This window comes from Platalea leucorodia (assembly GCF_965183815.1).
Source record: "Platalea leucorodia genome assembly, chromosome: 6".
In the NCBI taxonomy this organism is placed as follows: Eukaryota; Metazoa; Chordata; class Aves; order Pelecaniformes; family Threskiornithidae; genus Platalea; species Platalea leucorodia.
This window is the reverse complement of record NC_138828.1, coordinates 58,288,901-58,409,774: the sequence shown is the minus strand read 5'-3', so window position 1 is coordinate 58,409,774 and position 120,874 is coordinate 58,288,901. Positions and strand designations below refer to the sequence as shown.

Sequence of the window (120,874 nt, the reverse complement as noted above, 5' to 3'; positions counted from 1 at the left end):
AGGGTGGCATTTATTTGCTATTTTCTCCAAAGAGGGAAATAAAATAGATCTCATATATATATATATATAAATATACATAATATATAAAATGTTAAATATATATTTAAAGCTACATATATGTATTTAAATCTTTATTTTTAAAAGCTATTCTTGCAGTCTGAGAAGCAGCCCCTCGGCCCTGCCAAGCGGACCCCCGCAGCCGGGAGGAGAAGCGCTGGGGGATGTGCGCGAACACCCGCGGGGACTGCGCGGCCCCGCGTCCGGCACGGCCGCGGTTCTGGGGAGGGCGGCACCAGCCGCGGGGAAGGGGGTACCCTCCGGCCCCTCGTCCGTCCCCAGGAGAAGGGGGTCCCTAAAGCCGTGCCGGAGGCAGGCGGCATGCTCGGCGCGCAAGAGGAACCGCGGGAATTCCGCGTACCCAAGAAACGAGAGTCGCGCAAGCCCGGAGGCTGCAGGCGGCTCTGCGCGGCCGCGGAGCGCCCCCGGGGGGGAAGGGGGAGGAAAGCGGGCGATGCGCGGTGCTGCGCTATAAAATGCGCCGGGGCTTGCTATAACATGCAAAACGCTTCCCCCCCCGCTCCCCCGTCTCCCCCCCGTCTCCCCGCTGCTGTTCCTTCCTCCTGCCTCTCTCGGGAGACCTACGGGGGAAAGTAGCCAAAGCAAAACCAAACCAAAAACCCTAATATAACCCCCACCAAAACCAAACCCGAGGCAGGAAAAGCAACCGCGGCGGCGGAGGCGCCGGCGGTTCCGCGCTGGCAGCCCTCTCCGCCGGCGGTGGGGACAGGCGGGTACGTCCCGGCGGGACTAGCGCTTAAGTAAAGCGTGGTTCTTTGCACGGCTTCAGGGTCGGATGGCCCCGGAATCTCTCCCCAACCCAATTCCCTGGCCCCGGACCTGTCTCCGCTTGCAGCTCTCTATGGGGCACTCCTGCAATAACCTGCGCTGAGTGATTCTCCGCGTAAGGAGCAAACCGTTTTATAGTCATCATCATCCTTTGAGTTAAGATTTAACTGCACAGAAATGTAAATAATCCCCCATTCAGTGGTTATTCCGATGAAAGGCAGTGTTTTGTTTCGGCTTCTCCCACTTCTTTACACATCATCATCTGGTTATTATTTTATATATACAGCTTACAGCTGCTTTAATGGTTAAAGAAACTCACCATGCTTCAGAGAGCTGCAGTACATTAAGTGAAAATTCAACGACTTGAAAATTAATAGCCAGTCCTAGGGGTACTGGCAGAAGGTAAAGGCACATATTATTGTATGACCTGAGGTCTCTTTATTGGTGGATTAACACAGCAGGCAGCGTCCTAGCGTGATGGCAGAGGCACGAGCTCAGAGGAGAGAATATGCATTTGTTATAGAGTAAGTGCAGAAGCAGCTCCCCTGCTGCAGCTGGTGGCACTGGCTCCAAGGAGCAGCATTGCTGTCCCCCTCAGCAAGAAAATAAGCACAGCCTGTCTCCAAGTCCCTTTCTCTCTGGGAAGTCCTTTTGCCCTGAAAATAGCCGTGGTCCTTATGGACCTTAGGTTTATTATGGATTGATCTGTCAAATTGACTGCATTTTGCAAAATATGCAATGAACTCTTCTGATGCCTTTGCATTCTGATGTTTATGGAGCCATTAAAACTCTTTACTCGTCTATAAAATTTCATCCTGTCATTAAAATATATTATGTAATTCATGTGACTACTGAGAAAGTTTGATGTTAGAAGTTTAAGGGTACTTACAGGATTACAAGACATCTTTCTACATAAGCATTTTGGAGTATCTATTTAAAAACACTTAATTTCACCCCTGTGTAGGTCCAGCAGCTTGCTAGTACTGAAAGAGGTGGAGGATTACAGCTAAAATAACATGTAGCATTAATAGTGAGAAAATAAAATTTTTCATTTCATTTTTGGGTTTAGAATGCTAGGGCACATAAAAGGCACATAAAATAAAATCAGCTCCAATAAGATTTCTCAAATGACACAAGACTACGGAAGCTATCAGGACAAACTGGTTTCAGATAGTCCCAAATCTGAATTCTCCTTGTAGTTTAATGTAAACAATAGAAATCCATCCCTCTCAAAACTAGAGAAGAAATGATTCCATGAGTAAGTAAAATACCAGATGAAAAATAGGTATAAAAATTTTGAAAAGCAAACAGGAAACAAAAATAATAAAAACTCTTTAACTACCAGAAGAAAACTTGAGGGAAAAAGAAATCATCTCAGATTGTCTGTATTCCTAAGGAACAACAGAAGCAATAAACGAAAACTGCAAAACGGAAAAGGGGATATTGAAGAAAAGCTGGGGAAACTACCTAGATGAGTGTCAAAAGGAGATGCTGATACAGGATAAGAAACTAAAGGACAGTGAGTTACCAAGGCCACTTGGTACTGGAGCAGCTGACCTAACAACAATACTTAAATTCTTAGTTAAAATCATCTTCTCCTGCTGAGAGTAGGAGGGCTGTCTTTAAAAAAAAGCGTGGAGGTGAAGAAAGGGGTCAACAGAGGCATTTCAGACCTGCTAGGCATCACTTCAGAAACAACAAATTGAACAATGTTAACGTAAAATGTAGGATTCAAATCGCTATTATTATTAAAGATGCACAAACCAGAATGGCTTCTGCAAAGGAAAACCACTGTGTCTAACTGCTTCAGTCATATTTAATGAGTCTGTGAATAGAAGAACAGGGCTATGTAATTCACTGTCTTTCAAAACCTTTTTAAGTCTATCAGTTATTTGTTAAAGGAGCTGCATAGTTATGGGTTGAGTAGGACAGTAATGCCATCTTTCAGAAACTGCTTGAGACTACTGTCAGAGTGGTTAACTTTCCACGTTAAAAAAATGAATCATGAGTTCTTATAAATCTGCTCTTGAGATTATTTTATTTAGCTGATTCCTCCCTGAAGTAATGGTTTTAAAGACAAGAAATCGAAAAATTTACAGATGAAAGTTTCAGTTTGGTTAAATCTATAGAAAAAAAATAGAGAATACTGATTAATTCATCAGAGTATAGAAAATTAATTATAAAACGGGAAGTGATGGTATGTTGGCAAACAGAAACAGAAAAATAATTCAACGGTTGAATTTGGTAAAGATTTTAAGTACCTAAATGTAAAATTACATCTCAACTCTCAGCTCTGCTGCTACCTAATAGTGGAAGATCCAGAGAAAGCATTTATATTTAACTGTGAAATTTCTCCAGGACTGTAGAGCAGCACCCCTACAAACACCCGGAAGAGCACTGGTTTAAGCAGCTCAGCACCCAGATTCTGCCCAAGCTTATCTGAAGTCTTTGTCTACTCTCCAGGTTTGAGGAGTGCAAGAATAACCAGATAATCAAATGCAATGTAAAAGTCCTCTAAAACACAGCCAGGGTAGATCACCCCTTTCCTAAGTTCTTAAAAGTATAAGAATTGATTTCAATTCCATACAAATACACCTAACCCTCAAGCACTGTAAAAGGAGCAAAGACACTTAGCACAAGCTTGTTATTTCCAGTCTGGAAGCCACCTATTCAACTTCAAGGTACCTACAATATGTGAAGCATCTAAAAGGACATGAGAAATAATTTTCATGCTTAAAGATGAAGTCCAAATAGAAGGAGGAGGGAAAAAAAACCCCAAAACTAGTTAATACCACTATATTTTTCACCTGGGAGCCTTCATGCCTAGTATTGAAAAGACTCTTCAAAATTTAATTGTTCAAGACCACAGAGGAACCTAAAAACACTCATATGCAATTTTCCATAATTGACATCACACATCTGCTGTATTTCTCTTGGACATAGCTACTTTCCTGACAGGAACATGTGCAACTTGATGACAGGTTTGTGTGCCTGCATACCACTTTGAGTGCATAAAGAGCTTTGAAAATCTAGCCCTAGTGGGTGGCCCATCCTCGTTCACTGTGCTTGAGGGAAGTTGATGGCCCTCACTCATGTAGTTCTGTAAGGAGCACTTATCCTGCTGAGAGCAAAGTCACCCAGAGCACGGAGAGGGAAGAGAAAATTATTATGGTATGCTGTCGTCCACCAAAAGAAATGATACACAATAGCAAGAGCTCAAGGACCGTTTCAGCCATGTCATCAAAAGGGTAGATTCAAATTTACATAACACTTTTTTGGTGAAGTTACATCTGTAGACCTTAACTGTGGATGCACAAAGCAATTTCCCGCGTATACCTCGCCCCCTAGATTCATAGAATCATAGAATAGTTTGGGTTGGAAGGGACCTTTAAAGGTCATCTAGTCAACTCCCCTGCAATGAGCAGGGACATCTTCAAAAAGTATGCACATGTGATTTATGTGCTTGCGTTTGAGTAAGCACAGATGTAAGTGCAGAGTCACAGTATTTTAAACCTTCAGCCCAAATGAAAACAGTTCCATTCTTCTTAGGGCAATTCAGTAAAAGAGGTTTTAAATATGCATAACCATGCTTAATGCTACCTGAATGTTTATTCTTTAATAAAATTCAAGAAAGGTATCCTAAACAGCACAGTAGCCTACTGTTGCAACAGATGTAAAAAACATCCCAAGAACAAAGAAAATGAATGCAAACATTTTGGCACTGGCCTTTTAAAATGGGCCTTTAAATATGAAGATGGTGGATATCCATGGGAGGAGAACAGAAAGATGCAGAAACGGAACTTCAGTGCAGCTTTCATATTGTGATTCAAACCACAAAATAATTGCGTTCAGTGAAACAGTCAACATCTTAATAGAAAATAAATTATAAAACTCTCACTTCCCATAGCTAAATATCATTTTAATTAAGATTTCATCTCCGATACGTTGATTTAACTGCTCATTCACTTATGTTATTCATTAAAATGATTACTAACAGTACAACTTTAGTGGCACTTAAAAATTAAATGAGAGAAGTAATCTCAATAGAGAACGACGGATGTAGGAAAAGAGAAGACTGCACCCATCTTTGCATCCAAGGGAGAGCCGAAGGGTTAGAACACATAAGACGATATTCCTTTACATTTAGCATGTTACCCTTCTCCATTTAAACTACGATGAGATGAAAAACAAATTGAAGCATAGGCAGATCTATGGTAACTAGGCTGAAGTGCTTAGGTACAGAGAGATAACTTCAAAGCACAAGTATTCCCTTGGTCTATGCCTATTGTGATTATCTTTCACTACACCTCCAAGTATTTTCAACGTGAGTCAGAAAACAGCAAATAAATACATTTTGATCCTTCCTGTTTTACAGGGCATAAATCAACAATCCCTTCCTCTTCTTCTCCCTAAGAGCACAATTTTATCTTTGCCTCTCCCTCACCTTTCAGACAGTTTCCCAGAAAATGGAGGCCTGGACCCTGGATTTCTCAAGAGCCTGGATTTCCCAAGAGCCTGGATTTCCCATCTGCCAAGACACATCTTTGAAGACAGCAGATTTTGCTAGGGAATATGGTTACCAACAAGAAGAGGGATACTTGCAAGTGTGAGGCACGTGTATGCTGCAGGCAAGGCAAGGAGTCTTAGAGGGAACTGGGGCACCAAGATGCACTCTAGTTCATGTAGGAAGTTAAGTCCAGCTTGGACTACCTCAATGTCATGGGCAGGAGGTGAGCACTGGTTCAAACTCTTCTCCAGTCTATGCTCTGTTTTCCCTGGCAAGGAAGCAACATAGTTCAACCCAGTGAACCACAGTGGTGCAAATATAGATTATATACATTGGCACTTCAGTTCAAATGACGAGCACGCTTTCAAAGTGAGTGTATCAATCATCTCCACCTACTGAGCTTTAGCTGGCATAACAGAGGCCCTGGAGCACAGGAGGATGCTTGCAGCATCTTTTTGGAGGTGCTTTCCAGAAGTGCTGGAACCTACTCTGCTCCAGCACTAATGGGTCTTTAGTCTATGGGACTAGATTAGTTCTAGTCTAAAGTAAAACCTCCCCAAAACCTACTTAGTGTGGGTGTTGGGTTCTCAGCGCCAACTGATTCTCTCTGAAGACCTGCTTCTATTTCACCGCAGTATTTGCCAAGGTAGCCAAAGCCACAGTGAATAACTAAAGGACTAGGACCCTGGCATGAATCATGGCAAATCAGCCTGCCTCCTGTACTTTGAAATCATATAGCAAAGAATTCTTTTCTTTTTGCTGATTCCTCTTGTCTCCAGGTAGGATGGAAATTCCCTGCAAATGGTAAGAATAGGTATTGTTTCATGGCTTATAGGATGCTCTCAGGAGACTAATATTTGATTATCTGTCTGGTCTTATTTTGTTAGAGGCTAACAGGGCAGCTGTTCTGCCCGACTACTGCGAGCACTTACTGTTCCAGCCAGATCAGGAGGACAAAGACATGTGAAAATGAAAAATAATGGGGTAGGCAAAAGACTGTGGTCTGTACTTTTTCCAGTTTCAAAAAGATTCAGTTGATACTTGGCTCAGCCTTTGTTGAAAGTTGAAAGTGGCTTTTCAGTCTACCCTACCCTGACCAATCCTCCTTAGAGTATAAGAAGTTTTTTAATCTGCAAAGCAGGAGACATAAAAAGGTCTCTTCATAAGACTGGTCTGTCTGTTAGTTGAAAAACATTCTCTCCAGAATGCCGATTTAAACTCTTGGTAACAGAATCCCATAGCAAATCTAAATGAAGGGTAATATAATTGCTGTCCAGAACATTAACACTCTCTCTGCAATATATTATGTCATTTGCTGAACTTCTATAATTGTTATTAATTGACCTCTAGACCTCTCAATTGTAACAAAAGCCTGAGATATTTAGAGATTGCTTTTTGGTGTATTAGATTGTATTTTGCTGCCTTTTACGAAGGGTATACATTCTCTGAAGCTGCACTAATTTTCTCCTTTTCTTTTGCATCCCCATCTTTCTTCTTAAGGTCTTTTTCCATCTTCCCATTATTGTTCACTATAGGACACTTTGAAAAACAAATGTTTAATTTCCATTTTGAATACATCACAATCATCAGTATCTTCTGTGCTTACTAGGGAAATAAGCAGAGATCTGGCTGAACTTCAGATTATTTTAATTGCTATTGAGTATTCACTACATAATCAAACACAACTGTCCTACAATATAGCTTGGTGTAAACTCAGCTATCAGGTCAATAGGTTTATTTGCAGTGACAGGAATAGGTCAAAATACATGATGTAAAACTAGCATTGCTTCCAAGCTTAATTATTGAGAGAAAAAGAAAAAATGCCCAACCATCCTAAGTAGTGTGCCATAACAGGTCGTCACTAGATTGTGTAAAGAAAATGCTGTTAATTACCAATAATATTTTGCTGATGATATCAAACACGTCAACATTAGGCAGCATTGAGATAGCGTGGAGCTTAGAGAATAAATGCATATTCTACTGTGTCAAAATGCAGAAGTCTGCTAATCTTTTAAAGATGTATTTCATGGTATGTTTTCAAAACTAATTCATTGCATCATCAATATAAAGTGCTTTGATTTTGTTTTTTAACATGTCCCAGAGAAGAGTATTTTTGTCTCTCAAACAGTACCAGAAAGTAGGACTAGAAGACCCTTAGTCTTAGATCTTTTGCTCCTAGACAAACTCTTGCTTCTGCAGTTGTCTAATCACTGACTTGCATATTCTTGCATCTGCATACGATGAAAATTCATCATTCTAGCATGACAAAAAATTATTGCTGTGCAGAGATAATTCTAGTGAATGACATAGCAATCAACTATTTATAAAAGTGGAAGAATTATCTTATGGTTTATCATATTGTCCTGGTTTCAGTTGGGATAGAGTTAATTTTCTTCCTAGTAGCTGGTATAGTACTGTCTTTTGGATTTAGGATGACAATAACATTGATAACACACTGATGTTTTAGTTGTTGCTGAGCAGTGCTTACACTAGGCCAAGGACTTTTCAGCTTCTCATACTGCCCTGCCGGTGAGGAGGCTGAAGGTACACAAGAAACTGTGAGGGGACACAGCCTGGACAGCTGACCCAAACTGGCCAAAGGGTGATTCCATACCACGACACATATGCTCTCAGAAAGGTCATTATCAGTTATGATTATCAATACCAGTCCACCCTTTTGATTGGAAACTAATGGAACAGCTGCTTTAGTTTGTATCATTGATGACTCTATTATTCTTGAGTATGATCCTTCCCTGGGGTAATTCAACCATTCGCTTGAAAGTATCTCCTAAAATAATTCCACTGACAAGAGTGGTGATGCTCATATTACCTTCTGCTTCAGCTGTGTTGCAAATGATACTCTGGATGTTAAAGTCTTTGATTTCCCTAACAGCTGTTAAAAGCATTGCATGTTTTTGTGAAGCTTCACCTCAGTTACCATGCTGTATTAGACATGTAAAACAGATTCTTTATTTAGTCTGAAAAATATAATTTAATCTGATTTAATAAAATAAAATGTATTTTAAAATTAATTTTCTAATCTATTTTGTTTCATAGTTCCTTTACTTTAAAATATTTCTTCTAAGCTACTAATCCTTTTTCACCATTAAATACTCACTAGCTCCTGGCAAATTGTTGTCCACCCAGAGGCTAGCATTCCTCTTTATCATAGAATCATAGAATCGTCAAGGTTGGAAAAGACCCTTAAGATCATCAAGTCCAACCGTCAACCTGTCACTGCCAAGTCCATCTATACCATGTCTTCAAGCACCGTATCTATCCATTCTTTAAATACCTCCAGGGATGGAGACTCAACCATTTCCCTGGGCAGCCTGTTCCAATGCCTGACCACCCCCTCGGTGAAGAAGTTTTTCCTAATATCTAACCTAAACCTCCCCTGGCGCAGCTTGAGGCCGTTTCTTCTCGTTCTATCACTCGTTACTAGGGAGAAGAGACTGACCCCCACCTCACTACAACCTCCTTTCAGGTAGTTGTAGAGAGCAATAAGGTCTCCCCTCAGTCTCCTCTTCTCCAGACTAAACAACCCTAGTTCCCTCAGCCGCTCCTCCTAAGACTTGTTCTCTAGACCCTTCACCAACTTCGTTGCCCTCCTCTGGACACGCTCCAGCACCTCGACGTCCTTCTTGTAGTGAGGGGCCCAAAACTGAACACAGTACTCGAGGTGCGGCCTTACCAGTGCCGAGTACAGGGGCACTATCACCTCCCTGGTCCTGCTGGCCACACTGTTCTTGATACAGGCCAGGATGCCATTGGCCCTCTTGGCCACCTGGGCACACTGCTGGCTCATGTTCAGGCAGCTGTCAACCAACAGTTGACTTTACTTTAGGAAGTATTGCAAAGACTGCAGTATGTTAATAGCTGCCAGTCTCAGTGTGTCACAGGCTTATGACAGGTGTCGAGTAGAAGCTGCCATTCATGCAGAATTTGACAGTGTGTCCCATAGCTGAGGAATTTCCACCATCCATCTTCCACAGGTCTTTATCATAATCCCCACTTACTTCCAGATCAATGCCAGGACCTGGATGTCTATTTACAGGAGAGTTTGCAGCTCCTCCTGGATTACACTGTTTCTGCTAAGAACTGATTATTTTAAGAGGACCATACCCCCACTTCCATTTTTGCAACTTGCATCTTTCTCACCCCAGAATTTCTTCAAAGTATCTACTATAATATCAGTGACTTCATATAATCTCTTAAACTACCTCATTAAATTTCAGTGGTGGTTGCACACACTCCACTTAGTCAGTGTAGGCTTTGAATGGAAAATTTTATGGAAAGACAAAAAAAGACAGAAAGATATAAAGGCAGTCACTCTTTTCAGTGTTGTCTTTCTGCAAAGCCTTGTGCCCATCATGAACCTTGCTTGCCTTTGCTCATTCTACAAATTTCTCCCAGTAAATTGTTATGTCATCTTCTGATAAAGTCCTGCCAGCAGGTTTTGACATTTATAGCCTGGGTTGTGAGGATTACCTGAAGTCCAGCTGTGCTCTCTAGATGAATCATGGCAAGAATGGGTCTTGCTTTTAGCCTGTCCCAGATTTTGTTGTAGCTCCATAGACTGGGTTCATAACAGAATGAGATCTGCCCCTTGGAGTAAATGTAGCACAAATGAAAAAGACACATTCATGCCATCTCTTGGCCTTGAGTCACTGCCACATTATGCCAAGCAGTAGTCCCTGCGTAAGCCCCAGATAAAGTGAGTCATAGCTGCACAAATACCAGGGATTGCTGAAGCCTACTGCAATTGCAAAATACTTTTGAATAGCAGTGGTGTAGTCCCCTGCCAAATAGATATTGCAGAACATTTTTGTCATGGTGAGTAAACACTAAAAACTGTCTTTAAAAAGTAAAGCCACTTGCCTTCTTGGGATGATGGAGATTCTTGCTAGCAGCAAGTATTCTTGCTGGAGCCTTATGTGAATGTCCTAGCCAGGAGCACCCATTTCTTGTTTGGATTCAGAGAATGCTGCCTATTCACAAGCATATTATCTTGAAAACTTGTGACAACCTGGTGACCTTACACACTGCATCTGTTGAGGACAGATGAGTTCATTAATCCTATTCAAACCCTGGATGATTAAGAATGTATGGAAAATAAATCCATAAACTAAATTGCAGCATAGAGTTTTGATAATATAAAGTGGTGGGACGTCTTACTAGATGTACCTAATGTAATCTTACCTAATATATGTTGTTGTGATTGCCTTTTGTTCTTGTTTAGAGGCATTTCAAGATAGCAGGATAAGCTTTTATCTTGTGAGAATGCTCCCTGAAATATTGTCAAATTTTCCTTGGAGAAGTAATCTAGGTAAAAAAATTCACTAGACTGAAACAATCTCACTTCTTTTATCTATCTGTAGGAAAAAAATATGTAAAGTTTTTAAAAGTCATCTGTATGGTTTACTAGTATGTGTGTTTGGAAAGCAAGGTGATTAAGTCCAAGTTATAGCTTATCTTCAGGAAGGCACAACTTGACCTCATTAATATCAGTGTCTACAAATGGAAAGACTCTCCTGAGAATAGGCAAAATTATGTCAGTAACCAAGTGCTAAGCTAAAACTAAACTGATTTATCAGCCTAAACTATTTAAGCTACCACATTTCTTTATTAGCAGATATGCCTTAGGAGCACTGTATTGCAGGGGTCCTGTCCTCTCAGCCATTAAGTATGACATTATGACTGCAATTCTATAGTGCTTCTGGAATGAACAGGTCAGAAAAAGTAAAGTAACTATTATACACACAAGCACTGCTCTCACATTGTAAATTGTGATGGTGGCCTTTAATAGTAATTTTCCTATCAGAGTAAGAGAAAATCCTGCAGCTGAACCTCCTCCTATTTTATACCTGCTATTTTATACAGATTAACTAGTTAATCTAGTGGCTTTTTTTGTTTACCTTTGTAGAGGTTTTAAGAAAGAAAGAAAAGGCAAGAAACAATAAGTATGCTACTGTAGACATAGATCCAGTATGTTTGGTTTTGGTGCAGACATACAGATCATGGTAGCACCTGAATTGGCAGCCCTGTGGGCTTCTATTTACCTGCAAAATAGGTACAGCACATGTAATCTTATTGCACAGTATCTTCCTACCTATGGGATGTGAGAGAGTGAAATCCCAGCTCATTCTTTTAGAATTCTCATACATTTATGCTGTCTCTGAATCTGATAAATACATCAACTAATATTAGCTGTGAGAGTCATTCTTCATACTGAAGAACTACCATCTCACACCAGCAGAAATGACTTCTTGTTCCTCTTACTCTGCCAGCAACTGAGTAGGTGACCACTGTTAGAAAGCTTGGTGTTGTATAACTGTGTCAAGATCTGTGATTTGCAATTCTGCATTGGTCCACAATTATATTGTGGATATATATTTATTATTTATATATTTATATATTATATAAAAATATTTCAAAATTTTTTTGGACCAATATAATAACATTTCAAAATGTTTTTCTTTATTTGTGTCCATGAAAGCAGAGATATTTATAATGTTATAGTTATTTTAACAGTTAAACACTTAGGAAGTGAAAAACTAAGATGCCAGTTTAGCAAGTGACTAGATAAATGCGACATACAATTGACTTTTTATGTTATTCTGAAGTGCTTAGGTTAAGAGGTTTATTTCCCAGGATCCCTAGGTAGTCCATGGAGAGGGAGATAAATATCTTTAGAAGATTCAGCTTCTCTTTCTCTACTGCATAGAGAACATACAGTTTAGCTGTGTGAGTAGTCCTTCCCTCCCATTCCTTCAGATGTTGTTCACTGTAGATGGCACTACTGGTAATTACTGTTTCTGACAAATTAGTAGAGTGCACTCAATTTCTGGAAGCTCAATATGATCAGAGGCTCCCTTCTGCCTTGTGCCCCACCATACAGCCTCTTGCACTCTTTCCTCCACAGTGCAGCTATTCCAAGTTTTGAGGTGGGAAAAGCCAAGGAAAAAAAAAACATTGCTTATCAGGGTCTTGCAGATCTCATGCTGTTAATGCTACCTATAGTAATCATTGAGAGTTTTTCCAACTGGAAGTAACCAAAAGAAAGCCCACAGTTTTCTGATTCATTTCTCTAAAAATCTTTTAGTCGTATATGAATGTGCCCAACTAACTCTACCTATCAGAAGGTGGGTAGGCTTTTCCCGCTTTCATCATACACATGCCTGTGGCCTCTTTTCTTCTTCTTTGGAAGCAACATATAAAATCACCCTGCTAGCTACAAGAATAACCATAGTAACAGCTAGCATGGTACCTCTCAATGTTTATCATCATCTTAGATAGATAAAATAAACCCAAATATTGAACTAAGAAGCTTCTACCCTTTTGTGTGACATCCTTAGGTCTATGTGACTAGAAGATGTTTCCAGGCTGGGTCTGCAGAAGGCTTTCTGTCCTCATCGTGAAGTGCCTCTCTCGTTCTTTGCTTTCACTGGACTGAATGCTTCTTTACCCATTGCAGGATCCCTTTGCTCTTTCTTGTCAGAAACTGTCCATCTGCTCTCTCTAGATAGACAGTAGATCACAGCCTCTCTGTTTCCTGCAGCAGAGATAGGTATGCACAAGCTAAGTAATGTAGATATGTTTCCTTCTGCTGTTTCCAGTTTTAGTCCTTCATCCTTGGCTATAGAAGCATTTATAGCCCTCATCCCTCTAAATAATGGTGACTTTCCAATACCTTCTAGTCTTGTTTTAAATTTCAGATCTTTTTCCTGCTTTTGTGCAGGAGCCCAAACTATTGCTCAGGCTTGCAGGTCTGGAATCTTATGCTGCATGCAGATTGTCCAACCTTATCCCCATATTAATCTACCACCCAAGATACCAGAAACACATCTGTTGTGATGATTTTTAGCTTTTCTGAGGGAAACAAATGTAAGAACATGTATTAGAGCAACTGAAATAGCTGGAGAAAGCATACAAGCTTGCAAGTACACGATGTCTTCACCAAGTCTGAAAAAATTGTGAAAAATTCCAAGCAAAAGCAATTAAGTGCAGTTGCTTTGGATTTAACATAGTTGTATTTGTCAAACAGACAAGTTGAAAGCAAAGACCACTTAGCACCTGTTCAACAAAGAACTACAGGAGGTAGAAGACCAGGTAGATTTGTTTAATGATCCATTTGTAATGTGGTTCTGAACCAGAATTTTAGCTTTACCTAGTTGTCTGAATTTTTGGTTGCTGGACTAAGAGAACTGATGTTTGGTCCCTCAAGGTCTGAAGAAGATTTGACTTTTCTGAGCAGAATTCTCAAAAGACCAGGGGAGTGTTCTGCCACCAGGTCTTCAGACACTATTTTTCCATCAAATGCTGTAAGCTTTAGTACCTTTTAATGCCTTTAGCCTTTCACTAAATCCTCTTCAACTCCTTGCCAAACTTATTCAAATATTCTTTTAAAAAATCAGCTCAAATTCTTGTCCTCCGAAGAGCTTCCACTAACGCAGCTCTTAGGACTTTGCTTCCCAGTTTTCCTTCTTCTCTGCAACAAGTTTTCCTTCTTCCCAGAATTTTTCCTTGTAGCTGGGAGGTTTTATTTTTAGAGCTTTTTCTCCTAATGCAGCCAGACCACAGTTTTCGGTAAGGAATTCCAAATCATATTTGGAATATGTAACTGTCAAAATGTCTGGTCTTGGATGGCAGAGGACTTGGTAATAGGCATATCAGGCTGCCCTTGTTCTACATTACCGAACTGCTTAAGGTGGTGTTACTACCTGTGCAAAGCATAAATGGATTTTAAACCATTGTTAAGTTTGCGACCAGAATTAAATCATGTTTGTAATAACAATGAGCTGGAATCAATGAGTTAGGAATCGCATCCCAGTGCTACCTACCAATGAATTTTGCATATGCAGTGCACTCAAACAGAATTACTCCACCGCTAATCCTAGACAGCTTTTGACAATGTGCAAAGTACACTAAGGATTTGAGTTCAACTGTTCAAATCTGCTCTGAGCTCTAGAAGCCACTGACTTTCACTGACGAGTTATAAACATGCATTAGGATGGTCACCAAAAGTAACACACTATGAACTTTTTAAAATAGCTACTCTAATTCTAGTGAGTGAAATCCCTCCTGTTGTAAAGCAATTTTGATAACAGTGATACTGCCATGACTAATAGGTACTAATAAGAAGTAGTTGCCAAAACATATCGGTATACAAATAGATGTGCCTGTGGAGCATTCTTTTTGTGGAGTGAACTCTTGAATAACTCTTGAATGACGATGTATGCTTGACTAGGTTGTGCTAATATAACGTTAATTACATTATTGGGAAAGAACAGCTCCAAGGCTTTTGAAGAAAAACAAGGGCTTCCAAAAATTCAAGCACAAGAATGGGCCTTGAAAGAGCAAGAGCAGGATGACACCAGATGCCTTAGGGCTGCAGACCGGGGTAGCACTGGATTTAGGGATAACAAAGACAGCAAAAGACAAGTACCCAACACATGAAAAACACACTGTATATACTAAAACCCGATGATAACATGGAATTTGCAGACCATTGAAGAAAGAGCAAATAAGTTTGTCAGCCATCATATAAAAATAACCCCAAGTGAAACCAGAAATGAGGAGGAAGTCCTACTATAACCACCATGTTCCTGCCAGTGAAGCACCTGAGATGCTGGATCCTCGGTCTAACTCCGCTCCCTTATTATATTCTGCTTAAGAAACAGTAACACCATCAATCTACTGACCCAGAGTAAAAAAATGTGAGCATAAAAGAGACAAGGGTAGATACTAGGAAGTCTGTGTTCAGCAGTTGTATTATAAATGAGAAATAGCTGTAATTAGATAATTTTGACTGTATATGTTAGCGCCGTTGTAACTAGGTTAGTAATAAGTCTTTGATTAGATTTCTAACAATTTAATTGGACTAACAATAAATTCTTGATTTTGCATAAGCTGTGTTTCTTTAGCCCACATACACTGCATAAAGCATTTGGTCTGGTACCCCACCCTTGAGGCAAGATTATAATTTGGGTGCATTGCTCCTTAAAAATATGTAGCATATCTCAGGTATCTTTTATTCTTTTGCTTCTTAACACATACATCCAATGTAATCATAGACAGATTAACAGGATAGCTTTTCTTTTAATGAAGTGCTGTGTGCATACAAGGGCCTAGTGAGTAGGTGTGTTGCATCACCTCTTATGCTACGACAATCAAAATGAGAATAGTGGCAATTTGGTGAAAAGACTGTCATGGTTGCTCCCTAGCCCCTGATGCTCTGGAAACAACTGGGGATACCATGAGCTAAAAGCACAAGCCTTCATAGCATTAGCTAGCTGCAGTCACTGAGCAGCGCTTCCTAAATCACACCAATAAGAAGCTCCATGTCACACACAAACAAGTTAACTGTACCCTCAGTTCATCCATACAGACACCATTTGACCTCCTGGCCATCTCTGAAATGCGTGCATGCTCTTGTTGCTGCAATTGTGGATGGCCAGGTAATCCCATCTTGATGCAGGCTGGCTGGAGGGTTTGTTTGACTAAGTCTTGTCCAGACACAGTTCCTCTTCTGATGCTCCCCTAGAGCAGCTGAGGAGGTCAAACTCTTCCCTTTGCACAGAAAGCCCTACTTGCTCCTGATTGCAGAAGTCTTCTATCTAAAATTATAACGTTTCTAAGACATAAGTAAGAAAATCAGACAAAAAAGTTCCTTATGTCTTTGATATTTATTTGGGGATATTATAGTTTTCACTAGTAGATGCAGTTTGCGGAAAACTTTTATAAAACTGTGTTTATAAAATGGTGGTAAATACTTATGAAATAAGCTGCTGGAATCCTTGATAAAAATTACAGCCAGTCAGACCAAGACACAGTTACTGAAGAACAACAAATCACTTTGTATACCACAGCACATTTTTATAATGTATCTTTAAATATAGCAGCCCCCTAAATACATAACCACCCCAAAAGTTCTTTGCAGGGAATCGATGTCTTTTTACCTCCCTGATGTGTCTGATTCCTTCAGTGCACAGAAGTTCTTAAATAATCTGTCATCCTAACATAAGTCAATAATCTTTAAGGAGAATATCTTTGGGAAGTTTCCCTTTAAGGGAGTAATACAGTAGCTTGTGATTAAATATAGCAAATTATTAATGTGTTTGCTTGCTCCTTTCCCTATTCTGAATTGCCTAAGCTTTTTTTTTTTTTGCCCTGTATCTACTTTGTAGACATTTTTTCCACTTCAAAATAGCTGTATTAGTCATAAAGCATAAAAGAGCTATAAAAGCTGACTTTAAGTGGTGTCCTAAAATCCCCTCAGGACCATCCAGCATTCAGCAGATTAAAGTAGTAGTTCTTCAAGACTGAAATGACATCTAAGTGTGGAAACTCATTTTAGGAAAAAAAAAATAACTGTTGGATACTATAGTAGACAAACAAGTCTTTTAAAAGACAGCTCTTGCTGAGCACAGTCACTACCTGGGCATTAATATATGTCTCAAGCCATTTTTCTAATGCACTCTAAATAGAAGTGCCTGGGATAAGAAAAGTCTGCTTGTGCACCCTCATCATTTACACTACACAGCACTGAACTTGGCTGCTGCTTAGTCATCTCCCAACTGTACCTGTTGCTGTGTAAAGGCTGCTCTAATGGAAAACAAACCATTCCCACTTAAAATTCATTGCAAAGTTACGAGCTGAGCTTTAAACACAGCATCTTGAAGATGCCACGGTGACTGGATATTGTGTAGCAGCTCTAACATCCTAACAAAACTCTTCTGTTTGCAGACAATGAGTTATAAATGTTCTTTTGCCAATAAACATAAAATGCTTGTGCCAATGAAAACACAATTAAAATGCAAGCAAGTTGTGTAGGCAAATTTACTAGTAATAGAAATCCATAACAGAACCGAGGAATGACATTTTGTGACACATTGCCCCAACAACTACTTTTCCGTGGCAGACTCCTAGGAGCTTTATAGTGTTGGAGGGAAGAGCCTCATGGGGTAGCAAAAGCCTCATAAACCTCAGAATCAAACTTAAGAAGATATACCTGAGAGAATGAGATTTTGAAGATAACCTTTCTTGTTATTATTTCTAGAGAAGGAAATGATGGGACTGTTTCACTCTTCTTACTCAGGCAAAAGAAGAAAGTACAGATGGGTGCTTTGTGCATGTAAACTAAGTGAGAAGAATTCTTGTGAGGCAAGTTAAAGGACAAGAAAAATAAAATTATTTTTCATGCAATTCAGGCTAACTGAATTGGGAATGGAAATGCTGAAGGAAAGGAAATTGTAAAAGTCTGAGCTGTATTTTATCAAAAGCTACAATGTGATCTGCTTTAAAAGAACTCCCTGGAGATCAGTCCAAGGCATTCAAGTGCAAGAATTAATATACTGTCTCACTCTACATTGCAGAAATAATTTGAGACACCAGGCAAGTTGGAGGAGGTAGAAAATACCTTAAATAAACTTAAGTTAAATATCCCTTGTCAGAACATTGTGAGTTTTATGAGCCAAGAAGCTCCTTTAGGGCTATTTAATACTTGTTACAATTTCTAATTGTCTCCCACTTTATTCCAGTACTTAAACAATCCCAGTTGCTTCTAAATGGAAAAAATATAGCAAGGTACTTTGCCAAAATACATCAGGTAAAATGATTGCTAACATCTAATACACGTAGAGGGAATTTTATTCTCAAAGGCACCTACTATCTTGCTATCAGAACAAATATACTTGATCATTTTTATTATAGAGTACTAGCATGGGATTTGCTGGGAATTAATAAGGGTTTGAATCATCTCTAGGCCCTTTCTGGGCAAATTTTGGTTTATGTAGAAAAAAACATAATATGGATCCTCTAATTGACTTAAATGCATGTTCTCTTTTATGTCTTGGTAAGGTCTCCCGCTCTCTCCAGGAAACTCACTGTAATTCTCCACCACAGACTTTTGGAATAACTTTCATTACTACTGTTTCATCTTACTGAAGCTTTCTCTTCTGCTGCAAAAGGATGGGATACACTAACTTGCATCCTATCTTGCACTGTCTGAAGTCAGTTTACAAAAGAAAAAAAGGGGACAGCAAACAGCCTGGCTGCTCAGGCATAGCAGAAGCAGTGGCGGTCCCCCGCGCGCCCTTGTTGCCCTGCGGGAGCAGGGGGTTTGACATGTTTTTCACACCCACCTGCAGCTCCAAAACCCCCTGCTTTTTCCCCTCCCTGAACCAGTGGCTGAGACAGCGTAGGGGAACCAGGCAGAATTTCCCAGCTGATTCAGAAAAGCTAAGGAAAGGATTATGGCTTTACATACATTATAAATGCTTACGCCTTCATACCTTCAAACTAACTGCAAAGGATGTTATGTAGTTGAGGTTTGCCTGTTATTGACTTCTCTCTGATGCATGCAGAAGTTTCTGAAAGTAAAAGTGTTTCTTCCTCAGAGTTCTGTGCCTCAGAAGTAAGAGGTGCATTGAATCTAATCTTCCTTGGGTTTGGGGGGGGGGGGGGGGGGGGGGGGAATAGGGGACTCAGAAATGCTCTTGTAAGCTCTCACAGTTTTATAGAAAGAAATATGATGTTAAGTACTGAAGCCAAGGAAAAATTCATTTCACTAAGCTAAGAAGGAATTCACTAGAATGAAACATGTTAGGAAAACAACCAAAACCCAAACAAAAAAAAACCAAGTCCCAAACCCCCAAACAAATGGAATTTAAACAAACCAATTTTGGAAAAGCTTGAAGCTGTAAAAGATTGTAAAAGATCTGGAAAAGCCTGGCAGTTACGAAGAATTCTTTTCACTAAGCTAAGGAAAAATTCACTAGGATGAATGTGCTAGGAAAAAAAACAAAATTAAACAAAAAGCCCCTGACCAAATGGAATTTAAACAAACTGTTTTTGGAAAAAGCTATTCCCCCTCAATTGCTCAGCAAGTTTTCTTTGAGAAAGTGCAAGTTCAACAGTTTTCTGTTTGTCTGATGAAAAAAAAGCACAAAACTGAAATATTTTTCTTTTGATAAAACCCTCCTTGCCTTCCACATGCATTACAAAGAGCTGAAACACAATAACAACTGCCTTTATCCTGCACAAGTCACCTTGAGAGGTACAATCTAACCCTGAATTTATTTATGGTGACTATCAAGTATGACTATGAAAGGGATATATAGCACTGAAGAATGAATATGAAATACATTTTAGTTGAAGCAGTACATTATTACATAACCTCCCCGTTGTTATATAGCCTCTTGTAACCTGATAGAAGGCTGCAAGAACAAAAAGGGAGGCACTTTAAGTAGAGGAAGGTTTTTTACAAGTCAACTGCAACAAGAGCTCCCTGTTAAGTGTAAAGTCCAATTCAGTACAGCCCCCTCTTCCAAAAATCTCAGTGGCATGGCTTCTGAATAAAAAGCATATCTAAGTATTAATCTTTCAGCGAAGAAAAAGGTATAGAAGAAGAAAGAGCAACTCATAAAAAAAATAGATGTTTTTGCATGAATTTTAAAGAATCTGCATTTCTCTTTCCTCATGCGTGCCCGTATCAGAGGGAAACATGCCCAGGTGAGAGCTAAACCTCTGCATCGTCATCTGCCTGGGGCAAGAAACGAAATCAAGGGTCCATTTATTCAGAGATTTCAACAGGATGTGAGTTGCCATAGAAGCTAGCGATACATTTTCCTAAACACTTAAATACTTATTTTAAATTATTCACAAATAATACAGGTACTGATATTCATATTGTGCTGCATTGGGTGTGAGATAACTTTGAGTTACTCCCTAATTATCTAACTAATGACAATTCCCTAGACTGAGTTTCTGATTCACAATGAGGGAAATATACCATGAAATGAAAATATAATTCTCATCCCACATTAAATTTACTGAAATCCAGGTGCCTGTTAAATATTTTTATGCTTTAAAGAGTATTATACAGTTGCATGAGCAGGGAGGATGGAAAAGTTATACATTTTTTTTTTTATTTTTCTAAATACCAGTGATGATTACTTTAAAAATAATCCTTAAAGCATCAGTGATCTCTCTCATAGAAGACTTTTCTCATTTATTTTGGTTATAGGTGCTTCCTATGAATGAGAAACTTTGCTTTTATGCTTGTGTATGCGCTGTGGTTTGTGCAATCTCCATTTTTAACCCTAATTTAACACTTTACTGAAATGGTCATATTTCTGGCTTGGCAAGAAAAATGTCTGTTGTGCTTTTTATTAAATTACTTTTTAAAATAAATGTGTCAATAAATCTTGTTCCTTTAAGTAGTCAGATTTTCTGAAGTGCAAAAGAAAATGAAAAGCATCAATTCTTTAAAGGTAAGTCAGGCTGGGAGGCAGTCTGGATTAGAAATAAGAACATTTTCTAAGATTTTATCTTTAAAATCCATTCCAAATATTTAAACATATAAATAATAGACCAAATTTGTAAGCAATTTGTTTGTAACTTGCTATGAAAATAATGTGATTCATGTTCTGAAGTATTCTTCTTGGATGATTTCCCCCCTTCCAATTATTTCCCAATTAAAGTAATTCTTTTCTTAGCCGCTTTGCACTTTTTCCTTTTCTTTGATTCCCTGTGGTACCGTACCATACAACAAACGTGATTTCCAAAGCTTTTTGCTCTTTCATTTAAACCATTTTCTTTTTTTTTTCTAGGGAATTCACTGACATATTGCTTGAGTGGGATGCTAAACAGATATGCAGGTTATTTTACAGCCTCAACATTGCATTATATTTTAAAAGCTTTTATGCAAAATGGCAAAATATGAACAATAATGGTCCCTGAAGGCTAGATAATGCCTTCAGGCTTAACTGTTAGTGTCGTTCCTTGATTAGGTAGATTGAAGACAATCCTTGGTACAATTTCTGTGAAAAAAGTCATTATCTTTCCTGCAACAAGACTATGCTATGGACCACTGCAATGGGAGGACAGAACAATGGCCTCACCGTCACTGCATGCTGTCCTGCTTCCTTTGGGACTGCAATTAAGCTTACAAATGTGCAGGTTAGATAGCAGAGAGGCAACCGTGGACCTTCCCTTCCTGCTGTACACCTGCACCATGAGAGGGTGATCGGCAGGGCGCTTATCTTCCTCAGCCAGTTTTCAGTGGCTCACTTACTGTGTACTAGACCAAATAAACTGTCACAGATCACCAGGACCCCACAAGATGTAGGACAGAGAGCCATTAAGCTTTGCTGTCTTACAGTGGTCCCATGGGGCACCTATTGGTGTTGAAGGGAACCAGAGAACCTGAAGGGGAAAACCAAAGTCACATAGACCAGACCTGCCCTTGTGGCCCACCTGGGCAGGAAAGTGCTTTGTGAAGAGCTCCGTTAATTTAAATGGGATTACTTGAGGAAAGTAACCATCATATGAGCAAGTGAGCAAATCAGACCCGAAATGAATACCAAAGGGGTTTGCCTCAAGAGAATCCTGCTCTGCATTTGGGTCACTATGAGTTTCCCTTAAACGTAGGCCTACCTAGTGCCTTCCTCTGAAGAAAATTCTGGTTACTGTTGTCGGAGACTGAAATGACCCCATGACAGGGAGCCTTTGAAGTTCAGCAAGGTGGGAATGCAACCCACACCAGCCTTCTTCAGCTATGACCTAGGAGGGCTTGCTCTGCAATTCAAGCAGAAGTCTGAGCTGGTGAGGCACGAGATGAAGGATTGGTACTTAATCATGTTTGATTTTATCTTTTCCTTAAATGAAATTTAACAGGTAGACAATTACATATGAGAACATCACATAGATCATCAAGTCAAATGCTCACCAGGTCAAAAATGCCTACTTGCCTGTGCAACTCCAGCCTCCTTGGTTGTTTGCAGTGTAATGCTGTGCTTAATTCCAAAATCAAATGCTATGGTTTTCTTCAAGCAATAGATACAAAGCAGACTTTATTGTCTGAATGGGAATTTCTTCTAATACAGGTGTGTAATTCTGATATGCAGTGACCCATTACCCCACTGAAGAAATCTTTGGGTGGACTGAGCCTTTTGTTTCAGATTTTATATATGGTCTACATTCTAGAAATTGTAACCAATAAGTGAACTTGCAAATTAAACCATTAACCAATGTGAATAATATATGTATCATGTATTAATTAGAGATTCAAAACTTATAAGGTTCCTTCACAATTGATCAAAATAAATTCTGATGAAGGAGACTTACAAATGTTCTGAACAGCAGTATTCAATCTGTGATTGCATCACATACCACAATGAAAAAAAAAAAATTAATTGTTACTGGAAAATGTAATTGGATGCAAGGATATAATAGTCAATTGGTGCTTGAGCAGGTGTAAGGTATAATTACTACCATGAGAAATCAAATGCCAACATCCATAAAAAAATAAATGTTGGAATTAATTTTCATATGTGGATAGGGAATAGTTTACCCACCTTTATAAAAAAAAAATCCAGTTAATAAAAACAGGTAGAAACTCTGAACAGAAAAGATCAAGATCTGCAATGGGAGGTAGTGGGGGAAGTAGTAGCTGAGACATACTTCTTGTCATAACCCAACTACACCACTAAAATTAAGAAAATATCACTCATAGCAAATTCTCATTTAATTGTGATTATTCTTTTAGCATTGATGATTACTATTTCATCAACAGTGAAATAAGTAAAACAATAGTGATATGTGCATTATACTCACTGGCCTTGAAAGTGAATGTGTTGTCATTATTATAACTTGGCAACAAAGCAACTGCACTTCAGGCATAAATACTTAGGCTTCAGCAACAAGTGTAATGTGTGAGTACTGAGAAAGGCATAATTTCAAGTAGTCAGCTCTTTATGACATTTTGATAAGCTCAGAATAAATGGAAATCATCTGATTGTCATTAATGCTCTACAAGAGTGAAGTGACAATTTAGAATTTTTCGTTGTGAAAATGGAGAATGAATAGCAGGCAAAACATTGATTCAGTTGCAGGATCTTAGCATAAAAAGGATGATTTCATGCAGCTTTAGACTAATAAACATAAGATATCAAAGTGTAATAAGAGATCTAGTCATGCAATAAAGAAGAATCTGCTGACAACATGAAACACATGAAACACAAGCCTTCACACACACTGGCTTTTCTGTGGTGGACAAAAGAATTCTCCCCATGACCACTAAAATGAGGTGTAGCTGCAATTCTAGTCTGTGTCTCACCCTGGGAAATGGTCTTTATTAGAGGGCAAGTGTTTGTATTATTAGTAAGATCTATGGCTTTCTAATAACTTTTGTAGGTACTTTTGAATAAGTTCTTCCTTGCCTTACAACCTGCAATACTTAGATCTCTTTGATTCATAATAGTGTAGCACTGAATAAATCTCAGTTTGCTCTTCTTTTATGATTTTCTCTTTCCCATCTCCTAAGCACTATATACAGTTAAAAATATGTATTTGTAGCCTAGCAGAGGAAGCAAACCTCTTCCTTGCTCGAATGACTTAAATTATCTTAATTGGAGTACCAATTAAATGATTAACAGATTAGTCCACAACACACTAAAATGACACTTCTCAGAAGTGATCTATTGAGTCAGATTGCCTGCAGATTCAGGCAGTGCTGTAACTTTCGATGTTGAGCCTACAACTCGGAGGCTTTCTTTGCAACTGCAAGGAATAGAAGCTGTTGTTTTGAGGAAAAATGAGACATCAGCGTACAAGGTAAGAAACAGAGCAACAGTGATGGTTTGCCTACTGTGTTGACTGTTGTGCAAATGCAAGATGTCCAGCTAATTTTTCTTAAATTCCCTTAATGTAGGAAAAAATTATCTGCAGAATTAGCAAAAATCTTAGCACCACTAACAGTAATGTCCTACTACATGCAACTAAAGCTGGAAAAGATGCAGTCCTTGATGCCACACTTTGATGTGTAATGTCACAAGTAAAGTTATTCCTCTCTCTAGCAGGATATGGGCCATGGTGTTTAGACAGCCAAGTCTGCTTTTTCTGGCTAGTTAACCAAGCAGGCTGTAGGAGCATACCACTGAATATAAAGAGAACTCAGTTGATAAAGAAGCTGCTGATAGACGGGAAAGATGATGCCTCCTATGAAAAATATTGTACAAGTTTGACATTTACCTTCACAACTTGCAGGAATCAGGCCAGGATTTCACCCAAGGATTCAAGCCACAACAGAGCAGGCAAAGCTGAAAGATGTGGGTTCACAGCTATGCTAAGCCCTTCCTTCCCCTCTGGATGCTCATTCCCATTCCTTTCTTTTGGCTAGCACTTGCTCTCTGTTCTAGCTCAGCTGATCAAATTAAGAAGCTAATCTGGCCAAAAATAAATAAAGAAAGAAAAATCAGCATTTAGCATCAATATCAGTAGTAGTGTTTCAACATTTTGTAATATTGTATCTATCCAGATTAGAAAACTTCCTCATTGAGGTAACAGTTTGGTTCAAGAGGCATTAGCTGTTCTGCTCTAGGAGTTTTAAAAATGTGATCCAAGCAACAGTTGTTAGTCATTCACAAATTCTAGCACAAATATAATTGCCATAGAGCTGTGGCTTAGGCCCATAGCTTATGCAGAACACTTCTCTAATAATGTGTGGTTCATTATTATCAGGTATAACTCATATTCCCTGTTCAGTGTGCATCAGGTTTTTTGTTGGATATATCTTACCATGATATTATACTCATGACTTGCATAAAAGCACAAACTTGCATAACAAAATCCAGATTGTGTCATATTTATAAATTATGACTGTTGCTTCTAGTGAAATGCACATGGATCTGAACTGAATTACAACTGTAGCAGAGTATATTAAATTCTGTTTTCTGAGACAATTGACTTTGACTTTGCATATGCTTTGTTTGCTGTGTGATGTGTGATCAGAAAGCAAGTACTAACCGAAGGCTATAGAAGGCTAGCAATTTGGTCAGGTTTGGCAAAATAGCAAGGTGCATGTGTTAACTCAAGCTGTGCTGAATCCTTTGTCTTCAGTCACACTCAATGCTCCCCTCATAGCAGGCTCCTCATTTTCTAAAGGAGAAGGCAAATCACTGGCTGGACTATAATGGTCTGTGTTTGTTCCCATACAGAAATGGACTATATTACCTTTGTTGTGCACAACCATTTCTTTCAGTGTTTTAGAATTTTAAGACTGAAATATATGCATGCATACTTGCATTTATGTATACCCACATAAGCCTTCCAACCTTTGTTTTTTGTTTTTGTGTTTTTTTTTGTTTGAGGGTTTGTTTGTTTGTTTGTTTGTTTCTTAAAACAAGACTATTCTTTACTTACCATGTAATTCACCAAGAACTAAATTCTGAACTTCTCAGATTAGCTAGGTCACTTGGAGGGCAACAGAAAGCAAGATCAGTCATATACTGCCTCAGGCTCAATTGTAAGGCTAGGTATATCTCTGGGAGTTTGATAAATTAAGTTCTCAATATATCTATAGGCTTCTTTTTAAAAAGGCGGGTATTCATTTCTTTTTGTGATAGATTTATATTCAAGTCAATCTATTTCTAGAGTTAAAGGGCTATCATTGTGACTTCTAACTTACTCACACTTTCTTTATATAGCCTGTGTTGGTAGTGGGATCTGAAGAAAACCTGGCTGCTATTCTTACAGATTTGGGGTTTGAAAGTGAAGAGGGGAAGAGCACATTAATTTACAGCCATGCATTACAGGGAATGCCATTACTGGTATCAGGTTGCCCCACAGTCCACCCCAGCAAGGAGTCTTCGGTGGAGCTGCATGATCCAAGAGGACAAAATCATAGAATCATAGAATGCCTTCGGATGGAAGGGACCTTTATAGGTCATCTAGTCCAAGCCCCCTGCAATGGGCAGGGACATCTTCAACTAGAGCAGGTTGTGCAGAGCCCCATCTTAGCCTGTCCTTGAATATTTCAAGGATGGGGCATCCACCACCTCCCTGGGCAACCTGTTCCAGTGTTTCACCACCCTCAGTGTGAAAAATTTTTCCTTTGTGTTGAATCTAAATCTACCCTCCTTTAGTTTAAAACCATTACCCCTTGTCCTGTTGCAGCAGGCCTTGCTAAAAAGATTATCCCCATCTTTCTTGTGGGCCCTCTTTAAGTATTAAAAGGCTGCTATAAGGTCTCCCTGCAGCCTTCTCCAGGCTGAACAACCCCAATTCTTTCAGCCTTTCCTCATAGGAGAGGTGTTCCATCCCTCTAATCATTTTTGTGGCCCTCCTCTGGACCTGCTCCAACAGGTCCATGTTCTTCCTGTGCTGAGGATCCCAGAGCTGAATACAGTGCTCCAGGTGGGGTCTCACCAGAGCAGAGCAGAGGGGCAGAATCACCTCCCTCAACCTGCTGGCCACGCTTCTTTTGATGCAGCCCAGGATACAGTTGGCTTTTTGGTCTGCAAGAGCACATTGTTGGCTCATGTCCTGCTTTTCATCCACCAGTACGCCCAAGTCCTTCTCCTCAGGGCTGCTCTCAATCCCTTCATCCCCCAGCCTGTATTGATACCAGGGATTGCCCCGACCCAGGTGCAGAACCTTGCACTTGGCCTTGTTGAACCTCATGAGGTTCACGCAGGCCCACTTCTCCAGCCTGTCCAGGTCCCTCTGGATGGCATCCTTTCCCTCAGATGTGTCAACTGCACTGCTCAGCTTGGTGTCATCTTCAAACTTGCTGACGGTGTGCTCGATCTCGCTGTCTGTGTCATTGATGAAGATATTAAACAGTACTGGCCCCAGTATGGACCCCTGAGGGACACCACTTGTCACTGATCTCCATCTGGATATCGAGCCATTGACCCCTACCCTCTGGATGTGACCGTCCAGCCAGTTAGCTATCCACTGAACAGTCCGCCCATCAAATCCATATCCTTCCAATTTAGAGAGAAGGATATTGTGGGGGACCGTGTCAAAGGCCTTACGGAAGTCCAGATAGATGACATCTGTAGCTCTTCCCTCGTCCACTGATGTAGTCACTCCATCATAGAAGGCCACTTGGTTGGTCAGGGAGGACTTGCCCTTCGTGAAGGTGTGCTGGCTGTCTTGAATCACCTCCCTGTCCCCCATGTGCCTCAGCATAGCCTCTAGAAGGATCTGTTCCATGATCTTCCCAGGCACAGAGGTGAGGCTGACAGGTCGATAGTTCCCAGGGTCCTCCTTTTTACCCTTTTTAAAAATGATTTCCTCTGACCACAAGCAGAGATCTTCAGAGCTGGACCATCTTAGGGATCTGTCCAGTTCAGATTTAACCCAGAGCTTGGAGTTGATAAATTCCAAGGCAGAAAACCAAGAACACATTCTCAGAAGAGGAAATAAGATTGAACCTAGAGCTTGTTTCATTTTGTGTGATGAGAGACAGTGATTTGCTTGGATTCTGAGAAAGCAATTTAATGCCTCAAGTTCATTCTTCCTTCTAACACCAGCTTTGTCAGCTTTGCATAGAGTCACAGGATCATTGAGGTTAGGAAGAACCTCTGGAGATCATCTAGTCTAAACTCTCTACTCCAAGCAGGTCACCTACAGCAGGTTGCTCAGGATCATGTCCAGACGGGTTTTGAATATCTCCAAGGATGGAGACTCCACAACATCTCCAGGCAATGTGTCCAGTGCTCAGTCACTCTCACAGTAAGACAGATTTTTTTGTGTGTTTAAATGGAATATTCTGTATATCAATTTGTGCCCTTTGCCTCTTGTCCTTTCACTAGATATCACTGAGAAAAATCTGGTCTGGTCTTCTTTGTGCATCAATATCTGACAGAGTACAGATAAGATGCCCGCTGAGCTTTTCCAGGCTGAATAGTCCTACCTCTCTCAGCCTTTCCTCATATTTCAAAATCTCCAGGCCCTTAGTCATCTTTGTGGCACTTCACAGGACTTGCTCCAGTATGTTCATATCTCTCTTGTCCTACAGGGGAGACCAGCACTGAACACAGTGCTTCAAACATGGTCTCACGAATGCTGAGTAGCAGCTCGACCTGCTGGCAATGCTCTTCCTGTTGCAACCCAGGAGGCTGTTGGTCTTCTTTGCCACAACAGCACATTGCTGGCTCAGTTTCTAGTCTACCAAGACCCCAAGGTACTTCTCTGCAGAGCTGCTTTCCAGCCTGTACTGGTGCATAGACTTATTCTTCCTCTGATGCAGGAATTTGCATTTCCCTTTGTTGAACTTCATGAGGTTCCTCTCTACCCGTTTCTCCAACCTGTCAAGATTCTTTTGAATGGCAACACAACCCTGTGGAGTATCAGCCACTCCTCCCAGTTTTATATTGTCTGTGATCTTGCTGAGGGTACACTCCATCACATCACCCAGGTCATTATTCAAGATTTTAAACAGTTTTGGCCCCAGAATCACCCCCAGGTAAATAATTAGTAATTGGCTTCCAAGTGAACTTTGACCTACTGATCACAGTCCTCTGAGACTGGCAGTTCAGCCACTTTTCAGTCCACCCCACCTCTACTTCATCAGTTTGTCTAATAGGATGTTATAGGAGATAGATAGATAGATAGATAGTGTCAAAAGCCTCACTGAAGTCAGATAAACAACATCCGGTGCTCTCCCCTTGTCTACAAATCTAGTCTTCTAATCATAGAAGAGTATCAGGCTGGTCAAGCATGATTTCCCCTTCATAAATCAATGCTCACCATTCCCAATCACCATCTTGTTCTTAAGATGTTTGAAAGTGCTTTCCAGGATTATTTGCTCCATTACCTTCTCAAGAATCAAGCTAAAGATGACTGGGCTGTAGTTTACCAGACCTGGCCTGTAGTTCTTGTGCTCTGTGAAGGTAGGAGTAATATTTGCTTTCTTCCAGTCCTAAGGAAGTACTTCAAATCACTGTGATTTTTTCAAAGGTAATTGAGAGTGTCCTCACAGTGACATCAGGCAGCTCCCTCAGCACTTGTGGGTGCATCTCATCAGAACCTGTGGACTTGTGTATGTCCTGTTTGTTTAAATATTCCCTATCCTGATCTTCTTCCATGAAGGCTAAGTCTTCCTTGCTCAACTTTCCCACTGTACTCAGGGGCGTGGGATTCCTGAAGGTAGGTCTTAACAACAAAGACTGAGGCAAAGAAGGAATTGAGTTCCTCAGCCTTCTCCATGTACTTTGTCACCGGGGTCCCTGCCCCATTCAACAGTGGGCCCATGTTTTCCCTAGTCTTCCCTTTGCTGCTGAGATACCTATAGAAGTCCTTCATTTTGCCTTTCATGTCCATCATTAGATTCAATTCCAGGTGGACTTTTGTTTTCTCATTACCATCTCTGCATACTCAGTGTCTCTATATTCCTTCAGGTCACCTGGCCCTTCTTCCACCTCCTGTATGCTTCCTTTTTATATTTGCATTTAGCCAGGACCAAGTTGTTCATCCATGCAGGCCTCCTGCTGCCTTGGCTTGATTTGTTGCATGCTGAGTTGGACTTTTCTTGAGCTTGGAGGAGGAGATGCTTGAAAATCAACCAAATGCCCTGGACCCCTTTTCTGTCCAGGACCATCTACCAAGGGACTCTTTCAAGCATATCCCTCAGCAGCCTGGGGCTGAGTATGGAGTTAGCACTGTGCAGAGATCAAAGTCAGGGCCAGTCTGCTCTCAAAGTTCAGGGCTGAAATCCTGCTTTTTGCCTTCCTCAGGATCCTGAACAATACCATCTCATGATCAGGCACCCAAGGCTTGCATATCCCCAACCAGTCCATCCTTCTGTGTAAGCACGAGCTACAGCAGTGCGTCTCCCCTTGTTGCCTCCTCCATCACCTGTACCAGGAAGTTGTTACCAATGCACTTCAGAAGCCTCCTGTATTGCTTTGGGATTTTTTCCACTCTCTTTCTTTTTCTTTTTTACACTGTCTCTTAGTGTGAGGTGTGAAGGTACTCTCACCTTTGGTAAATGGCAGGGTGACCAGATGGATGTAGTCTTTAATATTCCCAGTACCACCTGGTCAATAGCTTATTACTAGACACTTGTTCTAGTGTATTGATGCTGTCAGACTTCTTTTTTTTAAAATAGAAACATTGACCACCATGCACAGCCTAGAGTAAAAGCAGTTGAACTCTACCTATAATGCACCGTGAACCATGGTTTGACTCTAAACCAATCACTGTCATTTCCGCAAACACTAACCTGTTTAGTGTTAGGTGGCTGCGATAGAAAGGAAGAACCGAAAGGGATTTTGAAGGAAAATGTGTTCCATCAGAAAGGTTTAACAGCAATATGCCAAGCCACAACTTAGGGGAATTTTCATGGCCAGTTCTGACTATCTCAAAATATTAACAATTGACTTGGGGGCGTGTGAGAGGAGTGCAGCAGTTAAATAAGTTGTTCTGTACAAAACAATAATCTTCATAAAATTCAGTCACATCCTTTGCACTTGTCACTCGTGTCCAGTATTGGCAAAAAATGATGCTAGTCTTTGGAAAGTGAAAAAGACATTGAATTCCTTCCTCTTTAATAATTTATACCAGGGTCTCAAAAGATCTGCAAAGAAATTGAAAGCAGAGTTGCTTTTCAATATTTAAAATGTTATGAATATTCATCTTTCACTTTTATTATGGCTCCTATCCACCACAAATGCAAAGGACACCTGTTCAAAGTGTTTTCCATGCTGGATCTAATTAAATGCTTCTCTTCTCCCATATGATTTGTCAATTCTGCAAATATTGCATACTCAGGCCCCCTGTTTACTTCATATATGTACATAAAGCATCCTGTTGAAAAGAAATCTTCATTCATTACAATCTTATTTTCAGATTAAAAGTTTTCTGAAAAAATATATTATAGTGTTATAGACCATTTTCTGCATTGCTATTAATCCCTCAGCATTCCATAAGAGCATAAAAAACCTTGATACTGGTGAAATATTAATAAAAAAAATTCTAACTAAATAAAAACACTTTCCAATGGAATAATAGCTATCTTTGGACAATTGTTAATAACAGACCATTACAAGCATATTTTGTCTGCATACATTTTTGCATCCATGAAGAAGGAAATATATAAAGAGACAAGCAGAACAGGCTGCTTCTTCACCAATAACTTCATCCTTTTTTTTTTATCTTGGCATTAGGATGTTGCCTTCCTTTATATTACAACGTTCTCTCTGAAGGGGAAGAAATGAAAAGGAAGTAAAAGCATTTCAAGGTATTCCGGGAGAGCATTACATAGCCCCAGCCCAGATACAAGGAGCCCCAAATCCCTTTCAATAAGCAAAATTGCTTCCATCTTCCATGATGAACATTATGTGTTTGTCATGAGAAGCTGCAGCTATACAGGAAAAGAAAGTGCCATCCCTGAAATATTTATAGCCTTTCCACTGAAAGACTTGGAACTCAGAACACTCATTTTAAAACAAACAAAAAAACCCAAACGCATACCCTACTAACAGTATATACATTTTGGGTTGTTTCCGAGTAAGCATTTTTACCCCATTTACTCCCATTAATGAACCAAGCTGTCTAGTAGGAGGTTTCTTATGTTCCACATCAACAGGTGGTTAGTATACACCCTGCAGCAATATGTTTTAAAGTCTTCTGAAAACACGAAACATCACCATACGTATGTATCGGGTTTGCGTGGCAAGGTTTTGGTAGCCAGGGGCGATACAGGGGTGGCTTCTATGAGAAGCTCCTAGAAGCTTCTCCTATGTCGAACAGAGCCAATGCCCGCCGGCTCCAAGACAGACCTGCCGCTGGCCGAGGCCAAGCCCATCGGCAACACTGGTAGCTCCTCTGTGATAACAGGTTTAAGAAAGGGAAAAAAAATGTGCGCAATTGCAGCAGGAAAGAGGAGTGAGAATATGTGAGAGGAACAACTCTGCAGACACCAAGGTCAGTGAAGAAGGAGGGGGAGGAGGTGCTCCAGGCACCAGAGCAGAGATTCCCCTGCAGCCCGTGGTGAAGACCATGGTGAGGCAGGCTGTGCCCCTGCAGCCCATGGAGGTCCACAGTGGAGCAGATATCCACCTGCAGCCCATGGAGGACCCCACACTGTAGCAGGTGGATGCCCGAAGGAAGCTGTGACCCCATGGGAAGCCCACACTGCAGCAGGGTCCTGGCAGGACCTCTGGACCTGTGGATAGAGGAGTCCATGCTGGAGTAGATTTGCTGGCAGGACTTGTGACCCCCATGGGGGACCCATGCTGGAGCAGTCTGTTCCTGAAGGACTGCACGCCATGGAAGGGTCCCACTCTGGAGCAGTTCGTGAAGAACTGTAGCCTGTGGGAACGTCCCATGATGGACAAGTTCGCGGAGGACCATCTCTCATGGGAGGGACCCCACGCTGGAGCAGGGGAAGAGTGTGAGGAGTCCTCCCCCAAGGGGGAAGGAGCAGCAGAGACAAGGTGTAATGAACTGACTGCAACCCCCATTTCCCATCCTCCTGCACTGCTGTGGGGGAGGAGGTAGAGAAATCGGGAGTGAAGTTGAGCCCAGGAAGAAGGGAGGGGTGGGGGGAAGGTGTTTTTAAGATTTAGTTTTTATTTCTCCTTGACTTACTCTGATTTCATTGATAATAAATTAAGCTAATTTTCCCAAGTCGAGTCTGTTTTGCCCATGACGGTAATTGGTGAATGATCTCTCCCTGCCCTTATCTCGACCCACGAGCCTTTCATTATATTTTCTCTCCCCTATCCAGCTGAGGAGGGGATTGATAAAGCAGCTTTTGTGGGCACCCCTGGTGTCCAGCCAGGGTCAACCCACCACAGCATAATATGAATACATGAGGACATTCTCATTATATAAATAGAACACCCTGTTAAACTCTCACCAAGCTAAGGAATATTTTATTTCCAATATATTGTTTGCTTCCTTTGGGAAATTCTATCCTTAATAAAAAAAGCACCTTCATAGAGGCTGTAATGGGTTGCTTAAAAACAAGCAAACAAAAACAAACAAACAAAAAACCCACACACATATCCTGAGAGAAAAGCCATGAGGGAAATCAAACATTTGTGCTGCCAAAGCATTAAAAACAAAAATACAAAATGTGCTATATTTAAATTAACTTTAATAAGAAGTACAAAAAGATAATGTTAAGCAATATTTTGCATGTGGTTAATAAATAGTCTTCAACAGCAAGCAGTGACACATTCAAACATAAATCCAGTTATTTCTTTTACATTTTAGAAAAGTAACAACTTCTTCCAGTTAAAACAAGGTCACAAATTACAGAATATTATCATCCTCTTTAATTATTTATAACTATGAAACCTACTAAATAAGTGAACTGTCACCCAGAAGATTTTATACAACGTTGATGTTCAAGGTTAAGTATACTTACATTTATCATGCAGTTTCTTAGTGTGCATATTTGATTGGTGTTTAATTTTCTTTAAAATTATTGGATCCATTCTTCCTGTTTCCTTATTTCTTGTTAATATACTGGAAGCATCTCTTTTCAAACTCCTATACATTTTCAGGCCTAAGTGACTCACTAAAGTAGATTTGTCATACAATGCATAAATGCTCTCTGACTCCAGCTCAGCTGAGAACAATGTTTGAATCAGACTCCTCGTTATTTTTACTATTTTTTTTTTAAATCAAGTATAACAAGATTTAGTGTAATCACTCCATTAAAATTAAAGTGCCTTCAAATGTTTCATAACAAAGTGACCATTTGGAGGGGAGAGGGTGAAGGGGTGCTGTTTAGGAACTGATTTTTTAACAGTTTATAGATACGGTGCATATTGTACATATGTATTCTAATAGATGTAAAGTACTACATTGCATTCCGTGCTAATGCTAAGCTATAGTAGCCTATAAACTGATAAATTCAGCCAAAATGAACATCTAATAAAGAATATCAAAAGCAGTTGATCAAAGCAATATCTTGTTCCATTCTCTATTTCCATCCATCATCAACAGCATAGATAGATGGATGAAGTACTGGAAAACAAATATAACACTTCAACCTGTTGAAGCTTACCTCTTTGAATATCAGATGAATGAAAGCACTCAGTGCAATCATTAAAAACCTTCAATGCATAAAGACACACTCCAGGCCACCTGATCAAGTGAAATATTCACAACATTATGTAAGGAATTAAAATTTGAAAGCAAAATATAACTTTTAAATCATCCAACAATAAAAATATATTCATATATATTTATGTAGACACCAACACTAGAGGAAGAGTATACATCATCTTGCATATTTTAAAACATCCTCCGGATTCCTTTTTGCGAGTGTTATCACCTACTCCTAACTCATAGCACTTTCACAATATTCTTAAAAGGCATTAACATATACCAGGAATGAAACAGACATCAAGTCCTGTATTTCAGTACGGTTGGCTCTTCTTTTAAGGGCTTATTTTCATGGGTTAAAGAACTAAGCACCTCTATCCAAAGGAGAGTTCAGATGTACTCTCAGGTTTACTCCCCTTCCGTAAAAAATCCTTACTGACTTCAGTGATGTAGACGAATATCCTGAGGATGCTAATCAGTTTTATTTTAAATTCAGTGCAAATTTTGCCCTGATCTCAGTCAGAGATGTCAAGCCCTCAAAGTTTAGCCTCTTCCAGTAAGATGTAATCACAGACTCTAAAACATGATTCCAAGGATTCACCTAGAGAGATCTGAATCTAGAAAATTAAATGATATAAAGTAAACAAACTTTTATGTGATTAACATCTGCCATTCATTGAAACAAACTTCTGAGCCTTTAGCTTCTACTACTAAAGGTCTAAAGTGATGAAGTCCCTCACTGATTCTCAGACAGCTGGAATTAACAATTGGATTCAGAATAGTATTGAAAGTTCTGGTTGTTAGGGAGTTTGGGTTATCTACAGAAATGAGACAGAGGAGGTCTCCTTGACTAAAAAAAATTAAAAGAAGGTAATATTAAAGGGATATAACTTGTATTGCAAACTGACAGCATTCTAGCAGAAGGTACACTGTCGCTGAGAAGAGGTGGAAGGAATCCTAAAACTCTGCTTTCTAAAGAACCACTCCCTTTACTGGAGGCTGAAGCATGAGCTGACTTTCATATAAATTCATTTAATTACTTTAACATTTCAAAGTCTTTAAGACAAAAACTTTATATATGACATCAAATTATACCACACTCAGAGATTCTATTTAGATGTGTTTAGACATTTGCACATTTATCATGCTCTGTGTTTTTTAAATGAAGCTATTTAACTTTCTGGGCTCATTTTAAAATGTTTTCGTCCTCTGCTTTAAAACCCATTGCATTGCTTTCTAAATTTTAGCATTACGTTCTACACATAATCGGGCGTAGACTGATGATAGCTTCATATCCGTACTGAAATCATCTTTCATGCAAATTTGTTAGGAATGGAAATGTTCAGAAGCACAGGCTTCATCTATTCTGTGAAAGGCCAAGGCAAAAACTTGTGCACCACAAAGCTTTCAGAATAGGAATGAGAGGTATGGAGGATGGATGCTGACTATCTGTGCTTAAGTGAAAGCCACACCTCTTAAGAAAACCAAACCTAGAATTAACAAAGTTCTACTTAATTCCTGAAGCTTCTTTTCCCCCTCCACCCGAGATACCCCATACAGCAGGAAGCACACAACATAGCATGGTTTTCACAAAGCAGTCAGCAGAAACCTCTCAGTTTCAAAGGCACAACTCATGTCCCTCAAGTCCAGCAGAATTATACAAAAAGTATTTCAATTTCATATGATCTAAAAGTTACTTTCCCACAACTCACATATGGTAATGAAGGCTCAGAACTGAAGCTGAAACAAAAATACGCGTTACCTCCCTCAATGGCTTCTTCCTCAATCATCTCACAATCCACTGACACAGTAACAAAGCCATTTGCTTCTTCTCTTTCTCCCTTTCCTCCCCCATACATCCCTACCTCCTCCCAGCTGCTTCTGGTTGCTTTCACGCAGACAGTTTATGGTCACCCCACTTTTGAAAAGTCTCACCACCCCATATGTTATCTATAATCACTGGGAAGGGAAGGTGATTCAGTAGGGCTCCTGCTTGGTGTCTACTGAAGCTCTTCCATGCTCTCTCCTGTGACTATACAGGCAGCTCCTTAATTTAGCATAATGTTCAGTGGTATGAGTAGTCTCCCAAGCTAAAGCTCGTATCTCGTATAAAGAACATGTACCATAATAATTTTTTTAAAGATGCTCAACAATGCAGCAGTTACAAATTTAATTAACCCAGATATGGAAGGTGAAGGTAATTTCATTGGCTACAACATAACTGGGAAGTTTGGAAGCCACTCTCTTAAAAGCAATATGTTAAGAAGGCTCCAGCAGACAGCCCTGGCTGATAAACCCTGCTGATGTCTATATTCTTCATGCTGATTTATAAATTACTGTTAAATTACTGACCACATGCATCTAGATGTACATGCCCCAGTACTACATTGGAAACCTATTTCATAAACCTTGTTCTGAATTATGGTAATTCCAATCTAAGTTTACCACAGTGTTATACCATTGTATTTATTGTATTCATTTCTTAAGTCACATAAAATATGACACCCTGACCCAAGAATAATGGGAAAAATAAATTAGATTAACATGTCAACCAAAAAATTTCACTGGTAGATTCCACATGCAAGTCTTTGACAGCAGTGACTTGCGTTTGCTCACTCATGCTCTCTTCCCCTGCTTTAAGTATTTAAGACCAGCAAGTTTTACTCAAATTAAATGAAACTTCTAGGTATTTGGCACATAAATTTGTGAGATCAGCTTTAAAATCCCAGGCACAGCTTTTATACTGCTGAATGGAAAGAAGGCCTAACTCTTGTATTCCAGTGTTCCTTGCACGATGCTTGCATTCACTTAAAACTTTACATTCAAATTCACTTACCCTGTTGTTAGTCTTACAAATTTGCAACTTATGTGTAGTCAGTTTACTCACTATAAATGCTTCAGTAGTGAAACAATAAAGCAAACTCATTCCTCCCACAGAAGGAGTTTGCTTTAACATGGACCAACTGAACTAAATGTAAAAGTGAAACTTTTCTGGAGCATATGCACTCAAAAGCCTTGCTGATGCCCACAATAACTGCATGTGGATATTACAAACATATTATTTTTCACTGAGTGAATGTATATAGTATGCCTATTTTTCTATATTAGTGTGCTATAAATGTATCTTTAGCATGTGATAAACACCTGTTTTTTCGTCTGACTGACTCTAAGCATAACACAAGCGTAGAGAAAATGGTCAGTGAATGAAAAAATAATTGTACCCAATAAAAGCAGTAGCAGCAGAGCTGACTAACATGAGACAGCATCAGGCTTGTTGTGCAAACTGAAGATATGCTTTTTGCATGCAGCTCTGAATTACACAGATGTCATCTTCCAGAGAAGAAGTCTTGTTGGAGAAGACTTCTACTGTTAAAAACCTTTGAGGGGTCGCGTCCTTGGATAAGGATGCAAAATCCTTCCTTATCAGGTAATCCAACATGCCTCTGAGCACACTCATGTTTGTAGTGGGGAGAGTTCTGACTACACAGTGTCGTGCATGGAGCAATACACAACATTGTTTAAACATTGTGAAGGGTTTAGAGTACCTGGGATGTGGCCAAGGGTGAAACACAAACCTCTTTCTCATACCCCAGTCCAGTGAGGTTCGGAGAGTCCCTAGATCTTGCTGATGTGAACAGAAGGTAAGAACTCCCACTAGGTCACAGGAAGGAGACCTCAGCTACAGAAAACATAATCGAGCTACTCAACTTCAAGAGCAGTTTAGCATGGGCCTCCATTAAACTATACAGTCAGAGCCCTTTGCCAAAAACAGAGTTAAAAGTGAAGGGATTTTTCTACAGTTCTAATATTTACAATTATTTGTACATATGTACATATTTATATATTTATTCATACCTGGACAATGTGACATTAAAGGGATAATTTATAATTTACAAATGAAACATTTTAAAAATGTATAATTATACCATGAAAAAACCTTTTTTTTATTGCTTGCCTTCCAGCCTTATGCTCATAATCACACTATTGCACACATCTCCATGTTACATGGAAGATCTACATTTATATATAAATATATATGAAAATAAGGATATTTTTATTTTAATGTTCTGAGTAAAGTGCTCATTTTTTAACTACTGTTGATGAGAAAGGTTTAATCTGACGGCTTAATTAGAGGGACTTCAAGGGATACACACCTTGTCCATGCTTTTCTCTTTCATTTATAACTTACAAAATGTCTTTATTTTACTGATCTCAACTCTGTCTTAGCTATTAATTCTATTCGTAATATGCATTTGTGACCTTGGCATCTATACTGTCACACAAAGTACAAAACAGAATCACATTAAAAGCAAAGAAAAAGCAAGAAAATAAAACAGCAAATGAAAGCAGTGTTTCTCTTTGTTGTTTTTAGCACATTTCCATGTCTTAAGATACTCTTTTATTTGATTTTAGAAATATTTGTACAACTTTGTTAAACTCTGAACATATCTATTTTATGCACTATACTCAAGTACTGTACAAAACTGCAATAAATGACACTATACGACTACATATGTCTCTACTAGAAGACATCATCATAAAGGTGTATCTTTTTTTAAAGGTCAACTAATAACTGCTAATGTATGTGTGAATCAAAATACTTTTGATTGGCCAAGTATACTAAAATCTAAATACAGTACACAATTATTACTTATGTCATGATTTACCAGGCCTTTAGGGGAATAAAGAATCTTTGCAAAGGCTCAGATGAAAAACAATTTTACGGATCAGTATTAAATGCTCATATAAAATTGCAAATGGCAGCTCCAATTTTGTTATATTTGTGTATATGAAATACAGTTGATACCTACTGATGATGCATGACCTTTTATTAAAAAAATAATATTCAAATCTTAGCAAAACCATTTCTAGTATACAAAGTTGTTGTAAAGTTATGTCAGCGAAATGTAAAGTTGCAATTTACAAAAGCAGCAGTAAATTTTATTATATGGACAATTTCCTGAACTTAAGTCATGGTTCTTGTTTCCCTTGAAAACAATGCTTTCTGGGACAAATACAGGTAAATATTTTAATGGCAGGTTTCAGGATAACATTAAGCAAGGAAAAAGAGTGTATTATATTACTGACATACTTAACCCTGAAAAATTTCTGAGTACTTTTATGAACCTCGCAATAATCCAATTAAGAACAAAATCAAAAAGCAAAAAAATCCAACTTTGCTGAACCAGACAACCTGGCTTAGCAACATCAAAAAAGTAAAACAGTGAAAAGAATAAGAGTTCCACTAGTGGAAGTTGATATTGGAAAATTGATTAACACTCGCTTTTCCCTGAAATCAATTAGAAGAGTTTATTAACAACTTCAAACAGGACAGAAGTAAGAAACTTGTGGCTTTTGCCATATAGTAGTCTTTACTACCTCTTCAGCCTACCTAGTATCCAGAATGTTTGTGAACAGTAGAACTGTACGACCTCCATACTCTGTTATGTACATGGGTACTGCTATTGTATGAAACAATTACACCTTTTTAAAAAAATCGCTTTTTTAAATGACAGTTTCTTTCATTAAAGTAGAATTAGTTACTTTATAGAAAAATATTTTAACTTTAAACTAAAAAAATACTGTTCCTAAATAATTATGTAGGATCATATCTTCTTTTCATTGTACGGAGAGAATATAATTCTGTATATTTGAATCCTAGTTTAACAGAACTCCCCTGGGTATAACTTTTAAAGAGCTGGCTATATTTGCCATGGGTGCTATCTGTTTACAGACCCATGAATTAACACTGTGTCCCTCCTTTGGAGATACACAGATAAGACATCTATATACACTCTGTACATAATGGTTCACAGATTAGCAGTTATTAGTCGTACTGTACATAGTGAACAACCTATCTGATTAGAATGATGCTTTAAGTCCTCAGTGCAATTCAGCTTTTAGGTTGATGGCGCAAAGCCAAGTAAGACAGGCTCCCTGTTTAAATATGTAGCCCAATACACTAAATTAAAAGTACCAAATAAAACTGGAAACACTATTCTAGACATTCTGTCAATTTTGCTAACACTGTTGAATGTCTTCTTTGCTTCCTGTGGCTTCGCTTCTGGTTTTGCCTTGTTGGGTTCTGCAGTTGTAGCACTCTTGGAGATGGTTGGTAGCACTGAGTCCTTGGTAATATTTGGAGCATAGTTGGCAACAGCCACTGCATAGGCATTGTTTTTCTTAATGACAGACGCTTTTTCTTTTTTCTATTGGAAGACAGCATGAAGTTAAATATTTAACGTGTATTTGTCAGAACAGACTTAATAAAACATCATTTCAAATGTAAAAGAAACAAATGAGTATGTGTGAGTATGTTAAAATAAATACCAGGGATACCATACTGATAAATCCAAATATAAAGAAAGACACACCCAGTCTATCCAAAAAGAAGGTATAGGTAACATAAGAATGCTCTACAAACATGGACTCTTGCACCATCAAATGCCCTACTGAAGTTATATGAGGAAGGGTCTCTTACTGCAATTGTAAGGATAACTGGAAAAGAGTTGGTCTTTATCTAGCCACTTTGTATCTGGCTCCTTACAACAGAATTGCAGGTTATTTGAAATGTTCTCTGTTAAGAGAAAAAGGAGGAGTGAATGGATGGACTGGAAAAAAAAAGATTACCCAGCATTGTAATAAAATGAAAATTAGGCCATCTTTCCCACATAAATCTAGCATCACTATTATTTGAACACCTCATAACATACCTCCAATAAATAAAGGAATTTCAGTAATGGTCTACATTTTTTAGAGATTCTGGAGAAATATGTGTGTGTTTACATGTATATATACATAGACACACACACAGAGGTCAGTAAGAGATTGCAATTAGAGAAAGAAGGACTCCGGCCTGGTAGTTACAGAAGTGAACTGAGAACTAGCCCAAGAACTATTTCTGTTCATCAGAAATTATTGTTTAAAAAATGCATAACAGTGATGAAAATGGGGATTAGAACCTAAAAAATAACAGAAGATAAGAAAAGTGGGGTGGAATGACAAGAATTTAATAAAGTTCAGCAAAGGGAAATTTAAGTCCTGTACCGGGGGAGGAATAACCCCATGTACCAGTACAGGTTGGGGCTAATGGGCTGGAAAGCAGCATTGCAGAAAAGCCCCAGGGGGTCCCTGTGCACACCAAGTTGAACACAAGCCAGCAACAGGCCCTCACAGCAACGAAGGCTAACAGCCTCCTGGGCTGCATTACAAACAGCGTTGCCAGCAGGCCGAGGGAGGTGATCGTTCCCCTCGACTCAGCCCTGGTGAGACACATCCGGAGTGCTGGATCCAGTTCTGGGCTCCCCAGTTCAAGAGAGACATGGGCATAATGGAGTGAGTCCAGCAAAGGACCACAAAGATGATTTAAGGCCTGAAGCATCTGAAATATGAAAGGCTGAAAGAGCTGGGATTGTTCAGCCTGGAAGAGCTCAGCAAAGGGGAAGACTCAGCAGGGGAATCTTATCAATGTATATAAATATCTGGTGGGAGAGAGTAAAGAAAAGCAGACCAGACTCTTCTCAGTGATACCCAGTGGAAGGACAAGAGGAAACGGGCACAAATTGAAATACAGAATATTCCACTTAAACATACAAAAAAAACCCTGTTTTACTGTGAGCATGACTGAGCACTGGTGAACAGGTTGCCCAGAGAGGTCGTGGAGTCTCCATCCTTGGAGATATTAAAAAACTGTCTGGATGTGACCCTGAGCAACTGTCCCTAGCTGACCCTGCTGGGAGTAGGGGAGTTAAATTCAACGGTCTCCAGAGGTTCCTTCCAACCTCAGCAATTCTGTGTTTTTACAGGATTGTGTCTGCTTTCAAATGGCTAAAGTTCAGCCAATGGCAGTCCAATGGAGATGCTATGTCTATAGATAGATACAGGGATGTATAGGTAATGAGTATAGGCTTGAGTGTTTAGACATATGTATAGGTACACAGACTAGCTCTGCAATAAGACTGTAATGCTAGAAATCGATTCACTGTTTTGCAGCAATCCCAAACTAAGGAACTTCTAATAACCTACAGGAAAGAAAGGAAGGATTTCAGTTTCTCAGGAAGCAAGGATCTCCATACATAATTTAGAAGCAGGCAAATAAATATTAGATTCAGTCCATCTCTTCCACAAAATACAGAATTAAACAGATGAAGAAATAGTTAACTTCTGGCTTATATAAGAAATCATCAGCTGTTGTATTTTGGTTTGATTTTTAATCTAATGGAAGTGGCACAAGTGAGGGAATTCTTGTGACATTTCTTATATAGGTGCATTCCAATTTTTCACTTCCACTGGGAGGTATCTACCCAATTTCCAATTCTGGTTTTAAATTAGCTCCAATTTGGTATATATCAGGGCCATCTACAAATCTTGATAAGAACTTCATAGTTATATGTTGTGCCCCAAATACCTCATCTCAGGAGATGGGTGTCACATAAAAAGAAAATCTGGGATCGGGTGGGAAGTCAGCGTTGTTCCTTATTGACTGGAGTGTGAAAAAGGGTTGATCAAATATATAGTTTGTCCCTGCACCTGCTTTCCTGTGAGACAAATTCCATGTTGACAGCACTTAGATGGGAATTTCCATATAACGTGAACAGAGATGACTGTCACTGAAGAAACATATTTCTCTTTATTTGGTGAAGAGTAAGCCTGGCTTTAGGAGCACAGATGCATTTGGCAAAAATAAGATCAAATTACCAAATCAAATTATGAGAGGAACATTCTAATTGATCTATAATTCCTTCCTTTCAGACACACTTACTATGTTTTTAAAAGGTAATTGTAATACCATTAGTGAGACCTGCATAATAAAGATGAACGATATTTTTGTATGAGAAACACTGAATATGTTAAAAGTTTAGCTTTTTGTTAAGTCAGTTTGAAGAAAATAGAGAACTGGACATGTGAATGGTATATAAACCTTAAAATGGAATGGCTAATTTTGTCATTCCTAGGGAAGGAATACTACCTAGCTGTTAAACAGCTGCCACACCTAAGATCATGAGCCAGCACTGTTATATTAATTTAAAGAAACAGCCAAAGGATGATTGTAGTTTATAAGGGCTCCCTACATTATTACAATGCCAGGGCAATGTGCCAGTCTGAAAAGCTCCACTCGTGACATGCTGATAAACTTGTAGTGATTCAGTATCTACTTCTAGCATGAGGGAACAGATCCTGAAGTTCATGCCCTTCTGGAAGCCACAGGGAATTACAAACAATGTGCTCATTTCCTCTAATTCTCCTTTACCATTAACTGAACATTTTGCTTCTTTATATATTGTGCTTTATGCATTCAAAATGCTTAGAAACCATCAGTTAATTAAACTTTGCTTCACGTCTGCTATTATCATCTAGGAAGGAAACAATATTCTATCCTATTTTAAGAAGAACCACAGAAATCTGAGTATTCTTTGTCAGAAGAAATCCTTTTCCATTGGTAGAATCAGGACTGTGATAGGACAAAATTATATAATACAGTAAGTCAGTCAAAACAACAAGTCAGCTTTAACATTTGTTCTGTGTTATTAAAATTATAAACTGTAAAGCTTGACACAAATTTAGGCATATCACCAGTTCATTCTGTTCATGAAATAAGAAATTCTATCATCAGGTTAAAATTTCTTAATGCTATCACACCTACACTACTATCAATACCAGAAAATTAAGGCATGACTGCGTTTCTGCCCACTCAGAGCATCAATACATCATAGGTGAAGAAGTACTCAGAATTTTGTACAACTGCTATTTAAATTAGTTTAAAAATTAATGTCTACATATCATTAGGGATAAGTTTCAGAACACTGAAAATGTTCAAAATGTCTAGATTTTGTTATTAACAGTTTTTACATATAGGGGCAGTCACTTGTTTTTCTGATCCTTATTTACCAGGAAAATTAATATACATTACATCTTTCCGTAATCTTTTTCTTATTTCCAACTCAAGAAACAAGTCAGACAGGTCCCAACATAAAAAAAACAATGTGCATGATAACTAAATCTGGATTATTGAGACCAAGTGAGATTAGCTAATTCACAGCAAATATATTTTTGTTCAGGACAGAAAACACATCTACATTCTTTTGATTTAAAACATTATGGTGGTTTTTTTTTATATAGCCAATTTTATCAAAACAATATATTACAGCTGGTTTAGTGCAATTGACTGGAAATAGGGCTATTTCCTTAGGACTTACCTTATCATTCACTACACTTTTTCCATCCCAGGCCCATCCTCGTTTTGTGAAATAATTTACAGTGGCAAATTCAATTAATGCAGAGAACACAAACGCATAACAAACAGCAATAAACCAATCCATAGCTGTTGCATATGCTACTTTGGGGAGTGAATTTCGAGCACTGATGCTTAGTGTTGTCATTGTCAACACAGTTGTTACTCCTGCAAGGCGACAAAAAAACAGAACGTCAACAATTTTACTTGGATTTTGAATGTTAACAAAAATACAAACCAAAAATTATTATGATATGTTTGTGAAACACAATGGAAAATTTGCTTATCTGAGTTGGTGACAAACTGCCAGAACCATATTAAAGGCTGCATCTGGAGTTTCTTTTGAAATGTTTTAGTTCAATTTTGTTGTCTAAACTTCCCTTGTTTAATCAGCTGAACATTTCACTTACAGTAGAGAGATAATTTTTTTTTTTTTTTAGCTATCAGGACAGGGAAGGGACAAATTAACAGTTCCTTAATGGAATCTAATACTTTGCAGCATTACAGTACTAATGATTAAAATGCTAATGTTTGGTGGCTGACTTCACTGCAGTGGCTGCAGGTCTGGCACCTATCTTTACTGACAGTACCACACAAATTTACCTTCGTTATTAGAAATAATGATTTTTTTTTCCCAGTAGCTGTCTCACTAACCATCCAGTCACATAGTTGAAGACATAAACAGGTTAAGTTTTCACTCAGGTAACATGGATTTTTTTCTAGAACGGCATATTGATTTGAAATGCCAGATTATTGTAACTGTGTATTATGTGTCAGAAAACAAAACTTGATGATCCAGGAAGATTGTTCTTTCACTGTGGCAGTTATTAAAAGCACTTTACAGTACTTTGTACATAATGAAGACCCAGTAGGAAGCCAGGAATTATACTCAAAAAATCAGAAAAAAGATACATGGGAGGAAAGGAAGAACATTTTTCTGAATCAGTTTTAGCAAGCAGAAATCCACAGCCACAAATGCAGTCTCCATTCCTGAAGTAAATCAGTTCTCCCACCTTAGGCTGAATCACACTTAGACAAACGAAACTATTCCCTTTGTGGCACACCATTAAATACGTCTCCAGAATGAAAAGCAACGCAAAGAGATATACTTGGCACAGATCAGCAAACCGACACTCCATTATGACAGGCAAAGGAGATGCCATGGCAGAAATATTAGTAACAGCACATCACAGCTTCAACAACTACACACTCATAAAATTGTTGTAAGAGGATTCCCAAGAGAAAGTAAAGTCACTCTCCCTAAGCCAGATTCTCCACTGTCAGCAATCTGCCACCTGGGTTCTGCAGGATCGACATAGCTCAAATTTTCCTTCTGCTACAAGAGAAGCATTTCTAACCACTGTGTGAGAGGGAAGAGAGGCAGCAATTACACCTACTCAGACCTCTTCAGGCTTTGCCATTTCCATCCCTCCTGTAAAGAATCTCCATCTCTAAGGGTGCTACAAAGGATGACAGAGCAAACCTAAGTGGACTCAGCCTCCGCGCTACTCTCCCTTGATGCGCTTCCAAAGGCCTGTGCAGCAGGGAAAACAAGGCACAAAAACATCCTGCTGAGTCACGCAGAATCCAGACACCTCAGCAAACATAATTCTCTAATTGCTCTTTTTCATCCTCCATAAATTAAAGAAGTGGATTTGGTCTGGAATCAGCCATGACACTGTTGGGATCTGCTAGCCTATACAATGAAAAGGAAGCAGGTATCATACTATATTGTATGAAAATGTGTAGACAATATAGTTTGTAAAGAACTTATTCTCTCCTAACACTTACACAACATATGGCTTAATTATTTTCAGCACCTCAGGCAAAAGGCAGTCTATCTTACATTTAAAATTATCACATGCAAATTTTAACACTGGTCCCGAGCTGCAGATAAATCATTTAATTATACAGAAGTATCAGTAAAGTGATTGTTTTTCAGAGATAAGGTGACCTTATCCACATGTAAATATATACAGTTGCTAAGGTACTCTTCTGTTTAAGTCCTACCTTTTAGAATAACCTAACCTTCTGGAAGCCCCATTGGCTTCTTCAGAAATCTAATTTAAGATTAACTGCTGACCTTTTCTAGTCTCAATTAAAACATCATGAATTTACATCTTGTATCTTGCTACCAGTTGACAATTTCTCTAAAAAGTTCAGCAAGCCACACCACTTTGTGACCCAAATGCTAATCAAACAGCACATTGTCAGACAATTGCCAATTCACTTTTATTTATTCCTTTACTCTGTAAATTCAGTGATGTTCAAGGTACCACAGTCATTTAACCTGAATTGAGTGCGAAAAAATTAGACAGAAGATTTAATCTGTGATACCTGTCAGTTTAGGAATCTCTAATATTTTTATACTTGCTATTCTTCTTCAGTCAAAAGACAGATGATTTTGCACATGATAGTTGATTTGAAAAATCAGTATTATCAAGTCTTCTTTATGAAAAAGGACTGAAGGGAAATAACCTGCCTCCTTGTCACTGCTAAACCTGAGAGGACTGAAAAATTATTACTGTTGAGGAATATGGTCAACTTGTAAAACAAAACACATTTATTTCTCAAAGATTTAACTTAAAACCCCACAAAACCCATACACTGACCAGATCAAAAACATTCCTCATTGCATTATCTAATTCGTAACACTAGCAAACTAAAATTGGTATTAAAAACAGTGAATAGATTGTCCCCCTACAATGGCGTAGTCAAAATATTAGAGGAAAACAATCTTCTCCTCTAAATCATATACTACTCTGAACAGCCTTAATAATTTAACAGGCTATGTAAAGACTGCATGATACCTCAATATGATACAGAAAGACCACAGTTTATATACAGGTCAAGAACTATCTTCTATAGCCCAGCACCCAGCAGATGCGGCACTGAATGGGTGCCAGAACGACATGGACAGGTATCATCTTGTAAGAGACCACAAGCAGTCATCAGTTTGTCTTTAAAAAGGATCCAAAAAATAAATCATTGACATTTCCCTTCTCCGAAGCAGACCAAGCATTTTATACTTGAGAGTAAAAATACCCCAACATCATTACAACTTTTGTTCTCAGCATGCCTATAAAAGCTAAATATTTTCTGTCACTACAGGTTTATCCACTCAGGCCAAGACTGGAGCTATTTGATTGCCTAGGATTTTTTTTTGTGGTGCCACTTTTGAAACAGCATCTGCTCACTGGAGACAGGCGATCCATCCCCAGGGCTGTAAATTCAACACTTTTCACTGGCACTAAACTTATATATGTGGAAAATACCAGCTCGGTCATATTTTGGATTCCAGGACAGATGGATACCATTCAAGAAGTGTTTAAAGTTAGACAGCCACCTTGGGCAAACAATTTCTGTCACTTAACAGCACTGCCACGCAACAGTGGAAGAGGTAAACCGAAAAACTAGAAATGCCTAACTAAAAACATACAGTGGAAACTGGAGGAGCTAGCACATAAATATTGAAGTTAAAATCTGTCAGGATCACTAGTTTATGCCCACATTTGCGTGCAAAAGTCAGGCTACTCCTTGACAGGGACAAGTTCTTTTGGACTCTAATTTCACCTCCTGTGTATCAACTGATTTTTCTATTTTGAACAGATTTTAATCGACTAAATCATGTTCTAGCCTTCTTGTGTTAGAATGTGGACATCTCCTTTGAAAATGAAAGTAAAAGGCCTAAATAATGAGTTACCAAAGCACATTTCTGTAACAAAAGAGGTACTTCAGCTTTGCAAATAATTTGTACAAAATGCTTAAAATGTGTTCCATTACTTATAATGTCATGCTACTCCTCCCACAATTTTATCTTTTCATCACAGCACTTTGCAAAGCTACACATAGTGGTTGAAGAACATATCACAAAAGGATTGATAAATTACTTTTTTTTTTTTAATTAAGAAGCTAATTCCATTGCTCTATTATTTCACTCTTTCTTTTTTTCTTAACAGTAATTGCAAATGTTGTTAGGTAATTAGATCACTCAACCTGGTCCACAACCTGAATAGATTTATAAATACAAATAACATAGCAGAAAGAAAAGACTGTTGTCCCTTTTACAGAGATACAGATTGCTACTTCATTTTATCACTTTAAGAGTAAATGATTGGAGATCTAAACAAAAGCTTAAAAATTCTGGAGACAGTGTAATTTTAAAGTATTACACCATAACATTTGGCTACATACCATACTGTTTCTTTTTTACTTATGCAATGTATATGTATTACTTGAGAATACAATACAAAAGGAGTGTACGTTGATTCTGCTTAGACACCGGGAGACAAATCTGAACAATCATTGAGAGAAAGATTGTAGAAAATAGCACAAGTGCTCAGTCTACCCTTTTTACTAAAAGAACAACACAAAAGGCCAGAAGCCTTTTTAAACAGCATGGTAGGCCAAGGACCATAACATAATCTATTTTCAGAAAAGTTGCATTCAATCAGTCGGTTAAGCTACATATACATATCATGAAGTCGGTGCTCATGTTGCTTCACTGTATGAATACCGAGCAATGGAACAGAGTTCCCCATTGATCAACAGCCAAGTTAATTCCCAAAGCTGAATGGCAAGTGCTATTTACCCCAGCTCCTGTCAAAGTCACATGTCATTATGCCACTGCTGGAACATAAGCTAGTGTCTTGGCACACCACTGAGCTGAGAAGACACATTAGTTCATTTGCAGCCAGCTCAGTCTCCAACTAAGGGCTACAGTTTTCCAGTTATGCTTGCCCACTGCCTACCACTAGAGTGTTATGTCTACAGTTAGCAGAAATTCCCAATTAAGAAATTAGAGACTGAAAGTTGTGAGTGGTGGGATATCTCTAAAGGCACAAAAGATAATCTGCAGCATGTGAAAGGAGAAGTAAATAAAGACAGTTGAGACATTTCAACAAAATGGGAAAAGGTAATTTGTATGTATAGAATTGTTCAAAAGGAAGGGTCTATGTTTTTCAATTCCCACATAAAAATAACCAGAGAGCAAAAATCTGAACTTTTCTTAGGTTCCCCTTTCTGTAGCTCCACAATTAAAAAGTCTGTCTATTTCAGGTCTAAATGGCTTTTTGCTTCAAAATGTACATTAATTAATATAGGTTCAAAAAAGATCAACCAAGAACAAGCAAAACACAGGGATAGGAATGCAGCATAAGAATAAAATGATCACAGAGAACAGACTCTTGACAAAAGAACATAGCTATGTGATTTAAAATTCTGCATCCTGGATAATGTACTAAAAAATAATACGACTATTTATTTTTGTTCTTGCCTGCTTTGGGTATCAAAGAATATATATCTAATTACATTTATTTTAACATTCTCATTCCTACTCTGTGTGAGTTAAAACACATAGATAACTGTAGCACTGAGAAAACTAATTTCTGATTTTTCTGTCACCTGCATCTAATGCTGCTATTCAAATATACGCGATGCTTCTAAATGTTATGACCCATTAAAAATGAAGCGAGAATTCAATAAGCTGCACAAGATTAGTTTCGCTAATATTGTTGACACTAAATGCAGAACAATAAACACATTACTAAATGAAACAGATTGTAATCTTGCACTAAATGAAGGCATTATGAACCAGGCTTATTCTCTTTCGTTAAAAATGCAATCTAATGCTTTTCAAATTTATCTGCTAGAGAAAACACATTCAAGACTTATTTAATTAACGATGATAAAACTTTCTTCTTCCAATAATTTAAAGCAAAGTATAACATTAGGCCATAATTCATTTGGGATAGCTTAGGTCAACAATATTAAATAGATGCCATAAAGGAAAGGGATTAAAGAGCTCAACTATAAAAGAAGCCTCATTATACCAAGCCCTTAATGTTAACCTAGAACTTAAAACTACGTTGCGAGAGAATAGAAAGGAGAAAGAAAAGTAACTTATTTCAAACGTGAAATAATAAATGCTAAGTGGTGCTTTGAATAACTTATGTTTCTTTGAAAGGAACAGTACTCCAGTTGTTAGTCCTTTCCAGGACTTGGTAGCTCTCAAGAACGTACTTGAAATAAATTTCTCATTGATTCTGAAAAACACTTTATCAAAACTAATACTTTCTACTTAATCATATTTTAATATTGATACATGTATTATACAATGCAAAGATGGGTATCTAGCAAGTGACTACTCCACATAGAAACTAAAAATTAAGTATGATCGATAAAAATGTAAAGTAAAATCTCCTGCAATTTTTATATTCCCTGCTGGAAGTAGCTAGTTTTATTACCTTAGCTATAGCATGGGCTTCATGTGTCACTGGGTGGAAGCTACCTGAAAGTACCACCCAAATGAGACCTTGAGTGTACCTGCCCAGCTCTGTCAATCTTAATTCAGTACGAGCTAGAAAACAGGAAGAAGCAATAGATGAACTTTGTTATGAAACTGTGGCTAACTTCACATTTTTGTAACACATTTAGGCAAGGGACCAGAGGATATCAGAAATCTCAGTGACAACTGCTGCCAGTAGGTATGGAGAAAGACAGAGATTCACCTGGGGCAACATAATTAGAGAGGCCATTGGCAGCTTATGCTGACAATCTCATCCAGAGTGTAAAAGAATGTTAAGAATAGCTCCTCAGGGGACATTGAACCCAATGCAGAAGGCTAAGCCTGAGGTGTAAATGCTGCATGCAGGGGCTAGGTTGCTCCACCAGGCAGAGCCTGGACATGTCTTGTTCCCCTGGGTTGAGGGCACCAGTCTAAGTTGGCCTGGAGGGGACAGAGCCCTGACTGGTGCATGAGGTGTATGTCTGTGTGGCAGAAATAAAATACTAGCATAGAAATTGCTATCCCCTCGATATACCCATTGTGCTTAGTAAATAAATTTTAGATTTTATGTCACTGGGTGGTGTGGTTCTGTTCTTGTGGCCATCCTACCCAGTTCCCTCAAGACATCCTGAAACAAGACACTGTTCATTATCCATATTTACTCCAGGAGAGTAAAGCAGCAGGCTGCCATGCAGGTATTACTTATTTCAAATAAAAACATAAATTAAACAAAAAAATAAATCAAGAAGAAGAAAGAGGTATGCAGGAAGGGACACAACATTCCAGGAAAATTATCCTAGTGCCTTGTTACTGAGGTAGTGCCTTGTTACCAACGACGCAGTAACCAAAAGTGCATTTTAGGAAGAGAAGATGTGAGACTTTTTTTGGACAAACCAGTTACACTGTCCTAAATGTATAGAAGGAGGTACAGAAAAGGGCAAAGACAGAGATATAGAAGGATTTGACAATGTACTTGCAAGGCTGGAAAACAGGAATGTGCATTTTGATAAGCAGAAATGGACAAATTCACAGAAGATTTTGAAGAAAGAAAAAAAAAAAAAATCTGTCTGATAACTGCCTGGGAACACATGGTAGAATTCTGGTCCCACTAAAACCACTGACCCTGCAATTTTCATGATGCTTTGTGTGGCATTTTCTCCACCAGGAGAGACAGTAAGTGCTTTTTTGTGGATCATACTTCATATGCATTTAAGTTTGGCCTATTTTTTGAAGAGTGCATGGTGTTTACTGATGACTAATCATAGGATTTTATGCAGCATTTATGATCACTGATTCCACACAGGCATTACTTTCTTTTTGTTGTGCTAGGCTCTTTTTCTTTAAAAGCAAACAAATTAAAAGAACTTTAAGTTACGCAAATAAGAAATACATTTGTTACTTTCCTTTAATGAAGAAGAGAGCAAAGCCTTATTGTAAGAGAACACCACTATTTTTCACTGCTGAAGCTGTTCGCTGCCTTATAGTACACCCCAATTTGAATTAGTGAGAAAGTTTTGCCCAGACTCCAGAATAGGGTTTCTTTTAAAGAGCTGCAGCTTGCAAAATTTAACACATACAAATAATTCAACAAATTCAAATTTAATTTGCTTAATTTACAAATATATTTAGAAATGTGCTTATCTACTAAGTACCAAAATATTTGGATAATATCAAGGTAAGACATTTCTGAAAATAATCTAAATGTACTTTTTAAATAGAAACATTATCATCTTTTTCCATTCTGTGAAAACTTTTTCCTCTTAAAAGAGTCAAGGATATACGGACGGTTCTCTTGTATGTCCTAATTTCCAAAGACTTTGGCATTCTCAGGATATCTGTAAGCTGCAGTTGAAAGCCATTTGGACTAGAAATATTATCACATTCTACAAACACACTAACTTGAATGAAAAAGGCCTTTACCAAACAGATTGCAGAAATGCTTCCTAACAGCTTCAGCTGTTGCAAACAAAGCTAATGCTACTCAGTATACTCACCAAAGACTGTCCTGGCAGGTACAGATTCTCTGTTCAGCCAGAATGACACTTGAGAGAGAATGACAGTCATGATACAGGGGAGGTAAGTCTGAATGACAAAATAACCAATTTTTCTCTTCAAGTGAAAATGAGCCGTCATTACTGTATATTCACCTGGGTGCCACAAACAAACAAAATAAAATGAAACAAAAGGTTATCATCTTAAGAAAGTACATTTCTTTGGTAAAAGAAAGTTTGGTATGTTTATGTAAACTACATGGGATAGGGTTAATTGCACAGAACGTATTTTGTAGTAGAAAGCACCCTACAGAATATAAGAAAGTTTTTGAGTATAACTAGATCTTATTCCCACTGAGCTCTGGGAAAGATCAGTGTTCAGGAACTTAACGGGAACTCTTGTATGCCCTGACAAGAACTTCAGTCCTGCAGGCTTCTGCCCATAAGCAACTCTCTGCATCCACACAAAGGCACCCTAAGAACTTAATCTACAGTCAAAAGGCAATCATGGGGGTTCATCACAGCCTGGTACATGTAGGAACACAGTCTAGAGTCTGGTAGAATAATCCAGTGTGTAATGCCAAAAACATGATGGAAGGAAAAAATGGCTGAAACCTGCATTCTTCACCATTTAGTAGACAAAATTGTGATTTACCATATGAAATTAAACAATTATCCCAGTCTTGGGTTACAAACATCAGGATTCAAGACTGAGCTCCAGATAGCATTAAAAACCAGTCACTGGGGACAAGTTCACCTCTGCTATGACCAGTTACTTATTAACTTGAAAGAATCAGTAAAGTGCTGTTTTGTGTTACTTGTAGCATACATTAATAGACTATGCCTAACATCTCACATTTTGCAACAGTTTTTTTCAGTAGCCTTCTAACATCACCAGCAATCCCTATGTTGTTCATAGCCGAGTGAGTGCCTTTTTGTTCAAAATACCTTTTACTAACCTGTACTTGATTTAACTGTCTCTTTTCCAATTGTTTGGCCTAAAAGATCATACTGATTCAATCTTGAGCCATCTGGTGCCACCTGCACTGAATCTGAAGCATTATAAGTCCAAATGTATGTCACTTCTGAAGTTGTGTATGCATCTGTGGAAAATAAGATAAAATATTTTGTCAGCAATTTAAATTAAACAGCTTCCATCAAAACTCATAGAATTAGAAGAGCTACTTATTTTTCAAAAAAAACCCCACCCTCAAAACTTAAAGTTATATGGTAAAGAATATGTTTGGCCATTTAAAATAGCTTTACTGTAAGGTAAATGTCTATTGCAGCATGGGAACAGGGCACTTATTTGTTATCTTATTAACCACAATTTACTGCTATTAAATTATAAACAACATCTCTTCTACACTGTTAAAAAACTTGTCAGAGATTAGATATTATATGTATTCTAAAACTCTTGGTAAGCCAGATGAAAAGAACAACAATTTGCAAGATTTAGGACACACAATATTTTTGAAAATTCATTCCTATATTGTTCTGACTTTCCATTGTCGCCACTCTCCACTTTGGGAGTGTATCACAAACATTTTATTATTAGCTGAAATTCATACCTAAATATGGGAAACCAGGTTCAGTGACAATATGGTTAACAAACTTGTAGTGGTTCTGTGCCTTGCCCTGTGTACCCTCTTAAATGTCACTCCTTGGCATCTTTTTGTGGGACACACTGACATTAAGCAGGCTGCTCTCTCAATGCATTCATGATCAAATACACATTTGGCCTAGGGTCTGTCAAAATAAACTAGAATGAAAGCAAATCAGCACTGTATTTTAAATAGCATTAATGCCTCTCCAGTCAGTAAGAAAGAAAAAAATTGAGTATGTCCTGCAAGTTTTTCCAGTCTAATACCCTACTAACAAATGGAGTACGAATGGAAAAGGGTAAAGCAGTGATGGAAGAAATTGTGTGTTCATTTTGATTGACTGAGACAAGTACATTTTAAGTCTTATACCATAACTGTAGTGAAGTGAAAAAGAAAAGCAACATTTCTGTTGGGCTGCAAACATTTTCACTTGAGAAATCTCTGGAGGCCCAGAAAGAAGCTTCTTCATGCAATTAGCCATAAATTGCATGACTAACAAAATCTAGCAGGTGGGTAGCATATAGAGATTTTTAACACTTCCCTTCTATCTTTCCAGCTTCCCACAAGAATACCTCTGCTTTAATGCAAACCAGCAGTATTGCCAATTGCTGATTTGTCCCCATCCTTGCCACTGTTGGGTAGACTTTTTGATAAGCATAAAGAAAGGCAATCTATTAAACTACAGCTTCTCCAATACATTCAGTTTCGCTTTTCTCTTATTTATAAAAAAACCCTGAGACATTTGTACAGGCCGATGATCCTCCTAGCAATGCAAGATTAGCAGCATATGAAGAGCTGTGACAAATATGTACCACTGGCGGACTTGCCTCAGCTAAACCAAAATCCTCAGGATTCCTGCTTATTTTCACCACTATTCATCACTCAAATTCTATCCCAGAATAAAAGCTGAAAAATGTACAGTAGTCTAGAAATGAGTTCTAGGTAAAGAAATAAAATGAGTGTGAAGCCATTCAAAATGAACAGAAATAAGAGTCCCCTGGATGTGCCAACAGGCTGGAGCACAGGTGACTACGGGGGAAATGAAAGACAGCTTTTCTAAAATCACATTGCTCACAGTTTGAATTCTCCTGTTCACTAGAAAACCAGAAACCATGGGCAGAGAACAAAGAACAAATTAGTAAGCAAAAAACCCCAACCAAACAATCAAGAGGAAAAAAAAGGAAAAAAAAAAAAGGAACTGTTCACACAAAGTCTAATATACCTAGTCAGAAGGGTTTCCAACTTAGGAATGCAGATGAAGTTGTACTATAAAGTAGCCTCTTGGCCTGAGTATCAGTTTCATTATTACAGGGTTTTTCAGTTGTTTTGAGGCTACATATGAGTCTTTTTTCCTCCCACACCTTATGAATCAAACATACCTTGCTGCGCACATATATGTAAATATTATTAGTCAGTAGCTGATTTTGGCTAACATCTCTGGTGTTAGTTAGTTAAGCTGTATTATGTATTACAAATATAATATTTAGGGGGCAAAAAAGGCTCCATGATACAAATATTATTAATTCTAATGATCTTTTATCTCCATAGCTAAGATTTCCCTCTAGTGTGGAAACATCATCAGAAACACAGGCTTGGTTTAATTTGCTCCACACTCAAAGGCAAAGGGATATGCCAAGGTTATGGAGAGTGTGCACAGTGCTCTGGCAATGTTCATCTAGTTAATGATGTCTTCAGTGGCAGCATAACACCTGTTTTGTAACTTGTGGTGGCTGCAATTAATGTTTAAAGATATTAACTGGTTTCCTCAAAAAAAGCATTCTCTTTCCTGAGCCCAGCAGAGAACATAGGCTGCAGCCAAAGAAAAAAAGAAAACCTTTTAGTGTACAAAATCCAGGAAATACATATAATGTGATCCTAATTCATGAAGAAGAATAAAGGCTGTAACATAGGCAAATGAAGTTAGGCTGCTGTTAAAACAATACTAGTGAGATCAAAGTCCACCTGTCTATAACATGCAGATGCGCTAATGAGTGAAATTTTTTATCACAAGAAGCCATTTGTCGTAGCCTTCATTGACTAAGAATGTAAAAACAAATATCATTAACAATAAAGAGAAAATAAATGTTTTGATAAATTAAAACAAACATTCTTTGAAGTCCTTAATCTGCTCTTCATTAATACTACACGGGCTACATGCAGCCAGGTCTGCATTCATCGGTATGGTTTGCACGCTGGAATAAAAGTAGATCAGTGCAGTGCTGAACTAGGTGCATAGTGTTTATTGTTAACTGGAGTGAAGAAAGCTTTAAAATACCTTAGAGGACACAACACTGAATAGAGAAAAAAGATTCTGATGTGTCAGGTTACAAATTTTTTAAAAAGTACCATCTTGTGTTTTAAACCTCTCATGTAACAATGTTAGATATTCACTAACCAAAGGCTATGCTTCTCATTATATACTTACAGCTGCCAAATTTCAGTGGGCATGAGTGAGCATCCATAGGGAAGTCCTCCAAGTGCATTGGACATTCAGCTTGGACTGTAAGCCTAAAAGGCAAAAGACCGCTATGCATTTAAGTCAGTTAGCAGGAGAAGAAAATCAATTCCACAGAAATGAACAGAGTTCATGCTGATTTAGGAGATGAAACTGAAATGTTATATTAAACTAATTAAAATTTAAATCAGCTCTTGCTTCTTCCCTTTTATGTGTTCCTTTGGAAGGCATTGACTTATCACATCAAAAACCTGAAAGAACTGACCTCAAAACTATGAGGAAAGGCCATTTAAATGAAAATATAAATTATGTAACTGCAGGTTGTTAAGAACAGTCATTTTCTTCTCATAATGTTCTGAGGTACATGTGTGATTATATGGCTCTCAAAGGCTCATTACAAAAGCACATAAACTACAGTTAAACTGCCAAAGGACTGTGCTCCATAGTTTTCTGAATTTCTTTTTTTTTTACAGTTTGAATGGAAGATGTAGAAAAAAAAAACCTATCTGTATTCTTTCAAAAGATTGCTGCTACTCATTCTCCATGTCACTTGTGATTATTATTTTTATTTATGTATAAGCATGACAGTATGTTAACAATGCATTCACTTTTGCTCATTTTGTGAAAAAATCCTAGAAATATCCCAGTATCCAATATGGGGATTAATATGTTAAAAAATAATTTAAAACAGTTTGAAAAAAGTTTTTGACAGACTTTTCTTTCCCATTATTTTCAATTTAAAAAAAAAAAAAAAAAAAAAAAAAGGCTCTGTTTCTCCTTCCTATCCTGTAAGTCTCCTCTGGGTAAAGATTTTTTTTCTGCATGTCTTCATTCCTCTTCATCCAGCCTCAAGCATCAGCTACATCCTCCTGTACTCCTAGTGGTTCATAGTCATTGTATTCCCCACTATGTTCTCCCACACTTCCACCCAAAAATATTCCATATTTCTATTCCCCCACTTCCCAGGAAAGTTTTTCTGAAGTCAAGGGGCAGAGAGAGAGAAGAATCAGCAAACAGCTGAAGGCAAAGAACTGCATGAGCCTCTGATATAAATCACACTATCATTTTAAATAGACACAGATAAAAATGGCTGTTTAAAATCTAGACAATGAAAACAGTTTATGCATTAATCTCATACCCTCAGAAGCAACATACTTACAAGTCATGAAAATGCTTAGTTAATTCTAGCTGACATGACTCATCGTATGTTTTAAAAAAAAAATTCCTCATAATGGTTTCAAACAGTATTTCTTATTATTTATAGCATATGATTATAATACCTTCTGGAGGGAGAGAATTTCAGTCAATTTATACAGGTACAAGTTCAAATATTGATTTGAGCTCAAGCAAAAATACTATAAATGGGGGTCTCAATTTATTTCCAGCAAACTTTTGTGAACCCTTCCAACTATCACATCATTCAACATCATTAGCAGTGTACCCACCAACACTCAATACCACAAGGGTTTGAGTGTTGTACAGTAAATCAGGCTTAAGGGATGCTGGTATGGCTGCATGAAAAAAAATTGCACAGTACATGTTTGCTTTACAGCTCACATTTTATATCTTACTTAGGCTGGGGAGTCTACATTCACATTGTATTCATTTTAAGTCTATATTCACAACAAATTTAATGTATTAAATATTCTCAAAGAAAGATACTAAGTCAGGGGTTTCTGGAAATTTGGATAAAAAATTTCCAAAAAACTCATATAGGTAGCATTATTGCAGAAAGAGTAATCAAAGAAGAAATCAGTCTTACAAAAATGCTGCTTATGCTTATGCATACATGATATTTGTAATTTTTCATAAATTATTTTCTAAGCAAATTTAATACATTTTACCAGCTAAATGTTTATCTTAGCTGCTAATCATGCACAGGATGCAAAAATTAAAACTCTAAGTAAAATATTGTAACTAGATATAAAGAAACAATTATTACAGAGTAAGACATATTTTCCCTGTAGTTCTTGCTGGAAAGAATTTGAGACCTTATTAACCCTTTCTTCTTCCTCTTTATTTTTTATTGCCACTGATCTTAATAATAAATTTGCTTAAGGGCTCACATGGTCAGTACAATGGGTGCAGTAACAAGCAAAAGTCATACACTATTTTAACCTTTCTAAGATGGAGTTGGTCAACTTTGAGTATTCTTAACAATTCTTACAGAGCGATTCCCATCTGAAGGTCTCAAAGCACTTTATGCAGGTAGTCAGTATCTTTTAATACGTTATAGAGGTATGAGAACTGAAGAACATGTAGGAAAACTAATCTAACTCATAATCAGCCAACAGACTTGTAACAGAAGTTGGAAACAAAACATACATTTTCCTAGCTTTCTTTCTGCTGGGACAGAATGAAACAAAGGAGAGTCCTCCTGGAACCTTATTTAATTGTTATCTGGAAAAATCACATTGAGAAATAGCTTGAGTAGACAACAGATGAAAAGACTTACCTCATGGTGTACAAGAGAGTCCCATCATCTTGGATTCGTAGAAGCTTGTTTGGCATTGTCATGTTATGAGCCACTGACTTCTTCCCATTGTGAAAAAATGTATCTGGGGTCCAGATTTTGCTGGCCATTAAGTTGTTCAATCGAAGAATGTTCATTGGGCCCTTAAACTTTAATCTCTCATCCTTCCATCTCTGACGGAAGAAAACATCTATTGTGTATTCCTGTAATGGAATAAAGAAATGCTTTTTTTTGACACAATGAAACATTAATCTGCTTTTTGAGGTCCAAAACAGAAAAGATCTGGCTGCAAAAATTACCTTGCTAAAATTGTCAAGGGAGAACAACCATCAGACAAAATTGTATAATACTGAGAAAAATAAACAGGAAGTCAATTTATTAAGAGTATGACATTCTCCTTCGTGATTGCTAGCTGTTGTTTGTCTATCAAACCCTTCCAAAATTTAGATTTCTGTACCTGATACACATAGTATGTGTGACAAGGATAATTTCAATAAACACAGCTATTTTACATTAAGAAGTAAGAAAAAAAATACACAGAAGGATATTAAATAGTTCCTGCAGCAGATGCACCTGAAGGAGAATAACCCAGCATTTCAAGAGCACAGAGAATGGCTGAGACTGGAAGGAAGGAAACAAGGCTACCCATATCTACTACCATATAATATATCCAGGCAGACTGATATAAGGAAGATTTTTACAAAGGGGAAAGTAAGGCTCTGTAGTGGTATGGATTTTATTAACGAAAGTACATAGCTAGGGAACAATAGCTGATGATTAACAGGTGACACACACTGTCTGCTGAACTTTACTCTGATGCCTAATCTTGGGAAGGAAGTATAGAATGCCAGCGAAAACAGTGATGACCTAGTCCAGAAGCCTGTGTCACCCAGCACTGGGTATCCCAGCTGCTAGGTTTTGTTGCTGTTCTATACAAACAAACAAAAAAGATACTGATTAAACATTGACAATGTAAATTCATCAACTAACTTCAAATTGGATCTGTAAATGGATTTAGTGGTTTGCTACTGTCAGCACAGCATATAAATCGGAAATGGAAGAGCTTAAAAAGTTTGTTGGAAGCAGACTGTATTCTGTGTATTGGCAAATGCTACTTTAGTGCAATTTCAGTTTTGTTGGACAGGTGCAAAATGGACCTGTGATTTCAAAATATTTGTACCTTACAACAGTCTGTACGATTGCAATTACTCTGCAAATGCTACAGTTTACATAAACCATTTTCAAGTACATTATCTTTGAATGGACAAGTCCTGATAAAATTCATCCAATATAAAATATTCAAGTAATTTCAATATAAAAGTGATTTCAAGGAACTTATCAGCCCCCATCACTTTCTGCTGGCTCCCTTGTGTGCTGATTAATAAGGCCTAAGTTTTTTCTCAGTCAATCATACAGTGGTACAAAAGGAGTGCTGAGTAGACAGTGAGAAGTGTCAGCCCTTTTCAGCTCCTTTGGTCTGTGAGCCAAGGAGCTTTGAGGACCTTTTCCAAGTCAGGGCCAGAGGCTAAGACAAGCATGTGGAATAAAGGAAAGAGAATTCTGTTACCGGAAGGAGGATGGCAGGGGCAGGAGAGAAAGCAGTTGTCATTAGGAACTGCGACAGGTGCTTGGGGAGATCTTTTTGGAATGATGTAATGGGACACTTATAAACTAACCTGACAAAAACCACAAGTGCAATTTTTAGCTATATCAAGAGGTCTTACATTACTAAAATACAATTTTGACATTTTTCTAATTAAAATTATAGTTACTCAAACAAATATTAAATAAAACTAACACTACAGTACACTGAAAATTAATTTGCTTGGGTTTCTTTAATGCCAGTTGCTATTATCTCTAATAATATTTCAGTAAATGTATCTGTGAAATACAAAATTATGCACTTCTAAAATATGTATTTCTGTGACATTATACCTGATCTTTTACTGTGTCTCATCACTGCCAGAGACACTGCCTCATGACAAGTAATTTGTCCATTGCTCTAGGATAGATCACATTCAATTGTCCTATTTTATTTGCTGATTTATATGTTGTTTTATTTGCTAAATATCATGTGACTTAAAATCCCATTTACAAATTCCAAGTTATCTATCAGTTCAGTTGTAGACCAGGGAAAGTCACAAAACACATACAATCATGGAGGATCAGGAGCAGCAGGAACAGTGTGCTTGAACCAGGGGGAATATATGAAATCTAGCTAGAAATACCACATAGTCCAAGGAAAACAATTGCCCTAAAAGCCTTCTTGCGGTTTCTGTCTGAGGGGCTTTGCCAATAAACCATTGCTATGTATAAGATTGATGTTTGAGGTATAAAGAAGTGGAAAGAAGGGCCTGAGGGAGTAAGACTTTGAAATCCCACTGAAATTCAACAGAAGTGAGTGATAAGTCCTACAGGTTCATTTGACAAATATCCCTGCACATAAATGATTAGAATATAAATCTTAAATTTTTGTAATGTTTCCATCAATAAAGAATTTCAAAGGTCCCGCTTCTTCACTGTCTTCCAAAATATATATAAAGAATTACAAGAGATATAGAAAAAAAGCAGATGTGAAATGCTACTAAATCAAAACAGCAACATTTAAAAAAAACACATCTGATGCATGGCAACTGCCTAGGAAGTGGAATAAGCAGGAGAGAATCTGAGCTGTAGCCTTGAAAGATCCCACTGATAAATCTCTGACTGATCCACAGGTAATTCTAATCTCTCCATCCAATCCATGCTGGAAATCTTTATTTGCAGAACATCCCATTTAGAAGATGGAATAAACCAAGGTTTGGTGTGAATGATCATGAACACCTTCTCCTTCCATTTACCACAATAGCAATAAAATCTCACATAGTTCTTAAATATCTTTCTATAGACCTCAGTGCATTTTTCGAAGGAAGTATTGGGATCTCAATTTTGTATGAAGGGAAACCAAGGCACAGAGATGAAATTCACTTGTCCCAGTCCATTTACAGAGTGATTGTGAAAAGCAAAATGCAATCCATGCCTTTTGCATCCCAGTGCTATGTTCACCAATCCCATGTTCCTTCCTAAGTCAAATCTATTCTACTTATGATCATGAATATCCCTATGATGATTAGCATACAAAACAAATGAAAAAACAGGAAACTATTAAAGTATTTTGAATACAATCAATGTGATAAAAAGTCAGCATTTATCAAAAGAAGCTACATAAAGATTTTGTGACTATTTCCTATTCTGTATATGTACCACTTTGTGGTAAATGCTGTGTAATATTTACTTTCCAAGCAAGACCAACATTCTGTTAGAAACACAAATCTGGACTCCAGAAAAAAATACTGAAATTAATACCAGATACTCATTTCATACAATCTGCAGATATTCTCCTATATGAAAAAAAAACCTGTGCTGTCTCTGGACATTACCAAACCACCCTCCAGTATACAGTGCAGTATCTCCACAAAATCACAAGAGCATACTTCCAGGACAACAAAGGACTCCTGTGATCATTTCTAGACAAGCAAATGCTTCCTACTGATTTGTGTCTGAAATGGTGCTTTCACAGCTGGACTCTAGCACAGTACAATTAAACATAATCTTTCAAATATGTAATACACCAGCTTACATGAAATTTCAGATACAGATGATGAGATTCCTACTACAGTGTTAAGAAGCACTTGAGCCTTTGCCAGTTGCATGGTCAGAAGAATAAAATGATGAAGGAATTTCATTCTTCTTTTAATATGCAGTTGTTGTGCATAACAGTATGCACAGTAAAAAAAGACATTAATACCTCTGGGAGAAGCTTTAACTGACCTGAGTATGAGCAATCCCTCCCCACTACCTGGCAGTCTTCTCTTTTGCTAAGGCCAGATTTGTATGGGAAAAGTTCAAACAACAAAAAATGTACCCTCATCCTCTCAGCTAATGGTTGGCAGATTTTGGCAGTCTTTGCATCTGGAGTAAAGATGGAAGTGTTCCAAACATCTCAAAAGTTGTGAGTGTCCATTAGCAAACAGTATTGTCGTGGAGCAGACTGAACATTTTATTAATCGCCCTCTGGAACACAGCATTTTGTTTAGTGAATAGTTCAGGCCAGAATGCCTCATTCCCTACTTGTAAAGATTTTTCTCAGTCAATTCTCTAAAGAAAGTTTGTTTTTTTCTTGACCACTGTTAAAGCCATTGACAGACACACACCATGAAAGCAAATTTTAAATACTGTAAAATATAAAACTTTAAAAAGGCAAATACAAAAAATTAAAAATAAGGAAAGGGAAAATGGCACACATATCTTTTAATTGATTCCTTAAAGACAGTCAGAAATACTGTGCTTGATACATTGATGAGATAAACACATAAGATTCATGGACCTAAATCTCACCTAGCTAATATAGAGGCTTCATATTAATATTTATTTTTATATTAGTATAATTTCTTAATTTTACTTCTTAAAAAGCACATTCTTGGTGTCATATCTACTTCAAGGCAATGTGTAATTTTTCTTTCAGTTTAGCTTAAAAACATTAACAATACTAGTATGCATCTAGTACTGTTGAATACTAACATGGTTGGTACGCAACTAAGTATCAAAACCACTTCCAAGAAAACCAAGAAGGACTTTTAGACAAGAGACTCAAAAGAAGGCAATTATTCAAACCAAAATAATCTGCCCAGTATATGCATTCTTGCTATAATCTGATATTTGTGGGTTTGATGAGTGCAAATTTGTGATCGAACTTCTGCAAATTAATTTACCAAACTTCCTCACTAAGCATTTGGGTCTAGCTTTTGAGTGAATGCTGTAATTAGCTTTGCAGTGGGAGAATCAAATCATTAGTTTGTTGTCTTGGTCACTTCATTCTCTGTGGGATAGATTTATGCATGGTGCAAATGGCATGCACAAGGGTTAACACACTACAGTAGTCTGCAAAACCCCATGGTTCTTGAAGTACACCATTGTATGGCTTGACTTTATCTAGGCCTGTCTACCAGATTGGACAAACAATGTTTCTACCATCTTGATCTCACTTTCTATTTATCTCTTCTCTAAAAAAAAAAAAAAAAAAAAAATTGTCTAACAACATCAGGACTGAAAGAGTTCAGGATGCAATTCTCCTCTCCCCAAAAACCCCTCAATGCTCCAATCACAAGCACTGACTACTCAGGCTCTGTAAAAGTACTTCACTAGCTGTGTATCTAACATCAAATCTCACTGCACAGATGTATAAACTGAGTCCATTTGTTCTTTTCCAAAACTTACTTTCTGATGTGTACAAAACACAGAACATAGAATGAAATAGCAGACAGCCAGAAATTCCTTTCAGGTCTTTGGGAGGTACGGATCTTATACACTGGTGAATAGAATTCTTCAAAATATTCTGAATAAACTCCCTTTTGAAGGAGGGTTGTGGTTTGAAACCGCACTGTTGGCTATTTTTTATCAAAACCCTTAACAGCCCTGTTAAACACTATCCCATCACTGCATTTCAAAGGAACATGTATTCATTTTTAAATACGTAAGAAATGTCTACCAGATATATACAACCTTTAATACTATAAAGAATATGTGGTACAGTTCTAGGGAATTGTAGCATGATTTTCCTCTATTTGAAGAACTCATTTCAAGCCTTTTATTTCTGCTTCATCTGCCAACTTCAGTCATTTTTGTCTAAGCATTTAATCTAAACATGAAGTATTTGGAAAAGATCTGAAAAAATGTGTTTAACCAGTTTGAATGATAGTGTCTAGGGAAGAGAATGTCTTCCTATTCATATCCATTTATGAAAAGGACCTTCTCTGAATGATTTTCTCTCTCTTTCTTTCCATAGACCTGATGTAGAATGAACTCTGAGTCTAAAATAAGCACTGAGGAGGGATAAGAGAGCAATGTGAAAGATACGAATAGGGATTACTTAGAAAGGAGACTACAGGATATTATTTACACTGCTGTCACTGAAAATACAAATACTTCTCATTACCCTTTTTTATTCAGACATGGAGAAAGAGCAACCCTGAAACACAATGGATGCCTGGTGCCAGGGATAGGAATCCAAACAAGAGGTACGCTGAGAGCTAATGTCAGTGAAGGGCTTGGACACAGCCTCTGACAAATCGATCTCCAATACTGATCCACTTGGCAGGATGCTGCACAAGGGAACAAGCCCTCCCAACAGAATAAAAGGACAGAAATTCTGCAAGAGATCATTTGAGATATCCTCCTCAAAATTTCAGTCTATGGATTTAACTTGCAAAGGCAATGACCTGAGCCTATAATAAAAGGGAACAGAGCAACAAATTTATTGATTTTTCAGAAACATATCAATGATAAAAAGACAACCTAGATGCCCCCCAACACCCAAGAAAGCCAAGTGTATTTATCATTTCTGTTTGCCTTTTATTCTTTAGACTTCCGTTACTGAGTTAACATAAAAGCTACAGTAAAATAATTGCAGTTCTTTTTTTAATCTTTGTGAAAAAAATCATCTTGGTGCATTCCCTTATTCTGTCCTGACTTACATATCATACAACCCCTGTAAAGCTTCTCTCCAGTTAAGGAACCATAGCTAATAATTAGACTTTGAAACAGCTAAAAAATAAGTTTTATAGAAAAAAAAAAATCTGAAATACAAAATGGAATGAGGAAATCTGAAAAATTGACAGAAAAAAAGAAATGCTATTCCCAGTTCAGCCACTCTCTCTAAAGAACAATCCTCAGTTGTAGTGAGAGATGCTAATAATCCTTTTGGTCATTTCTGGATTTGACCTTCAGCCTTCATTGAAAATTTCTGTTCTGTCTATATTTGAAAAATCAGAAATGCTTATTGAAAGTTTAATTGAAAACTGACAAGATGGAAGTGTGTGTAGTGATGAACTAGCTGGGTACGACCATCTCTACAGAGAAATGTTCATGTTTCTTGACTCTAGAGTGAAAAAACAGAGGTCTATCATCAAGAAACTGGGAAAAATTCTTGTGTACAAACAAATAAGGAAAAATAAAGATGTAACGACAGTAAACAAAACTCCCTGAAGACAATGAAAAGCTAAGGTTGAAAGTTGAAACACAAAACTTTCAGAAAGCTCGTTAGTTTTAATATTCAAGCAAAACTGATTCCAGTCCTGCCACCTACTAACCGTGTGTTGTAGGAAAGCAGGAAAGACTGTTTCCAGTGACAATGAGAAAGACTGCTCTGAGGCAACATTTGGCAAAATCTTGGAAAAGCTTTCTTCATACCAGACACCATATAAAGGTTCTCAGTGCCTATATGTTCTGTCTTACATACAATAAATATTGCTTGAGGAGTAAATATGTTTCTCATTTATTATTTATATTTTTTTTCCTATCAAGAACATCAGGACTTATGACTATGTCAGAAATTTTAGAAGCCAAAGTGTCAGGAGAGCCTGGAAAGAAAGAAAGTCTTATTTAGTAAAAGAGGAGGAGAAAAACCTGTAAAAGTACCTTGCTTGCAGTGCTAAAATCAGAGTTAGCAGCATATATATTTATAAAGATACATCAATCTACTAGATTTCAAATGATTAATTTTGAAAAAACAGAGAAATAATCAGTTTTAATGTTTAAATTAAATTATTTCCATTTTGTTATCCTACAAATCATAATCCAACAAAAATTATCCTTCACCTCAGAATTTTTAAATATTAATTATTTTAATTTAATTGCAAATGTTTTAATTAGCCTCTTTAATCATTATTTAGCCTTATAACTCTCTAGAAAATTCACATATGCTTTGTTTTTCAATTTTCTGTTCAATTTTTGGTTTGTTTGTTTTTATAAACAATGTAGCTTTTCTTCTCTCAGGCTAATGTCAAAATAAATTTGTATCACTGATCTGGTTGGAAGCCTATAAGGCATAGCATCATAATAGTGAACTTAAACATTTCAAAGAAATAACAGCTCAAAAAGACAGTACAGTGAAAGTAAAATCTGTTTAATCCCATGTTTTGGTTTGCCTTCCTTGATTCTCATTAGTTTGCAAAATGAAGTTGAAAATGCCTGTTGTATATTGGCATTTCCTTTGACATTAAATACTGTGGTTGACATACAATAGCTTTTTTATGACACAGCCAATACAGATACACCAATATTTTAGTCACAGCAGTTCACTTGAAGTGCAGTTTGCAATGGAGTTCTGGCCAAGAGTCAACAGATTCGGTAGCTGACTATTTTGGGCAGAACAGAGAGCAGCATCTTTTTAACTTAGTCAAAATGTTAATCCACAACAAGGATCAAGGATTTCTCCATATGTGTTAAGGACTCTTAACACACATGGAGAAAAATCTCAGCCTCAGTTTTTACCTCCTAAATTTATCAATGGCAACTTCAGCTAGCCTAAAATCAGTCAAAGATCAAATTCCCCTGGACTTAATTATTTTTTGGCAAAATTGTGATACTGGAAAAATACAGGGAAGATGAATAAAAACCTACATTCGAGCAATCGTACTGAGTCACAGATTGCACACGATACTATATTATCATTAATGGGAACTACTAAGTGCGGAAAACAGAAACCTCACAAATCGCTATCAATTCAACAACAAAGGTTAGAATGACATTTTATCAACTTTGTGAATCAACACTGCTATGTGACAACTGTGTCCTTAGCTCCGATCCACCCATCATTTTCTGTGTGCCACCTCCCTCTTCCATATTATAAACACATATTAATCATCTCCAATGGCAGTGAGTCCCCTTCCTATTTTCAACAGGCTTTTCTCCTAAGCACTGATATTCTTCACAAGACGCTAACCAAGGGGGAAAATACCCAAACTGGCAAATAGATAAGGCAAAGGGGTGCAGTCATACACCTGCTGACTTTTGTGCCATGAAAAATTCCAGGGGAAGGAATCCTACCGGCAGCAATGACTATGAGAGTTTGGGGCAACAGCAGTGTCCAGTCTAAAAACCTGATGTGACTGAGGGCCTCACCACTCACACTGTGAAAGAAGAGGACTTCAAGGGCTGGCACGCAACCTTCCTGAAAAGATCTGAGATTCAGTCTGGGATTCTCTGGAGATTTAGGAGGACACGGGCAAGAGTCAAACTTATTCTTCCAATGAAACCTTTCAAGGAGGAAGCTTATAAAATGAGAATATTCCAGAGCTTCCAACATTTACAGAAGAAAATATCAGTAAACCCTCTGTATAGTAGTTTACATTATCAAGTCAGTAATGCGATACCTAAATGAAAGAGTACTCATTGTAAAAACTCTAATGTCACCTTCATGTTTGAGAGACTATGTGATAGTTTGGAAGCTATTATTTCAAAACTCACATGTTGAAATTTTCTAATTGACTGCTCATACATTTCAAAATGATTTTATAATTATCACTGAATAAGCTAAATTAACCCTGAAACTTGTAGTAGTAAGTATTAAACTGCTCTTACTTACCTATCTACTTACCTGCAAACAGACCTACCCATTACAGTAACAGCTGCCGTTCTGATGCACTGCACTCTGTTTCGATTAACACCTCTTCACAGAGCTGTTAGAGTTGTAGCATCAAACGACCTGACCCCTTACTGTGTGGTCACATCTGTGCAAATGGACACCCAGAGTTCTCCACACATTTACACACTGATGTCAAAAGTGTTTCAGGAGCTAGGGATTAGGCTCAGGCAGCTTTTCACTGAATTCCCGTTTAAGCACAGATGACTTGCACAGCCTTAGGTAAGTCTCCTTGTGCCTCAGTACCACATCTTTAAAATTGGTTTAATATTATCTCCCCATTTCACAGAAATACTGTAAGTGTAAACATTGTGAAGCCATGAGATACTAGACTAACAAGGTCAAGATGTTCATATCACCTTCGTATAGAGCTGTGGATACTTGTTCTTTAGTAATAAAATAAGAATCATTTCAGAAACTAACATCATTAGGAAAAACACCTCAAGAGAATCAGTAACATACACAGTGACAAAATGAAAATAAATATCTGTTTTTCCTATGAAACAACTTTTCATGTGAAGCCTCAGTAATGTATTCATCACAGTTGAAACAAAGCTTGAAAACTGAAACTATCACACATAAAAAACAAACACAAAAAAGCAGAATATATTCTCCAAAGCTATGACTACCTGTTAGTCAGCGAGCAAATAACTTTTAAAATGTACACCATACCATGAAATATTCAGTTTCATTGCAACCTAGCTTGTAACATCAAGATGCTTCCTGGTTTGTATGATGCATAACCTGAAAGTTTTCAGAGAATAAGTAAATATTGCTTGTTTTTAAAAATATTCATTTTCTTAATACCTATAGATATACATAGACAGTATTTTATGTGTTTCATATATAATCATGAATGTTCAAAACACTTCAAAAAACAATTTCATGCAGGAAATTTCTTGCAGGAATGGCAAGGGCAGCTAAAGTAACTTTCAGATTGTCCTTCCCTTCTTTCCTTTTAGAGATGTTATCTCCGTGAAGATTTTTCTCCCTGGTGCGACACTTTCTGCCTAATCTGTATACGATTTGCAGTGAACCTACAAAGGACCCCTTGCCTCAGAGTTTTTTCCATTGCTGTTTTCTTGAAAAACTGTAATCCAGAGCAACATTCTGACAGTTTCTTTCTTTTTAATGTCACTGATTTCCTTTAAATGGTTACTAAATAGTGCAAATTCCGAAGGAGAGATCTGTAGAACACAATGGTGCTGATGACCCAACTTCCAAGCTACATCTTTCAAGAAGTTTAGTTTAGACTGACTCCAGTTGGGTCCCTTAAACTGTTGCAAACATTAAGTGTGGTCCTACAATGCAACTTTCACTCTAGTTTCATCCAAGACGAATCCAGTGCATCCATCTCAAGACTGCTCCAGAATATAAACCAAAGTACAGTCAATGGGGATGATCAGAAGATTCACTGGTCCAAACTAAACAGCTAATACAAGTGTACTTATCATGTAAGGTCTATAAACCAATTTCCATCTTCAGAACTACTGTGATTTGGCACTTCCTGACTTCAGTGAAATTATTCCCAATTTGTCCACAATAAGTAAAAGCAGAACACAAGTTTAAAGGAAGTTAATATTATATGTCTTACACCATTTACCATATGTGCAAAAGATTCAGAAACTCACCATATCAGTATCTGAAACAGGTCCAAAACTGGTCACATAGATGTTAGTGAAGACTTCAGTAATACTATCTGATATAAAAAGAAAAAACAAGCAGACATTTTACATTTATAGTACTTCTTCAAATACTCTGTGCAATATTATGGGACATTTTGAACTACTTTCTGTCCTTATTTACTTCCCCTAACCAATATCCTGTTGTAAATACTGGGCGTCTCTACCCCACTTAACACAGAAGTTATCAGATGAGCTTGTCCTACTAAGTAGTTTGTTTCAGTTAAAGGACTATACAACCATATACAGCCACTACACACATATTTCCCATTTCTCCACCAGGAAAAATAACCACACTGTCTTGGATTTCACACGGTAGTACAGTTCTCATCATAAAATGCCTTTGTTGTAGAGGTGTTATCTCTGTTGTTGCAGATCATTCCTATTAAAGCCTTTCTAGTTCGAGGCTGTTTTCTTCATCCTGAAAATAGCTTTTTCAAAGCCAAAGGCAAGAAAAAACTCACAAAGCAATTACTGACTACACCAAATGCAACACTCGACATCATCCTACTTTTTAATTGGGTATGTTTTTAAGTGGCACATATTTTAACATAACAGTTCTTTCCCTTGATACACAATGCTCCTGATACATTGTTGTGGTACTGTAAATACTATAAGAAAATGTTCTTCCTAATCATTGTAGTCAGACAGCCATGAAATCAGAATATTAAATATTGTACTGCAGGGGAAAATAATTGCTGAGTTTTCTATCTTCAGTTTTCAATTAGGCTCAAAATAGAACGATATTCACTAAGAGGGATAGCACACACTTGCAGGAAATTTCTTATAGCAGTTGCCAACTACTGTCTGCATTCAAGACAGTCAACATGAGGAATTCTCTGCCTTAAAGCCAGTTGCTGGCTGGAAAAGAAATATTTTAATACAACTAGCTGCAATTTGACTCACCCCAGAATTCCCCATTCCTAAAAATAATACAGCTGCCTGTTATATGAGTGATCCTGCTGTTATATTATGATTTCCATATTTAATCATCATTTAATATGGATAGTTAATATTTTCTGTATTCTTAAAAGCTACCTTTTGACAAATATGCGGCATAGGCAGATTTTACTTTTAACTGTATTGAGGCCAACAGTATAATCACTGCCCTCTGTTGGGAGAAATCAGCAGTGCTCACCCATGACTGCAGATGCTCTACCAGCCACCAGGCAAAGGCACGACTGATCTGTAAGCAGCTGCATGGGGAGCAGTGTATTTTCAAACGGATGTAGCTGCACTCAAAGCAGATATGTGGTGATACAGTACTTTCAGAAAACTTCTGGAGCATGGGGGAGGCACATTCCTGCACTCTCATCTTTAAGGAAACTTGAATTTCCTTCTCCAGCCGAACGCTAGATGTGCTTATTAGAATACAGGACTTTGTAAAGCTTTTCCTACCCAAAAGAATTTTTTCTTTCCAGGATCATCTCTTCTTTTTAAGCAAATAAATAAAGGCTGACACTTATTATGTGTCACTCTGGAAGTTCAAAAGCACACTTCCCCTGCACATCCTGAGAGATGTTTATTTGTGTGATAAGAGACTTCTGTAATCCCATATGCAGCATCCATACACAAGCAGAGTTGATTTCTACTCCAAACATCTTACAAACTAATTTTAAGTCAGTGGACAACCAGAGGTGCTGAGTCTGTACTGTTCTTAGTATTCAACAAGGATAAAGTATGGGTCTGGCTGAAATATCATACAGAAACCACAGGTACAGTTCAGAAGACTAGCGACTGCGTGTTGCCTGTGGGAGACTCTCCAGAAAAAAAAGATTATACTCTCCAAATGGTTACTTGGCACAGGTTGAGATGAAATGGAAAAGTGACAAGAGAGCTGCTCTTCAGGGGGTAAAACAGTGCTGCAGGGACTAACTGGAATTTGGCCTGTACTGTGAAATTTGGCCTGTACTGTGAAATTTGGCCTGTACTATAATGGCAACACGAAATCTTAATTATAATTCCATGAAAACCACTGGTGTTACAAAAACGCGACTGACAATCAAGTATCCCGACGGCAGAGAACCAAGGCTAATTTCAATTATACTGGTATAATCTGAAGGAACTCTACTACAGGCAACAAAGTCACTTGGCAGATCTTAACCTGGACACTGCCACCCCCTAAAGGGCTGGAAGCATGATCCTCTTGTAACCTCCCCCTATGGTTATCAGTTGTTTGCATCTGACATATTATTTGATATATGAGGCTGCTTCTCCTCAGGTGAGAGCCACGCTATGGCAGAGAGTGAAAGGAGTAGGTAGAATGTCTTGAAACAGGGTATGAAAGGGACAGGGGAAGCTGAAAAGTTAAAAGAGATGAGAAGACTGAAGGAAAAGGAAGGATAAGAAAACAGAACAAAGGAAGACAGGAAAAAAAAGAAAGAGGAAAGTACACAAAAGAGGAACTGGCAGATTTTTATTTCTGCCTCCTATTTTCTTTCAAAATTCTGCGTATTTTGTAAGTTTCTATTCATACCCTACATACAAGAAAACTGGTCCTTAAAGACAAAAGAAGCTGAAATGTAATAAATCTTGAAGTATTCCTGTTACCATGTTAGTTTAGCAGCCTGAGCCTTGTGTCTGCTTCTTCTTTATTACTTTACATAGTGTTACAATAGAGATTCCTCTGAATTACATATTTGAACTCGGGATTTCAGAATCAGTGTCTACAAAAAGAAAAAATGAATCCTCCTTTTTTACAACAAATATTTTAGTTATTGCTTTGAAAGAAAACATGCTTGTCAAATAAAGACTGTATTAAAACATACCACTGTCCCGCTAGTAACTTGCTGAAAACAATTCAGAGGCACAGAGCACAGTTTCAGACGGACTCTCTAATCACAATTCATCCAGCAGGCACCACAGTTACAGGCTTTTTATAACTCACATTCTGTCAAGAACAGCATAAGTCATCACACTTAGCCCACTGGAGATTCAAACAGCTCTGGATCATTGGTGCTTGTGGAAAAACCAAAGGAATGTACTCCGCTAAAAATGTTCAATGCAACATGTGTTCGTGTACAAATCTAGAGTCTATTTTTTTGAGAAAAATTAAGAACAAGTTTTTTCCACTAGAATTATATAATCTTTTTCTTCAACTGACATGTAAACACGTATCTAAAAGGCCTAATTTTCAAAAGTGCTTACATCAACGGAGGCCCAGTGCTTTTGAAAAACAGTCTAGTTTTTAAAGGAGAACCCTCTGTTGGGAGGAGGGGTGGCTGACTCATTTATACTTGTGAGCTCTTAAGTTATTCTGGATCACTGCCTTTAAAGGTTAAACAAAGAAACAGGAACAGGAAAGGGTAAGGATATAGTTTCTATTTCCGATGCTTCTTTTAGGGGAAAAAAATCTCAGGCAAAGAATACAACATGTAGATGCCATCATCACATGAAATGCTCTGAAATTCAGCAAATGCTACTACAGCATCATATTTAACTTGCCTTGGTCATAAATGTTAAAAGAGAAGCCTTATCTGACTTAGCTTAGGCCAATTTCTCAGAAGATGGAAGCCAAAGGTAAACTGACAAAAAAAGATTCAAGAAAGTTAAGAATAAAGAGAGGAAGAAAAACACATCCTATGGATGTAGTAAAAGCAATAACTATTAAGATCATGTTTGACATGGTTCTCAAGCACTGGTGTTTTCTGATGCCCTTTCCTTACTTGAACTGTCATGATATCAAGACCGAAAAAAAAATAAAAAAGTAAGAAAAAGCAATAAATATACCAAATTGCAGAAGATTTATATATCACTACCTATCCTTAACTGGAAGCTTAACTGTGTGCTTTAATTACATTTAGGATTTTACAAACATTAATTATAATAACCTCTCTCTGAAGATAATAATTCTATTATCTTCATTTTTCTGTACTTGGGAAGCTGAGGCACAAGGATTAAATGAAGTGTAAGTAATGTGAAGTACAGATGTTTACCAAATCTGGCTTCTGCTGTCCAACATTAAGTATCCACAGGGGAAAAAGTCAACAATTAGACAAAAATTAGAAGAGGAATTCAGAGTTTAGTTAAGGGCTGTTATCAGTGCCTTTGTCCATTCCATTATGCCAGCTCTCCTGCTGCTGGGATACCTTTTCTGATGGTCTGAAGTCCTGCTGACTTGTTTCTCAGTAGAAAAGCTGCCTCAGCTGAAGTAGGCTGCTTGGCAGAGAATTTGTAGTAGCTGAAGTCTAAACCAATCACAGGTTGAGTAATGGAGATGGTCAGAAAAGTCGGATAGAAAGGTTCCTCATCAGCATTTACCAATTTGTCAAAACTGGAAATTTCCACAGAGGCAAATCAATTTTGAATGAGTTGCTTTGGACTGCTGCCTGCCAGGCAGTTTTCAAAACTTCTCTGCTTTCTTTCAAATGTCCCTTCTCATCTGCCTGCATCTCTGAAGGGGTATGCAGGCTTCCAGTGTCTGCAACATAGCATAGCTAGCCATGCAGGGTTGGGCACACCTGAGAGCTCTCCCTTTCCTGGAGAACTCTGAGGCAGGATTATCTTTCTTGAAATAAATTTTCTGAATATTTCTCAAATTTGAGAATGATCTGTGTTTTGTTCATTTCTTCTCTCACCACAATATTCTACAATCCTTTCTTTGCAGAGAATAGAGACAAAACATGCATGGCTCGTTCTAGGCATGCTTAAAAGAAGAGAAGAAAGGAGTGTGATCATTGTGAAGTCTTCAGAGTGGACCATCAACAAGGTTCCAGATGTTCGTTTGCATGAAGCTGGCTATATTATCCTTTAATGTGTCAAGGCTTCAGAAGAAAACAGGCTAGTAGATTGGGTTGGACTTTTTCTGTTTTTGTTTTAATTTTCAGTCAATAAAACTGTAACTCCAGGGTTTGGGCAGCTAAAATAAAAGCCAATCTGCTTGAGGTAATCCAAAACCATCAAAATTATTCTTGGTGGGACAGAGCTTTTAAAAATATACATACGCAGTTCTAATGCATAGAATGAAACAATTTCTTACAAACATTATTTTAAATGTAGAGTAAATAGTACCCAGGAGAACACTGCAAGGCTGTAACTGAAGGGCTGCTACAGCATGCAAAAAAAAAAAAAAGTGAAAATAAAATACTGGTCTTCAATTATGTCAACAAAATATACAAAAGGAGGTCAAGTTGCAGTGCTGTGGGAGCCTTAACTGAGGATTTCTGAGTTTTTGTGGAAATGCTGTCAAAAGCTTAATGTTACTTTAATTATTTTGCTATAAAAATTATTTAACTGGAATTGACATTGTTCTGGCATTGTAATATGGTCTCCAAGGGCATGCTTGGCAATGTTGCCCAAAGGCTTTGAAATTGTCATTCATAATACAAGTCTCGAATTGCACAGGTGAAACAGCCAGAATCTTAATCCATCAAACACTGTTCCAACTCAATGTGCTGCCCTTATCTGACAAGTTCCTTAGTGTGTCTGGTGACAGCTCAAGACACTCTCTGGCTGGCAGGGAACAGGGGTCAGAGGAGGTCATGCAACGTGGAGCCGTAAGAGCAGAAAAATCCATAGGAATGCAGATATTTCAAAATACTGTTCTGCCATTTCTTCTTTATATTTGGTTTTGGTGCTTTATGTGACAGTTTTATCTATCCAACTACTCATCATCTTCATTCATTATCCACTGTTAAATTACAACAGTTTCAAAGCCACATGTGCCTACATAAATACACTTCCAATTTGTAAATTGAAGCCAGCTGTGAGAAGAAACAAATTCACTTCCCTCCCTGACATCAGCACTTCACTTCCAATAGCCTCACTCTATCCTCAATCTATTGGCAAGACAATTTTGTAATATGAGCCATAAGTAAACTCTTTCAAATCTCCATCTTTAATGAAGCATATGTAGAGTAAGCTTACCAGTAAGACCTAGTAATACCTGTAAGTGTTACTGTTAGCGGTTGCTTTCTTGATTCATTTTAGTGTAAATAAGACCTGAATCGGGTGCTGTACTTGATTTCTCGTGGTGTTGACTGAAACAAGAATATACTCTGGAGACAATATTCTGGAGAAAGACACAGGAATTGAAAGCCAGTAGGCTAACAGACCCCAACTGATTTTCCTCTGAAGAGCTTGTATCTTTTAACAGACATTGTATCATATACTAAATAGACAGCTCCATGTAAAGACTATCAGAGACCCTCCAAAAGCCTATACAGAACTCGCGAAGTTTGGCAACCCTGTAAAGCAATACCATACTCTTGAAATAAATACTATTATGTCATTTAGACTAACTGAATACCTGGTCCTGTGTATAAGCCCATTCTTGAATTGGATTTTTTATTTCAGAAAAGTAGTATTTATTATTCTGAAATTGAATATAGCTGGTCTGAAATAGCAGGAAAATATAAACTTGAGGGAGAATTTGCTGTAATACAAAACCTCAGTTAAAAGTAAGTGTATCTTTAGAGATGAGTGAGACTTTTTGACCATTAAAAAATACACGTGAACCTGGAAAAAAATGTTTAGCTTAACTGTCAACATCCTTTTCTTCTGTAGCAAAAAATATGACTTGGGAAAATATATTCAGATATGTTTTTAGCCAAGCTAATGTCTTTTTTAGGTGTAGGTTATGCACAAAATGTGCAGAGAATGAAATGTAGGCATATCTGCAACTCGAACAATGTGATACATCTCCACAGTCGGGTAATTACTCAGATTTGTCCTGTATGTAAAAGACACTGCTGCAAACTGTAAGAGCACTGTTTCCAGCTAGCAAACAGAAAATTAAAAAGTTATCTCTGTGCTGAATGATACATTTACATGTTACTAAGATAATTTTCACATGCATATGACAGATTTGGGGTTTAACTCTCACTCAAAAAGAAGAAAAGAGTGCAGATCACATACACAAACATTATCTTTACTACTTTTTTTTTTCTCTCTCTCTACCAAGATACCTTTAATTTGTGAACCTTATTACTTCAGGCAACAAAATTAAACCATTTCCAAAGAGTCCTATGAATGAAGAGCCTTGGATACAAGTGACATTTGAGGTGCAGTTTAAACTTTATTATAGGCTTCCTCTGCAAGTTTGAGAAAGTCACTCAAGGGTAGGGCTAACGACTGATTTTGGTGCCCAGTTATCTCTTTAAGTATATTGGACAAGCGCCGCAAAGTTATTTAAGCTCCAAGTTTCCACTTAAATCAATAAAAGTTAATCTGAATGTCTCTGTGGTCCAGATCATAATGACTAAATTCTGCACTTATATTTGTTTGAATCCCCTTTAGTCCCAAATTCCTGTCTAACATTGTCAGTACCTAAAATTCCCTTGCTGCTTATATTTTCACCTTAAGGCAAAACTATCCTGATGCTGCCAAGCAGCTTAAAGAACTGGCTCTCAACCAAGTCCCAATGAGTTCTTCAAACTATAAATAATTACAAATCTACTGGGCCAGAAAGACTTTGAGAGAGAAAGCAAGAAAACAAGCAAGAGACTGATTCCACAGCCTAGCAGTACTCATGGGATGTAGCAAACATAAATTGAAGTCTCTGCTCAATATCTAATTATTTACACAAAGCAGAACAATTCCTTCCAAAGACTGAGGAAGCATGCCCCATCTTAGAAAATTCACCTTTGTGGTCAAGACAGACCGACACATAGTAATTTGAGTTCATGTCTCTGCTTTAAATCAGAGCATGCACTTGACAAGAGGTGATCTCTGTCTCTCACGAGTTTCCATCATCCCAGGCTATCAGCTACTCTCATGGCTCTTTTCAGGAAAGGAGGAATGGTGCAAGCTCTAGAGGGGGCACACCACTGTGAACAGATGAAGTGGAGACTGGTAATGTTCTCCCACCCAAACTTGGATGTTTCACCTGTGTTAGTAAGAAAAGGCTTCAGCTGCATGCCTCTCTTCAGCATTTTTTAATTAGTTAGCTTGACAGATCCCCACTCAGTTTATTGACTTTATGAACCACTTTTGCAGACAGTTAAGGTTATGCCCACACCATTTCTGAGGTGTGCCAATATGCCTAGCTTTCCCCACGTTCCACAAAGGAGACCTTGCTATTTGAAGCAATGAATTCCACTATACATGGGGTCTAGGACACGTAGGCACTGCCAAACCTAAGCCCTCAGTCCGTATGGGGCTGATTGGCCAAAGACTGTGAATAGCTCTACAGTCCAGCAGCACAAAACATAGGTCTCAGTCCATGTTCTGACACATATGTAGATATTTTAAACAAAGTAAAACATCTCCAGTGGAAGAAACCACTCTCCCAGAATGATCAAAAGCCCTGTGTCTCATTAACAGAGTTGGAAAGTGGGAGACATGGATTCAGATCCCTTTTCCAAATCAGGTAAAGAATAAATAAGATGTTTAAGCTAGAACGTACTTCATCCCTAATGAGAAGGCTACTGTACTGACTGGTGCAGCCCATATCACATCGGGCCAACCAACCAACCAGTGTCTAGCTTGAATCCTGCCAGTACTTAAACATGCGAGAGAGTTCGAAGCAACCCAGAACTGCATAACTTAATTGGTTCTTTGCACAGGGAAAAGAAGAAATGTAGATACTCTCAGGCATTACTGTTGGACTTCATAGGCTTTTGGCACCTCAAGCAACATTTTGACAATCTCAGAGGTATCAACTGCCAAGTGATTAAGACAGCAATTAACTATCTAGACATCTTTCCGGATTTTTTTTCCTATTTTTTAAACAGAGTATTCCTCCAATTTACAGGTTCATTGTAAAGATATTAATACAACATGAATGCATTGGTTGTATAACCATTTGAGACAACTGAGTAATTACAAACAGTAGTCTTGACTATGGTACAATCAACAAAGAGAGAAACAAAATGTTGAAAATAGGAACAAGGAGGAGTGAATGAAATCATTGGGATGGGCAATCTAAACACATGGGTAATATGAAATCTATTCCCATAAAGCCAGACTACCATGAAATCCACCAAATCTCAATTTGTTCCCTTTTCATTACATCCACACACACCAAGAAAAAAGGAAAAAGAATTATAAAGCATTCAGCTCTAAAACAAACAACAAATGTGAGTCATTTTTAGTTGGAGTTGCACAAAACGTTCAATAGAAACATGAAAGTGAAAACATAGTTGAGTTTGGCTGGAAGAAATGTGATCTTACTGAGATGGGCTACTTAAAAGGTTGAAGTAAAATGAACTTAGCTAACACAAACATGTTTGGCAGCAAACCAAAACTACATGGCATTAAAATGAAAAATAAAACATCAGCACTAAACCTTATCCCTTTAGACACTACCGCTTCCATCAGGATGCAAAGAGATTGTATATAATAATCAGGCTGAGTAACAAATGGGACTACTGCATTGTTTAGATCAACTGGATGAGCATGATAAAGCTAAAATGAACCAGACTGCCCCAACGCTGTCTAAAGAACGAGACAGAGGAAGACAAAGAGAACAAAAGCACTCAAACAAGTCTGGAAATGGAAGGGAGCAGACTTTGATAAAGTGGAGCAGTAATTATTTGGACCGACCTGAATCGGTGTCATCACACAAGTAGGGATGGCAAAGTTATTATTCCCATGCAATCGTATTTCCATCTACTCTGCTTAGAGGCTTGTGCTATTAGAAAGGAAACCATAACATGCAGGTAAGGCAGAACAATTCCCAAAATTATTTCAGATTTTAGAAACTTATATTCAGAAGTCTTTCTCTCTCTCTCTTCCCCACCCCCCCCCCCCCCCCCCAATGTTTGAATTTTATGACCTCGGTACTTAGAGTCATGGAACACCGTGTCAAATTCTGCTGCATTACCCTTCTAGGCTAATTTCAGGTTTAATCTCTGTGCTTTATTCCAAGTCACAGCATTTATAAATCATCCCATTTGATACACTCACTCTGCCAGCCCCTTCTGTACTCCAGAACACATCTCCCCATAACAGCAGTATCATTTTAAAACGGCAGCAGCTTCAAGTTTCTCTTTAGAGTCATGAAGTGGCTGAGTCTGGGGTTCTTAAGATATGCCTTTACTTGCACAGTGGCTCCTGACTCACCTGATTTTAGTTGCCAGTTTATTTGCTTGCTCATCTCCTCTTACACAGGCCCAGGTGCTTCTGTAACCAAGATCACTCAGCCTAGATTTTCTCCAGGTTAGATTTCAGGAGCACTTTGGCTTATGTTAGTAACACATCAACTTGCCAGGGAAAGTACAAGTTATGAGAGGCGGCTCTCCTTCAGCACCTTCCCACATTCTAAACATTAAAAAAACCCCTGAATGTTCATAATTCCCTGGAAGAACATCAGAGGTCAAAGTCCTTCCGCATCAAGGACGTGAAATGGCTGCAGAACTCACACTGGAGTAACCAAGGAACTTTGATAACACATACATAATACATACAGTATTTCACCCTTTGGCTACACACTACTTTTTCTAAGCTAAACCAGACATTGTCACAGTACTTATTACACTTGTTAATTATTTAATGAAGATCTGGGTAGCATGCCAGCGCCCACTGAATTCAGTGAAAATGGTTTCCCCTGGTGATGGCCAACTTCAGAGGAAGCCTTTGGAGAATGCTTGCCTCTGTGGTCAGTCATGGCAAAAAGAGTTGGCACCCTGGAGCTGACAGAAACCAGGATGAAGCTCTGGGAAGAACAGTCTTGCTTGTCCTGTGGCAAACATTCATTGTACCCAGAGGTCGGCATCTTCCCAAGGCTTGCTTCTATCAGAGCAAAGTATGAAATTCCAGTGTTCCAAAGTCCCAAAGGCTGACGGAGCTCCTCTAGAGATCAACAAACTTAAGAAAGCATTGAAAATGATGATCCTTTCAAACAGATTAATTTTACTGTCCATGTATAGTGCCTGGTTACTATAGTCCTGGATCCTATAGTCATTAAAAATGGAGCTACAGTTCTTTTATCTTCTGTTAGCCTTGTACTTTGCATTCAAGCATGACAGGAACCAATGGTAGAAAAAGGTAGTGCCTTTATTTAATAGAGCTGTGTATTAGTGGGCACTCTTAATGCATTTTTTGTACCAGGAGCCTCAAATATATTTTTAATAGGTAATGCTGTACAAAATTCTGTAATAGCATTTCAGAAGATTGTGACACACTGTCAAAAAAAACTAGACAGCATTCTAATCCTTCTATTAACCAGCCAGCAGTTCCTATTTTAAGCCAAGTGAAATAACTATGAAGTACAGGAAATTAATGTTTATCCAGACTACTCTAATATTCTTAAAAAAGCTAGCATCAGCTTACTAAAATCAGCTGGAGACTGTGTGTATGTTAACACCCTAAATACCCAGGGTGCATAAGAACAGGTAGGCACACTTTTTCTTTACACTTCCGTGATGCCCACAGTTGCTGAAATGAAAAGGAGAATAGAGGTATGGGTTTTGAGACACAGCACAAATCAGACTAGCTGCAAAGCTGGCTTTTTCTTATTCTTAACATTTTTTTGTTTGGCAGGACAACCCATGGGATGGTCATGGATAATAAGCTTCTTGATAAACAGGAGTCCTGACAAACAACAAGTTCATGGCTTGACCCAACAGAGAACCATATTAATACTTAAATTGAACAAGTACCCCCCAAATGAGCGAAAAATAAGAACATGGACAGTAATGGGGCAATCTTTTTTCAAATCCCATTTTAACATGTTACAGAGTTGTCAGTTACTCTTCTGTTATCTAGTTAATAATAAAAAAAAAGGTCTTACATGAAAGCTGTGTAATGTGCCTGTAAGAAGTGTACTGTAGTACTCGCCCCATGGCTGAGTCACTTGAATGTCTCCAAGGTACTTTACAGATAGCAGTGTTTCCCAGAATCTCCTCTGAAACATACTCCCAGGATACTCCCAGAGCTTGCATTAAGCAGCCTCAAATTTGTCTCTTATGGTTGCCTGTGACAAGAGAATTCCACTCTGGCTGTCCATGGGACTTTCAGAACCCATCAGGCTTCTATGTGTGGAAAGGCTATACATTTGGGACAAGAATCTGCTTTTAATATTAAATTAACAGGGTTTTTTTTACAGGCAGAAAACAAAAACCAGGGTTTTTATCTTTGAAACAATGCCTAATATGAGTTTAATTAGAATCCAGTTTCTTAAAGTGCATATTCTTCTAAGCAGATACTATGGCTTTGTGAAAATGCAGAGAGCATCTACCACAGAGTATTATTTTAAAACAGTTGGTTATTTTAAAAATAGCATATTACGCAGTAGCAAACAAGATTATCTGTTCATTTTTTTTTTATGGTCAACTAAAGACAAAATGCCTGGTAAAAAAATAAAGAATTCTCTGACAGGTTTTAGCACCCAGCAGATGGAAAGGGATTATTAAGGATGTGACCATTCCCTTATCTCAAACAACAGGCATTTATATGTCTCCCTTCTCATCTTTATTTATTTATCTATTTATTTTTCCAGGAGGAAATATCTTCCCTTTTGTTCAGAAACTGCATGAGGCAATGCAGTACCAAGTTCACATTTAAAGATCTAGTAGAAGGAAGTTCATTGTTTGGTACTCAGTTAACACTACGGACACTGCTAAGGACAGTCCGTGAAATGCCATGGCATGCCCTCAGAATGACACAGGGGTTTTATCAACACAGCACTGAATCTAAGGCTCAGACTTCTGTTTTTCCTCATTTATTTACTCCACACTACAACTGCTCCTCAGCCCTCTTTTCATCCAGGGGGACTTCATTCCTTATTCAGTGAGCCTATAAATTGTGAAAAACATAAATTACTTCAAATAATGAGAATAAAAAGGCATCTACAGTAGCCTTTAGATTGCCAGTCAGCAGAAAATATCTAGAACATTAGGCTGGGGTATTCAGGGCAGGAATTGTCCCTTCAACCCACCTCTAAATTCTTAAAGATAAATGCGGACTCTCCTTCCCCCTGCATTCCCTCTCTGCTCTCTGGTGTTGTGCTGAAAGGCTCACACACTTGAGGGAATGGAAAAGGATGGCTCTAATAACTCCCTGTCTCCTGATAGAAGTGGTCTGAAGAACCTATTATCTTAGGACAACTGAGAATGGATACAAGAAAGAAAAAGCAGGGAATGTGTTAGAAGACAATTACCTGTCTTGGATGAGAGAATCAGCACCAAGCAATGGAGACCAACAAAGAGAACTCCTAGCAATCAGGGGAGTCTTTTAGCCAGAAGATACATTGCTTTTCTGACATTCAGGTATTTAAGGGATCAAGAGGATGCAATTTTTTAAATTAAAACAGAAGAAGGTGTTAAAGGCAGATAGGTAACTCCAGGAAACTACATTCACATGAAAGATCACAAATGCAAGCAGTCTATAAACACTTCAAGAAAAAAATAGGAGTTTCAAAAAACAGCTTATTTAGAAGTCATCTTTCCAGGTGGAGTATATCTTCTGTATAAACCTTTCCATTCAGGTCAAATCTGTTAGAAATTATGTGACCTGTAAAACAGAGCACTGTACTGGGGCTTGGAGACATGGATCTGTTCCATTACCAATAGCGGATCATACGTCCCGGTTACTTCACCCTCATGTACCTTTTGTATTTGCTCAGATATAAAAGTGACCTCTTTTGCAAAGTAGTCTGAGTTCTCTGATACATTTTCAGTGTCACTGCTGTGAGAAAAGCCACAATGTACATATAATGGACATGTAGGTTTTACAGCATAGATCAGTTTTTAACTGATTCTTAACTGAACTATATGTGTTAAAACTGTGGCATTGAATTTGGATTGCAATCAGCTCTATTAGTCATAACACTACAAGATTACAAGATACTTAATTTACAGTTTGTAAAAAACACAGATTAAGCAGATGGAACATAAGGCATCCATGTTTTTCCCAAACAAATTGCAGATTAGGATGCATGATCTCTACTGGTTCAACAAAAAAATGCATGTGCAGGACCAAATATGTATGTATGGACATAAAAAATAAATGTAATTTGGTCAGATGCAACTAAATCCAATCTCTGACTGCAGCTACACAATTTTACTAAAATGTTTCCTGTCCTCTGATTTGGACAATAATCCCAGGTAAGAGGGAAATTGATTTACAGTGCTTTCATAGAGTTAACTGCTCTAATTATTAAACAGCCCTCAACATATGGCAAGGAATTACAGAATGTAAATCAAGAGCCATGTGCTACAAAGTAACCACACAAATGGTTCCCAAATAGCAACACCACTTCCAGAAGGTTAGCAGAATCATACCTTCCTGATGTACAGACAATTTCAGAAAACTAGTACTGACATACTCTGCATTATAAAGCAAACTATAATTAGGGTGACAGTGGTAAACAAAACTTCCTTTAGCTTGTGATTAATTTAATTTGAGCATTAACCTGAAAAAACAGACATAAAAATGTGTTTAAAGATTAATCTTGGCATATTAAAGTGCTTTTATTCTTATCATTAAAATTTATTAGACTTTTGACAGTATTAATTCAAAATCTTCTGCTGATGTTTTAATTTATGAGGCTGGTGAATTGTACAGCAACACAAAATATTATCTGATATATCCTCTATAGCTGCTTTTTGAGACAGATGACTCATTGTTGAAAAACATTAATGTCAGAAATTTAAATACATGCATATACCATAAGGATAAAACTGCTTACGTTATTCAAGTTTCCAAAGGGTATTTGAAACAACTGTCATTCAGCTATCTTAACCTGCCAGTTGTTTAAAAGTGGCCAGTCTTTAGTATCACCATTTTACCTCCCTCCTTCACTTTCCATCTCTGTTGTCCTGCCCTTCTGCCCTTTCCCCTGTTCCTTGCTCATAGTGGTTTTTCACCTTGGCTTGTATTACCCTAATGCTAGGTTGTTGAAAAACAGTGTTATGTTCTACTTTGTATCTGTTTCTTGGAGTCTTTAGAAGCTACTGTTAGGTACTAATAGTAGCCACCAATAAGAGCTACTAATGCCAACAATTAATACAGACCAAAATACTGTAAAAAACAAAGCAGATGCAGTTTTAATGTACAGGCAATTACAGTGTCCTTGTGCATGATCCTTATTGAGGAAACACCTCTCTCTCTACACACTACTAATTCTAAAAATTGGATGCACTAGATTGTGCATTGAAAAGATTACTGTTAAAAATGGTCACGAAATGGTGTCACTCCAAGGAAACAGAAGCAGGAATATGTAGTCAGGAATACTGCCAGAAGCAACAGATCTATCTCAGATCATTCAACAACACCAACAAAATCGTACTGGCACAAAAGGAAGGCCATACAATCTGTGGGTAGAGAAGGATCTTTGCTTTCTGCAGACCCAGGAGCCTGCCTTCGCATCATTTCAACCTCCCCAATCCACCTTCATTAGATATGAAATCTTTCAGGCAGCTGGATGTAAGTGACTCTACCTGGGAGGAAGATAAGGCAAGTTTGGGTTTCATACCACGCACACACACACACACACACACAAAAAAAAAAAAAAAAAAAAAAAAAAAGGCAAAATTAGACAGCTGCAACTACATAGCATGTCTGGCCTGGGTCCGGGGAAAGCTATATTTAGATGGAGTGAAACAAATTCATGGAATTTTGGTCAAAGAAGAGAGTAGGGTATTTTCTAGAAGAATGTATGAAACAGGTTTTTAGAAAGGGAAAAGGCAACTATGAAAACAGAAGAAAAAAGGAAGACAGCCACCAGGACACTTCAGAAGGGTAGGGTTTAGAGGTTCCTGGGTGCTTCCTGAGGAGGTGTTGAGCTCTAGGATACACAGTGGTGTACAGCTTTTCAGTTCCCTGTACACTGCCCATCTAATGATGATAAAGTAAACTGGGAAAGATTCAATGAAATACAGTGCCTCTCCTTTAAAATACTGTCTTTTCCCATATTTAACCCTTTTCAGGACTCCAGGTTATGGTGATAGTTGGAAAAATGTGGCTAGAATCACTTTTAGTCTATTAGTCAAGTCCCAGCTCCTGCTGAATGTTAGAAAATCCAAGGCAAAGACCATAAAAAAGGATATGTCCTCTGCATTTTTCCAGACCTTTCCCATTTACCCCAAATCTTCTATTCACCACAGTAGATTGTTTATGAATAATAAGCTTAAGAGTTGTACAACACTGTGCATTCTGCTGTCCGTAGGCAGTCTAAACCTTTAATCTACACAGGTATTTTTATTCAGCTGTATCTTCCATAACTGATATTCTAAATTTAACTTTTTCACAGTTGCCAACTAAGATGGAAAACTTCAGCCATTATTTCAATGTCTTGCTGGTTGTAAGTCACAGAATCTTAGAATAATTCAGTTTAAAAAGCACCTTTGGAACGTCCAAAGCAGAGCCAGCTCTGAAGACAGATCAGGTTGCCCAGGCCATAGTCTGTCAAATTTTGAGTGTCTCCACAAAGATGGAGACTCCACCACTTCTCTGAGCAACCATTACCTCTGTGACTGTGTTGAAGATCACCATCAGTGGTCTATAGTAAAGCTAAGGAGGGGAAAAAAAAATAATATTTCTTCATTTTTTTATCATTTTAGATTATGTCTCATAAATAAAGATAGTATTTTTACATTGTTTTCACCACAATCAGGCCTTGAATGGAGCAGAAGCCTGTTGTGCTGTGCAGAACATAAATACATAGTAAGAGGTGTGTCTCATGGCAGTTTTTATTTATGGGGTGCTAAAATACAAGAAATATATATTTGCCATTACAGGCTGCAAGAACTAAGGTTAAAAAAACCCAACCTTTTCTACACAAAGAAGCTGAAGGAGTACTGCATGTCCATTTAATCCCAAGCTTTTAGTTTCCATTGAAAATAAAATGTCAAAACTTGCCAATGAATTGTCTTGAAAGAAAGTTATGCGTGACTACTTGCTTAAATATTGGTTGTTGTCACATGAGCTGAAATCAACACCACTAGAACAGTGATGCCTGCTCATATCACAGTATGATGTAACTACCATTTTTTCTTAAATCAAACATACTCCTAAAGTCCATTTTTCCAGCTTTGTGAAGGACAGTGTATTCCAAATATTGTCTGTGTCCTATATATCTAAAACCAAAAATTCAAAGACCTTCAATGCTTTTATTAACTGCTGGTTTAATAGTTCTTCACCAAAACTTTCTTCATATCTTCAGGTGTTTATACAATTGAATAAGAGATCTATATAGCTTCCTTTTTACATTCTTTAGTTGGCACTCTTTTTTTGGTATACCTTATTAAAGAAAAGATTTGAAACATAACTCTCTGTGTGTCTCCTATACAAAGAATAAACAAAACTGAGTACTCCATGGCTACATCACAGCAGTAAACATTAAAAGGTTTCCCTGATACTGTTTATAAGTACACCTTTTAGTGTAACCCAGAATACTACTAATTTTGTATTACAAAATGTGTCTTTGTTGCTACAGAATGACTAACGTTTTTTTCATTGAAACAACATATACATTGATTTCTACATTTTAAATTCACTTTTTGCTTGGTTAAAATCCACTACTAAAAATCCATGAAATCCATTAAAATCCCCCAAAGATATCCTGCATGAATTTCTAATGCACTTAAATATTTCTGAAAATGTTTCAGAGTTAGATTATTTAAATAATAACTATATTTCCAATTCAGGTGGCATTACACAAATTGTATCATTTCACAAAGGTAATAAAAATTTTGGAGCTACAATATTGCAATCCTTTGGTACTTGGCTATTAAAAGTGGTCAGCCTGACTGAGAAGCAGCTCTATATATTTTGGATAGCAAACTCATTGCAAGATTTATGCAACATGATAAGAGGCCTTCGTGGGAAGCAGTCAACAGTAGAATACCTTGGATATCAGCAAGGCCACTGCTTTTCAACCAGTTTCTAAATAACCCAGAATAAATGTATTCCTGAAAAAGGCAATGTTTGGCTCAGCCCATCAAATCTGGCTGAAAAAATAAACCATCCCGTCGGTCAGATTTACAAAGAGCTCCAATGAGCTCCACAGAAATCTGCAGTATCTGCTTTCATGTCTTCCTTGTAGCTGAGATAAAAGTAAGCAAAGCCTTAATTCAGCCTTGGTGTCATCAGCAGTATTTCTAGCATTAGAAGCAAATGCTGATGCTTTGCCAGGGGAAAAAAAAAAAAAAAAAAAAAAAAAAAAAAAAGAAACTACTTAATATACATGTTCAGTGAACTGGGAGATCCTCCCAGACAAGCTCCTTTATAGGCATATAAACTTTACTGTAAAGTACCTAGATTTTTGATAACTGTTGTGAAGCATAGTATTTTGCCACTTTGCACAGTGCAACACTTTCCCCGATTTCAATACTCTGCACAGTTTTAACACTAATTTTATTTTTATATCTTCACTGTTGATTTATCCACAGACTTTCAATAAATAAATAAATAAATAAATAAGCTTTGTTTAGCTCCTCAGCCACTATCCTATCCTACATCATTTTTGCTGGTTTGCTCTTCAGTATCACAACAGTTTCTGAGGCTTTTTTATCCTTCCACTTTCCAAATGATTCATTCCCTAGAATGCTTATAGCTACTGAGTTAGTTCTGTTCTTGGATTTTAGCACCATCTGCATGCCCTGGATAACTAATTAAATGAGATTTTCATATCCTCCTCTCTATTGCTTTTCCATTTTTTACAAGGAATGCTTTTTGCCAATATACATTATCCACAACTCTAACATAAATTAATCTGAGTTTCTCGCTGACTCCTCTGAAAGCACTATTATGGCCAGATTCCATGTGACCCTTCCAGGTATGCCCAAGAAAGAGCATACAGTAGTTTACACCTTTGTATCCCGGCATAACTACATTGATAGCGGGCCTTCAGAAAATGCAAGTGCTGCTCTGAATTGCTCTGCACTAGCACTGGCAGAGAGTCATTACCATTTCCAAAAGATTAAACTGGAGCAAATAAGGGCTAAGGAAGCAACCAGAACTGAGCAGGGGAACTGCACTTTTTCCTTTACAAACAGTAGTGAAAGCCTTCCTGGAGCGTTCTGCAGCAAAAACAGTCAAAGGACATTCTTTTAGGATACTCTGAATGTGTATTAAGCATGCTGAGGCTGACAAACACCGCTAAGTTTTGAATGCCCAGCTAGGGGACTGCTACAGCTACAAACTCTTCCAAAGCTGATTAAAAACTCTGAATCACAGAGATATATAAATATACTGCCCTAAGTTTAACATATTCCAGATTATCAGCATACGATCATGGCCTTGTTTCCTGGCAACTGAAGACATACAACTCTTTGATAAACACACACACCTACACACACACATACATATATATATATATATAGCTCTCCTGATCTGGAGGGAAAAAAAAGAAGTTTTCTGTGAAAAAATGGTTTTTCCCTTTTAGCTCATATTGTTGAGCACATTATACAACTTCTAATCACAGAGTCTGATACTCTACGCTACTACACCAATTCTATGCAACGATACACCCAGTGCTGCAAAGATGAATGATCATAGCCGCAGGTGCTCACTGCTCATCATCTCTTATAGCAATAGTCAACAATAATCCTTCTCAGTTCTCTTCTGTTTTCCTGCTCAATTATTTACAAAATGTGGTTAAAACAAACATTTTGGTATGTCTATAAGTGAAATGCAATGGAGATTCTTGTTTAAAGCAATCAGAACATCTGAAAGTCACCTTGCAGCAGAGATGGTTACTTCAAAAGGGAACCACAGTGGCATTTTAGTTTTCACCTACCTACTGTCCGATTTTCTTCAGTTTTTTTAATCACCAGCATTCATGTCTTTCGTTACAATGAGAATGCCATTCCTGAAGCTGGTGAGACTGACCACAGTTGGTGGAAAGATCCTCAAACTGTATAAATTTGCATAGCTCTTTTCGATATCAGTATGGCAGTTGAAAATCTGGCCTTCAGGCTATGAAGTCCAGTCCTCTGTCCTTGTAACCTCCCTTTTTGTGGTTTCATTCAAGATTTAAATTTTATATTTTCTAAGTCTTGTATTCAATTATATTTTATAAATTTTGGACAGTAGAACAGACAGAAGTTCTATAGCTGCTGGAAATGACCAATTTAAAATGTGAGAAAGCAAAACAGGCTGAATAGCTTATGGAGATGGTAAGACTACTGAAGTATCCAACATGATATCAAAATCCTAGCACCATCTCCATTCCTTCTCCCTTCCTTCCTCTTTTTCACCTTTAAAAAGAAGCTACCATTTTAAAACATATGTATGTTTTTGCTGATACACCTAATACACAAGAACATCAATATATTAAGAGAGGGGATTGCCTTAATCTATGTCCCTTTTTCCTTTAATCATGTCTGTCCATGGGGCAGAGGAAAGCAGACAGAGCAGACAGATACTTCAATCACTTCCAGATTTGAATGCGGCTGTATCTCAGCTTCAACATTCAGTTGTCTCATTATTTGAAGATCTAAATTCTCTTTTGGTCCCTTGCTTAGTTTCAGTGTCCATTGTTTTGTGGATTTCTTTTTCTATATGCTAATAAAAATCAAAGGATTTATGGAAAAGTGCTACCCTAAGTGTCTTGCAAACATTACAGCAAATAAATAGAAGAAAATACTTTCACGATTTTGAAGAAAATCATAACCAAACTGTTTATGACTTGTCATTTGCAAGGCTGTATTTCATACAAATTGGTGCTAATGACATAGGGAATTTGTTTTGAAACTGAACTTGTAATTTATTTTGATGTCTAAACAGAAATGTCATGGAATGTTTGGGTAAAATAGTTCATCTCAGAACTGAAAGTGCAGTCAAGAGTGTTCCAGCTGCAATCCTGTGCTTAGCACCAAATGAGTACAGAGAAAAATTTCTCTCCCCTTAAATTCCTTCATGCCTATCCACATCAACACAGTAGGCCAGTGTATTATCTAAGTCATATGAGGTGTCTCTGGCTTCAGGGGACAGTGCGGTGTCTTCTTTTCCCTGCCCACACCCATTTTGCAGGCTATTTCATCATTATAGTGTTCGTACATCATTCAAGGACCCCAGCTGCTAGGACAGCCAATAGCCAACAGCCAAAACCTGTTTATACGACAGAGCTGCATCACCAGGAAAAGTTAAAGCTGCCTTAACAGTCTATAGAAAATAGTACTCAGTCCTGAAGTATATCAATGTATCAGTAAAGCATCAAGTTACATACTGTAAGTACTCACACCAAGCCTCCCAGTAAAATTAATTATAAATCTATGCCTAAATTCAAGAACGAATTCCCAAACAGACAATTACTTAGTTGAATTTATATACAGTCTTCGAAGGAGCCTAAACATTTCCATTTTGTTGGTCAATAACTAGCTAAAATGCCAGTGTTAAGCTAATGCTTTTCATTATTGAAAACATTTTTGAGATTAATAATTCTTTACAATGAGCAGAATTTTTGCTGTAAGACATCTCTGAAAATGTCTTTCCCAACAGGTGAAAGTGGGCTGCTGAACAACTCTTGCTTTCAGAAGACTTTAAAAGAATCCATCTCAGACCCTGGACTATTTCTGTTGCAGCACGTTAGGCCAGATTGTGATCTCAGTCATAGTAGTGTAGCAGGATAATGCAAGCTGCTATGCCAAAGTAAATGCTCTACTGGTTTCAACTGAGTTATTTCAGATTCATATAAATGCAAGTGGAACAGAACTAAGTATATTAAATTAATGACACGTGGCATGGTCAAAATGCAGTAGTCTACACAAAAACACTTTAAGAAACTATCAAGACTCACTAGGCATATAGTGTTTAAAAAAGAGATTAATTATTTCCATTTTTATTTTCAGATTATAGGTTAATAGAGAAAAAGGAATAAAGTGCTACAAAATTCCTGAAATACGAAACTCCATAATTACTAAGCACTACCTACAAAGCATTGTTTGGTGTATTTCATATCATGGATTATCACATCTGGCTTTTACAAGCATTCTTTTAAACTATAAGAATCCATCCATCCACAGCTGAAGTATTCTTGCAGATTAAGATTAATGTATCATGATTCATCACGGTTTAATATGCATGACAGTTTCATTTCACACATGTTCTGCATGGGTTGATTGCCATGTATGCCAATATCAAACAGATGTTAATTCTTTAATTTTTATGCTCCGAAAGTATATTTTAATTACCTAGGAGGCTTGGCAAAGAAAAAGAGGAAAGTATTTTGAAGTAAATGTAATGGAAAAATCTAAAATAAAAATCAATTAGAAAAATAAATTTTAAAATTCATGTTTTCAACAATATAGCTTTTAATATTAAAAAGAATACATGATATGCAAAGGAACTGCAGACTGCTCTCATTAAATGGCACATTCCCTTTTGTAAACAAGAAAAGAATTTTTCATTATTTTTCTAATAAAAAACATGATTTTAAAAGCCCTGCCAATTAAACACGAGCTTTGTGACATGAAATGTTTCTGCAAGTCACATGCAAGGCATTGTATGTTTATCCTATGTCTAAATTCTTAAATTCGGGTATTTTGCAAAGAAATCGAATCTCCATGTAAAACATCACTATATAAATTCTCACATCAACAGTGCTCTATGTCCCATTTTTATGGATCATCTAAATTAAAAAGTCCTTAAATATAAAACATTTCACAAGTCTCCACCATACAGAGGCCAGAAATGGAAATGAAAAGATCTCCTAGGTTAAGATTAATGCATAATGAAAAAGCTGTTGCCAGCCAGCGTCAGCTCCCACTTTATGCTGTGTCAGGTGCAAGCCAAGATTCTCCAGAACCAGAACAGCAGCAGAGCCACAGGTCAGGATGAAAGAGTGTTGGCTAAAAACTGTGAGTTTTAACTAATTCCTAACTTGATCGAATGGAGTTGTTAGAGTAATTTCCACAGAAGTTAGAGAAGATCTCTAGCTTTGGGCCTGATCTTACTGAAATCAACAGGAACAGGAATGTCTCCCAGGGATTTTGCACTAGAATTAGTTTTAGCAAGCTGAAACAGTCTCCAGTTTGAAAATTACAATTACCAAAACTGTTAAGAATAATAATAGTAACAATGCTGTAGTCAATACATAAATATTTATGTTAGATAGTATAAGTACCAGATAAACAATAATAGTAGATAAAATATTACCAAAACCAAGATATTCTGCCCCTCCCCATACCATAGAGATCTTTTTGCACAGTAATACTTCCAACACCAAACAAATTATTTAAATTTCTTGCTTATATACTTACATGAGCTGGCATACAGCTTTAAAATGAAAATGTGAACTGACATTTTGAAAAATAACTGACAGTCATGGCACAAGAGTGCAGTGACCTCTGGCCTCCAATATTCCCTTTTTTCTTTTTTTTTTTTTTTTTTTTTTCCAAATGCACAAATACATGCAAGGTGCCCAGAAACAAAATGCTAATTACCAGTGAAACCCTAATTCCAAGAAAGTCAAAAATACAATATTCCCATTGAATTTACTGGGACAAGGAATGAATCTAAAATGTGGATTTTACACATACCACACAAAACACGTGTGCAGATTTCTGAAAACATACACTCATCGCATTGCAGGGAATCAAGCCTGCATTCCTTGCTCAACCAAAATTCCCTGACTGGAATAACAGCTTTAGATGTTATTTTTGTTCTCATTCTGTTCTACTATGTTAAATCACCAGATTTTTTTTCTTTTTACTTAAGATAAATGTGTGAAAGTGCCTCCTTTCCATTCATAGATATTATCTTTCTCAAACTTCAAATGATTCAGCTGGGTGAATATAGAGTTATAAATAATTTATCAAGATACATACCAGTTGTTAGGAAAAAAAAAAACCCTGAAGGAAGACTATCACTGCATAAAATCTGAACATTAAAACTGATTTTTTTAAATCAATCTTTAATTGTTTTTATTACCTCCTAATCCAGGTCTGAGACGATTATCATAACCATCCAGAAGTCTGTCTAGAATTCTTGTAAAGATGGTGATGTTATTCTTAGCTTCGTCTTCCAGGGAGTCAGCCAGCACTGATCTAAATGGACATTTTACATTTTAGAAAGCGCTAGATATGTTTTAATGTACACTCAACATGCAGTTTTTTCAGGCTGGCCTTGAATATTTAACTTGCTGCCCTCTAACAGGAAAGGTGTAGTCAAGAGTATGTGAGTACACAATTTATATATAACATGTTCAGAAACATAAGAGTTGACAATATACTATTTAAAATTTCCAGGAAGTCATTTTCCAGTAGCCTCTACTTCTAGTCCACATTGCATCATCGTGAGTGCTACTTCAAGCTCTGCTAACACATTTGGCTGTGCAGGTGAAAAAGCCTAAAAGAGCTTCCCAGGCCTTGGTGGCATGTCGCTCCCGGACTGATAACCTGGGTTCCCACACACAAAACTGTCTCCTTCCAGCTCTATCCTATCTGTCCTCACCTAAGTATACTCTATCTCTGGATAAATCCTGTGGATATGCTTCCACCCAATGGTCATGTAACGTACATGACCAGAAGAACTAACATGAGGGAAAACTCCAGCGATCATGCTCAGGGAGTCCTCTGATGTCAGTATTTGGTGGGTGGGAACAATGATGCTGACTAGCAAGCTGCAGGATAGCTGTGGAGAGCCTTCGTGTTTCTAAAATGCTATTCTGTTATAAAAAGCACTACCTGATGTTCCACTAGATGCAGGCAAACCTTATAAAAGTTGGATAGAAAAAAAATCATAAATGAAGTGTCAAAAAGAATCTACAGATCATCGATTGTTTCAAACTTCCCCGATAAAGAAAGAGATGTTACAGGCTTTATGGGTCATATCTCTGTGGAAAACACTAGGGGCTGGAACATGAATCTGCTGCCCAGCCAGCCGTGATGCTGAACAGTCCTCCCAGACCTGGACACCCAGACCAAAGGTTTCATGTACTAGGGAAACACTCCCATGCAGAAAGCCTTACACATGCAAATGTTACTGTGCCAACAATTTTAAGCACCATGCATGTGAAATGCATGAGCTCATCAGTCTTACCTACTTAGTACTGGAATATTAGTATCAAGAAAGTAAAGCATCATATGCTTTTACACATTATCATTTATACCTTTTTCAGCCACCTCAATTTTTAACCTGAAATGTGTGAATATTTATCATCTCTAAATGAACTACTGATCAAGGCATTCTGAATGCCATAAAAACAAGCATGTTTTCTTCCTCCTCCAAGCCAAAAGTATGTTTGGGTGACATTTTCTCTAAAGCAAGCAATGAAATGATTAAAGACAGGGTTTTATGTTGGTCCTCAATTCAACAGCATGGAGGAAGTATTTAAATGTAAATCATTGCAGTCTGTGCTTTCCATCACATAAACCATAGAATCGACCAAAATCAGATAACTTATAAGAACATACCAAAATGTCATGTGTGATTTTACTGATGTGTGAGTTTTTTCTTAATTGTAATTACTGGATGGCTCATTTTTTATTTTTAAAATGTATTTCTGTACTGTAAGTCTCTGCCATTTTTTAAGCTTCTTTTTGAGATACAACAGTTTTTTGAACTCAAGATACCACTAAAAAATTAGATCATACAACTATATCAAATTAGGGTCGAATCCTGCAAACTTTACTCAGGCATAAACTCCTTAATTACGCATGTAGTCTCTTTGACGTCAGCGAGATTACTCACTTGAGTAGGGTTTGCAGGATCTGGCCCACTGTGACTCAACTAATACTGCACCATAGGTATAAAGTGAAATAGGAAACATAGTTTCAGGAAATACTTTGTTCACTAGGAAATAGACAAAAATAAATGCAGACTTTTAAAATCATAGGAAACTTGCGTTATTCAGCTTACGACCCTTACCATATTAGGACAAGACCTACTGCAGTCAGAACCAAAGCAAGCAAACCGAAGTTACAAACTCCAGTTAATTGCATGTTTAGGGACTATGGGCAACACAAAACTATCACGTGATTAAAATTACTTTCTCTTATGTTGTCGCTTTAGAAATGGAGAACTTTAAACAACATAAGAAAAGTTGATTAATAAATGAGGCTATTGTTTTATTATATGTGATTGTGAAGTTGTATGCTATCTCCACCTAGAGGTTTAAAGCTTAAGTATCATTTTGAATTCTGTTATGTTGACCAGAAAAAAGAAAGAAAAAAAAAAAAAGGCATGCCTGTATTAAAAAATGTGTGAGCATTATTTTAGAGACTGTGATTTGCTATTTGACTTCATGATAATCTATTTCTCCATCTTAACTGTTCTGTATGGTACAGAATCACAGTGATACGGTAACTCCAATAAATCTTTAAGATCCAATAAGGCATTTAAAGCAATTATATTTGTAATGGTGAAATAAAGCATCAATTCACAAACTGTTTAAGGACAAGAGATCAGGCTTATATGGTCCCTAGGCTACCTCCTACCGCATTTGCTCTGGAAACTATGTAATACTGCATTCAAACAGCCAAGAAAGATTTTTTTATTACATTACTACATACTATACTTTTATAACCTCTCACGCAAGCTTCCCCTGAGCAGACCGTAACATACATGTTTGTACTGAACAACAAAATTAAACATCCTCTCACCTTGTTGGTAGCCACACCAATAAAACGAGAAGAACCAACTGCATCTCGGAGAGTGCCAGCTCCCTCTTCATCGCTGCTCTTTGCAAAACCTAACCGCGCAAGAAAAACACAGACCCACTCTCAGCTACAGTCGGTCTCCGCCAAGCAATGCTTTCAACTTAACCCGAGGAAAAATCTGTCACTTCAGTGGAGCAAGGAAACCACTGGATTTCTGCAGCACTTTTCACTACTAGCAACTTATGGTATCTCCATCTTTCCCAACGATCCTGCTCTGTGCAAAGAGGCAACGTATGATCAAAAGTGGCATGTGAGCAGACGCATCAGATGCTTTCCTTTTCCGTAAGCCGAAAGCCCCGCGACGAAAAGGAACAAAAAATAAAAACCGTATGTATAAAAAGATCGGGGTTTGACCATTCCTCGCCTCGCTACGGCACACCGCAGCCGGGGGGGGCGGGCGGGCGGCGGGGGGGAGTCATGCCATTCGCAGGGGCTCGGTGCGGGGACCGCGGGCGAGCCGCCCCCAGCCGCCGCCGAGCGCCCAACACGTTTGACAGCTGCTCGGCACAACACCGGCGGCAGCCGCCGCCGCGGGGGGCGCGGGGCGGGGGCGGAGGCGGGGGGAGCCCCCGCAGGGCGACAAGTTGCGAACCGCAGCGGAGCCCCGCCACGGGCAGGCGCTGCCCGCGGCCGTGGGGGACCGCGCCGGGGGCGACGCCGCCGGCCGGCGCTGCCCGCGGCGGGCGGGGACCCCCCCGGGGACCCTACCTGGGAGCGGCGGGCGGGCGGCCGGGGCGGGGAAGGGGGGAAGGGAGGGCGCCGGCGGCGAGCGGGGCAGGAGGCGGCGGGCGGCGGGGCGCGCGGGGCGGCGGCGGCGGCGAGCGCGGCCAGGACGGAGCGGCTCCCCAGCGGCGGGCGCGCGCGCGTGCCTGGGCGCGCGGGGGGCGGCGGGCAGCGCGCGTGCCGATGCGCGGAGGCGGGGGGGGGGGGGGGGGGCGCGCGTGCCGGCGCGCGCGGGCGGCGGCTCCGCGGGCGCGGGGCTGCCCCGCGGGGCGGCGGGGGGAGGGAGGGGGACGCCGTGCCCGGTGCCCCCGGGCGGAGCGGCGGGCGGGGAAGATGCAAGTCACCCAGCTGAACGGCGGCTGCCGCCGGAGGGGCGTCCGTGGCCTTACAGCCTGCGCGGAGCGGGCGGGCGCGGTAACTTCGCCTGTGCCCGAAGGCTGAAGGGGGGGGACGAGCGCTCCCCAGAACGATAAAGCACGTTTTCCCTGGCCCTCCTCAACCTTTTAATCACCGCTTGTTAGGGACGTGTTTGGTAGGGCATAACCCACCCACCCACCCTGCGCCCTTTCCCGTCTGCTGTGGGAGCAGCCTGTACCCGGTTCCCACCCTCGCTCCGGGGCTGTCTCATTAATATTCCTTTCCCCACTTGCCCATTGGCACAGTCTAATTGGAATGCAGAGAGAAGAAAAGTCTGTCATTTAAAGTGAGCTCAGGATGCAGGCAGCCAAGAAAACAAACCTTCCGTTTTTTGCTCAGATTGCATTACTTTCTGTTGTATTGTCTTTTAAAGCACGTTGCCCTCCTTTCTTATACCCAGTCCTTCTTTGGACCGCTGCTAGGATTCATTTGCACTGATTTTAGGTTTTCCAGCACAAGTAGATCAGGACAGGCTTGACAATTAAAGGGTTATATTTAGTGTAGCCTCATTTTGCATTGTTAACTAGGAAATAATCAAATAACACCAGCCATAACACTGCAGCTTTTCTTTTTTTTTTTTTAAACCAATCTCCATCCATCTCCTTTCCTTTCAATCTATTAATTGCAGAAAACACAGCTCTCAATTATCCTCTTAACATCACTGGCCTACCTGCTTATTGCATTTTGGCTGAAGGTGTTTAGCTGAAGTTTCCTTCTGAATCATTACCAGTTCCAAAATGAACATGTGAAAGTGCATGCACAGACATGGGGGGGGAAGAAAAAAAAATACTTTAGTCAGTTAACTATAGAATCAACTACAAAAAATGGGAGATTCTTCTTCCTACTTTCCTTTCTGCTGTTTTTCCTTTGTTTCCCGCTTCCTAAATGTTGCTGCTTGCAACTGGAGGTCCCCTTGTTTTCCTTCTCTTCTAGTGGTTTAATGACTCCACAGCGGAGCATGAGAGACAAAAGAGGGAAGAGAAGTGCTTGGGCTGTCAAGACAATCCGTTACTTCCAGCTTTGAGATATTTCATAACTTGCAGCAAGACTGGGAAGAGAGAGGGAACAAGCTGGATTTCTTTCTAAATAACCTGTAAAATGGCAGCCTAAACTGTGGGAAATTACAAAGATAAGGACACAAGTGCAAAGAACACTCATTCCAAAGAACACTCATTCAGCAGCCATCTAACCCTGGCCGTGTCTAAGGTACAAGGCCCTCCTCATCTTTCCCCATCCAGAAGTTCTTCATTGTCTGATCAGTTAAGCATCTATGGTCAATCTAAAGTCATCTTTGGATCTATCTCTAAGTCCCCATGCATTAGGAATTAACAACTGATACTAAACGTAGGAGCAACCCTCACAGTAAAGAAAACTAGTTTTAACTATTTGTCCTAAGAAAGGGTGACTTCCACAAATATCAACATGCAGAAAAAAAATCATTAAAAGTGAAGAGCCTGTGTGATTTATTCTTACGTGAAATTCATTACATAATAGAAACAGAATAATTTATTTTCCACAGGTATTCGTGGCATTCCTTCCCAAAAGACACTTCAAGTAACCATAATACCGAAACCAGAATCTAATCTTTGTATGTGAGTTGCACCAAAACATAGAAAAACACATTTTTAAGGAAAGCAGTCACAGTGGCTTCTTGTTGCTGTGATAGCACATTGTCATTCTTCAAAAGCCACACGGGGTAGGTATGTATTTGTAATGAGCTTGTGCTCAAAGCCTTCCCTCAGAAAAATGTGCTAGGTTTTAGGCTCTAATCACAATTATTACCTGTGATGTTCTCCAAGATTTGCCATAGCTTCATGCATTGAAGTCACACTTCAGATAAACCACATACCTTAAAAGAATCAGAAACTTGAAAATAACTCTTCATTCCCATTCTCAGACACGTGGAGAGCTCTATGGGACATCCCAAATCACAGGCCAGCTGAGTGCAGGGACAGATCACTGAGGCAACGTGTAAGAGATCAGAGGCAATATAATTATTACCAGACAGAAGGTTCTTTGTGATAGTCCCACACCCTTATAACCCATGCTGCTGATGAACTGTAAGACATTTGAGGAGGAAAGTGTAGTATTGCTGGGGTTTTATTGTTTTGTTGGGTTACATGCATGCATGGCTCACAAACGCTGGATGCGTTAGCTCTTGTTGGTCAGAAACAGCACACTTGAGCCCCCTCAGGTACATAGTCAACAGGGAACTCTCTCTTCCTTTCTGTGTTATTATTTGTGGAGTGGTATTGAATGCTGTCATTCATTACTGAATTTCAGTTAGCTCTGAGTCATGTGTGGCGTCCAACACATCACTTGGGTTTGTGAGACTTTTCTGACCCCTGATGCAACTGCCCTAGGAGGTAGGGAGTCATGCCATTGGTTTGAATAGGACTTGAAACAGTCCACTGGAAGGCAGCAGGTCTACAAATTGTTATTTTCAAAGTATAAACAAATTATTTTATTTAAAAGGTTCTCTTTCTTTTCTGCTATATTTGCTGAAATATATAACTAGAATTCAATCCCTATTTTGATATTTTAAAATATCTAAAAAATATCTTAAAAAAAAGGACCTTACAATCCTATTATTCCCCCTTGCTAAGGATCTCAAAGCTCTGTGCATGCTTATAAATGGTGCTTCACAATACCCTTGTGAGATTGGAGAGACTTCCTCTGTGAGGACAAATGGAATTACAGGGCATGTACGTGACATTTCGTAAGCCCTTCTTCCAGTTTAGAGGTGACAGAATCACAGGAGAGTTTAAGCCCAGGCAAGTCACTCTCCATATTGCAAAATACTAAATCAAATGGTTCCTTTACCATTTTGCTTACAAGAATAATTTAGATGACAAAGTTACTCCATCCTTCAGGCAGAATAAATTACTCAAAAACAATACCTCCAATTTGTAGCCATTAGGGAGGTGGCAGTAAACATTTTCTGTAATGGACATTATCAAGTAATGTCAAACAGAACTTAACACAGTATGTTGATCTGGTGTATGTTCTGCAGTATACTAGTTCCAGACAAAAATTTTGGCAGATTGAGGTAATCATCATATACTTTGTGTTGCTTGAGAATAATCCTCACCCTTATATCTAGGCCAGCAACACTCTTAGCTGTAAGAATAAACCCAATAATCATTGGGGTTCAGTAAAGCGATGCATATGTGTGAAAACTGAAGTGATATTTCAGAAATTTTTATATGTGATATAGCAGTGGACTTTTTTTTACTATAAAGTATACTTTTTATAAATGCTTTAGTCTCTAAAAAGGCATAAAACATCTCTCAATCAATATGGAATCAGTTATTGGAAAGACTATTTTATTTATCCTTTTAAAATTTAGATTTATAAGAATTAAATGGTTAACGATTCATGTATAAATGCAAGTGTTTGAGATACATAACCAAGATACAATGCCTATGTAATTTTAAACATGTATGTTACGTTATTTTATTTTGTTTTGTTTTAGTGAATAATGACAAAATAAAAAGTTGAAGGGGGAATTAGTTTTTGACCAAGTCAGTCCCTAGACTGGTTCATCATGCAGCTACATGAATGCTACTCTGAGCCAAAAGAAAGGACAAGCTGGCTCCTTTCAGGAGCAGCTCCATGATATGTCTCATTGAACTGATGATGGCAGGAAGATTTCTGTAAGAAAAGAAGACTCAGGTCTCCAAAACCCTTCTAGTCACTGACTTTCTGCAAGATAGCACCCCAAATCCCTCAGAGAGGTGAAATTATTTTGAAATGCACCGTTTGACAATAGATGCTAGTATAATAAACAAGGAAGCAAGAAAAATCTTATGGCCTTTTGTGGTGCCCACTGTTGTAAGTGCCTGAGCGACTTTTGATCTTTAGGGTTTTCAATCTAACTGTGACACTACAGGACTGGGGAGAGTTGTGCTCATTCAAAAACTCTGTCATACAGACTTCCTGACTGAAGAGCAGAAGTAAATGGCCAGTGCCAGCTTTATTTCAACTGTGTGTAATCGGCTTTAAATCACTTTCCGAAGTGCACTGGGAAGTTCAGAACAGGAAATTGAAATGAGCTTTCCCATGTTATGTATTGATGAGTGTTTTTTCTTTCCCACGATTATACTTCCCCCAAATTTGAACCGTAAAACTCACATCAGGATTTAGTCTTCTCCAAATACACCAAGATCTACAGAAAGAATGAGTGGAGAGTCTTTGCTGTCTATCAGGGGTAGTGAGACTTGCATCATCCTTTTAGCGTAGGTCTTCCTTGATGGGACAAACATGAGGCAAGCAGCAGAGGGCAAAGCAACACACGCGCTGGCTGGGATGGGAAAGCTGAGATAAAGAGAACTGGCTCATAACTCTTGGTTTGAGTGAGGGGAAGGGGAGATCTGCTTTTATAAAGAGCAACAGTTTTCTTCAGCTGCAAATTCCTGTTTTGTTTTCACATCTGTGGGGAGCTCACATATCACAGCAGGCTGAAAGTAAGTTTACAGCAAAACAAGACCTTTGCTCTGGGTAGACAGGACAGAATGCAAAAATGCAAATATATGTCAAATACTTTCATAAATGTCTTACATTTGCGTTTCTTGTATAAATACAGTCTATTTTATCTTTCAGCTGTTCACTCAAGTATTCCTTGGACTCTGAAGATGTTTTTCATGTCAAGCAAAACAGATTTGTGATGTTTCATGTTCCAGGTGTCCAGCTTGGGGCAAGTAGAGCTTGTTTATTAGAGGGATAGAAATATTCAGCATTTCTAAAAATCAATATGACAACATGGAACTACTTTGAGGTTCATTTTGTTTGAATATATTTTGAAGTTCAAAGACAAATGCCCTTATATTGCTATGAGATTGATATTCAGAGAAAATTTTACAGACATAGAGCCAGTTACGATCAACTTTTTTCCAGGAATACAAAGAAAGGAGAGACGCTAGACTTCTGCCACCTTGTGTTGCCCACAAAATTGCCATGTGGTGATTTTGCTATCTGGAAATACCAGGAATCATTTGTCAATGGCTCTTTGCTTCTGCAAAGGCCTCATCTCCCCTCTTCATTAGCTAATATTGGCCATCCTAAATGATGTTAAATACACACGGATTTATCAATGACCAATGGACTTGCCTAAACCTTAAGGCCTCAGACGACTTCTGAGACGATGTGCTTCTGAACATCTTTTTCCCTCACCATAATGCAGTCTGTAGGCAGAAGACGCAACTGAGCAGTGATATTTCTATGTCTAAAATATTTAATTAATTAGTTAAATTCTGCTTTTGGAGAGTCAGTAGCGTGAAAGAGTAGTAAAAACAAGCAGAAATTTAAATGTAATATAGCATGACAAACAAAGGAATTACTGAGGGATGAGTTTTCCAGACAAACTGGTTTAAAATGTACTGTCTTTTGTGAACAAGCGCAAGTCACTCCAGAACAAAAAGCACAATACAGACCTTCAGATTGCCTGAAAACTGCTGGAATTGGCAGTTCTGGCAGTGACAGATTTTAGGCAGAAAAAATCATGTTTGGTTTTTTTTTTTTTTTCATTCCTGCTGAGGGCATTGAAATTTTGAATTTTTTTTAAAAAAAAGGATGCTTTTTCAAAGTCCTGGTAGAAAATTTCAGCCCTTGCCCTAATTTCAGTGCTGCTTAAAAGAATGGCCAGAATTCATTTAGCAGTCTGTCCAATAACTGCTCCTAGTCAGGAAAGCTTTTGTTGTTGATCCAGGATTACCTTATCTTGGGTGGCAAAAAATCTGCATTTTAAAAATGATCCTGCCTCCCGGGACTTCAAAGAGTTTCCTCCTGTCTGTGACTAATGTTAGCTAAAACACACGCAAAGGTGTTCTTCTATCACTAACAACAAATAATCCAAAGACAGTTCTAACATGAAACGTCTTGCCTAGATTCAACAACAACAACAACAAAATCACATTGCTCCCTACAGAGTCAACACAAATGTAGCTTCTTTGTCTATGGAGTCTAGATAGTAAGATTTAGGAGGAAGAGTGTTGTGCTATGTCCCATGTTTGTTAGAAAAAAAACATAAACCACGTAATTGCTTATGGACGCAGCTGTAGCCTGTGACAGTTTGCTCACATTTTGCAAAAACACTGAGATATTTATAAACATATCTGGGTTAAGTAATTGCCATTATAGTATTTTTATACATTTAAAAGAAGAATTTAGCTTTTCTGCACACTGCAGATGACATATTATACAGGATGAAAATTAAATCATAGTAAAGACATTTGCATAAACAAACTGCTAGATTTCAGTACCTGCTCCATGTATTGCAGTTTCCTAAATTGCCCCTTGCTGCACCAGCAGAGAGATCAGGAAGCTCCCTAGCTGGGCAGATGAGAACCACCCCAGCTCCTGAGGACCTGCTTAGATGGATTCTCAGCCAGCCTTGCTGGAGGAGGCTGAAGGATGCACAAATCCAGAATTCTCCTAGCACGCACCTAAGATGGCAGTATCCTTCCCCCACTCTTCCATGCTTCAGTGCAAGAGATCTTTACATGAATGAAGGTTCTCCATTTCATCTCTACTCACTGCCGTACATGCAGGTGCCAAGCACAGCCCAGGCCCCAAGAAAAAGCATCAGACCGGTAGCTGTCGGTACAGCCGCCTTCCATTGCTTTGAGAATGCCCTGGGCTGAAATAAGTAAATAACCAGATAAATGGATCACACTTGGTGTAAACAGGCCTGTTTTGCCTTCCTCTCCTTTCAAGCAATGAATCAGCAGTAACACAGAGATGACTCACTAAGGGAATCCAAAGCATGCGTTCTCTTTCACATGTGAGTCTGCAGTAGCCGTCCATGCTCTAAAGGGGGAGAAAACTAGGCTGCATTTTAATATTCATTTCCACGACACTGAGTCAAAACTGCCTGTAAGTGCAAAGGGATTTTTAAGGAAAAACAGAGCTGCCCTCATATCTCACTAGCATAGTGAGAACGTATAAATAGCTGCACATGGCAGATAGTTTGTGTCAACACAGTATTGTACTTGCGAGCATCTGGGTAGCAACTGCTTGACACGAGAGAGCAACTGAGCGGCTGCTGGCAAAATATTATGGTGCTGTCTACAAAGTAAGCACTGTTACCCAAAAGTTCTGGATGGTGCTATTGAAATCTGCCACACAAAAAGGGGTGCCCAAGGGCAAGAGTTTATTAAACATCACCAAGATTATTTGAGAACAGAGAACTTGTTATGCCCTTTCTAATTGATTCTGTGGAACCTGGCTTTGTGTTCTGAGCTCTTGCTGATGGTCCGAACTGTCTAACTAAGAACCTGGACAGGTCCTCACCTCAGCCTGGCCAGTCCCTGGCATGGGTGGACAAATTTGCGTGCCACATTTTGGTAACATGGCAGCAGGCTCTCCCCTCTTCCCTGGTGGCCCTCCACACAATTTTCTCTCTGTACCGTCTGGCTTCAAAGGCTTGATCTGGTGCATTGCAAGTCCCCTTTTTTTGCTGGGAAGCCCTGAGGGATGCTGTGGGGGCACAGGGGCGGCTCCAGCAGCTCCTTCCCCCCTTTCTGGGGAATGCAGTACTGCATCTCATGAAAGAAGCTTTTAGCTAATCCCGAATTACGGCTGTATCAAAAAGCAGGCATGAGCATGGCCAGAAGTCACAAACATGCCCATTAGCCAGAGCAAAACCCTCCCCAGCGCTGGCTCTCCCTAGAAGCCTGAATCTGTTCTCAGAAACACCAGAGGCAGAGGGGCAGTGATCTGGGATGCAAGAGAATGGAGGGACACAGAGAAAAAAAGGCTTTTTCTATCTAATTTGTCAAGTCATGTAACTCCAACTTCCAACTCCACTCTTCACAGAATTCCCTCTCCTCTTGCTTGCTTCCCATTCATTATAGGCAATGGTTTAAGAAGAACCTCATATCATCATATCCTTGACTACTTGTAGGGTTTTTGAATCATGTATTTGCCCAGCAGGATTATTTCCATAGAGAAGTGTAGATGGCTGTTATGATTCCCAATCACAGTTCCTCTTCAAGGAAAAAATTGTAGCTGAATGGAGTCTTATTTAATTTTTGAAATTTTAAAGGACTAGCAGGGGGCTCTGTTTGCATAAAGACCTTTCTATTGCTCTGAGCCTAAAGACAACATTATAATAAGTATTCAACTAAGAGATTAGTCTGCCAAAAAACACCAACAGCCTACATACAAAAAAATGAAGAAAATATACAAAGTAGTCTTTGTTCACTGTTTATACAACTCTGTTAGAGATGTACCTGCAGCCCAATTTGGCACACTTGTAGCTTTCATATATTTTCACTGGAGTAGTTTGGATTGCAGAGAACAGCTTTCTTCGCTGGTTTTGTGTCACCTAATCCAGGCCCTCACGAGCACATTCAGGAAATCTGGGATATAAAATTCATTTTTTCTGCACAGCAGCAGGTCTATCTTTAATTTAGGTACAAACACAGTATTTTCTCAAATCCATTCTTATCCTGTATAAAAAAAAACAACAACCCCCCCAAACAAAACTCAAATGGATCAAGCTATCCAAAGAGACCATAAAGAATTTTTTTCTTTAAATACGTCTCTCTTACCCAACTGCCTTCCTTCTTCAGGGTGATTTTCTTCTCAGCTTCCTGCATTTTCTACCAGGCTGTTCCATCTTAAGAAAACACAGGCTTCAAGTTGCTCCTCTGTTACATCATAAATACTTTGGAAAAATGAATATTTCAAAGTTAAATGTTATTCAATACTTTTCATTTCATTTTGTGTATGTTATTTTAAATCAAAAATGAGTCTTTGATGTTACATCACTTAAAAGAAACTGAAAAAATATTCTTGCAATGAATTTTGTACTTCATTAATACACCAACAGTGCTGGAAACGTATGTCTCAAAAGGCATGAACAGTACTTGTAACTCTCCTCAAATGACACAATATGCTTTTATTTGACTGAAAATGAAAGAGTAAATGTAAGTTGATCTTGGATATTATTCCCACACATTATTTAAATAATCTCTTCTCGCTTGCAATTTTAATGGCTTTATATGTTTTGTATTTCAACTCTCTTGTAAATGCACAACAATTCTGTCTCTTTTTTAAATATTAATCTTTTCATTTCATTTCATTTTGTGTATGTTATTTTAAATCAAAAATGAGTCTTTGATGTTACATCACTTAAAAGAAACTGAAAAAATATTCTTGCAATGAATTTTGTACTTCATTAATACACCAACAGTGCTGGAAACGTATGTCTCAAAAGGCATGAACAGTACTTGTAACTCTCCTCAAATGACACAATATGCTTTTATTTGACTGAAAATGAAAGAGTAAATGTAAGTTGATCTTGGATATTATTCCCACACATTATTTAAATAATCTCTTCTCGCTTGCAATTTTAATGGCTTTATATGTTTTGTATTTCAACTCTCTTGTAAATGCACAACAATTCTGTCTCTTTTTTAAATATTAATCTTAATCACATGCATCCAATTGCACATTGTTACTACATCTCCCCAAATTCTTATGTGTCACTGTATTCCAGTCATCCGGCAAACCAAGCTGTAGCATGAAAATACCAGTCACATTGAAATCAATGCTCTTGACTTCCACAAGGCCCATAATTCTTTCCAAGACCCATCGCTTCAGAGACTGAGTTGAAGGTGAGTGCTTTGGATATCTTTCACAGAGGAATGGCAGGGACTATCACATTATTCTACCCAAATACCTGTGCCATATTTGAACAAAGTTATGCTTGAGTGAGAGCATCCCTATACTGCAGCTATTTGGGAGGTACAGAGAAATGTGAGGAAGTGTTGAAGTAGCTCAGTTTCTGTTAACAGTGTAGAATTTGGCAGTATGAGTTACAGAAGTTGCTCAATAAAATTGGCACTTTTGAGATGACAGGGTGAACACATGATGGGAGGTAACTACAGCTTACCATGGTTTTAGTGCTATTAATTCAGGTTTGTCTGCAGATTACTCTATACTGGCTGTATCAAGATGAGTCCTCCTAAAAATTTCACGATGTTCATACAGTTTTTATGAAACATACTGTGAATCCAAAGTTCAGCCTATCCTCCACAATCTCTCTCCTGTACCTGTTATCTGATGGACTATGTAGAGGAAAATTACTACATTATCAATTAAAAAAATGGGATTTTCTACATCTATTGGTTTTGGAATAATCCTGAAGTATTATAAGATCATGGAAGGACTATTAGCATAATATATTTATACAAGGACAATGTATATTTAATCAGTACTTAATGGTGATATAATAATAGGTTTCCCCATAGAGAATGACAATATGATTTTCAACTTCCTGAATTAATAATCTTGCAGAATACTGAAGACCATTATTTCACTTCACTTACATGCAGAAAGAAGAAATCTTTTTCTGCGCAAGTAAGGAAACCTCTAAAACAAATCAAAGATGTGGGCAGACAGTACAGAGAACTAATTAACTCAAGGCGAGTAACCCAGGAAAATTAATGTTGAATTGGAGGTAGTTCAAAGACTTCAAGGGTAACAGTTTAACATGCAGCATTTATGGCTTTGAGTAGTTAAGACCTTGTGAATGACTATATTCTTTTCAGAAGGCATAAAACATCAAAGGCAAGAGGAATAAGAATAAATCTGTGTGTAGAAAGTGATAGGAAAGAGAAAGGAAGAGCTTTCATTGTATTTGTAGAAGGGCAAGATTCCATAAGATCCTCAGTCTACTCGGGAGATAGCAACCACTACTACTGCACTATGAATAGGGCCATGGATGCAGTGAGATTGTTGAAGGAACATGTGCAGGGGTCCAGGCATGCCGGGTTCCCCTTAGGTGGTGTGCTTGGTGGCTGCCCCACTGTGGCAGGGTCTTCAGTGCACAACATGTCCCAGAGTAGCTCCTTTTATAATGTTGCTAAATTCAGTGTTCATTAATCAGAAACAGAGAAGAAAGATGGTTCTGAATCACTGATGTAAAGTGGCACCATAAAGCAAATATGATCCTAGGACACACCAGGGAGTTTTTTGCAGGAGAAATAGAGCGTTAGTACCTCTGTATAATGTGCTTGGGTGACTCTGTCAGAAATAATAAGAATCAGTTTTTAAACTGGTGTTTGGGGAGGAGGAATTAAAACTTGGAACATGTGTCCAAAAGGGCCACTGAAATGGCAGGGCTACTTGCATCGCAGAAGAAAGTCGCGACTTGTCTTGTTGTGCCTACTATAATGAAGACTGAAGAAAGAGGGGCAAAGAGATAAATGAAGCTGTGATAAAATGTCTCTAGAAAACACCAAAGTGAAAAAGACATATTGCCATTGAAGGACAAAAGGAGTGGGTATCCACAGGTCCCAAGTAGATGTAGCCAAAAAATTAGAGTTTCTAGCAAAGCGGAACAGCTGCAACAGGAGACTGTGAGAGGGACAAACACAGCAGTAGGTAAGCAAAAGGCAGTGAAGCAGCAGTTTGAACAGAGATCTCCCTTTCCTGGGTGTTTGCTATTTTAGGACATGTTTCTCATTCTTCGTTTAAACTTCGAAAGTATTGACTGGAAACCCCTCTTTCACCGTCTTCAACAATATGGTCTACTGAAAGACAGCGTTGACTGGGAAAGCTTTAGGCAACAACAGAGTAAAGTGTTTTCCCTCTATGCATCTTGCATGTTTGAGCACTATTGCTTAGTGATAGAAGAAAAATAAATGCCAATTAATGATAGCTATAACATTATAATAAACACAGAACGAAACTGAGGAGATTTTATCATAAGATACAGATACTTCTGATGAACATCAGTCTGCCAACAATGATAATTTCTATTGCGCAGGTATTCAAATACCACCTTTGTCCAGTTCTTGGACAGAGCTGTCTTGGCAGACAATTGCATTTTAGTACAACATATAATGTATAATGATTCCATCTTATACATATACATGAAACCTGCCCTTTTCCAAGAAACCTCACTCTGTCAGCTGCTTATGGTTAAGGAAAAGATACAATATTAAAATATGTTGAGTAAGCATTTTTATTATGCTAAATGTTTACCATATCTACTCTTGAGCTTTTAAATGTAGAGTGATTTTTTTTTTTTGTAATGTTTGTTAGGTGGTTGAGACAAACTCCACCTTCTTCCAGAAGACATAGGGAACAGAGTACAGCTCATTCCCTTGTTTAGTAAGCTTAAGATTTTTCCCTTAATGCTGAATATGGATTCATCACAGTTGTATATTTTCTAAAAATATACATTCTGAATGCCTCAGAAGGGTAAAATAAGTGCTTACATAAATCAGAAGTCGGGTTTCTCAAGTTTCATGAAAATGTATGCATGGGTGAAGATCAAGTGTGGAGATTTTCTGCCGAATGGGAGAGTATTTTTATGAAAATGCCAAAGTACTTTTAAAACAATATTTTTAATAATATAGCATCTTACTATAATTTTACAGTATAGAAAGAATTACTGGTCCTGCAACATCACTGTAATTTGTTTTAAATGCTACTCCCTCAAATTTATTCGTTCTCTATCAGTGAGCCATGATTTTTATATACATATACACACTACAAAACTGTGATTGATTAGGCCTGGTTTTGGTTAAGCAGATAGGCATTGTTCATCTCTATCCCAAAAGGGATCAAGAAGGTAAAAAAATAATGAAAAATGTTAGCAAAGTCATTTAAGAATTAATGTAATTAGAATCCATACCCCTCTTACCATACCCAGATCTTTCAAGAGCAAATGGCAAATATATTCCAGCCACTGGCAAGCAAAGAATAGATAATAAATCTCAGAGAAATGAGAAAGGTTAATGGAAGACCATAATAAGGAAAGAAAATTATCTCACGAATTCAATTAGGAACTTTGATATCTAAGGCTAAAAGTAGAAACCGGAGGTTCAGAGATACCTGGACATAGAACTGTATGTCATTGAAACAAGAAAATGTAGAACACAAATGCTTTTTAGCAGAAATCAGTTTTACAGAGATGGAAGAGGGACAGAAATATTTACTCCATTGAAAAAGCTTCTTTACTAGCTGGGCTGGGTACTGTTGGTTTGCTATATTAAAGCTGGATTTAACATTTACAGATTTCCCACAACGTGATCATCTGACAAAGCCATTCTCAATGGTCAGGAATCCCTCCTCTCTTCCTTTCTTACAAGGCAATGTATTCCCCAATATTAAATCTAGAGCCTTCTTTTCAACCTTGATTAGTTAAAATAAGATAAATAGGTAAGACTAAATACAGAGAACAAAACAGTTTTCAGCGGCTTTAGGCTGTTATTTATATGGGATGCAGTTAACAGAGTAGCTTGCAACCACTATCAATTCACTTCCAGTTCCTTATCCCGAATTAAGTACCAGAAATACAGAAAAGTTTGTGCAAAATGTTATTCTCTGATTTTATAAAATACAATACACTTATTTTAAAGCAGAACATACAGTGATAAATGTAGTAGGGAGTTCGTAAAGTTTGGAGCTAGAATATATGCCTTTCTGCAGCAAAAAGCAATTAAGTATCAGGATAAAATAAAGGAAGTGTCTCCTGGAGCTCAAGGAATAGTTGTTCACACGGTCGGCCAGGAGAGGGACTGCTGAAGGCTGAGTCATGCTCTGCCCAGCAGAAGCTGCCTTGGTTATGCAGAAAAGGCACCTCCAGAGCAGTGCTGCTGCCAGATAGAGTTTTGCTTTTGATATTAAACTGCAGCAGGAAAGCTGTCCACCTGGAGATTCAGTTAAGTGCCCAAGCTTCCAAAAAATGCACACACATGCCAAAATACTGCATTTTCCCCTAATGGATGAAGGGAATTATTTAGATTTAAAATGACAAAGGCACTTCTCCAAGGCTTAAATGGATTAATTATACAGCAATTACAATACAATTAAATCTCAGCAGTATTCAGGTTGTTCATAGGTAGGCTGACACCAGTGGTCAGCCAGCGGCCAGCCTTCCTCTCCCTTCCTCTACCTCCCTTACCTGCCAGGCAAGCCTTTGGCCCTCTCTAGACATTCTCTGTTTCATTTTAATTGTTGGACTCGATGATCTTAAGGGTCTTTTCCAACCTTAACGATTCTATGATTCTATGATTTAGCAAGTGCAGACTGGACCACTAGTTCTTCTCATACCTATGAAAACACAGTGATCATCTTTCTAACTTGTACACTTTTATGTTTCCAATAAAGCACCTGGATTTCCAAATAAAACTTTGAAATACACATTTTTATCATCCTTCTGTCCCTCCTTTTATATAATGACCTAATGCAGTTTGGTTTCAACCTTTTTCAATTTGCAGACCTCTAAAAACCTCCCAGTGGAGATATATAGTGAATTTAAGCCTACTAACAAAATACTTTTCATGGTTCCATTTCTCAGACCCTTAGGGGAGGAATCCATCCATTTCATTTACAAATGAAAAACCACCATAGTGTCCAAGTCTTGTCTTGATTGCAACCAGCCAGTGAATGTGTCCTCTACCTCTAATCATACCATTTGATTTTACAGGTCTGCCTGGAGGCAGAAGGATGTAATTCCCATTTAAACAACATTAAATCAGTGAGAATTGGCTTACATATATTGAACAGAATTGTGTATTTCATCATCAGATCTTTGCCAATGGTGATTCATTTTAAAGGGATATACCTATTAGAAATTCTTCCTTCAGTCAGCTAGAGTCTCTTTATTCCTATCAGGAAAGGGAAAACATATTGACAAACTCAGGAAACTTGCTGCACATTCTTTAGGGCCAGAGGAGTAGTATTCTGCAGAGCAAACTACCCCTCTGCATGTGCAGCTTTCACCTCAGACACGGCACCTGGGAGGAAAACAGACCTGTCATGGTCCAGCCTGTCCATCATTATTCCTGTTGTTGGTGTGTGCACAGTCACCAGTTCCTAGGCGCACTGTGCCAAGACAGGCAGTTGAGGCTCCATCCAAACTAGGACTTAACCGGAATCTAGACCCCATCTTAGATACCTCTATACATAGGGCATGCAGAAAGAGAGAGAGACCTCAAACAAGATCCAGAAGAGCCACCTGGTAGTTACACACTTACATCTTCTCCTAAACTTACAACTACTTTGAAAAGCAAGCTGGGATCTATTTTTAGAAAACACCAAGGCACTTGGTTCTTATACTCCAGGCAGATATTTAGCTGCCAAATTAATTCTGACCCACCTCTCCCATGATGGCACCCCAGTCACTGTCCTTTTCTGTGTGACACTAGAGAAACTTGTCTTTTACCATACAACAACAGAACAAACCCCATCTCCATTATGGAACCCCATGCTGTTATGTAAAAAACAAAAGAAATGGCCAAATAGGGATGGAGATCATGAGAAGGTTCCTGAGTACTGCGATCAAGACAAGTTGGGAAGTCAGCCTGCAGAAACTTTGTATGGTTATTTCCAGAAGCTATGTGTTCTGGAGGGGAAAAAAAAAAGTTTTTATTCTCTGTATTTCTCACCCACATTCATGAAGAAATTGCTTTAAAAAAATTATGACAAAAGTTAAGTTACTGTTTCTTTTTCTCCATATGCTTCAGAATTGTCTAATTTGGATGAAGAGTGGTGGGTGTTTTTTGTGGATATTCACGGACCATTGCTCCAATTGTACATAAAAGCTCAGCATCTATTCCATTTTTGGCAGAGCAGAAAGTGTGTAAGTAGCTAGCAAAGTAGAAACATCAAAATCTGTAAATGCTTACTTGAACTTAACCTCCAAGCTTCTGCCTATAGGTGACAGACTCCATTCCCCATTGATGCAAATCCTTTTAATCAATGCATTGTCTCAAATTAATATGCACTATAAAATAAAGGCATTTGTGTTTGAATTTCTCGTGCTGCAGGGAAATACTATTCTCTTCCTATTGCCAAAGGTGTTTAATACCCAAATCACACAAAGCATTTTTTGGAGAAAAAGTGCAAAATCCAATGGCTTATGCAACATGACACAGGAAAGTGTTGCATGAAAATGCAAGATGTGCTATGCAGAGGTGATTGCAAAGTAAGCACTAGTTTTTAAAACTAGTTCACTAGAGTACTTAAAAGAGCCGTTAACCCAACTTCTCATTCCCATGTAGGAGTTTCATAAAAACTCATTTTAGAATATAAAGCAAATGTCTCCCCAGCCATTTCAAACAGATTTAATCCCTTGTTATTTTAATACATTAAGATGCTATGCATATGATTTTATGTAAAGTTTTAATATGCCTAATAAGGTTGAACTAGTGCATTAAATAATCAGTCTTTAAAATAAGTGTGGGAAGAGACAAATTAAGCAATTGCTGTGTTCGTCTTACTCTGACTTTATATATATAGTTCTGCTATTAACCTGTAAGTTTTTTATGGTACATTTGTGATATAGAATTTTTAAGGCAGGGAAAAAGAAAGAAGAACTTTTTTTAATGAGTATTCCCATCCAAATAAAGGCTTAAACAGACAGCTAGATTTTAAACAACTCTTGAATTTCATCAAGCCAGGGACACAAATATGTCAGATGTTATTTGAAACCAGCTACATTAGTAAATTGTGTTCATTTGGGGCCTTTCTCACTATTTAAAGGTCACTTTAGTATTAATTTATTTAAGTAGACGGAAAAGTCATTTAGTAAATTCAGCCATCCCAACAGTAATCTTTTCTCTCTTTGATTTCAAGAGAAATGACAGCTATTCCATCTCATGGGTATCTTTGCCAGTGAACTCTTGTGATACGGACTGCACATTTCAGCCCTGGTATGTAATATTTACTTCCATCCCACAGGCACCACTGAACAAATAAATCACTGCTTTTTGTGCAGAGATCACACTAGTTATCCAGGTTAGAGAAATGTGAGTTACCTGTAAACCAACTTTAACACTATGCTATGTTATAAAAGTGTAGCCTGGGTTATTTTGCCCACTATTATTCAAGAGATTTAGAAGAACATTTCCAATAATGTCATTTTAACATTTTTGATTGATACCTTACAATAGCTACAGCTAAGTCAATTAAATATTTGGGTACCAGGACAGGGGAGGAAGGGGAATTCAACTGAATGAGCAAGAGTTTGTGTTTTTCAGCAATATCAGCTTCTCTATGAAATATATCAATAGCTTGCTTACTGTCCTTGTCCTACTCAAAAGGCAGTACCTTTTCTGTAAAATATGGTTTTAGCTTCAACACCAGCAAAGAGATAGAAACATAAGAATGTTGAATTATTGACATTAGCTAGCATTTTTTTTTTTGCCTTGAAACTGCTTTATCTTAAAAAGAAAGAAAAAAACTTCTGATAAAACATTTCATTTCAGTGGATTCCAGTGCTTAGAGATCCTACTAGACACTGTAGTTGTTAAAAAACTTAATAAAGGCTCTCTAACTGATAACGTTGTTTCTTCAAATATATTTTAGACAGCTCTGACATAGGGAATGCTGTGCAGAAGTGTAAGTGTATGGCTGAAGTAGTTTCCACCCTATATGGTTTGCGAGGATACTCTTAAGGATAGCAAATCTTTTCTTTCCTCAAACTAGAATATTTATCATTTTTTTAGAGCTTAGAAAAGAAAGTTACTTCAATCCTTGGCAATTTTAATTTCAGTTCTTAAAAGAGTCTGAAGAGCCACCTAAGATATTTTGAGCCTGTATCTTTGTTGCACTTAGTTACTGTTAAATCCTGTACCAACCTGGTACATGCCCTCATTATTTAATGCTCAGCTCTGGTGATCAGTCTGAGCTGCCTCTCATCAGAGATATGTGCTTTAGCATCTTAAAGAAAATGGATAAGCAAATGACTTTTAAAGAAATACTGTCCTATTGTATGTCTATCAATCAGCTACAATTACTTTCCATTCTAAATGAACATCCCTTTAACAGTACAATTAATAAATATTTCTGACCCTTACATTCATCTCAAGTTTCTTGTTCCCCCGGGAGTTATTATGGCTAGCATTATACTCTTCATGGAGACATGTAGTGGTTGAGTATCACTGCACTGTGTACGTCAGGGAGATATCACTCCCCACAAATAATGTGTCTATGGTGGCACCAGGAGAACGTAGGAAGTTAATTTCCCATATTATCCACTGGAAAGGGCCATTTTTAAATGAACAGATAGAGAGTACATCAGAAAATTGCTGGTCTCCCAAATTCATGCTATTGAAATAGCATTTAGGGACTGATTTGTGATAATCTGGTGATTCACTGCAAAGGGATGAAGGAACAATTTCCCCCCTGTTGACAATGATAAGCAAGAATGAGATTTCTTATTACTGCTGACACACCTGCTGAAATTACTACTCAAGTACTTTCTGCTATTGCTATTTTTCCTTCTGCTGTAATTAAAGTAACATCAGAGGAACACTGCTTTCTGCTATGCCTCAATTAAACCAAAGTCAGCTTCTTCATGCAATCCTATCCAGGAGGTTTACAAAAGGAACAAGAGACAATATACTAACTTTAATACTTTTTCAAAGTTTTTAGCACTTTCACTATTTAGTGATGCCTTTATCTCAGAGAACTGCACTTCCAAAGACTCATGAGGACCCAGATGTTTTTAGTTTTCCTGGGTTCATGTCCTCATTACTAATCTAACTGCAATAGGATTGCTGGACTGGCGCAAAGGTACCTAGTATGCAGGAGTGCCACAACGTGACCTGAGGGTTTATTCAGCAATAACTTGGATAAAATTCCCTTTTCTTTCAGTAGCTGATTTGGCTGAAGAAAAATAAGCATGGAAACACACTCCACGACGTGATCTCAAACTTCAGCCAGATTCACAGACCTGACAGTAAACGTAATTTGAATGCGAATATCAGGAGTACTATCTAATTGCTGAGCAACAGTCTCTTTCTCTGCATACACAAATTGGGCTTGGCTGTGACTTGGGTCCTCACCCAAGAATCTAGCCTCTTTGTGGATGGACAAGTGAGACCTCGTGCCTGCAGGGGCAGGACCTACTTCACCATAGTCCTGCACATTTAACTAAGTAGTTGACTCATCAGAGGGAGTATGAAGAGTGATTATTGCTTAAAAGGGCCAGAATTAAATTACTGCTGTAGGATATGTAGAGCAATTTTTCCTGGAGATTTTTCTCTAAATCACACAAGCTATGTCTATATTGCTAAATAAAAGCCAGACAGGCATGTGTCCACATGACTAAGGACACTCTGACATAGCCATAGAAAGTGAGATGGGATGGTCCAAAACAGAGCCAGCTAGCAAGCTAGCTGTTAAGTAATGCTGACAGTCAGGAGACGAATATTCGATCTCAGTCTCTGGGCCTCTTTTTTAGCAAAATAGAGGCATGATAGGACTGCTGTGATACACCTGCTGCACAGGACCATGGCTAAAGTCACAGTCTTTGAATGCCTGCCCTTCTGCAACAGCCGCCTCTGCTGTGGATGACACAGGACTCCCTCTTTTTCCCCAGATTGTTCAAAGATCAGTTGGCTTAGGACATTGATCTAATGTTTGGGCCATACAGCTGGGAAATGTGCCAGTCACAGGTGAGAAGAGGAAGAACACAGCAAAAGGGAAATGACAATGTATGTCAGTAAATCTAAAGGCAAACAAGCTATGTCCATCTAATGTCCAGTTCTACTGATATAGCTGTTTCCTTAAAGTCTGTTAGTAGCTTTGTATCTATGTATACGCATATATGTATATATGCAATTAAGATGCAGTTTCATACTGCAGCTAAGGAAAACTAACCCCTAGCTGCAGCCAAGTGCTCCCACCATTTTCCTTATGCTATTTCCTTATCATTCATCTCACTTGCTGTGAACCAGTCCCAAACACTAAACTAGTACAACTGTACCCTAACTTCTGTTGGCTCAGCTCCCTGAACAAATTCACCATTGAATGGGACCCCATCGTGATGAGCCTCTGCTGGAACCCAAAAAGGAAAGTGCTTAACTGGGAGGCAGAAAGAGGAGCAGGACTGGCCTTTGTATCAGGCAGCAGCTATTTGACACGCTCAGCTCTACTTCCAGCCATACTTCCAGCAAGGAAGATTTTCATTCAACAGAGTTCTGTTGGACCTAACAATGTCTACTATTGCATACATCATGATCCAAGCAGGAACAGACACATTTTTTTTTTCCTGTAGGGGGGAGCAGTACTAATTCTTTAAGACCTGAAAATACAGTTAATAAATAGACTCAGACACATGGGTCAATTTGAAACTGGAGCACTTTCTACTTCCCAGGAACCGATGTATATCCAGTCTTACCTCGAATCGCATATCAAAGATCCCAGAATATACCTGCTCCCGCTGTCTGGTAAAGGATCTATAAGTACATAAGTACCAAAAACCCCTGTAGTCTGAAACTTTTGCTTTAGAACATTGCTTTCTGGGCACATCAAGAGTAAATCACATCTATGCGCTGAATCTCTCAGAAGGTCACTGTGTTATTAGTAGATTCAATTTAGCTAGTTAGAGGAAGAACGCTTTCTAAAGTAAGACTGGATTCCATCCACCTTTCTTGGATTTATGTTATTTTTATCCTTTAGTGCTAATTGCTCTCTTTGCATGGTTTGCCACACAGCTATAATTCCTATATCTCTATAATACCAAAACAAATAGCTGCTAGGCAATGCTAATCCTTGCTACTGTCATGGTGGAAATTTTATTGTCACCCTTGTTTGGATCCTTCCCTAAAAAGGCTTTTAAGTTCATCTTAAAATTGGGTTATTGCATTTCCCTAGTCATGCCTTCCCACTTCTACCACCTCCCACCATAGATACTGCTGCTGCTAATTTTCGATTGAGCACTAGCATGTATTGCAGGGTATCCTCACCACCAAGATATGTGAGGCACACTCAGCCATTCTGATTTGAGAAAGCTGTCAGCGTGAAGGCTGTCCTCTATCACCATGGTTTTTTAACAATGAAATTTCTTCTAAGGAGGAAATTTGCAAAGTAAAAATAATACCTCAGCACCAAATCTCTTTCAAAAGGCAATGACAGTGGCAAATGTATTTCTCTACTTTTCCTCTAAGAGCAATAATAAGTAGAGCATGTCCTTCAGCTACTTCTCTCTAGATACAATATTTATATTCCTTCTCTATAACTGAAAAATATACAGCAACATTTTGCAATAAAGCCCTAATGATATTGTGCTGTGTTCACTTAAAAAAACACAATGAGTTTTGTGTCACCAGAGGATATACAGTTTCTGCTCTGAGGCTTCTTTTGACTGAATGGCTTCTTCATTAGTCATAGCCTTACTTACATACACAAATAATAAAATGCTTGCACCAAGGATTTAAGTTAACGTTTATGAATATCTTAAGAAATGAAGAACAGTAATGATTTTTCTCCTTACTATTTTTTCCATTAAAAAATTTCTATGGATGGTGATATGGAGATCAGTGGATATGGGGATTCCAAGAAAGAGTAATAGTAATAAATTCACAGAGACAGAGCAGGGAGATGACATTAGCAGCCGTATTTTCTCTGGGGAAAGGGAGAAAATGATGGGAATCTTGGGGAAAAAAAACAACAAAGCACTTTGAGTGCTCATAATGTATAAGACTTGAGGCCTGAAAGTGTTAAGCCTCTGTATTGACAAAGGGAGAAAGACAAGGCTTTTAGACGTGCTATGGGGAAAAAAAAATGCCAAGCATAAAAGGTAGCTATGGATCCAGCAAGTACTGAGGGTCGTCTTGCATATTTTATGATCAGTCTCCCAAGGTGAATAACAAAAACCTGAAAACCTTTGATGCTTTCAGTTTTATTAAATTACAGCAAGTTACTTTCCCATCAATCAATTAAACAGGAAAGACTGGTACTTGATTATATATCCCTGACTTGGTCTGCCATAAATCAAGCCCACAGCTGAATAAGTGTTTAATTATGTGTTCACAAACTGTTGTGTAAAAAGGAACATACCTACCAAGTTGTATCTTTTACTTTTTATCTGGAGAATTTGTTTCTCATTAACCAATTGCTAGCCACAGTGAACTTTCTCTTGAGAATGATAAATAAGAGCCTGGTATCAGGACAGAATCTCACCTAGGAAGATCCTACATTTCCACTGCCTCACATACTTCTGGCAGCTTGAGGAAAGGACTCCATACCTTGCAGAAACAGGATTCGTTCATAATCTGAATGTGTGCATTGCTGGCTGTTTATCCTATGTTTAATTTATTGGGCCCAGGGAACGCATTTGTGAATGGAGTCCAAGACTGAGGAAAGTTGTATATGAAGATACAGGCAGCAAACCCATTCTTACACAACAGCCAGGAAAAGAAACATTAATAGTAAGGGCTTATTTTATCTATTGCCACAAGACAAGCCACAGGATAGAATCCTACCAGCATACCTGAGAGCAAAAATGTCCATTTTCCAGAAGGGATTGTGTTCCCCAAGCATACCATGACATCCACTTTTTGTAGAGTCACTAAATAGTTGGACCGTAGCCTGGCCACCACAGTCCACAGTCTGTCTTTATTATTTATTCAAAAGCATCAGCCACCTGGGGTTTTTTGCTTGCTTTTATGAACTTTTATCCTAATGGACAATCACATGTAATCTGCATACACTTCCATGTTAGTGCCAACAATTGAGTTCACTGGTCTTGTTAAGGCTATCAGGCTGTTGATGGAAGTATCTAAGACTCCTAATGCGAGTCATTACTGCCCCAGAGGGAGATGTTCAGAGTTAATACTTTGTAAGGACAAAATTATTTGGCATGCCAACCCCAAGTTTCACAATCATAATTTCTCTCTTACTGATATCCTAAGGAATATATTGTTAAGAGCCATTACCCCATCTTCTCTATTTGGCCTTTTCAATATATTGTTCTTCTCTTGAGAAAAAGCCAGGAAATCCACATTTCCAGAGTGCCTCGGTGCCTGAAGGGTGACATACAATCATTGTCATCAGTTAGTGAGCAACTGGGATGAGTAAGTCATAAAGACTGAGAGGAAAAGAGGTTTCTAATA

At 38.2% G+C, this 120,874-nt stretch overlaps 1 protein-coding gene across 1 annotated transcript; it reads right to left on the bottom strand.

Annotated features, from left to right (window-relative positions):
- Positions 1-40,107: 40,107 nt before the first annotated feature.
- On the bottom strand, positions 40,108-96,886 carry GABRA2 (gamma-aminobutyric acid type A receptor subunit alpha2; the record flags this gene model as incomplete). The annotated part of the gene is made up of 9 exons (XM_082315296.1): positions 40,108-40,416; positions 44,404-44,606; positions 52,719-52,871; positions 53,675-53,818; positions 56,745-56,827; positions 59,230-59,450; positions 70,339-70,406; positions 94,144-94,259; positions 96,816-96,886. 9 exons carry the CDS (start codon positions 96,884-96,886, stop codon positions 40,108-40,110), a joined length of 1,368 nt encoding a protein of 455 aa, XP_082171422.1.
- Positions 96,887-120,874: the final 23,988 nt, after the last annotated feature.